Source organism: Peromyscus californicus, unplaced genomic scaffold (genome assembly GCF_007827085.1).
Source record: "Peromyscus californicus insignis strain IS unplaced genomic scaffold, ASM782708v3 Scaffold_12__1_contigs__length_115047231, whole genome shotgun sequence".
In the NCBI taxonomy this organism is placed as follows: Eukaryota; Metazoa; Chordata; class Mammalia; order Rodentia; family Cricetidae; genus Peromyscus; species Peromyscus californicus.
The window spans coordinates 51,823,597-51,967,775 of NW_026294413.1; the positions used below are offsets into that span (position 1 = coordinate 51,823,597).

Genomic DNA, 144,179 nt, shown 5'->3' on the forward strand with positions numbered 1-144,179 from the left:
CTGTAATCTAGTTTTAGAGCAAAATAAATCCAGCAGTCATTACATACTCCCTAATCATTCCTCCCAGTCCCAATGTTCCCCCAATTCCTCAACCTTGACAATTACTAATTATGATCTATTCTTATGGAATTTTCAATTCGAAACAGTTCATAGGAATAAGATCACACCGTGTGTGTGTGTGTGTGTGTGTGTGTGTGTGTGTGTGTGTGTGTGTGTGTATTTTATGACGATCCTCTTTGGTTTAACAGTGTGCTTAGGATACTCATCTATACTGGAGTATTAGTTTCTTAAATTAAACTTTATTTAGTTTTATGTTATGTGCTTGTGTGTTTTGCCTGCATATATGTACATGTGCCTGTGAGGCTGGAAGAGACATAGGATCCCTTGGAACTGGAATTTTATAGATGGTTGTGAACACCATGTGGATGCTGGGAACTTAACTAGGATCCTCTGCAAGAGCAAAAAGTGCTCTTAACCATTGAGCCAGCCCCCAGCCTCTGGAGTATTTACTTGTTTGATTTTACAACTATCAACTTCTTGGGCCCAGCTTTCTCCACTATATGCTAGAAGAGCCTCCCAAGGCTTCTTACCCTTTGGGGTCCAATATGTAACATCAATATCAGAGAGTCCTAGGGGAAAGGGGGTTCCAGTATTTATTTGAAAACTTCACCTTTGCGGTAAAAACAAAACAAAACGGAATGATGAGTAGCATCTCTCTCTCTGAGCTCTTATTCGACAGTTGGTGCCCGTCTGCGTGTAGAAACCAATTACCTATGAGGAGTAATTGGAATCATTAATAGCCACAAACAAATGTGTCTATTCTGCAAGTAATTTGCAGTAACATTTAGTAATTGATAGTAATTTTTAGTAATTAAACACCAAGTAATTCATTTACCAAGGAACACAGTCATTTTATGGGGTTCCTTGGTGCTCCCACAGCAGATCTTAATTACTTAACCCAAGCACAGGGAATATTTCTGTCATTTCTACAAAAATATAGACAATGCACTATTCTCAGTAAGCCCCAATAGAAAGGAAGAGAGAAGGAAGGGAGCAATTTCCTGGGGCAGAAGTAATTAAAAGAATGAAGCTACCTTTTGGGCCAACAAGGTTGCTGAGTGAGGCCCTTTAGATTTATTTATTTAACTTTTGTCTATGATGCACAGTCAAAGTTAAATCTGGGTTACAGCAACTTATTTCTGTCTCCTCCTAAACATTTTGGCTCAGCGTTTTCTGAGCATATTATGACTTCACAAACAGGCAGGCTATAGCAGGGAACAACCTCAGGAATCCACTTTCCCCTCTCAAGATATTATCTGAAGTTTGGACCTTGGTATAAATAGTCATCTGTTGGGGACCAGCCCCAACCTCTTTGAAGGGTTCTTGAATGGAAGGTGAGGAATTGAGAAATAATAGGAAGAAATATAAACGTAGATGAAGAAAAAGACAGAGACAAAGGATAGCTTTGGGAGGGCTCTGGGTCAATACCCAGTCACTCCGAGTTTATTCAAGATGGGCTTTTTATACATCAGCAAGGGGAAGGGCAAAAGACCTCCTCCTTTCAAGGTCAAGGTATAAAGTACCAAGAAGTGTAGATCCTTTAAAACACCTGGTAACCATACCTTTGGCCAAGTCATCCCATTATGGAGCCCTGCTGAGCTCATCTTGAGTAAGACCTTACTAGGGAGCCTCTGTGAGCCTCCACAGTCATCCACACCCCAATTTTATTCTCAAATCTGCCTCTTTACATAGTCTGTGAGATTGGAGGAAGCTGGACTTTACGGAGGATCTTTGTAGCCAAACCAGCCATTGCAATTTCATTGTCAGTGCTTGGAGATTCGAGCTCAAGATGGCAGGGTATAGGTGATCATGTGATCTTTGTGGCTCTAATCACAGTGAAGGAAACAGCTTTCATTCCATGGTTCCATGACAGCAGGGAAGTCTCATTTCACCTCCTATTCACCAGGCTAGGAACAAAGGAACCTTCCTGTTCAGAGGAATGCAGGAAGTCATCTTGATTTGAGAAAACCCTATCAAAAACAAAGCTTTACTCAGAGATTGGGAGAGGTAAAGAGACTTTCAGAGAAATGAGATCTGCATCCTAGTGTGCCTGGAGCCTAATTTTGGTGCTTTTGTTAGCTAGGAAATGTAGTCTATTTTCTTAGGTTTATTTTGTTTTTATCTAATTTGAGCTTGCTTTTCTGTTATGTGCAGCACCCCCGTGTCTTAACTCACTGGCCACCAATTCCTATCCTTCAGCCCTGGTTAATGTCTCCATTCCCAAAACCTGTCTTCCTACCTTGCCTCATGCATAATCCTCACAGCTTAGGAGGCTTTTTGCCACTCTACTCTGTGAACAAAGCTATGAAAGTTCAATCTTAATTCCAGGAGCATCTCTTTTCTGGAGGTTTAGCCAAGGTCAGTAGCATATGGTCTGAGCACCTACAGTGGTACCCCTCAACCATGGCTGGCAGACATGCATCTTATCAACTAGACTGAACAACAGAGGGAGGACAATGTGACCTGATGTGCTGGAAGGGAGATGAACCAGAATCTGTAGAAAATCTCACCGTGTAGTCTGGAAAACATGGAAGGCATTCAGAAGAGGGGAGAGTGGTCTTGACAAGGTTGGCATGGAACCATCTTGAACAGAGGGAATCAACACTGACTTTTGATTAAGATTGCCTGTGAATTTATTCTCTGCTTTCTTCTCCTTTGTTTATTGATCAGCTATGGCTGTCTAAGCATTGTGCCAAGTTGCTTTTCCCCCATGTATCTCACTTAATTTCAGGATAATATCCACAAAACAAAGCTTGGTTATTTCCTTTTCACACTTGAAGCTGCATATACTCTGACCATCTACCTCTGGGTTCAAAGCAGTCACTATTCCTGGTAGCTGATACTTGCTTCTCAACAAGCAGGGTCAGCAAACCGTGGATTTGAAAAACTTTTAGGCTCCATGGGCTATACAATCTCTTGTGAGTGCCTCACTCTGTTCTCAATAAAACTTTACACACCCCATTGAAAATTGGATTTTCTATAATTCTCATATGCCATAGAATGATTATTCTTTTCCCTCTTTGGTGGTTGAATAAGAATGACCCCATAGTCTCACATGTCTGAATATTTGGTCTCTGGTTGGTAGAACTGTTTGGGAAGGACAAGGAGGCCCCGCCTTGAGAAGGTGTGTCACTGGGGGTAGGCTTTGAGGTTTCCAAAGCCCATGCTGATTCCAGTTAGCTCTCTTTCTCTGCCTCAATCCTGTGGATCAGATGTGAGCTCTCAGCTTCTGTACCAGCACCCATGCCTGCCTACCTGCTGCCATGCTCCCTGTCATGATTATGAACTCTACCCCATGGAACCTTGAGCCCCAATTAAATATTTTCTTCTATAAGTTGCCCTGGTCGTGGTGTCTCTTCATAGTGATAGAAAAGTAGCTAAGACACTACCATTAAAAGCAGGTGAAATGTGTGTTGTGGGCCAGATCTTCTCTATGGGGCCATAATTTACTTATTTTTCATTTTTCCTTAACAAGATCCTTTTTACTTATTGCAATAAAAACATATAAAATAAAAGTGACCTCTGTAACAAAATGCCCCATGTATGGTTAACTATAGGCATAATACTGTTTACAAGATTTTTCAGAATTTAGTCATCTTCTATTACTGAAAATTAGTGAGTGACACTGGGACTTAACGTATTGCTCAGGCTGGTTTTGAACTCATTAACTCAAGCGATTGCCCCGTTTCAGTCTGCAAAGTAGTTAGGGCTACAAGCAAGTATCACTACATCTGGCTCAAATTATGGAGCATTTATGTGGCTGAAAAGCATCTCTCTGTGTCCTCCTTCCCAGAGCCCTGACAACCATCATCTTGCTCTGTTTCTATGAGTCTATTTTAGGTACCTCATCTGGATGGAATTCTGCAGTATCTGTCCAGTGAATGGCTGATTTTACTCAACCCGGTTGCACTTTAAAGTTTGTGTCTACGGAGAGGTGGACTGTAGATGGAAATTTTTCTGGTCCTGCCGTGCCCAGCAGTCCGGACAAATCTCTCCCACCACTTGGTCTCATAGCCATTTATAAAATAATTACACAGAGGCTTATATTAATTACAAACTGTATGGCCTGTGGCTTCAGCTTCTTGCTAGCTAGTTCTTTCATTTTAAATTAACCCATTCCTATTAATCTATATGTTGCCACGTGGCCATGGCATTACTGGTCTGCTAGGATTTTGTTGCTCCTTCGGCATCAGGCTGGCATCTCTGCCTCTCTTGACTCCACCCTTCTTCTCTCTGTGTCTCTGCTTGAATTTCTCAATTGGCTGTAAGCTTCTTGCCAGGAACCAAAACAGCTTTATTTATTATCCAATGGGAGCCATACATATTTACATCATACAGAAAGATGTCCACAGCAGTGGACAGGGAGGTCTAGGGGTAGATTTACCCTTTCCCTGTCTCCTTTCCCTCCTCTCACCCCCAGAAGCTCAAGATTGGAGGTGATGTCTGTCCCCAGATGCACCGCTGACTGCCAGTGGCCATGCTCCACTGCCTGATTCCAACCTGTTTGTCCAGGCAAGGCACACTTTTAATTTAGCAATCTGCAAAGGTCTCTGATGAAATCTGATGAAGAGACTTTGCTTGCCCTTTTTCTTGAGCCAGAGGTAATTAGCCACATCCCAACCCCACCTTCTATTCTGCGCTTTATTGAACAATGCCAGGCCTGAGTCTCTTTACAGAATCAGGACACAGCCCCACCCAATCAATTAAAAAGGAAACACTTTTGCTACATAAATGGCAACAAGCTGTGAAAAAGGTACAGATGGGGTGGGGGTAAGGGAGAGGTGGGAGGGAGGGAGGAGGCAGAGAGGGAGGGAGAAGAAGGGAAGGAGGTAAGGAGGAAAGAACAGAGGGAGAGAGGGGAGAGAGAGAGGGAGAGAGAGAGAGACAGAGACAGAGACAGAGACGACAGAGAGACAGAGAGACAGAGACAGAGACAGAGAACGAATCTTGCAGTGTTCACAGTGCAGATCATGCTGCAAGGATTTTCTCGCATTGTTTTGGAGCGGGGAAACACCACCAACAACCAGGCCCAACCCATTATCAATGTATTACTCCCAAAGAAACTGCAGGCTTGGGAAGCTTTGTGCATGAGCTTAGCTGTCCAATGCAAAGTTCTCCTGTGAGCCTATGCAGAAATGTGTCAGCCAGGTCTCCGCCATCCTCTGGCGGGTGGAGTGTACGCAGCCCCAGTGAGCCATGTCCGGAAGGGATGATTTATGAGGAGTGCTTTAGCTCCGTGTGATGTTACGTCTGTCTCATTTTCCTCTCCTGAAGTGAACAATCAAGCTAGACTTTTCTCAGGCAGGGGGTGACTGGGTGGTGGTGGGAGGCGTCATTAATCTCTGGGTTCTTCAGGAAAGCCAATTTGATCATTGTGCAATTGCAAGCTCTCTTAGTGCATTGTTGCTTGTTAGCTTGGATGTGTGCCCTTTGGAAACAGCACGCTAGGAAGCCTGGTCCACATGCCAGACCTGAGTGGGGGAGGGATGGCTGGGAGTGGGAAGGTGTGGTTCCTGATCTCCTCAGAGACTACCTGGGGCTGAACTTTGGGTGGAGCAAACAGCTAGCTGCTGACAATTTCCCTGGTAAACTGGGAACTCAGTACAATTTGCCTTGACTTCTCTTGTCTTTAGTCTCCAAGACATGGAAGCAGAGATTTGCATGTGTGAGAGAGAGGGGGGTGTGTGTGTGTGTGTGTGTGTGTGTGTGTGTGTGTGTGTGTGTGTGTGCTTTCAGTCTGGAAGTAGAATTTTCCCTACCACAAAATACAGCAAATGCATTTTAAGAGTAATGAACAGTTACTCTAAAGTGTTTTAAGGTAGAGAACCACCCACTTCATCCAGGATTTGGGCTTAGAATGTGGTGGATTCAAGGTGCTCTCCCAGGAAGGGCTACCTCTCCTGTCTACATGGGGTGCCCTGGTGCAAGTAAAAACGGTCACCATGAGCTGGACAGCTGAGATATATCCTCCGATCTCTCTGTCAGGAGGAACATTCATCCTGAGGTGCTAGCCCGCTTTTCACTTGGTGAAACACTTCTTTAAATTTTGATTTGATTTTCATTTTTGCCGATTCTCTATTCCCCCAACAACCTTGGGAGGTCATTCAGCAAAGCAAGGATAATAATAATAACTTTTATTGAGTGTATATAGTAATTTTGTTATAACTATGAATGAAAAGTCTCCTTTCCATAGAAAGAGGGTGATAAAATGTGATGTGGATGCTGTGTGAGGCGCCCTCATCAATCCCCGCTGTGTCGCACATGAGGACAGGGCTAGGATTAAATAACTCATGAGTCCTCTCACCTGGAAGAGGCAGCAGAGTAGAGCTTGGACTCCATATCACTCTCGATCCTTTTCACTCCTGGCCAAAGGTGCTGGAGCAGAGCAGGTGACTCAGGATTGTCCCCAGGCATCCCACCTAGAAATCATGTAGCTTAGCACTCTTCTGTCTGTAGAGAATTCAGTTTTATTTTCTGGTACTGGAAATATGATATCCACAGCCTCACATAGGCTGGGCAAGTGTTCTACCACTGGGCTACAGCCTCAACCCTTTTTATATCTATCATCGGAGATAAGGTCTTACTAAATTGCTTAGGCTGGCCTAGAGCTTACTCAGTAGCCCAAGCTGACCTTGAACTTGCAGTTCTCCTGCCTTAGCCTCTTAAGTGCTCTGATGATAGGCATGCTCCACCAGACCTAGTCTGAAACAATTTTGATGAAACTGTACCAGTGTTTCCAGGAAACGCAATGTCACCAAGAAGTTAGCATAGACCCATTCCTCAGACAGAGTGGAGGGTCACCCAAGAACCAGCTCCATATTGATCTTGTCATTGGTAATTAATGACAACCACGTATTAACCACATGCACACAAATTGATTTTCAGAGGTGCAATAATTAGATTTAATGCCTGCCGTGCCATGTATTTATGTGTTTAATTATCAGCTTCATTATGAATTTTAATGAAGCTATGGGGTATTCACGTCTCATTAGGAATGTGATTTTTTTTTTTTTTTTTTTACTGTTCATTTACAGATAGCTTTTATACTCTCCGGTCTCAGAGCTGATTTTCACAGGTAAAGATCATAACATGTTCTAGATGCTATTTCTGTTTTCTTCCTCTTATTCCCATGTGGACAACATGTGTGGTGCCTGGAAAAAGAGATGGGTTCCCCCTCTCAGCATCTTGTCCAGCCTGGTGAGACAGAAGGTGACAGGGGAAGAAGCCTTTTTAGCAGGAAATCCCCCTGAGATTCAGGATTTCTCACCTGTGACGATGGAGAGAACAGGTGGGGGGGAGGTGCATCAGATGAGTCCTGCTTCTAAGGCCAGAGAGCAAGATGAGGGATGTGGTGATCGTTTCCGCAGCCTTCCCCACTTTAAACATGACCTCTGCCTCCGCAGGGCCTGAATCTGCCCGCTCTGTTGTGTGTCGGCCTGTTATTACTGGGACTACGCTCGGGCCCCAGCCGGGATTACTGCTGCAGCGTTCACTCGCAATTTGGAGTCTGGGCCACAGGGAAATTGCAGACAATTTGGATGAAAATGGTTGGAAAATTGCAGTGTTTAGGCCTCTCCCACCAGCCCCTTCGGTTTTTTTCTTACTTTCTTTCTTATTTCTTTTTTCTTCCCTTCACTCCCTCCTCCCGCCCCCAAAATTACTTTAGAAGCAGGGAACAACAGGCAAGACGAGCCGGGTTTTCTTCCCCCGGTCTGTGATGTATTTTATAAACAAACATGTAAATGGATACAGAATTTAACACCCTCAGACAAAGTGGCTGAAAACCAGAGAGGGGAAACCAGTCAGGCTCCCTGTGAGAAGGCAGAGTCACTGTGCTGGGGAATATTTGTCCTGGTTAATTGAATTTCTGATTGGAGATATGAGTTTACCGGGAGACCTTTACTCTCTTGCAGATTATTCTAAAATGAACCCACTTACCTATCTCCACGGTTAATTAATTATTTAAAATTTTCAAACCCTATTTAATTCTAAGAAAGAATCTGAGGAAACTGCCTTATTAATAGTAGATTAATGACATCTTTTCATTGGTCATTGAGATTCATGGTCACAGCGCTGGAAGTATTTATCATCGCTCTGCACAATAAATGGGAAGGCGTAACATGGAGGATGCAAATTGTACAGATTGTCAGTTATAATAGACGTCAGCAGCTCCCATCCACAGGCCCACTCACTGTGTGTCGCTTCTACAGTGTCCAGTTGGTTTTTGGTCTTCATTTAAGAGCTGCCAAGATAGGCAGTACCTTCTATTTTGGGACAGATCTAATTATTATAAGACTCCTGTGGTATTGGGCTAAAGTCTATGTCCCCATAGTCATTGGTTTTAACTCATGATTTGCTGAGAGGGCTAAGAGGGGATGCTTTACTGGGGTGGGCACAGAGGTCTGTCTGTGTTGAGCAGAGTCTTAGTGATAATGGGGTGGGGTGAGGTGAGTGAGCCTTGGATCTGTGTTGTTTGGGTTCTGACGCTTGGAGATACAAGTTGGCAGATAGATTGGTGGCTGGGGTCAGCATAAGCTCAGCCTTACATTGGGAGTGTGTTACATTATTTTGTCACTGTGACAAATGCCTAAGAAAAACAAGTTAAGAAAGGAAGATTTATTTTGCCTCATGGCAAAGCACAAATGTTATGGTAGCTGGGCATGGCTAAGTTATACTGCTCAGTTCACGGTGGCCAGGAAGGAGGGTTGGGGGGATAGCTCAGGAACATGATAAAACCTCCCATCAGGCCACATCTTCTATTTCCTACTATATCCCAGCAATGCGACCGTACCATGAATATCTCAAGGGAATTAGCCATCGATTAGGTCAGAGGCCCAATGCATGACCCATTTGCCTCCCAATGATTGGAGCCACCACCTGAGAACCAAGCCTTCAACGCAGAAGCCATGTGTAATGGGGAAGCAATGAGCATGCAGAGGTCAGGCAAGCCCACAGGACAAGTCTGGCTAGAGAATGAGGCTGGAAGGTGGCTGTGAAAGACAGGAAGAAAGCCAGGAGAACTGAGTGTAGTGTCAGGAATGCTTTGAGACGGAGGGAAAGGTGCTGGAGAGATAGCTCAGTCAGTTAAGCACTTCAACCAGGAAGACCTAAAGACAGGCATGGTGGTACATGCTATGCAATCCTAGCCCAGGGGAGGTGGAGACAGGAGGATCGCTGGGGCTTGGGGGCAAGCCAGCCTGGCTTTCTTGCCTAGCTTTAGGCCAATGAGAGACTCTGTCTAGGCTATAAACAAACAAACAAACAAATAAATAAATAATAAAGGCTGGGCAGCTTTGAAAGAAGGGACTCCCAAGGTTGTCCTCTGGTCTCCAAAGGCATGTGTACACATGCACTTGTACACACACACGTGTGTGTGTGTGTGTTGCATGTGTGTGTTTGTGTGTGTGTGTGCTTTCTTTGAGCCAAATCTCCGTGGAATGACAATTATTTGCTGTAGGAAATAATTTTCTTTTCCCTTTGTGTATATAGGTGTGTGTGTGTGTGTGTGTGTGTGTGTGTGTGCATGTATGTGCACATTTGTATGTGTGAATGTGGGTATGTGCACAAACACCTACACATACAGGTTAACTTCCACCCCCTCCATCTGCACATCCACAGACAATAGATGGAGGCCAGGACTAGAGGTGGTGGCTGACACCTGTAACCCCAGCACTTCAGAAGCTGAGACAGAAGGATTGCCAGAAGTTTAAAGACAGCCTGGTAATGTAACGAGTTTCAGCTAGTCTGGGCTAATAAAACAACCTAACAAACCAAAAGCACACTAAGGACATAGCTCGGTGGCAAAACATTTGTCTAGCATGTGCAAGGCCCTGGGTTCAATCCCCAGCACTGCCAGAAAGTAAACAAACAAACACAAAACGAAATTAGCCACTAATAGACTAAGAAGTCTAGCCTGCTCTCTATGCCCAGGCAGACCTCATGAGTCTATGGACTGTCTTCCTCATCACTGTTGAAATTGCCTTGGTTGACCTTGCAAAGATTCCACATTTCCAGAAGGGAGGCATGGGGTGGGCAGCAGCTGTCATTTTTCTTCTCTGACCAGGGAGGTTCACTGGGTCTCAGAGAATCCCAGGTGATGTCATTGGCAATCCTCACCCTTCTTCCTCAGTCCCCCAAAGTGGAGTCCCTGTACCAGACCAGATGGACAGATAGAGCTGTACTACTTCCCTGTGTGAACTCTGACCACCAGCCAACCCCTCATGGCAGGACACCCTTAGAGGAACACCAGCTGAAAGCCACTAAGCCTTGAACCAGGGACCTGTGAGAGAGACGGGCATTTTCATTTCTAGAGTTGGTTCCTGGTTTTATGGTGGCCCCCGTGACTGCCTAGTGTTTGGTTATAATTAACATGTTCTTGTATCTCTGACTTCTCTGTCCCTGTCCCTGTCTCTCTTCCTCTCCCCTCTCTCCTCTCCTCCCCTCTTCCCCCTCTCCCCTCCTTGTCCTCCCCTCTTCTCCCCTCCTCCCTCTTTTCCTCTCTCCCCTCCCCCTCCACTTCCCTCCCCCTCCTCTCTCCCTTCACCCCTCCTCTCCCCTCCTTTGTCCTCCCCTCCTCCCCCTCCTCTCTCCTCCCCCCTCCTCTCTCCCTTCACCCCTCCTCTCTCCTCCTTTGTCCTCCCCTCCTCTCCCTCCTCTCTCCTCCCCCTCCTCTCTCCCTTCACCCCTCCTCTCTCCTCCTTTGTCCTCCCCTCCTCTTCCCTCCTCTCCCTGTTCTCCCCTGTTCTCCTCTCCCCTCCCCTCCTCGCCTCTCCCCCTGCCCCACACACACATCAGAGGGCACTTTAACACAGTAAAGCAGTGAAAACATGGTCTATATCTCTGTGAAAGGCTCCAAAACAAAACTTTCCTGGCAGGGTCAGAAGCCTCAGCAGAATCAGTTCTTCTGTGAGGACATACCCACTGAAATGTGTCCACCCCCTCTCCCCCAGTAGCATCCACTTCCTGACACCCCCTAGCAGGGCTGGGCAAGTGCATGCAAAGGGTGGCTTGGGGGTCATGAGGTCAGTAGCATGGGAAGTTAATTTTCTTACAATCGGTAGCCTAGAGTTTTGCAAAAATGACAGACTGCATGTACCAAGGCAGGGAGGGTTTAAGTCAGGGCAGAAGGGCTGCACCCTTGCCACAGGCCTCCAAGAAGGAGGCAGAGAGAGCAGGTGGCCTGAGCAGCAAAGCAGCTGCCCAGTGTGGGACTAGCTTCCATCTCTGCTCTGCATGGGTTTCAGTGGAACAAATACTTCTTGTTCCTGTGTTGCAGAGCCTTGGAAATAGCTTGAGGCCTTGTTTCAGCGGGAGCAAAGCAGGCACAGGGCAGAGAGTCTCTTTCAAGTGTGGCATTTCATCTGTTGGGAGGAGCATCTTCTTAGATTGTCTGGAGGGCTTCCCATCTTCTGTACAGTTCAGAGAACAGAGAGCCCAGTGGGCCACTGACACTTGTGTTCTGCATGGAAACTCAGTATGCTAAGGTGCTCACTCTGAAACCACAAGTGGCAAGGTGCCAATAAAAGCCACAACTTTGAGACATCCTGGGGAGGGTGGTTAGGGAGGCCATGCAGACCCTGGCAGCTTGGCTGCAGCCCAGCTGTCACAGACGGTAGCATTCTGGGATAAGCAGGATTGATGTGATAGAAGAGTAATTACCCAAATGGTCACAATCCATGGTGTGGAATGAATTTATGGGCGTGCCTGTAAGTCAGAGCTGGGAGGTGGGATCAGGGGAGGTGTCTCATTCCTGTAGAATCTTCCCATGTCACCTGTAGTGGGGATTGCATGCCTGTGGCTAGTCCCAGCTCCCGAACTTACATGCTGAGCAAACTTAGAAGAATCAGTATTTATTACAACAGTCTTATACATATATATTAGTGTGCTTCGCTTCTATTTAGTTGACATTTTGCCCCAAGTTACATAGCTAGAGGCAGAACAGGAATTCCCTGGCTGGTTTTCCTCCACATGGCTGGAGCTTATCATTTTATCTTGGTTATAAACATCTTCAGAGCAGGCTGTGCTGCAGGCTGGTTTTTTTTTTTTGTGTGTGTGTGTTTTGTTTGTTTTTGTTTTTGTTGTTGTTTTAATTCCCAACTCAAATCATCCAGAGTACCTCAACTTCAGTGTCCTGTACACAGAGGGGGGCTTGAGGGGAGATGTGTGTTACTACTGAACATCAGGGTGTGGGGTGCATGGAGGGGCAGTTGGAGGAGGTGGGGCAGAAAGAGGTAGATACACACACACACACACACACACACACACACACACACACACACACACACATACAGAGAAAGAGAGAGTGAGCCAGTGAGACAGAGACATCAAAGCTCAATGAGGTCAGTTAGGGGTGTGTGTGTCTGTGTGTAGTGGTACGGCTTTGGAATGCAAAAGGTTAATCCCAGCATGGTCTCCTGTGATTTGGTCAGTGGAGACCTCTCTCTCTTATTCCCAGGAAAGCAAAGGCTTAGATTCCAGAAGGATGAAGTGGCCCAGTGAAAGCAGGCTTGCTCCTGCTGCTCTGATGGCGTGCTGATGGACAGCTCCACCCCGGGGACTCTGAGCAAGGTGCTGATTTGATTGGCTTGGGGCTGTGAGTGCAGGGGTGGGTGCACCCTGCAGAGAGGCTGGCTGCAGCCTGCAGTTGCTCCTGTCTGCTTCCCTCTGCAAAAGGAAACAAGGACAATGCAGACCAGGAATGAGGAGACATCTGCACCCACACAGGCTGGCAATTTCCAGAGCTTTTGAATGGAGGACATGGCTTCATGCACCAAGACTTGTCAGTTTGCATTCTGTCCCTACCAAAGGCCAATTATCACTCAAAATGGGGGGGGGGGGGGGGGGTCAGATGTCCCAGCAGAATGTTGTTGGAGAGAAGATCCCCAGCCTAGCCCAGGGAGACTCCTGCAGTTTCAGAAGGAATAACAATGTCTGTGTTTCCCTCCTTTGCCTCTTGGATGTGGCTAAAAGCAGCTGCATCTCTGTGTTATTTCTGTGGGAGACTCACTGGATGGATGTCTTAATAAAACCAAGGTTGGAGAAGGGCCAGAGGAGGTGGGTTGGGCTCAGGGGGGCAGTCAGTCAGCCGTGAGGCTGCACCCGGTTCCTCTGCTCAGGATGGAAGAGTGGGAGGAAGGTTGGCAGGGTGTGTGTGTGTGTGTGTGTGTGTGTGTGTGTGTGTGTGTGTGTGTGAGAGAGAGAGAGAGAGAGAGAGAGATTATGTGTGTATGTGCAAGTGTGTATGCCTATGTGCACTCACCTGTGTATGTTAGTATGTATGCATTTGTGTACCTTTACCTGTGTGCATGTGTGTGCATACACGTGTATACTCACTTGTGTGTGCCTGTGTGCACTCCTTGTTTCAATGTGTTAGTGCATGTGCACCTGTGTGTACTCACCTATATATATTAGTGTGTGCATGCTTGTGTGTATTCCCTTGTTTGCATGTTTTAGTGTGTGTGCACCTATGTACACTCATTCATCTCCTTATATGTGTCAGAGTGTGTGCATTAGTGTGTGTACCTGTGTACATTTGCCTGCATGTGTTAGTATGTATGTATGTATGTATGTATGCAGACTCACCTGTGTGTATTTGTGTGTGTGGTAGTGTGTACGTACCCTTACTTGTGTGTATACCTGTGTACTTGTGTGTGTGTGTGTGTGTGTGTGTGTGTGTGTGTGTGTGTGTGTGTGTGTGTATGATGGTCCAGTGCAAGCAGGGAGAACTCACTAAAAAACAATAGTGTAACATGAACGTGGGGGCCAAGCATGAAAACAAAGAGCTGAGGTATGTCCCTCGGCTGGATCAAATGGACACTGGACAGAAGACCTACTGGAGCTGCCCTAGAACCGCTGTTGGGAAGCCTCTGGTTCTCACAGGCCATGGCTTTGGCTTCCAGAATCATAGGATAAAACCCCCCAAACTAACCCTTGGCCATCTGCTGAGATGTCTGCCTTGTGCTGCCTTCTCTCTCTCCTCAGGAATGTCTAGGCCCTGCCTCTGCTACCTGCTTTATTTCTTCCTCTTCTGGGGCAGAGCGTGATCTCAGCCTCCTCCAGGGTCCTTACTAGAGATGCTTCTTAGTGATGGAGTCCTCCTCATCTCTTTGCTTCTCTGAGCAGAGATGCTATCAAGCTCGCAGATACTGAGCAAGACTGAGAAATTTAGCTCCTTCAGCCATGGTTTGCCCATCCATAAGATAAGCTAAAAATGGGATGATGTTGCTGAGACAGAGATGGAGAAGATGAAATCACATAAGAATCCCTGTTTCTTTTTCCATCAAGCCTTTGCAGGGAGAAAATGAAGCTACTGTGTGGTAAGCTCCTCAGACAGGACACACAAGGTGTGGCCTGAGTTCAATCATCTCCAAGACACCTTCCAGTTCTCTGTAGACCAGTGTGTGGGCACCTTGCCCCATTTCCCTTCTAGCCCCAATTCCCTGTGGGAGTCACACCTTCCAGGCACTGACACTCAGGTGCAATTCAGGCAGAAGCTCACATGAAAGAGCTTTGAAGGCAAAATCAACTGTTTATCAAATTAACAGAACACTGGAAACCTGGCTAACACAAGGGGAATCAGATGCAAATTAATGAACAGCCAACGGCAGCCCCACCATCGAGATTTACATAAATATGCTTTGTCAAACTTAGGTAAACAAAAGCAGAATCAGGCAGGAGCCAGATTCATTACACCTGCATTCCTCCTGAGCCTCTGCAACAGGGATTATAGCCTCCATGATTTCCCCTCTTTTAAGGTCTAGGCTTTGTTTTGGATTTTTATTCTTTTCCCTTCTCTCTCTCTCTCTCTCTCCTCTCTCTCTCTCTCTCTCTCTCTCTCTCTCTCTCCCTCTCCCTCTCTTTCTCCCTTCACCCACCACTTTCCTTAGGATTCAGCATTCTTTGCATTATCAATTGCCAAACCCACCTGGAGGCAAACCAAGGCAGAGCCACAGGCCTGCCAATTGAGCAAGACGCACTTTCTCTGCCAGCTCCCCTGGTCTGGTTCTCTTGGGTCCCTTTTAGAGACATAGGGAAAACCTGAGATGCAGAGTTTCCTGTGAGGGTCCCTCCGTTCTGCCCCTTGTCTCAGGGAAGATACAAGAAGCGGGCTGCATCTATAAAACGTGCCCGATGGATGGTTTTAATCCTTTCTAATTACAGCTAATTGGAGCTGTCAATCCTTTAAAACCTTGAAACTGATTCGGGGAGGTCAGGCGATTCCGATTTTTCCAGCTGAACAGAGGATAGATAATTAGATGCATCTAGAGGAAGCTCTACTTTCCTGTGAGGAAGGAGCTTCAGAAGAGGGAAGGATGGAGCACTGGCCTCCTCCGCCTTCCTGAGTCCACGAGAAGCCACAGTGGCAGGTGGCAGTACAGATGGGTGGCTTTGAGCTCCTTTCAACACATCTTCATAGTATGTCCATGTGACCCTGGGCTCTGAAAGAAGCTGGGCCCTGACTGTGAGCCTCACTTTTTCTTTTTCTTTTTTTTTTTTTTTTTTTGAGACAGGGTTTCTCTGTGTAGCTTTGCGCCTTTCCTGGGACTCACTTGGTAGCCCAGGCTGGCCTCGAACTCACAGAGATCCGCCTGGCTCTGCCTCCCGAGTGCTGGGATTAAAGGCGTGTGCCACCACCGCCCGGCCTCACTTTTTCTTAGAGAGACAAATACAGCCAAAGATCTAACAGAGGCTCCTGAACACCTCACAGTTCTGGGTGGGGCTTACGTGTGCACTTCCTATACTGTCCTGTATTGGTGAGAGGGAACGAGGGAGATGACTCTATCTTTTAGAAGTATTCATTTCAACGACTTCAAACCATAGGAAATCTGTAGACAGAAAGCCAAATGCCTCAGCGTGGTCCCACCGACCTGTGGTCTGTATCAAAGAGCATTGGAGGCATCATAGTGAAGTTCAGACAGGCAAGGGTTAAAAGTAGATGGTACCCCCATGAAAATCCAGATGCATTATGTGTGGCTCCCAGAAGCCACAGTGTGTGCAATGGGTGGAGAAACCCCAGCTCCTCCCAGAAAGGTTAATGAGAAGTCAAGGTAACTTGCCCAGTGGGCCAAATCAGTGTGCCCCAATGCACATGAAATGGGAAAAATCAGTATAATAGGTGAGGGAACTTCAAAGGACTTGCCAAGCCTCTTCGTCAATCAATGCCCGGCTCATTATTTATCTGTGTGAAAAGCCCCACAGAGCTCTGGGAAAGAGTAAAAATATGCTGAGACCCTTCTAGTGTATCCCAGAATAAGCTTCTATGATAACACACACACACACACACACACACACACACACACACACAAACACAAACACACTCACTGTTATGATCTGAATGTGTAATGTCTCCCACAAGCTGATGTGTTTGAACACTTGGTCCTCCAGCTGGTGGTACTGTTTGGGAAAGTTACATTAATAAGGTAGAGCCTCAGTGGAGGAAGCAGGTCACTAGGGCCTAGAGGATAGCTTGGTCTCACTAAATTTTTTCATTTAATGTGTATTGGTGTTTTGTTTGCATGCATGTCTGTGTATCACATGTGTACTGTGCCCAGGGAGGCCAGAAGAGGATGTCAAATTCTTTAGAATTGGAGGTACACATGGTTGTTTGCTATCATATGGGTGCTAGTAACAAAACCCATGTCCTCTGTAAGAATAGCAACTGCCCCTAACCACTGAGCCATCTCTCCAGCCCCTGGTCTCATCTCTGTCTGCTTCCTGACTGCAGACACAATGTGATCAGGCGCCTCATGTTCCCACCACCGTGGAGCTTCCTGCCACCGTGCCGTTGAGTCCATGGGAGATTGTATCCCTTCCAGCTGTGATCCCAGACAAACCCTTTCAATTGCTTCTTGTCAAGTATTTGGTCTCAGCAATAACAAAAGTACAGCCACTAATACCCACCACAAGACGGTATCTCCATTTGATCATGGAAGAAAGGAGATCCGAGTAAAGAGAAATTACAGCACAAACTTACTAAGGACTATGGCCCGGATGGGGCTAAATGAAAGCAGTGGAGACAAGAACAGACAAGGTATGGGGTACAGAAGGCCTGGGCTTCGAATGAAGGGGGACAACGCAGGGCTCAGAACCTCAGGTGTTTAGAGTTTGCATGTGGGATATCAGCACAGGATGGTGGTGCATCTGAAAACTTGGTTTGCAAATGGTGGTGATGATTGTGTAGACTCTGAAACTTTTATATGGGGGGGGGGGAGGTGGTCCTCGCTAGAGGAAGTGGTTAGTTGGGAGGCAGCCTTTGAAGGCTGACTGTGCTTCTAGAGGAAGCCCTCTACAGGAGAGATGTGAACAAGGCTGAACCACTAGTTGCCAATCACCACGCAAAAGAAATGAGCCTTCCTCCCGTAGCCTGCGTTTTGTCAGGTATGTGGGAAATCAACTAATCCAAGCTGGGAAGCATTTGCACAGTGCGGGCTACAAAGGCTTTGGGGGAGTCTCATTTCTTCCTCTCCCCAGCTCTGCAACTTCACAGTCACTGTACATCCCCTGCCTTTGTATATTACCTGTGATGGCAAATGGGAAGTTTTTGCCTGGTTTGAAAACTTCAGTCCCCTTTGGAGTAGTCTCGGAGCCACTCCCTGCCCCCCCCCCCCCATGGACTGGGGTATTAATGTAAAGTTCTAAAGTATATCATCGACTCTAGGTTGGTGCAGCACAGAGCTCAGGGGTGCTCTTGGGGTAACTAGTCTCTGCTTGTTGTATTGGGAGAACTTCAACCTCCTCCAAATTTGATACCCCCCCCACCCCCCCACCCCACCCCGCTACCCGCTGAGAACAGAGTCAAAGGGACTGTAGTCCACTGGAGAGCGCTCTCAGGAGTTTGGCCAACTGCCAGCAGCAGCAGGCCTCTTTCAGCAGCTGGTCCCCAAACACCAAGCTCCCCCTGTTTGAGACAAAGGTGATGCCACCACCAGAAGCTGTCACTCAGAAGCAGGTAGGAGAGATCAAAGAGGAGGCCTGAGGAGAGGCTCCAGGGCTTGTTAGAGTCAGCCTCCTACAAGCACAGGGAAGCCAAGGGGGCAGGGAAGCATGAAGACTAGAGAAGCCGGCACCCTGCTGTCAGTATGCAGCCTTAGCATAACACATGAGTGATTGCTATGCACCTTTGATAAAGAGGCATGCCAGGGCTGAGTTCTGGGGGAAAGACTAAGTAGCCCCCAAGCCAGCTAAGGTAGGTGCAAGCAAAGCCTCATCCTGAAAGGGAACAGCAGTGAAGGTAAATACCTCAGGAAAGATTTCACAACATTCCTGCAGAGCTGCAAATTTTCATCTCTTTTCAATGGCAGTCTGATGCACCTGTATCCCTCTCCCTGCTAAACAGCTCATGTCTGAAGGTCCTGCTCTTCTGCCTGGTTGTGTTTATAATCGGAACCTCACAGGCACTTCTTGATCACATGCTGTCTTATGCCCTTATGGTTTTTCTTGTACATGCTGGCAAGGTTTTACTTCCCTTACCAAACTGTCAGTTTCTGAGGATACAGAACCTGAATACATGAGTCCACATTTTCCAAAGCCCTTTCTACCCATTTCATTGACCTTCCATCAAACCAGACTTGCCAGAGCAGGGGTGGACATGCCTGTGTTACGCTGCATGTGGACACAGTGAAGGACTTGGTTGGATCTACCCTACTATTTGCCACCAGCATAAAACCCACATGACTAGCTGACTGGCTGCTACATCCTGCTTGCCATCAGATTTCATGCGTGCTTCCTCCCTGAAAAGGGTTCAAGCAGCTAATAAATAGTTCTTTATGTTTTAAACATTTCAAAGCCCAATGTGGCTAATTAAAGGGGGCTGCACACTTTTGACACTCATTCCAAAAACAAACAAACAAACAAAAAAACCAGAGGGCCTAAGTTCCATCTCTGAATCTGGGCCAGACACCGTGGTTCGTTTTGACCAACAGAACAAGGTGGACTTGACATTGTTTAACATTCAAGATCGAGTCAAGAAAGGCCAGGGATGCTTGATCTCAGGGCTGGGCCTTCAGGTAAAGTCTCATTACTTTGAGGATGCTACAGGCAGAGACCAAGATTAGTACTCTGTTCAAATTAGTATTCCTTGCTAAGCCCAAGCCCCAGCTTTTCCAGCCAGAGGCAAAGTGAGTGAAGTAGCTCTTGTGTGTGTGTGTGTGTGTGTGTGTGTGTGTGTGTGTGTGTGTGTGTGTGTGTGAGTGCTGATACCTGAGGATAACATCCAGTGTGTTACCCATCATTCACCAGCTTACTTCCTTGACACAGGGTCTCTCACTGAAACCAGAGCTCAGTTTCATCTGGACTGACCACTCAGCTAGCTCTAGGGATCCTCCCATTTCTGTCACTCACAGCATGGCATCACAGGTTCCTGCCTGGCCATGCCTGAGTGTTTTCATGGGTAGTGTTGGGGCTCTGAACTCAGGTCCTTATGTTTGTTCCCCAAATGCTCCTATCTGCGGAACTGAACATCATTAACCTTCATCCATGGCACACATGGTAGAAGGACCCAGGTGAATCCTTTGCAGACAACTGACTCCTGCAGGGGGTCCGGGTTGGTTAACACAGTCCTTGGCATAATTTGTTGCATACAAAGTACAGAAATCCCAAGGTTTCCTCTGAATATGCTGAAAAGCACGTATCAACACATGAGCAACAATGGTTCCCAGCGGCTCACATTCCTCTTAACTCACTGTCAGGTACAGAAGCACCATTTTGGCTTTCTTTGTCTCTAGCTAGTGTTAAATGAAATTGTGTGGACATTCTGAATTCTCTCAAAAAATTAGGTTCCATTCAGAAACATTATGAGTCATGCAACTGGATGTGGGATGTCCACATAAATTATACTTTGTTGAATACCTTCCTGTCTCCAAGTCCTTATGTTCTAATCCCATATATTATCCATGGTCTGATTCATATGTTTTACTCACCATGAAACCTTTCTTTGCTTCCTCTGGAGAGAGCTGCCTTCTTTTTTTCTGGATGATTATATTGTGGCTCTTTGAGTTTTGTAGAGTACTATTTTTATTAATTGAGAATTCATTCATACATGCACAATACATTTTGATTCTATTCCTTCCTAACTGTCCCTAAATCTTCCCGAATCCATCCCTCAAAACCCGATCCCTCCAACCTCATATCCTTAAAAAAAAAAATCACTAAGCCCAATTTCTGATGTCTGCATATGTATGAGTGTGGGGCCATTTCCCTGCCTGGGAGGCTTGCCCCCCTCAGTGTAGGTGTTAAAGGGAATCCATGGAATTGGTGTGTACTAACTTACCCTTTTGGAGGAGGGGATGAGGGGTAGGCCAGGAGTGGGAGCAGGGAAGGCTAGGCAAGGGTGAGGGGAGAGGGAGGAGGGATGAGAGATGGATCTGTGGCTGGTGTGCAAAATGAATAAAAAAAAATTTATAGAAAAAAAAGAAAGCAGGAAAAAATTTTTAAAAATTTAAAGACTATGACTTTTTATCTGATGGGGGCTTAGGGGAAAACACTCACACACTCTCTCTCAATGGTTTACTCCTTTATTCTTCTGTATTCTTCATTCTGTGTTCCATATTCTCTTTTCTTATCTCTACCCAGAAATGTCTCTTCTGTCTCTCTTGATGTTTTCCTTCTCCTTCTAACTCTCTTGATGTTTTCTTTCTAATTCTCTCCTTTTTGATGTTCTCCTAACTCATTCACGATGTTTTCCTTCTAACTCTCTCATTCTTGCTGTTTTTCTTCTAACCCATTTTGACTCTACCTTTATTCTTTCCCTTACAGCTTACATACCCCAGCAAAATCTTTCAGGCAATATAAAAGTTACAATGTGGTTCCATTCTGTTTTTCAAGTGAATGATTACAATGAATACAAGTAGAAAACAGCATATTTTCCATATTCCTTATATGATTAAAAATTTATGTATTGCAGGTGAAAAACAAATTATCCCAAGAACCCACATACATTAATACCCAAGCAACTTGTTATAAATTAACAGTGTGTAAGCAAGCAAGATATTTTTTTTACTGGCAGGCTGCATTTTGCAGTTACAAGGACAGGACCAATCACTTTATTACTTATCTTGAAAGGTAATCTTATAAGGAATCTTGAAGGAATCACAAACCTAAACTTTTATACATGAAAAACAATCAGTCAGCTCTCCTTTAAATCTTTAAATCTTTAGGGTACATATTCATTCATCAATTTTTTTTTATATCAGGAGATTGAGGGCAAAATTGGTATAAGGAATTAATCATCACTTCTGGTCATCAACCAATCCTAGCAAGGAAAGTACATCAGCTAATGATAATTGGGCTGCTTTGTTCTTGTTCTCTGACCTTAACAAGTTCCTCATTCAACTATGTGCCTTTTTAAAACTTTAGATTATCTTCTTGGGTTTTTCACCTCAAAACTATTTGATGAAAACATCTTAATCCAACTTTAAGATTATTTTAAAAGCTTTTATTCAGCTATTATGCACTTTGAAACCTATGAAGCCATCTCTCAACATTCAGGTTAAAAGAATTTAAGATAGCTGGACTACCGTACTCAATTGTTTTTCTTAATTGTTAACCTAAGCCACAGTCTATATGGCTCTTCAATAGAAACTCATGTGTTCTAGCTGTGTGACACTTCCTTAATTTTATTTTTTATCATCAAAACTCTTAACTAACATTATTATTATTATCAATTGGACAATACAGCTTGGACAGTACAACTTAGGAAGAAATCATCTTCATAATAGTCCACAGGTAAAAATGCCTAGTAGAACAGGATGTTTCCATAAGATAAACATACTACATTACAGGCAGTGGGAATTTCACCTTACCCATCCACACCATGTCAGATACCAGAGAAAGATGTCAGCAGCAAACATGTGAAAGCTCAACAGAAGCAAAAGATATTCTGGAGTCCGTGGTCTTGGGGCCTTGCCTATCTGAGATTCACCCATCAGGATTTTCCTCCAAGTGGGCTAACACCCTGCAGTCGATTGCCATCTGCTGTTCCTCTGACATGGCCACCAGCAGGGCCATTCACTGGAGCATGTTGACCAACCAGAGTCCATATCCCAGAGAAAACTGACTTTCCTTGCTCCATCAGTCACCAACTGTCAATAGTTTCTCAGCTAGGAGTGGGGGTTTATGAACCTCTTCCATGATGGGATATTGCCTGCCTCACTCTCATGCCACGTCTGTCCAGGAAACCACAGCTGCCTTGAGTTTCTGAGTGCATCCATCTTGTCACATTGAGAAGACATTGTTTCATAGCAGGTCTCCCAACCTTTGGCTCTTACAGCCTTTCTGCCCTCCTCTGCTGTGGTAGGGTCCTGTGCTGTTGTTCCCTTTGGGGGAGGGGGCCAAGTAGGTGCAGAGTCAAACCACACAGACTCCAGGAGAATGTTGAAACAATAAGCTCAGTTTATTCAGGAAGAGGTAAGCCTTATACCCTCCACCCTACCCTGGGGGAAGGTCGGATGAATATGAATCTGCTAGCATAACATGGCTGCCTCTCATTGGTCCAGGTCATCTCCAGATCATATCTCAGCTGCTATTGCTAAGGCCCTTACACAGAGCCAGGTTGACTCTCAGAAGCATCTTTTTCACTGGTTTGGGCCGGCTGGCCCTCAAGCCTGTTAGGGATGAGTCATCCCACACTCTGCCATGATATTCTTTGAGCCTTGTAGGGAGAGGATGATACGGATATCCCATTAATGGCTGAGGATTCCACAGACAATTATTATCTGCACTTTAACTAGTTGTGTTTCTGTGTTAACCACTATCAGCAACTTATCTAAGAGCTATACTATTCTATGGTTGGAGACATATACATGGCTGTTTTTAAATCTGTGTCTACTATGATATGGAAGGTCCTTAGAACCTGGTAAATGATCATATTTGCTCACTGTTGGGCACTGACTTCCTGCTTGGAGAGATCCTGTTGTGGGCCCATGTACTTTTTCCCCCTGGGCATGTGTGGGTGCAGCCTGCCTTGTGCCACTTCTTAAGTGCCCATCAAAAGGACACAAGCCACAGCTAGGTACACTTAAGACCCTTGCACTGTCACAACATTGGAAACTGTTGCAGGTGTCTCAACTGTGTGGTAGAGTAAGTTTATCTGATGCTCACTACATTGGTGTGATGGTTAGTGTTAATTGTCAGTTTGACAGAATCGAGACTTCTTGGGAGATGGAACTCTGGGCATGACTGTGGAGGAATTTTCCAGACTGCATTAACTGAGGTGGGAACATCTGCCCACTGTGGAGGTTATCATTCCCTGACTTGGGGATAGGGAACTGAACAGAGGCAGACCTTCAACACTTTCCTTGACTGTGGTCTCCGGCTCCTGCCACTGTGGCCTCTCTGGAATGATGGACTATTATAGATAACCTGGAATGGTGAGCCCAAATCAACTCCCTCTTCTTTAAGTTGGTTTCTATCAGGGTGTTTTATCACAGAAACAGGAAAAGAAACCAAGATACTAGTGGTCACTGAGAAATAAGCTTTTATTATATTGAGAGTTCAGGGTTTATTTGTTACTTCAGTGCAGTCTAATGTATCCTGACTAATAAACTAGTATAGCAATGACATTAGTCACACACATTGCATCTGTCTGAAGAGCTGGTTCATGATTTAAGTGCATTTGTTGCTCTAGCAGAGGATCTGGCTTCAGCTCTCAGCACCCACATGGTGGCACACAACCTTCTATACCTCCAGTTCCAAAGACTCTGACATCCTCTTTTAGCTTCTGTGGTCACCAGTTATGCAGGTGGTGCACAGGCATACATGCAGACACTTACACATAAAATAAAATAAAATGAAATAAAATAAAATAAAATAAATCTTTAAAAATAGCTCACTGGTTTTCTGTCAAGTAATTTTAGCTGCTTAATATCTTAAAATACCTTCTCACAACTCTATATACCAGATAATAGTAGTGAAATTCTCATCTCAGGGTTGAGAAAATTTATACTTAGGAAATTTAGAATAGTTGTTTCCTGTGATTAGCAGAGCTGTGACTTGAACACATCCCTGTCTGAGTCTATAGTGATGACATAGCAACTCTATAAACTCAGTTCTCAGGGGCTTAGAAGGGCTGTCCAGAGCAGAAACTTGAAATGAAGAATAAAACAAAAACAAAACTAAAACTAGAATAAATACCAACAAACCCAAATTATATGCTGAACAGACTTAAATTTATTTCCTTAAAATGTTCCAAGTCTATCCTTCTTGGGTCATCTTTTGAAGACTGAAACTATTATGTTCAGGTGACAAGATTATGCAAGCCACAAAGTATTCATTAAGCTTAAGCTGATGGCCTGGAAGTAGCTGAAGCAGGAAGATAGATTTCTCCTCTGGAATCCGGGCTCCAGGGGCAAAGATCAAAATTAGTATGTTCAGAGGATGTCAAATTTACACAATGAAACCTTAACTCCTAAGGTGATGGTGGTTGGAAGTGAAGTCCTTGGGGGGTCATGAGGCCATGGTGACAGAGCCCACATGAGTGGCATTAGCATCCTTATAAAGGAGACCCCCAAAAAGCTCTTCACCATTTCCACAGTGTGAAGACACACCCAGAAGGCACTGACTGAAGGAATAGACTTTCCCCTCAGAAGATAGAGAAATGTCAACCTTGATAGTAAGCTTCCAGCCTGCCGAGATATGAGCAATCACTCTCTGTGGTTCACAAGCCACCTAGTCCATGCCATTTTCTTTTTTTTTTCTTTCCTTTTTTTTTTTTTTTTTTTTTTGGTTTTTTCGAGACAAGGTTTCTCTGTGTAGCTTTGCGCCTTTTCCTGGAACTCACTTGGTAGCCCAGGCTGGCCTCGAACTCACAGAAATCCGCCTGCCTCTGCCTCCCGAGTGCTGGGATTAAAGGCGTGCGCCACCACCGCCCGGCCCATGCCATTTTCTTACAAGGACATGAATGAATTCTAGTAGAGGAAGATTGTGATATTTGCGGTTTTCATCTGAGTTTAAACCCAGGCTTTTCCTTGCCTGTGTTACAAATGTCTGTGATTCTTCCATCTTCACAAAGGATTCTGGATCCAATAGTTTAGCAGTTGTGTTTGAAGGAAGCAAACTTGGATTGAGGTTTCTGTCCTGCCAAGGGGCATTCGTCTGGAGTCCACTCTGCTGATGGAGCCTGGCAAGGATTTTCTTGAGTCTTGCTGGCAGCCCCAGCCAAGTGTGTCCCGGTGAGGGCTGCGGCACATGGTTTATAGTAGCAATTACTGAGCTAGCCTCTTTGGAAGCCATGGTACCTCCAGCTATGGGCAAAGTTGGGGAGGTCAACAATAATAAGTATTTGCATTTTCAGGGTCCTGTGAATCCATAAAGATCACTGGAGTATATTATTTCACTCCCACTCTGCCTTCTTGGCCTTCTCCTCTGATTCAGAACATTCTCAACACAGAGTATAAAATTAAACACAGAACACCAGCTCATACTAGCACAGTGGAATAAAAGAGGGGTATAAACCCTCTAAGATATAATGGAATGCAAACTGGGGAATCACCACTCTTTCCATGGTAGATTTGGTGGTTACAGCTAGAGATTTACAAAAAAAAAAAAAAAAGTGTAAATATTTTAACCACTGAAATTGTGCAGAAAATTTGTACATGCAATAAAAAACAGTTTTAGTTGAGACACTTGAAGGGAAGTTGCTGACTTTATGCCCTATCACTTCTAAAATTTTCAGTTATATTTCATATGGAGATACTATTTGTTATTTTAATAGGTATATTTATTTTTATTTAGGGTATGAATATTTTTCCTGTATGTATATATGTATGCATATATGTATGTGAACCATGTGCATGCCTACTGTCCACGAAGGTCAGAATAAGGCATTGGATACCCTGGAATTGGGGGTTATGGGTGGTTGTGAGTTTCCATGTGGGTGCTTGGAACCGAACCTGGGTCCTCTGCAAGAGTAACAAGTGCTCTTAACCACTTAGCCATCTTTTAGCCCCATAGGCATTATTTGTAACAACCACATAACCAGAGAGCTGACATGAGGGACCTGGTTACTCTTTAGCCCTCAGACACTCTGAAGGTTTTTTTTTTTTTTATTAAAAGACCACCTAAGATTCGAACAACACCTTCCTGGTAGAGTTACATTTTCTCACAATGTAATTAAGAAGCATTTGGGGACAACTGCTTTAAAAATTATATGGTACTTTGTTGAGTACACTCTTTATTCATTTATGTATTTCTATGAGCATAGAATGGTGGTTTTCTCTTTTATTCAGTAGGTTATACTCCTACTGTGGTGTTAGTTAATATTTGTTGCTGTGGCAAAACAGTATGAGTGAAGGTGACTTACAAAAGAGTTTGTTTGTCTACAGTTTCAGAGGCAGAGTCCACAATGGCAGGGGAGGCATGGCAGCAGGCATCTGGAACAGAGAGAAAACGGGAAGTGGAACTGAACTATAAAGTCTTAAAGCCCTTCCTAGTGATGGATTTCCTTCAACAAGGTCCAAAAGTTTCATAACCTCCCCAAATAATGCTGCCAACTAAGGACCAAGTATTCAAATACACAGGCTCATGGGACCATTTTCCACTCAAACCACCACAATCACCTTCATCATTTATTTTTGATGCACAGATTAGATGCACAAATCATTTCTAGCCAGTGGGAATACCTTCAAGCTGGCTCATGGCATGGGTCCTCATGCAGTGTCATTATCACTCTTGGAGTGTCTCCTTGCTTTGTGGTACAGTTAATAAATACTACACACTTGCATTGTGTTCTCTTACCTTATTCTTGCACTCAGCCATTCTTCAGGGAGTTGTAGTTTATGTTACTGAAAAACAGTATTTGGAAGTCAAGAAATGAACACTAGCATTGCACACTGCCTCAGGGGTATCAATAACTCCAAAATTCCTCAGAGAACAGAGCTAGTGGCATGTATACACACACACACACACACACACACACACACACACACACACACACACACACACACACAATCTATACCATTGTCTCTATATAAACGTACTAAAGGCTGAAATTCACACTGCTAGCTAAACCTCAAGTCAATATCATATATTATATTTCCTTCCTTCCTTCCTGTCTTCCTTTCCTCTTCCTTTGTGTATGTTATGTATAAAGACCACGGATTATTCATCATTTATTTCATTGATCACATTGGATGCACAGAATATGTATGATGTGTACATGTGTGTGCACATGAATGTGCAGGTGAACTTACCACTGTGTGTGTAGAGGCCAGAGATTGACTTCAGTTGTCTTTCAATATTGCTTGCTTTCCACCTTACTTTTTTGAGACAAGGTTTCTTGCTGACCTTGGGCTTGTCATTTTGGCTAGACTAGCTGGCCAGCGAACTCTCAGAATCCACCTGTCTCACTGCTCCCCAATTCTGCAGCTCTGGTGTTTTTGTGCCACCACACTCAGCTTTTGCATGAGCATGGGAGATCCAGCCTCAAGTCCTAATGCTTGCACAGCAAGCACTTCACCCACCGAGTCTTCTCACCAGTCCTATATTCTTCATTCATGTTTTTGTTTGGCATGTTATACTTGTACATATTGTGAGGTACAGAATGACATTTGACTACACATATGCAATATGTAGTACTCAGAGTATTGGCTAACTGGCACCTTGAACACATCATTTGTGTGTGTGTGTGTGCTGAGAATACCCCAAATGATCTCCTATAGCTACTTTGAAGTATCCAATGATTTGTTGTCAGCTACATTGATCCAATTATTCTTTAAAACATCTGCTCTAACTGCATTTCAATGAATCATGACACCCCATGATCTACTCTGCTTCTTTCTTTTTTTTGCATAATGTAACTTATTTCTTCTTCTAGTGAGGTACTTGGCTTCTACTGCTCATAATAGACGTGTTTATCTCTTCATTCCCCTTGTATATGATTACACCCCAGCCTCATAACTGTTCCTTCAACCCCACCTTATGATTATTTCTCTCTCTCTCTCTTTCTCTCTCTCTCTCTCTCTCTCTCTCTCTCTCTCTCTCTCTCTCTCTCTCCTTCTCTCTCTCTCTCTCCTTCTCTCTCTCCTCATATATATGTAATCTTAGTCCGGTGTCTCACATTATTTAGTCATGCCTCTCAATAGGTGCTCTGTCAGCAGACTCAAGTTCAACATCTTGCTTTAGCTGGCTCCAACATGTGGACCTACCTGAGCCGACTTTGAGTCTACTCATCATATGGATCCCTTCTGTTTTCTGCTTGGCCTAGGACCTATCCTGGGTCATCACCTTAAATGAATTTTGTTCTCAATATGCTCAAACTTACAAAATCTATACTGGACATTTCTTTCTCTTTGTTTCATTCTGCTGTCAAATTAAAGTGTTTAAGATGAAAGGTGACTGGGCTTGCCAAGGGTTAATATTTACCTGGATTTCTATGCTTCTCTCTTGGGCTCTAGAGTAGTGATAAGGACCTTGACTGCAGAAACTTTCTGGTACATACGATGATAGAATGAGACAGAGTAAGGGAGAGATCTCCTCCATATGACCTATGAGTTTTTCCTTCATTTCCTTCTCTCCGTTATAAAGAATAGGATCTAAGATGTTTATGAATTGCTACTATGTAGCAACTAATTGAAGTTTGATTTCACTTCAAACTCTCTTCACTTTAAACTAATGACCAGGAATTATTGTTATATCTTTACAGATGAGTAAAATATAAGAACATTTACCTACCATATTCAAATACACTATGAGGCATTCAGAATTAGAACTTGAGACTTCATATGAATTTTACTCTGTCTTATGTGATGGAGGAGACAGAGCATGTCTTAGAGACATAGTTATATGGTTGTGCTTCATAAATGCTCAAATGAATGTTTTGATGATAATAAGATCAGTGTGAAGAAAACATAAAGTGTGCAGCTTGGAGGAGATGGATTTTTGTGAGACTTCTAACTCAAGTCTTTTTGATGAGGGAATACCCTTCACCTTTATTCAGGAGATGCAAAGGCATTTATTCCAAGGGAGGAAACTGTTTTTGTTCCAAAGTTCAGAAGTATTTTTTTAGACTTTCAGGAGATTAGGAGTTTATCACAAACAAGACTGTTCACTCTATAGGACATTCACTAGATACCTGACCTCTATTCACATGTCAACTACTTAGCAGTCATTATGATGTGGGGGGCCATTATTTTCTTCTGCTAATAGGTAAGAGCTTAAGGCAGAGAGTTTCGGTAATATGCTATGTTGCAAAACTAGAAAAATAATGAGTAAAGGCTAAAATCTTTTGAACCCAGGTTGTCCATTGGCTTGACTGATTTGCAGACTCCTCAGCAGCTGGTAATATCATTTATTACTGAATGCAATTTTTCATGAAGCAGTTGTAATTAAGCCAATAGATGCAAAATCACTTTGCAGTGCATAGACATTTTCATGTTCCATCATCATTGTTTATTGGGTACTTGCTCTTTCCCTGTACCTCTACCCCTGTAGCTATTTTTGAGACAGGCATATCAACATTAATCCAGAGACTGTAAGATGGAATAAGCAGATATGGGGATGTACTGAATGCCACATGACAGGTGTAATAGTGGAAAGCCTGACTTTAAAATGATAATAATACAGAGAGAGATGACAAAGTGAACTAGCCTTGGAATGGCCTGTAACAATGACTGTGACCAAGGTAAGCAGAAGATGTCACAGGAACAAAAAGGAAGCACATAAAAATGTCCTTTGGATGCCCAACAAATCTCGGTGAGTTCGAGGCCATCCTTGTCTGCATAGTGAGTTCCAAGATAGCCAGGGCTACATAGAGAGACTTTCTTTCTTCTTTTATTTCTTTCTGTCTCTCTGTCTCTGTCTTTGTCTAGACCTCTTTCCCTCCCTCCCTCCTTCCCTCCCTCCCTCCCTCCCTCCCACCCTCCCTCCCTCCCTCCCTCCCTTTCTTCCTCCCTCCCTCCCATCCTTCTTTCCTATTTTTTTTTTATGGGAAGAGTGTGAATTCAGTCCCCCCTACCACAAATCATGCAGTGGAGTTTCCCACATTTAGGGAAATCACATCAGGTATATCCAGAGTGCAATGGTTAAGTTTTGCCCTGGGAAAACCACCCTTGTGATCCTGGTACTGCCCCTGCCAGGTAAACATGACTCTGTCTTTAAAAGAAAATAGTGCCCAAGAAGGGGATTGGAGGTCAGTGTCTCAGGAGAATGTCAGTATCACTGCACATGGTTCAGCTGAGCGAGCTTTCCTGACACTTATGGAGGCCTGAGCTAGGCTAGGAAAGACAAAGGGAGATCCCGGGGCACTTGGCATCTAGCAGTCCTGGTAAGCTCCTTACACCCTGGAGTTCAATGGTCAAGAAGGGAAATGATTTTCCTAGAACCAAGCAGGAGTGGCTGCCTGCCTACAATGAGGATCTAGGAGCAGGCAAGAACACTTTAGTTATTTTTTACTTCCCCCTTCTAGCCTCTTGCTAGATCCTTCCATAAGTAAGACCCAAATGAAAGCCAGCTGTCAAAAGGCCTATGTAGATCATCCTATGGGAATCAGCTACCAGGGCACAGTTTAGAGCAGAAGGTTAGAAAATGGATGTGAGGTGAGGGGGCAGCTGAGGATTAACATGCTCATCATGGAAGGCTTCCTGGAAGAGTTATATTTGAATTGATACTGGAGGGAAACTATGTTGCTGTGGAATAATCCTTTTGTACACTGTGAAGACCTGCTGCTCTCATTGTTAATAAAAAGCTGATTGGCTGATGGCTCGGCAGGATTTTGGGGGCAGAGAGAATGGTGAGGAGAAGAAGGGTAGAGTCAGAGGAGAGACACCAAGAGATGCAGAGCAAGTAGGATGGGATGTATGTACATGAGGTAAACGAGCCTTGGGGCAGTGTGTAGATTAATAGAAATGGGTTAATTTAAGTTATAAGAGCTAGCTAAAAACAAGCTTACATTATTGGATGAGCATTTGTAATTAATATTAATTCTCTGTGTGATTATTTGGGGAGTGACTGGTGAGACAGAGAAGTCTGCCTACATTATGTCTTCTGGATATGAGTGGAAGGGAAGAAGAAGAGAGACCAGGCGGGCAGAGTGTTTCCTGTTTAAAAGCACAGCTGACACGGGAAACCACAACCTATTTGCTCATGATCAATGGGCTGTGAACTGTGGAGAAGGAGGGAAATAGAGACTATTGCAGCTCAACTGTGTCTTCTCACCAGCCTTCTTCCTCAGCTTGACAAGTATATAAATGGATACACGTTAGGGAAACAAAGCCTGGGGGCTGGGGAAGAGGTGCAGTGGGTAGCATGCTTTCTGTGAGAGCATGAGTACCTGAGTCTGGATCCCTGGAACCTCTGTAAGAAGCTGGCTGTGGTGCACGCCTGCAGTCCTGGTGCCTCAGGGCTGAGGGAGAGACAGACAGATGCTGGAGACTCTCTAGTCAGCCAAGCTAGCCAAAGATTAAAAACATAAGCCTCAAGTTTGGGGAGATACCCAATCTCAAAAGACAAGCTAGAAAGCAAAAGAGAGAGACTCCTGGCATCAAACTTTGGCCTACACACACACACACACACACACACACACACACACACATACGCACACGCATGCACACATGCATGCACGTACACACCAGACTTACTATTGTGTTTATTACTTTTGTTAAGGAGGGGACATTTTATAATTGCATTCATTGCTTTTGTTAAGGAGGGAACATTTTATTCTGTGCTTGTGGTTTTGGAAGGGTTTAGTTCATTGTGGCAAGGAATGCATACCTTAGCTTCTTAGTTCATGGCAGTGGGAATATGTAGGAGAGGCCTTTCGTGTCATGGGAGACAAGAAAGAAAGCAAGGGGGGGAAAGAAGGGCCAGGCATCACCTTGTAAGGGCCACCCTTAGTGAACTAATTCTAAAGGCTAGGCTTTGCCTCCTGAAGTTCCACTGATTCCCAAAATAGTTCTACCAGGTCAGGGTCAAACATTCAAAGCGTAGACCTGCTGGAGACAGTTTAGATTCAAACCACAACACTGCTTGAGGTGATCTCTAGAGACATGGGTCCTGGGTCAGGTTGTTGACTTTCTAAGAGACAACATGTTGGGGTTCAACCTATAATCCAAAAACTCACTCAGTTCTCCCTCATATGCCAACATGTACAGTCAAGCTTACTAGTCTGCAGTCTGAGTCAGTGGAGGACACAACCATGAACTATTATGGACTGGCTAGTCCCTTAACAACAAACATGTTACTCTTGTTCTGGAAACTGAGCAGCCCCTCATCAAGGAAACAACTTACTGGGTGTCTGGAGAGAATATGGTCTCTGATCCACACATTTCGTTCTTCTAGGTCCTCACATGGTAGAAGGACCATGGAGCTCTTTAGAGTCTCATTATGTATAAGGGCAGAAATTCCATTTATGAGGGTCCCACTTTCATGACCCAATCACACCCCCAGGTCCCGTTTCTTAACACTGTCATGCCAGGGTTTAGGATTTCAACCTACGAAGTCCAGGAGGATACATGTCCATCATGCCCTTCACCTCTTATCTAAGTTCTTAAGTTATAGTTGCCTCAGGACAATGTTGTAGAAAGTCAAGGTCTTCTGAGAAGGTCAAACTCAACTTATAAGAGTTACTTTGAGCACAAGGATTCCATAACTTTGCCTAGGCACGGTGGCATACACCTGTAATCCTAGCTAGGGAAGCAGAGGCAGGTGTATCTCTGTGAGTTTGAGACCATCCTGGTCTACTTAGTGAGCTCCAGTGCTCACTAATGCTACAGAGTGAAACCCTGTCTCAACAGATCCCAAATCAAACCAAACCCAAACAAAAATGAACATAGTTTTGTATAGTTTTACTATAAAATGCATTAGAAAATTTCTCCCTTATAAACACCAACTGTAGTTCTACCATTCCACTTCCATGATGAGATCTAACACAGGTCACAGCTAGTGCAGGGTGCATATTGCCCAGCAGAGAAATAACAATTGCTTTTTTTTTCTACTTGTCCCTCTATTCCAGTGGTTCTCAACCTGCGGGTCATGACCCCTCTGGGGGTGGGTGTCAAATGTAGCTAGAGTTTTCCTGCCTGGCCCACAGTCAGGACAAATCTCTGACACCCACCAGTCCCACAGCCGCTCAGACCCAACCAAGTAAACACAGAGACTTATATTGCTTACAAACTGTATGGCCGTGGCAGGCTTCTTGCTAACTGTTCTTACAGCTTAAATTAATCCATTTCCATAAATCTATACCTTGCCACGTGGCTCGTGGCTTACCTGCATCTTCACATGCTGCTTGTCATGGTGGCGGCTGGCAGTGTCTCCCTCCACCTTTCTGTTTTCTCTGTTCTCCTCTCTGTTAGTCCCGCCTATACTTCCTGCCCGGCCACTGGCCAATCAGTGTTTTATTTATTGACCAATCAGAGCAATTTGACATACAGACCATCCCACAGCAGTCAAATGACCCTTTCACAGTGGTCACCTAAGACCTTCAGAAAATGCAGATATTTATATTATGATTCATAACAGTAGCAAAACCACAGTTATGAAGAAGCAATAAAAATAATTTTGTGGTTGGGGATCACCACAACCTGAAGAACTGTATTAAATTGTTGCAGCATTAGGAAGGTTGAGAACCACTGCTCTATCTATTCTGAGTCTGCTACACTAGTGGTCTTTCTTGACTGCTTTCTTTCTGCTGCTTGACTTTCTAGAGTCATTAATGACTTTTCAATTACCACTAACAATTTCAAGTACATTGCATATATTAATCATGTAACCATCACACAGCAGCCCTTTAAGAAAAGATACTTTCACTATTACCAGTATGCAATTAAGGAAAACCATGCATACAGTCCTCCAGATGTCTTATCCTTAGGAAATGTAGAGCCAGCATTCAATATCATTCTGACCCAGAATACCCACTGTTCACATTTTACACTGCTGTCTTGCACTGTTTTCCACACAAAGCCACTTCACTAATCTGCTTTCCTTCCTTCTAGAATTTTCCTTCCATATAAGATCACTTCATTTTTTTTTTTTTTTTCTTACTGAGCCCTTCTGTCTTAGGGCATCATTTCTGAAGCCCAGATACTTCTTGAATCTCATTGTTTTGAGCTCTGACTTTGTTATTGGTAGAAGTGTTCCCGCAGCCCCAGTTCCGGCTGCCACCAGGCTCCTATGACATTCTTGTTATTGATCTTTTCTGAGTGCTTTCTTCTATCCTTTCTGAACCCGCAACACTGATGGTTTGTTGTTGGGCTGGTTAGGGGTCCCTACCCAGAAGTCCTACCCCTAATTCAAGGGAAGGAGTATAGACAAAGTGCCCCAAGATCAGGGTCTTCTGATCTTTCCTTCACTTTTTTTTTTCAATTGTTTGGGACCTTTGACACCAGCATATACCATTAAATTTGGTGGTCACCACCCTGTTCGTTCAGAACCGTTTAGGTGATGCCTACTTATCTACTGCTATAGGTAGTGGTATTCTTTCTCATGTGTAATTACCTCTAAGTAGAGAGGATAACTTCCGTGTTCATTCTTCCTGTAAGATTATCTGCATAAAATAAGACTCCTGTGAAAAGTGTGGGAGGACCCAACATTTCTGACAATAGAACTGTGGATTGGAAATTGGTGCCTATAAGAAGTGTGTATGGGCCTGGCTGTTCTCACAACACAGAGTGAAGGCAATAGCTTTCATCTCTCCATGAAAAACCAGCTCTAGCTAGTGTTGCTAAAGTCTAACTCAACTGATAATGACATAGCTATGAATATCATTTGTTTTCATTGTTGTTGTTGCTATCACCACATAACTGACAACTTAAGGCAGGAAGAGTTCATTTTGGTTCCCAGTTTGAGGTGACGCAGCCATCATGGAGGGAAATCTCAAGGCAACAGGCAGTGGCACAGTGGTAAGAGTATGCAGCTGGGCTCTTTAAACAGAGGCCAGACAGGAAATGGGAATAGGCTGTGAACCCCCAAGGCTGGTCTCCAGTTACCCACTTCCTCCAGCAAAGCTCCACCTCCAAAATGTTCCACAACCTTCCATACAGCACCATCTGTTGAAATGTATGAACCCCCAGGGGACACTGCCCATTCAAACATCCTGGGACTTGCTTGTAAATTGATAAAGTTACAGTACTGGAACAACGAACCCCTCACTGGTGGAAACACCTTCTCTTGGTAGAGAAAGAATAACAGATGAAGCTCCAGTCCAACCTTTTCTCTCTTCATGTGAAAGACCTGTGCAAGGCATCCTTTCCACTCAGCTATGCAGCTACTTTGGGCTCGACCATGAAAGGCCCCAGGATGAGGCTCAGAGGAAGGGATCCCTTGACTTAGCAGAGCTGGGAGCTGTGTCATGTGGCTCTGCAGCTGCAGTTGGCTCTTGGATGAAATTCCCCAACCTTGCACCTCACAAAGAGCTCACTCCCAGGCCTACCCAGCAATCCAGGGCAAAGCCTTGGGGGTGCAAGGCCAGGACACAGAACAAAGAAGGTCCTGCTGGGTAAGTGTTATGGAAATGTGTGTCAGAGAGGAATCTCTTGGCCTGGTTTGCCGACTTTTCTCCCAGTAGATCTTAAAAAAAAAAATAGTAATTCTTGGAATTTCCCATTACTGGGTCTTATAGGTGAATGGACTGGAAGGAACAGTGAATAAAAACTGTGAGCCATACATCATCTCAAGTTTCTGTGAGAGAAAGCAGAAAAAAAAAAGCAACAACTTCTCTTTGAAGTGATTTTAAAGGTCAAATGTCCTCGGTGTATTGGCTTTGTCCCTGATGATTATAAATATAGAATGTTGTTTTGAGGGATGAGAGATGGGCACAGCCAATAGGCATTTTGGAATCATGAGAGTCAATGAAAAGAGTATTGCCTAAGGGCTGGGGAGGAGAGGAAAGGACAGAAGCAGAGATAAGAAAGTTGCTGCAAGGTAGCCTGAAGGAGAAAGAAGCAGAAACAGATAAGCTGGGCAAACAGGTGAGCAGAAGGTAGAGACAGAAGAAAGGAAGATGAATGCATATATGTTGAGCATGGCTGGGGGCTGACTTGACCTGGGGCAGAGAGGCTGAGCCCCGGAAGGGTTGCAAGGAATACCTGGGATTTGTCATGAAGACACTGGCATTGACCTCTGGTCCACTACCCTGTCTAGCCCCTCAGGAGTCCTAGCCTTGTGATAATACAAAGGCAGAGAGGATGAGCTTGGCCATTATGTAGTTGATGGGTGGCTGAGTGCTCCTAGGGATTGTGTTTGAATTTTCTTTCAAAGAGTCTTTCCACAGGGAACCTCTTTACGTTTGAATCTTTGCCAACCAGTGCTGGACCAGGGAGTTCTCAGAGCAGCCCAGGCATAGCAGATAGGAAACTTTTAAGCATACAGAGGACACTGGAAAAGCTGTTCAAACTCAAGTGACTTTGAATGTGATACCCTGATTATCTACTAGAGGGAATTATAAGAAGTAAATGGCAAGGCATATAGGGGAGTTTGGAATGGGGAATCTTCCAAAAGCCCCATTAAGCCTGAGAGGGCTTATTAGAGATGCTACCGAATGCTTGGATTCAAAGCTACATTTAACCCGGCTTCTTTCCCTCTTCTTCTGAGTTTTCTGTTGAGCCCTGGAGGGGCGGGGGAGGGATTTCATAGCAGGATAGAGTTGTATTTGCTAATTCCTGAGGATTAGCAGAAAGCGTATTAATGAGATCTCTATCAGGGCCTGCTGTGGTTGTAGGGAGCCTGGTTTGGATTCCATTGCCCTTTTTGATATTTCTTGAGACTCGTGATTCTATTTCATTAAAAAATATATATGCATATATACGGTATCTACTCTAGGGCCAGGATGGGCTTAACATGTTATACTCAAGACATGGTTGAGAGAGGCAGAGTTAAATGAAAAGGTCTGTTTAGATTGCACTACCCTCAGAGATAAAGAGGGCTGGCTTTTGGCCCCGCTGTCTATATAGAGAATCCAGAGCCCGGATAGGATATTCCAAGAGTTCTGGTTCTCATTCCTACTCTTTTGACCTCTCTGACTTTCCACACCCTTTTGAAACATGCACACATGCATGTGTGGACATACCTGCACACATATGAGGGGTAGAGAGAGAACACTCTTAGTGGACATGAAGGAAAGGTTTCAAGAGCCCTTTTGAGTATCAAAGCCTTCAAAAGTTCTAGTTCCTTGATGGAATTGCCTAGTGTTGGCATACAGTCTATACACATCTTCCCATAGCCTTCAAATCATCTCTAAATTATTTATAATTCCTAATACAATGTAAATACTGTAAAACAATTAATGGAATAATTACCAGAAAGAAGTCTACATGTTTATCACAGGTGCAGTTTTCTTCCAGATACGTTGGTTAACCAACTAACCAGCCCACAGTTGGTTAAGTCCACAGAAGCAGAACTAGTGTTATAGCACAAACTCCATACAGTGTTTCAGACTGTGTATATGATGGCCATCTCGTTACAGTTTAGCTGTCTTAGTTTGTGTGTGTGAGTAAAGTCTGATGTTTAAAAATGTCTAACAACACATTTCTCAGAATGTATCAATCCCATTATTAAGCTCACACACACACACACACACACACACACACACACACACACAGAGAGAGAGAGAGAGAGAGAGAGAGAGAGAGAGAGAGAGAGAGAGAGATTAGGTTGAGCAGATACATCAAGACATATACTTGTTCTAGGACTCCAGAGCTTAGAGTCAGGTGCTAGTATGTAAATTGCCACCATTTATTGGTTAGTGTAGAATTTCTCTCTCAGAATCACAGGAGACCAGTACTGACATGCTAGTTATGATCTGAGGGTGACCCTCATGTCAGACACAAGTTCAGTGCACTGGTCTACAAATGATTTTACCATGCACAGATTGAGTCACTTGAATGTTTCCATATGTTGGTTCAGCCTTTCATATTTTGCCCATAGTTATAACTGTAGGTTATAGGACCCAAGAGCAATGAGATGTGAGCCAGTTGGAAAGAAGCTTAACTGGAGGCATTCATGTTACAATTTTAATATGCTTAGACAACATGTCCAAACCAGAAATAAATGATAAATAGGAGCTTGGCTGTGATCTTGAGTAAGAGTGACCTCTGTGTGGGGATCTGGGAGGCAATGAAATACTGTGACTATTTGGACCAGGCATGAAAGTTAGCCTTTGGGAAGAACTAGGGCCACCATTTTGGGATGGGCGTTACATTTGTGGGAATGAGATGTGGTCTGGGAAGATTAGGGGAACAGGATAGTGTTCCATTTTGAGGAAGCATAGCAGTGGGTCCTTCAAAATAAGAGAAAATGCAGGGTTAACAATTACTGAGACTAAGCACCTGGTGCAATTTCCAGCCTTAATCTTTATAATTATTGATAAATAATTGGGCTAAACCACAGTCATGGGGTTTCAAAAACTTCCCCTAGAGTGGAACTATCTAGATTTGAAGGCTGCATTAGCTACTAGCCTGGGGCTTGGTGCCTGGGAAGGGCAATGACTGTGTTGCTTCCCCTGAAGATTTAAGTCCAGAGAGTCCTGCTACTGCCCACTGTCCTTCAGTCAAGTGTACTTTATATGACTCAAGGAAGAAGATGAGCCTTGGAATCAGTGGCTCCTTGATGTAGCTGAAGTTTTCCTATGTCCCACCCGGTCCACAGCTGCTCAGACCCAAGTAAGCACACAGAGACTTATTTTAATTAAAACTGCTCAGCCCTTAGCTCAGGCTTACTACTGACTAGCTCTTACACTTAAACTTAGCTCATTTCTGTTCATCTACATGTTGTCACGTATTCCATGGCTTTACCTATGTGTCATTACATGCTTCTCCCTGCACAGTGGGCTGGCATCTCCTGACCCAGCCTTCCTCTTCCCAGAATTCTCCTTGTCTGTTTATCCTGCCTATACTTCCTGCCTGGCTACTGGTCAGTCAGCATTTTATTTATCAACCAAATCAGAGCAACACACATTCACAGCATGCAGAATGACATTTCACAGCACCTTGAGATCTTGTCTGATGTTTCAGTTGACCTGTCTAATAATCAAGTACTTGACTATGAATAAACAGAGGTCTAAAGAATACTTTGCTATCTGTAAGCATTCCCTCCCTCCACATGTAAGTTGTCCTCACTTCTCTTAATCTCTCTTCCTCCCTTTTAGGGCATGCTTTAGGTTTGGGATCTAGGGAGGATCTCCCCAGGGCCCCCTCTCTTCAGCTCCTGACCTTCTTCAGTTAGACAGATCAGTGGAGTACTTGGCCCTGAGCACTAACTCATATGTGAGCCCTTTGATTTCCTGTTTCCTTTAATGTTTTCAAAGATCCAGAAGATTTCCTTCCCCTTTTGAATATGGCTCTGATGCTAGCAAAGAATAACAAAGCATACAGAAGTTAGGACACATCAGAACCCCAGCTGGCCTGAAGAGCAGATTCCACAAGAACATTAGAAAATCTCCTGCTATTTGGGGACCTCCGAGTTGGTGACAGGCTAGGGCTACTCTGAAAATTCCTTGAGAGTATGGATTGAGGTGACACAACTTCTTAAGAAAAATGCAGTGAAAGAAACTTGAGATAGCTGTGCATAGCTCCCACCTCATTGGGTGTCAACACGTGGGTGTCATTAGCAAGTCCTCTGGGTGCCAGGAGAGAGTAGAAGCAGGTCACTGGGGATTGAATGAGCCTTTGAGCTGGGTACCAGGGTCATTTTGAGCATCTTGGAATGAGATGGGTACCACATGGTAGCTTGAGAAGACCTTGTGTTTGAGCTGGGTACTGGGTCATTTTAAGCATCTTGGAATGAGATGGGTACCACATGACAGCCTGAGAAGATCTTGTGTCTGGCTCTTTTGAGAGCTGGTGCATTCTCCCCGGTCACACATGATAGACATGAAAGAGCTATCCATGAACACAGGATCAGTGCCGAGGCTAGTTTCATACTCTCTTCATGCTTTCTGAAGATCTAGGAACTCCACGTGTTCCCGCTATATAGGTCTTTAATCTCGATATAAAGTGACAGCTCAGTCGACATCAGTATCCCCACTAAAATATATTATCCTCCAGTCCCTTCCTGTGCTAGCCTTTGGAAATACCAGTGTCTCCCACAAACCTTTGGCTAAAACTATAATATAACAAAGATAAATATTTTGCATGATTTATGCTTACTAAAAGAAGTATAAACAACCCCCCCCCAAAAAAAATACCCAAAACCAAACAAACCTGAAAATGAAAAAAAGAAACACACATGGTGTGCTTAGGCTGCAACATGGCATTTTATTTACACAGAATATACATAAGAGGAGAGGGCACCTTAGTGATGTTTAGAATCTATAGTCTTCAATACTCAATCTAAGTGCAAAGAAGCAGGCACAACCCTCACCCTACCCCCACCCTGGACTCTGCTCTCTGCTGCCACCAAAAGTAAAAGCAGGGTGGGCCCCAGCAAAAGGCAGTTTGTCTGCCCAGGTGGATAGGTTTTCCTCTCTAGGGCCTCATTGCCTAAAGCTCTGTGCTGCTAAAGAATCCTCAGGAGAGCTTTGGAAGTGAAGTTCAGAGAGGTCAGGGAGAGTTGAGAGCTCCAGGGAAGGATGTGGGAGTAGAGGGGAGTGCAGAGGACTTTGCTTGCTGATGTCTCCAGCCAGAGCTTTCCTAAACATGAAGTGGGGCAGATGAAGGGTCACAAGGGCTTAGAGAAGGTGCCCCTCAGTATCCATCACATATGGTTGGAAAGGGTGTCTTCCCTTCCCTTCCTCCTCTCCTCACAAATTCTAAGCTGCCTGACAAATTCCTACTGTTTCCTCTCCACTGATATTTTATCTAAGTGCCTCTTCAATCCATTTGTTTTGTGACCAAAGAGACAAAAAAAATCTTTAGAAAAGTTCAATAACTTCATAAATTTCCATCTATAGAGAAAGCAATGTATGAAGAGCCTTTCCAATTGTGCTTGTAAAACATTTCTCTGTACTGTTGCTTATCCATTTCACTTTGTGGTCCCAGAAACATGTCATCAGCAATTGTTTCCTGGCTCTGGACACCTCCCACTCTCTCCACTCAAAAAGATCTTGTGCATGTTTTCATTGCAGACACACAGCTCTTTGCACTATATTGGATATAAATATTTTTTTTTGAAGATAGACTGTCTCACTCCAGTACATTGTAGGGTGGTATTGGAAATCGGCATGAGGATTCTCTGAAAGCTATTTATCTGACCATGAAGAGCCTTAAAGCATTCACTGGAACTCTACACATTAATGATTCTGTTTCTTAGCATCTATGCAAAGTAATCATCTATGCACCACAAATTCACATAAAGATATTTGTTATGCTGTTATATACATTAAAATAACTGTAAACAACTTAAATATCCAACAAGTGGAGCTTGTTTGTATAGACTGGTAAACCCACTGAACAAGGAACAAATTATGTAGCAAGCCAAATAATGCTGGAGAAGACTGCAACATAAAAATGTAAAAAAAAAAAGTGGTGGCATCATTTAATCTATAATAGTCTAGGTATACAGTTGCTTATCACATATGTATATGGCTATATAAAATACGAATATTATAGCAGAGGTGGGAGGGGCTGTGCATGGTGGGAGGGCTTTGTTAATGGTGATTGGGTTTAGATGCTTATGTAAGGAATGGTCTCTATATTTTATTCTTTCTATTCTTTGGTTATTTTCCCCCAAAGCTTTATAATGGCTATAGCTACATTCAATTAAAAAAAAAAACAACAAACAAATTCATACATTTCTCAGTGTGGTGAGAACTCTTTTGCAAGTTTATACTGAACAGATTTTTATAGTGTATGCTTAAAAGAGAGTTGGCTTGGAGTTGTAGAGATGAGTCCAAGTCCTGACTTTTAACAATGAATGGTATGACATTAAGTCACTTTTTTTTAAAAACTTCTGCTTTGTTCTGTCCCATGTATAAAATGAAAACTTTGTTCTAGAAGTACCCAGGAGTACTTTAATTTTCTGTGATGTAGAAACTGAACAGATAGAGACTGGAGATTGTAACTGATGTGAGATTTAGTTAGAAGAGCTCCTGTAAATCCAGTGATTTGATGTTGCCTGGTGCTAATCATGCTATTTTTTTATACCATGACCTTGCATTTTCATATTGGTGATAGATTACTTAAAATGTGTGTGTGTGTGTGTGTGTGTGTGTATGTGTGTGTGTGTGTGTGTGTGTGTGTGTGGCATGTGCATACATGAACATTTGATAGCCAAAGGATGGCTTTGAATATCATTCCTCAGGATCCATCTACCTTGTTTTTGTAAGACAGGGCCTCTTATTGGCTTGGAGCTCGACAAATACACTAGGTTTTATGAGTGAGACCCAGGAATCTACCTGTTTCCATCTCCTCAGAAGGGTATTATCAGCATGTGTCACCATGCCTGGCTTTTGTTACATGGGTTTTTGGGATCAAAGTCAGGTCCTCAGGCTTATGTATTAAGTACTTTAATAACTGAGCTCTCTTACCAGTCCAGTAATGGACTTTTATGGTAACCAAAACTTCACCCCTACACACACACACACACACACACACACACACACACACACACACACACACTCACGCCCTCAACCTTTACACATTCAACAAATGTTTCTTGAGCACAGCTCTCAGGGTTGGGATACCAATTGGACTTTCCCATATGGTTATGGAACTGAGGTCTTCTAGTTACCCTTATCTGCAATTGAGTTCCTATAGATTACACACGGGGAGGTTAAAAACACCTGCTTGAAGTTACAAGAGGACACAAAACCAGAATCCACCATTGCATGCTGAGAGGTCTTTGAAAACCCAGATCCTACACAATTCTAATGAAGGTAAAGCCAAAATAGGCTGAAGCAATCCAGGTCCAACATATCTGAGGAATGGGAGGCAGAAGATCCCATGTTAACATATTCAAGCATTGCCAGACATCCAATGGGACCTGGATTTAATGCTGTGGTCATGAATCGCTCCTTGATTGTGCTCTCTAGAAGTCAATATTACTATTCCTTTTGACAGTTGTAGAAACTGGAATCCCAGAAGCAGTGTAGTACTGAGGAAAGCAGAGCTGGACCAGTAACCCCTCCTTATTAACTAGGCCAGTTCAGGTTTTGCCCTTAGACAGTGGGCAGTAAGAACTCATGGCACAGAGGGAAGATGTGGGGCTTCCAAAAAAGGACCAGCTCTCTCACTACAGAATCCATCAATCTTTCCATCCTGTGAGTACCAGACTTTCAGTCTCCTACCCTGCCTCAAAAATATGTTTTATGTTGTCTGTAATAGAGGACTCGTGTCTTATTGATCCTGGACTGCATGCTGGCCCTGCAGCATTCAGACTCAGATGAGAAAGAGAAGAAATCAATTCACATCCCTGGGTGCAGTGCTGTTTCCAAGTTTACTGGATTATCCCACCCCCTCTCTTTAAACTGTAGAAGTGCTGCCTGGTATCTTTACTTTGAATAAGGGCCATGTGGTCACAGCAGCACTTCTGGGGGTTGGCAGCTGTGTCACTCAACAAGGAAGCAAGTTCCATCTTCTCTCCTTCATCACATAGCATTGGAGGCCTGTAGCCAACTGGATCGAAAATAGTCATGTCATTGGGCAGGGGGTGTAATTGATGCCAATGGCATACCTTCTGTTCAAATTGTCTTCTGGTTTAAATGCTCCTTCCAGGTGCTAGAACCTCCATGCCTAGATTTTCATGACATCACTGATTCAGAAAGAATTTCTTCGGCTCTCATCTGGTGTTCATCACTGTGTGCAGTGCATTGTGCAGATTTACAAGCCAAAGCCGGGGCTTTCGTGGGACCACATATAAAATAATTAGAAATTGCTACAATGTGTGGTTTCCTAAAAATGAAGTAGTTATCAACATGGAATTTTCTAGAAGGTCAGAAAGAGATAGTTCAATGAAAGATAGAATAAAGAGAATAGACTAGGCCAGGTTTGCATTTTGATGTCTAGCATTTGGAGAGAGAATGGAAAAAGCGATGTTAATCCCTAAATTTCTTTACACAGTTCATGGTTTTCATTTACAGATACTTCAAGTTCAGCTTTGATACTTACTTATTATTCTAAACAGTAGAGGTATGTTCGGTCATTTATAGAGCACCTGTCTGGACCAGGCACAGATACAGAAATTAACAAGGCACATCCCTTGGTGCAAGGAGATGTTGTAGCAATACCAGAAGAAGGAAACCATGCCCTGTGCTTTGGTTATTGATGACTGCATCTAACTTCTTCTATAATCAGTGAACACAAAAAGTACAGATGAGACCAAAGGGTCACAATGAAACTCTTTAATGTTTATCATTAATATATGATAAAATACACTAAACATGCAACTATGAACAGATGAATGACTGTTTTTTTTTGGGGGGGGAAGAATTGAATCAGGAAAAAACTATGAAGAGGAGAGGACCTTGCAACTTGGGTTTGAAAGACACATCATCATCCAAAGTGGGGAAAAATCATTCCAGCAGAAGAACTAAGCCAAACCAGAGAGTTTGGTGAAAGCACTTGGTAGGATGGAGGAGCAGGAATCAGCATGTACAGCCGGGCTTAGAAGAGGTTGGAAGGTGTTGGCTAAATACAAGTCTAGAAATTAGCACACAGAACATTTACCAGTTGAACCAATATCAGAAAAGGAGGGGCTTTATTTAAATAAGAGTTGGTGAGGACTGGTAAGCATCTGGGCCAGGAGAAGCCTAGTGGAGATGGAGACTAGTGGACACATTAAACTCATGTTTAGGAGGCTAATCATCATTCTTTGAAGATTAATTAGACTGCATTGTGCAGGCTTTTGGTTCTTTGCCCAGATTCCCCTGAGTTGGCAGGTGCATCCACTTCCTGATGATGGAAGTATTAGTCGCTAAGTCCTCAGAGTGACCTCCTTTCTGGAAGGCTGTTCTATTTAACATATCATACTACCTTCCCCACTGGAGTCTGACTGGCATGGAAGGACAAAGGATGACTTCCTGGCAGGAAGGGTTGGCATACCAGTGCTGTCTATAGTCCAAGCTCCCCGTGGGACCAAAGTGAAACTGTTCTCCAGCTCAGGCTGCAGCTTTGCTCATCCAGTTTTGTTTCACTCTTTCTCCTTATCTTCTCTTTCCCAAGAGCATTTTACAGAACTCTCATCTCAGGCTCCACTTTTAGGTAGTCCAGCTTCAGACAGGACTGAGGAAGAAGTGATAGATGCAATATGATCTCTGGGTTTCCTTTCAGGCAAAGCTTGCTGGAGATGCAGAACACTGAGTGTATAAGAATTATGGATTGGGGATTTTTTCTTTCTCAAAGAACAGGTAGAACATCTGGGAGGCCCTGGTGAATCTGCAGATCCATAGCCTAGGGAGAAAAATCTGAGCATCACTACAACATTTGACTACATGGCATTTGTATTGTTTATTTTGCGTTACTATGACAACATTCTGAGATTAGATACTGTAAAAGAAAGTTTCATGTTTCAGAGAGTAAAAGTGTAAGATTAGGGTACCATGCATTCTACTTTTGGTGAGGGAACCTCTATTCATACCCAGACAAGGCAGAAGACTGTGATGGAAACAAGTATGAGAAGGAGATTACATGACAAGCAGAGAAATGGGAGAGAAGTCCAGGGGTCAGGCTCTCTCTTTATGACTACCCACTCACCTAGAAACTAAATATCTTCCTGCAAGAACTATGTTGGTTTTCTCCCAGGGTCATGCACTCAATGACGTAGTTCTTTCCTATTAGTCTCCACCTCTTAAAGGATCCATTGACATTGCCACAATGGGGACCAAGCTTCACAAACAAGGACATTTTGTTGGATAAACCACAATCAAACCATATCAACATCAAACCTCTGAGGTTGCCTAGGAGGAAGGCATAACCTATAAAAAATAAAGACAGCTCAGGATGGACTCTGAGGAATGTGAGCAGAACATGGCAAGTTGCAAAGGAGAATTGTTCTTTGTTCTTAGTTTATCACCTTCAGTTAAGTTGTGTTTTTATTTCATGGCATTGTTCTTCTGACACAAAAGCATTTGAGTTGTGAGTGAGTGTGTGTGTGGGGGGGGGTGGTGTGGTGTATGTGTTTTTTTGTGTGTGTCTACATGCATGTAATGAAAAGGGTTATAGAAAATCAAACGACTCTCACTGTGAAATATATATGATGAAACTAGTATTTTCTGTTCTTCTCTATTCTGAGAAAAATGCTGATGTATAATCTTACAAGCTGGATTTTTTTTAGCCACTGGTTAGTTATGACATTCAAATAAAAACAGTTCAAATAGTGATTTATAAGCTGAAAACATCAATATCTTTGGTCTTCTCTCTCCCAGATGAAAAGTTGTCAGGATAAAAAATACGTAACTTGCTTCTTTATCTTGCCTTAGAAGTTAGAACATTTTATTTCCTTTTATAAAATGTTATCTATTCATTTGTTTATTCTTGTGTGCTCATGATGTCCATGTGTGCTTGACGTGTGCAGGAAGGGGGCATGATTGCTACAGTGCGTGTCTGGAGGTCAGTGAACAACTTTGTGGAGTCAGTCTCTCCTTCCCCTCCCCTACGTGTCCTGGGGGTTAACTCAGGGCACCAGGCTCTCAGGACAAGTGCCTTTACCTGCTGAGCCATCTAACACGTCCTTATTTCCTCTTTCTATGTATTCACCCATTACACTTTGTTCTTAAATTATTAGGATCAAATCTGTATTTCTCATGTGCTGTTAGAACTATCTTTGAGAGTCTCAATAAGTACAATAGTTTTATTAACAGCAAGAGTACTTCTGTAATACCTATGTATATAGCCATGTGTCTGTATGTTCAGAGGTCTGTATGCAAAGGGCAAAAAAGGGGTACATGAAATCTTAAAACCAGTCATCCTAAGATGTTCATATTTCAAGACATTCTAATTGTTGTTCAGGCTTTCATATAGTATTTATATTTTATGTAGAGAAGTATTGATTATTTTAATCAGTAATAAAGATACAGATGAAAAATTATAGGCAACATTATCGCCTGACAGTTTTGTTGTATAATTTTATTTTAATATTTCATAATTTATATACATTTATCAATAATTCTCTTTTACTTGGTTATATATTTCACATATTAAATTTTATAAAGTTCTTCTTATCTAGAAATCCTATATCTCCATCTTTTTAGTGTCAGTGATATAATTTTAAACAGTTCTTATATTTTCTTACATGAGATGTATTTGTATTTATGTGCATATGTGCACTTGTGGAGCCTGGGTGATGGATGGCATTGGGTGTCTCCTTTTTTTTTTTTTTTTTTTTGGTTTTTCGAGACAGGGTTTCTCTGTGTAGCTTTGCGCCTTTTCCTGGAACTCACTTGGTAGTCCAGGCTGGCCTCGAACTCACAGAGATCCGCCTGGCTCTGCCTCCCGAGTGCCGGGATTAAAGGCGTGCGCCACCACCGCCCAGCGGGTGTCTCCTTTGATCACTCTTTACTGTATGCTTTTTTAAAATACATTTTTTTAATTATTTATTTTACACTCCTGCCACAATTTGCCCTCCCTCCTCTCCTCCCAGTCCCTCCCCTCCCATCCCCCTGTTTTCCTACCACCCACTCCACTCCTTCTTTCTGTTTGGGAAAAGGCAAGTCTCCCATGAGTATCAATAAAACATGACACATTAAGTTTCAGTAAGACTAAGCACCTCCCCATGTACTAAGGCTGGCAAGGAGACCCAGTATGAGGAGGAAAGTCCCAAAAGCCAGTAAAAGAGTCAGAGACAGCCCTGTTCCCACTGTTAGGAGTCCCACAAGAGGACCAAGCTACACAACTGTAACATCTATGCAGAGTGCCTAGGTCAGTCCCATGCAGGCTCCCTGGTTGTTAATTCAGAGTCTGTGAGCCCCTATGAGCCCAGGTTAGTTGATTCTGTGTGAATTTTCTTATGGTGTCCTTGACCCCCTGGGTCCTACAATCCTTCCTCCTCCTCTTCTGCAGAATTCCCCAAACTCAGCCTAATGTTTGGTTGTGGATTTGCATCTGTTTCCATCAGTTGCTGGATGATGCTTCTCTGATGACAGTTGGGCTAGGCACCATTCTGGTCACAGGGATGGTCAGTTCAGACTATGTATCTGCTATTGCTAGGAGTCTAAGCTGGGGTCTTCCTTGTAGATTCCTGGGAGATTCCCTTGTGCCAGGTTTTTACCTGTCCCCTAAATGCTCCCCTTTATGTGTTACTTGGCCTTTCCCCCTTGCTGCTTTTAATATTCTTTCTTTGTTCTGCATGTTTAGTGTTTTGATTATTATGTAGCAAGGGGATTTTCTTTTCAGATCTAATCTATTTGGTGTTCTGTAAGCTTCTTGCATCTTTGTAGGCATGTGTAGTGTGAATTCTAATTGGTCTTAATAATAAAAACACAGAGTTGGATATCAGGGTAAAAACTGAAAGATCAGAGAAGCAGAGCAACCAGCCACTAGAAAGACTTCTTACCTCTAGGAATCCTAAGACTGAAAAGCCCGAGTTCCTGTCTCCACCCTGCCTTATCACTTCTTCTCTCCACCCAGCCATATCACTTTCTGTTTCTTCCTCCCAAGTGCTGGGTTCAAAGGCATGAGATCCCAAGTGCTGGGATTAAGGGTGTGTGCCACCACTGCCTGGCCTCTAGTGGCTAGCTCTGCACTCTGATCTCTGGGCAAGCTTTATGTTAGACCATAAACAAAATATTACCACAGGCATGTCCTTATTTAGGTTGGGAAAATTTTCTTTTATGATTTTGTTAATTATATTCACTGGGTTTTTGAGCTGGGTTTCTTCTATCCCTATTATGCTTACGTTTGGTTTTTTCATAGTGTCCCAGTTTCCTGGATGTTTTGTGTTAGTAATTTTTTTAGATTTAACATTTTCTTTGACTGGTGAATCTATTTCCTCTGTCATATCTTCAATGCCTGAGATATTATCTTCCATCTCTTGTATTCAGTTAGTGATGCTTGCATCTGTAGTTCTTGTTCACTTACTTAGATTTCCCATTTCCAGATTCTCTCTGTTGTGTTTTCTTTATTGCTTCTATTTCCAGTTTTAGGTCTTGAACAGTTTCCTTTCATCTGTTTGTTTTTTTCTTGTTTGTTTGTTCTTTCTTTTAGGGGTTTATTGATTTCTTCCATTTTTTTTTGTCTTTTTCTCAATTTCTTTAAGGAATTTGTTCATATCCTCTTTAAGGACCTCTATCATCTTCATCAAGTAATTTTTAAGGTCATTTTCTTGTACTTCAGCTGTGTTGGATTATTTAGGTCTTGCTGTTGTAGGGAAGCTGGGCTCTGTTGTCCTCTTTGGAGTGTTTGGGGCCTGGGGTCCCTAGATCTGGCTTGGCTTCTGGCAAAGTGTAAGTCTTCTTCTGAAGTTGTAGACAAGGATATGGAGCCAGGGGTGAGTGTGTGTGTGTGTGTGTGTGTGTGTGTGTGTGTGTGTGTGTGTGAGAGAGAGAGAGAGAGAGAGAGAGAGAGTAGGGTCAGAGGACGTGCAGTCTGGGGTTGTTGGGCAGGCTTTAAAGGTAATTTTGTGGGTGGTGGGCAGTATCTGACCTGGGGTTTCTAGGACCAGCCTGGCCCCCTGTAAGGTTACGGAGGCTGTGGGCTTTAGTATAGAGTCCAGGGGAGGGGGTGCAGTCTGGGGTTACTAGGTGGGCATTAAAGAGTATTAGCAGGCAGTAGGCGGTGTCTTACCTAGCCTCTGGTAAAGCAAAGGTCTTCTCTGAAGTTGTAGACCAGGATATGGAACCCCAGGTGGGGGAATGAGGGGTGGTAGAGCAGTGTGTGCAGTCTGGGATTGTTGGGCAGACCTAAAGGAGTTTTGGGGGCGGTGGGCAGTGTCTTATTAGCTGGGGTTTCTAGGATGTACTATATCTTTTAAGATTATCTCTCACTGAACCCTGCTCATCAACTGGCTAGGCTGGCTGGGTAGTAAGCTTTGTGGATCCACCTGTCCCTTGGCTCCCTCTGATAGAGATACAGATGTTGGAAGTCACATGCAACATTTTATATGGGTTTGAATCACATAAAACCAATCCCATGGTTGGTGCTGACTATAGACTGAATTTCAATTGCTGTAAATTACTGAAATCTTGGGATTTGTGTTACATCAGTTACTTTTACCTCAAGAGACATACTTACCATTCACATTAGGAATAAGGACTATTGATGTTCATTTGCATAAAGAAAGAACTCCTTTCCTTGCTAGGTGGTAGTGACCAGATGGCAACATTTCTTGGTAGTATTGGTAATGCACATCTTTCAACTACTGTTGTCATTGATATGAAAAAAAGCTGGTATGAGTTATTTGTCCCAGTTCAAAAAAATGATGGTATGCTGGGACACTTGGTTCTGTATCCACAGTGACATTAATAAGCGACTAAGCAATCCCATAGCCTTTTTTTTGTTTGTTTGTTTTGTTGTTGTTTTTTTCAAGACAGAGTTTCTCTGTGTAGCTTTGGAGGCTGTCCTGGAACTCTATTTGTAGACCAGGCTAGCCTCAAACTCATAGAGATCCTCCTGCCTCTGCCTCCCGAGTGCTGGGATTAAAGGTGTGTGCCACCACTGCCCGGCTCCCCATAACCTCTTGAATCTCTACTTTCTGCGAACTTTAAGGACTTCGATTCATGCCCCCCCTCACTCCTCTTTTTTTTATGGTGCCCACCTCATCAGAAATGTGCCACACTGGCTTGGGTTTAAAGTTCCAGAGGTCTCCGCCCTTGTCTGTGGTGTTGAAATGTTGACACTCCTCTCCTGTGATGTGGCTGGTCAATGAGCTGGTAAGAAAAGTTCAAACTCAGACCTGGCATTTTGAAGAATTTGTGTTTCTGTTTCAGAGTATCTTGGCTCCCAAGCTCTGAAAGTAGAATCTTAAACTCTGATACCCCAATATAAGAGCAGTGACACTTTCCAAGGGAAAGTGAATTGAGTAAAACATGTGTACAGCTGTTTACCTCCTCTCATCCTGATAAGCCACTAAAATTTGTAAACCCAAGACCTGGCTGCAATGGTGAGACCGACAGAGCATCACAGTACTGCATGCGTCCTCGGGATCTCATCGCAGGTCTTTTTCTTGTGGGTTTGTCACTGACCCATTATGGGCAAAAATGGAGAAGGCAACATAGGCCAAGAAAATGGTGTAGGGACTAGAACAGTGGTTCCCAACCTTCCTGATGCGGAGACCATTTAACATAGTCCCTCCTGTTGTGGTGACCCTCAACTATGAAGTTATCTTGCAGCTACTTCATAACAGCAGTTTTACTACTGTAATGAATCATAATGTAAATATTTTTGGAAAGAGAGGTTTGCCGAAGGGCGGTGCCCCCAAAGGTTGAGAACTGCTGAGCTACAACAAGGCTTGGAATATATTTATATCATTTCTCTAATAAAAAGGTCTATTAATAATAAGCTACTTATAGAAACCTCTTACCACCCAGCCAGCTGCTTTTCTGGCTGAGGCTTCTAAGGCAGAGGTGTGTGTATGTGTGTGTGTGTGTGTGTGTGTGTGTGTGTGTGTGTGTGTGTGTGTGTGTGTGTGTGTCCAAGACACGTATTCAAGGAAGGATGAAAGAAATGGCCTGATTAATGGTGTAAACTGGGAAATGGTGTTTTCAGAACCTAGAACAAACTTAACCCAGACCTGATCTTAATTGAAGTGTGAATTTTAAATATGCCAATATTTGTGCCAAAAGGAAGTCGTTTAATTGGCCCTCCTAAAAATGGGAATGGATTTCTGGTAAAGGTGATGATCTAGTCTTGTGGACCAAATGAAATAGGAATGTAAGGAAAATGGAGTATCTTGAGAAAATAGACATGGGAGCAGGGAGAGTCTCTGTAGCCTGGGATGCTACTGCATCTGAGAGGAACACAGTAACTGGATAAGGGACCAAGCTGAAGGGAAATGAAAGGGGGAGCATCCTTTGGGGCTGTGGGTAGAGAAGATAGCATTTGCCTTATTGCTTATTTGTTTTCAGAAGGCACAACACAAGATTGGAAAGTGCTTCGTTAGGCAGGGTAGAACCAAAATAAAAGGTATCATTACAAGGTATAGCCTCTCAAATTGCCACTCTCCGCTGTTTCCCAATGCCTGTGTCATCCCATTGTGCACAGAGTAATCCTGAGAGAACAGAAGCCCTCATTTCACAGATAAGGAAACTGAGGTGTATATAGATTAAAATACACCCACAAGATGATCCCCTTAAGGCCATGCTAATAACTGTGAATCTGGGTTTGAAACAATGACTTCAGGTTTTTAAATTTCAAAATAAGTTCTTCTTTTATTACACTGTGTAGACCACCATCAGCTTAAAGTACAAGTTTGCTCTATCTAAATTCCCTTGAAGTTTGTGGTTACTGGGGATTAAATGTATAGCCTTGACCATGTTTGGCAAGATTTCTATGACAGAATCACAGAGTAATTGAATATGACTGAATAATAGCCTTTTGTTTACTTCTCATTTTGATACAGGCTCTTACTAGGTTGCCTCACTTGGCCTTAAATTCACTCATTAGTCCAAGTAGGCTTGGACCTTTGATTCTCCTGCCTGACTCTCACTGTAGCTGAGGTCAGAGGCTTATTCCACCCAAGCCTGTATGATTCTTTTAATGACAAGAATAAACAACCAATATGTGACTTACTAACTCAATATTGACTAAGAAGGAGTAGTTTCTGAAGGTGTTTTTGTTTTGTTTTGTTTTGTTTTTTTGTTTGTTTGTTTTTTTGGTTTTTCGAGACAGGGTTTCTCTGTGTAGTTTTGGTGCCTGTCATGGAGCTTGCTCTGCAGACCAGGCTGGCCTTGAACTCACAGAGATCCACCTGGCTCTGCCTCCCGAGTGCTGGGATTAAAGGTGTGCACCACCACCACCCAGCTGAAGTTTTATAGTTCATCTATCTCTTTTATCTCATACCTAGCCATGGACCAAGTAGTAAGTAATCTTATTAAACACAGCCTATGAATCAGGTCCCATAGAAGGTGCATCTGAAGTATCATTCTCTTTAGTCTTTATAATAATTCCACATATGGATGCTTAATGAGAAGATCGAACTGATCAAGGAAAATTCACTAGAAACAATATTCACAATATTTGTTGAGTGTTTGCAGCCTAGCAAGCATCAATCAGAGTACACTGTAAGCACCCCACACACAGGGCATTTGGTTTTGCCTAAGAGAGCCCTTGTTCACTCCTGTTGTAACAATATAATTATCACTAGTGCCCACTTGCATTTTCAAAAGTGTTCTTATTTGAAGGATGGAAGTATTTGGCCATCCCACCTATGGTGTGAGTACTCTTATCATAATATTTTTCCTTAGTGGATGAGCAACAAGGCATAGTTCTCCAGGGCTGGGAGTATTGCCCCCTAAATACCTAGCTGAAGACCAGCCAAGTTAGAACTCATATCCTAATTGATTTTCCCCGTAACTCTGAGTTCTGTAACTATTTTATGCTTGCCTCCCATCTCCACCACTTCTGTGAAATAGCGAGTTCCCATACTGGAATGTTCTTTTGGACTCTTAATATATTCAGTGGTCCCTTTCTCAGTGTCTAGCTCTCTTTTTCTTTCAAAACTACTCTCTAAGTTTCATTCCTTCGTTGTCTTTTTGGAGAGTAAGAGATAAACAAAAAAACCAGAGGCACTGAACAAAAATATGTTTTCTGAGTGCTTTACATGTATTATTTTTTTCTAATGCAATGTTTAAAAATTCTCATAGATTATATAGCCTTATTTTTTTTACCAAACAAGACAGTAAAGGGTCAGAGAGGTTAATTAATCAGCCCAAGACCTCACAGCTAGTAAGAAGGGATCCCTGACTCACTCACTCACCCCTGTGTGCTTTCATCATGAACCTGCCTTCCACAACAGAGTGCCATCCAAGGTCTTGTCTGCCCTCCTAGCCCGTATCTCTTCCATCTCAATAATAAAATTCTATTCAACTTGAATCTCTCATCCTTCTAAGGTTGTAAGGATAACTTATTTGCTTTTAAGCTAGGGGACTGTGATGCCTTTACTGTGTGATAATTTCAGGCATCATGACAGTCTCAATAGGGCTGAAGGCCCTACACAATGTGATGAAATCCTGTCTCTGAGGTAGCTGCAAAGAAATCTAAGATAGATCTAGGTAGTGAGCCGTAGAAAGCCTCTCTTTCCCATCTATTATCTCTTTAAATTCCAGCTCTGACAGCTGAGCTAAGTCTCTGCTCAGACTGGTTTGATATGCAGGCCTTGGGTACCAAGAAAGATGCTACCCAGGGCAACTGCTGTGCTGATAACAGGGATGGGGTGTCTCCCATTTCATACTTCATTAGGGAAGGATTAAGCAGGCCAAGCTTGCAAATGATGACAGTAATGAGACTCTACTTATCCACTGTTACTTCCCACATGCTGTTTCTTTTAGGACCTCACAAGCAAATTCCAGAAGGTTCTGACATATTGGACATTCTTTGGCTACATTGGTCTTCCAGGCAGCAGAGGGTTGAGCAAAATCATCTTCTGTGAAAATCCAGAGAACTCATTGTGTAGCCATTTGCTCTGATTCTCCCTTTGGGAAGTAGGGTTCTAAGCCCCCTTCTGTATTCCATACTGAGACAGCTATGCTGAGGAAGTGATCTGTGTGTGGAGTGTTGAAGCATAAAAGATACTTGGGTGGGTGGCTTGAGGGGAAAATGAAAGATTTTTTTTTTCTTTGTGCTCTGGCAGCTAATGAAATCAGAAAGAGAAATGGAACCTACCTAGTGTTGACATAGTGAGAAAGAATACTCTGTTTAAATTTTTGAAAAATGAGAGTAGCTCACTGAAATGTCAAAATACTTTTCATTCCAGTTAAACAAAGAGAGGGGATAATGTGGTTTCAGTTGTGTTTGTTGGCCAAAATCTTGAAGCTGTATGCATCTCATCTATAATTTTTATAGTAAATTTGCCATTCAAATTGACTATGAAAACTCACATCTGGGTAAGACTGAATACAGAGACACACTTGTGTGTGGAGGAGAACCCAAATCTGGGTTGTGCAGAGCTACAGCCACATAGATTCATGAGTTACATCTAGAAGGCTGTGCTGTGTTGGTGAAGGAACACAGGCTTCCTCTTGTGCAAGGACAAACACTTTGCAAATGTGTGAATTGCTTCTTTGGCTCACGGAAGCACAGACTGGGAGAGGAGAAATTAAGAAATGAGACCACCAGCTATACATCTAGACAGTTCATAAGCTCCCAGCAATGAAACAGTTTATGGCAAGCAGATTTTCATCTGAATTCGTGAATTGAAGCTATTTCTATTTATCCCCATGTCCTGGCCTTCCTCTCCCCTCCCCACTTTTCTTTGCTCTGTCTAAGATAGCATTCTCTTCTCCCCTCTCCACTACTGCGTGCCTCCTCCCCCTTTGGTTCACTTCTTTTTGAATTCTGACCTCTATCTAAACATTTCCTGTGGTGCCTTTTGGACCTCTGCTCCATTATATGTAAATTTTGAAACATTTTCAACATCTCTTCAAATAAAATCAGTTGTTCCCTTGGATGGGACCATTGCTCTTGTAGCCTCTCAAGTGAATCGTGTACTTCCTATCAAGACCTCAGACACAGTTTAGGAGGCTCTCACTGAGCTTCCAATCACTTGTCAAGCTTCACCCTTGCACCCATCTGCTAGGTTTGTCTCTGGAGACACCTGATTTTATCCACCATCTGTCATAGTTTTTCTCACCACCACACTACACCAGCCCTTACATTTAATCTTTCATATTTTTCAAGGGCAGTGACACCTGTTGAGAAGCCCTGAATGGCTTCAGTCATACACTGGTCATTTCCTGATCTCAGTTCAGGGACTGGCACCCAACTCTTGAGGCATAATTCCTTCCCAATTGGCACAGACCGATAGGCTCTATTTATCAACCATGAAACTGACACCCCCACTTTCATCCACAGCTTCTTTTCCTCCAATTCAGTCATAGCTTCAGCATGATTTTGTCACTTTACTTAGACATTAGTCACTGTGCTCTGAAGAAAGCCTAGAAAAGACACCCTCAATCTCTCTCAAACTGTCAAATTTTCTTCTTTTTCATCTTACTTGAGTCCCCATTTTGACCCATAGATCACACCATTTACAACAAAAAAGAGTCTCCTCACCTCTAATACGTCTCACATCTTCTAATCCTCCCCCTTCCTCATTCCGAGTAAAGCAATGCTTTCTGGGCTGTAGTGATGGTTTAGTGATTCTGAGGTTAAAAGCACCTTTTGCTCTTCTAGAGGACCCAAGTTCAGTTATCAGCACTCACAGAAGGCAGCTCACACACACACCTGTGACTACATCCTCTTCTGATCCCTGTGTGCACCTGCACACACATATTAAATACAGACAGACAGACACACAGATAGACAGACACACACACACACACACACACACACACACACACACACACACACACACACACACACAGAAGCTTTTTTCCTAAGAAATTTCCTTTCTTCATGATTGTAACTTTAGAAAGACTTTTCCCTTGAGCTCCCATGCAACACAATCAGTAGCCCATTATCACCCAAATAAAAAATGACCCAAATAGACAACATGAAAAACATGGCCTTATAAAGCCTACATAAAACATGTTCAATTTGTAAATGCCCAAGTTCTTGTCTTCCAGTATATGTTCTTCTGATAAAAGGCAACAGTATCAACTTAGTTGCTTGGGTAGGGGACGTGAGTATCTTTCACCTTCTCAACTCATCTCTGGCGACTCAAGAGTGAGCCATTGGGGTGTAAAAACGAATTCCTACAGTGTTCTGAAATTCTCTTCCTCCCCTTTGCTGATGCTGCTGCCATTCTGGGTCCATCCCTCACCATCTTCCTCCTAGGTATCACAGCAGACTTCTCACTCAGCTTGAAGCCACACCCTGTCCTGTCACTGGTCAACTTCTGGAAGTAAAATTTACTTGTGAAGCTTTCCTAGTGAATGGCATTTTTCCTATAACCATAAAGTCTAACTTCAGAATATGTGTATTTAGACCTTTTGCGATCATCTACCTGCTCGTCAGCCTCAGTTTCCCACTGCACTAAGTACTGCAATGACAGTACACACTGTTACCGAGACACGGCATGGAAGCTCACATGCAAACACACCTCTGGACACTCAGCTCTCTTATTTTGAAACAATCTTCTCTTGTCGTATGTGTGAAACCGTATTTATCATTCAACCAATCAAGTACTACCTATGTTGTCAAAATCTTCTTCAGCCTCAACCAGCACAATTCGCCCACTCATGACCTCAGTCTCTATTGATGGTAGAATTTCTATATTTCTCCACAATTGACCACATCCCCTTTTCCTGACTTTGCCATTTCTTGTTTGTATTCTTCTTTTCTAGTTGCCTAAATTGCTATTCAAGCCTCATATCCTACCCTCGATTCTATTTCTTTTGATAGAACTTTCTGTCTAATCCATACTTTCCCCAGTGTAAATTAAATCCACTTGTTTCATAGTTCATTAGAGCTACGTTTTCTTTCTGGTAACAAAATACTTATATAATCACTCCTTTAATATTTGAATTCTGCGAGGCTGATATATTCAGGGAATAGGGCCCTTGTCTTTATCTGTATTATTGTTACATTTTCAGAATTTAGCACATAGCTTAGGATGTGTTAGAAATGCAATAAGTATTTGCTGAGTCTTGAGAGAATTAAACTTACTGATGATGGCTGCATAGAATTGGCAACAGTCTCTTTTGGATCCCTCACAACTGTATTTTCACATATCTGTGCACTTTATACACTGGCAATAACAGAATTCCTCTTAAAAACTGAGGCTCACAGCACACCTTTCAGTTGGATTGGGGTGTCTTGGAACTTAGATTGGGGCCAAGCAGACCCATATGTTGCAGATCATGAAACTGGAAAGCTCAGAAAAGCCTGGGCTGGACATCAAATTGGAATTTCAAGCAATAATCCATCTTAATCATCAGTCTAAAGTGTGGCAGCACTCAGGGGGATGGGAATCAAGGCATGAGAAATGACCACAAGCACACCAGGTAGGCTGCTGTGTTTCCTCGAGGCTGGGGAAAAGCCCCAAGATGCATGTGAGATCAAAGCAGGGATTGCAGTTTTGCTATGAAGACGGTGGTAGTTAGTAATTGCAGTCAATTTGTCTTTGTTGACCTTTTCTTCTAGATTGCAGCCCTGTGAACAGGGAACTTCATTTTAATCAGTTTTGTATCTTGCTTCTCTATACATTCATTGTACCCTAAGTAAACATTTGCAGAAGGAAGATATGCAAAGTTGTTCTTCTTATCTGGAAGCTGATTGCAGTTTTATTTACAAATAAAAGATTATTTCTTATGGCTTGATTAGAAAGGTTTGTAAAAGAAGGTGTTGAACTTGACATATTGTTTTGAAATGCAGGCTTTGTGAAATTCAATTTATGAAATCCAAACACAACCTCAGCCTATTAAGTGGCTTGTAATCAAGAAATAACCTGCTAGTTAAATAAACCATTAACTTTGAAAATTGAAGCACAAACAGATGAACTTGCAATGTGTGTTTTTCCATTGTAGCTATTAGCCCAGGAATTAGCCAGGGAAGTATTTATTCAGTATCTGGAATGAACTGATATGATTTCAAATGGAAGTTCCTAAGACCAGAGGAGCATGGTTATGGCTGTAGGGAACCAGGTGCAGCTCAGCTGTTTTGCATGGTAGAAGTGGGTGATGGTAGAAATCCACTCTTCTGGATTGTCTAATTCATTTCTCCTTAAGAAGAACACCAAAGGGATAGGAGGCAGTGCCTTGGTCTTTACCTGAGTATAGGCAGTAATAGGTTATATTTTCTGTATGGAATTTAAAATCAACAATGAAAAGTTCATCCACATTTTGTTAACACAATGAATTGATGATTCCAGGCAACTCTGTTATAAATTTATTCTTTCTACCAATGATTTTCATTGACCTGCTTTCTAGATGATGTTTCTGCTGAGTTTTAATCCTGTAGATAGAAACTTCTACAAATACAAATATGTTGACTAGATGCGGAAAAAGTAAATACTTTTCCTAGTTTCTAATCTTACAGAAGAAACTTTTAGTCCCTCACCATTGAGGATGATGGTTACTGTGGAATTAGCTTTATTTAAATCTTGTTTTATTAGTAAGAAATTTCAAAAAGGACCTTTTTAGGATCCTTCTTCCTTGAATACCTCCTAAGGTCCCTGCTTTAGGTTGATCCTTTACATATACTACTAACTTAGACTTCTCAAATGCTCTGGGAAAGATTATTATTTAATCTGTTTTTTACTGGGGAAACAATATTCTAGAAGTCATATATATTTCCTGAGTTTAGGTAATTAGCAAATAGCAGAACTTGAATTTCAACTCCATTTTAATCATTCTTCAAGTCCACATTCTTTTCTTCTTGTGCTGCTGAGGGTCAAACCTGAGGCCTCGAGCATATTACTAGACAAGTATCCTTCTACTAAAACACACCTTAGCCTTTTAAAATCTACACCATTTTCTACTTTAAGCATGTGTTTCTTAAAAGAGAGACCAGGTCTCTCTGAACTACATTTCATTTTCTGATCTAGAGAATTAAGCAGAAGTGGGCCACCCATATGCTCAAAAACTTGGTAGGGGATATGCCAACAAGAAAATCCATTTGTAAATGTCTTAAAAGCTTACCTTGTCCCTGCTAAAGAGTCAAGATGGACCTCTTGGGCAGTGGATTATGCTTTCATCCTACAAAACATGATGTTCTCTCATTGGGCAGCCAAGATTGACTTCCAAAACTACTCACTATCTAGCTTGCATTCATAGTTCTCTGTGTCCCCAGCAAGTACAGCCACTCTTACCTGGGTCCTTACTGTCTGATTAATGGCTTTGACAGTACCTTTACTGTGCTTACTCCTAGTTTGTGCCCAAGTTCACTTCAATTTCTGATGCCAGAGACATATTGCTTCAGATAAACAAGGAGTGTTCCTCTACAGAGACTGCTTTTGTTTTTTGGCAGAGTGGAAAAAAAATCTCAGGGTCATCAAATTGTCCACTTTGCCAAAAGGAAGTGATAAACCTAATTTCTCAAGCATTCCCCATCTTTGGCTCATAGGATCACACTGACCTAGGGATACTCCCTTTGGGTTCTAAACTTGGCAGAGGAGCAGAGTAAGGTCATAGAAGAAATTCTCCCACATTAGAATAACTTCACATGTCCGTGTTTCCCAGTGCATTTTAATGACAAACAGTTCTGTTCTTGTGCCATAAGAATGAATGACTACAATGTGTTAGACCATTTGTTTTGATTTTTGTTTCAGATTTTTTCCATAAAAGGGAAAATAAATTAAGAAGTCAAAAGTGCTTTCCCACAACTCTTATTACAACCCTCTGTGGGAATGTATGTGTGTGTATGTGTGTGTGTGTATGTGTGTGTGTGTGTGTGTGTGTGTGTGTGTGTGCGCGTGTGCCTGCAAGCCTGTTACATATGCATGTGTTTGTGGGCCATGATTGCATCTCCAAATGTTTATTGAAATTTAAGTGCATGGATAAAAATGATTTGTCACCTCCATAATCTTCTCTTAAATACACACACACACACACACACACACACACACACACATTGAGTTGGCTTTTCTTGGCCCGCCTTAGATCCCCTGTTAGATCAAGGCAGAGCTGACTGGGTTTAAGGTGATACAAAGCAGAAGATGAGCATACTCCAGCCTCCATCTGGGAAAAGCAAGTTTCTTATGTGGAGAGTTGACCTCTGACCTCCAGTGCCTACAGCCCTTACTCTGGCTGGTTGCCTTTGCTGTTCAGTTTGTGGAGGAGTCAAGGGTTGGAGGGAAATGCAGTACCAGAGAGAAGACATTAGCTGTGTAGTGAAAGAGTACTTTTTTTGGAGTTATATAGTTCTGTTTCAGTCATTTAGTGCCTATATGAGTTTACCAAATAACTTTACCTTCTGACACTCAGACTCCTCATCAGGATGGACAGATGTAAAGCAGTAGGCACAATGGAGGAGGTCAAGAAATATTGGGCCTTATCATTATTAGAGTTGTCTATTCAATAGTCACATGTAGGTGAGAACATTGAAGCTCAGAGAGTTAAAAACAAAAAAACCAAACAAACAAAAGAAAAAAATTAGCTTATCCAATGTCATGTATCTAGAGGCAGCTGGGGCTGGAGTTTAGCAATTCTTTTAAAATCTTTTTGCCTCCTGAGATTTGCAGTCATGCCAGATATTAGAAATAAAATATATATTTCCTGTTCCTGAGGATTTATAATCTAATGAAAGGCAAGTGTATGATGGAGGACTCAAAAATGTACTTAAAGAAGAGATGGACAGATAAATGTGTGTATATGTGTTTGTTCCAATGTGTAAAGTGAGAAAATGTCTATGCAGTTAGATAAAAACTGAAGAATCACACAACATTGGGTGTTTCTTTTTTTATTTTATAATTAGTTTAATTTTACATACCAACCATGGATTCCCCTGTCCTCCCTCCTCCCACCCCAGCCTTCCTACCCCCCCAATCCTCCCCCCACTCCCCCCTCCTCCAAGGCAAGGTCTCCCGTGGGGATTCAGCTCGGCCTGGTAGATTCAGTTGAGGCAGGTCCAGTCCCCTCCTCCCTACACCAAGGCTGAGCAAAATGTCTCAGCATAGGTCCTAGGTTCCAGAAAGCCAACTCATGCACTAAGGACAGGTCCCGGTCCCACTGCCTGGGGGCCTCCTAAATAGTTCAAGCTGATCAACTGTCTCACTTATCCAGAGGGCCTGATCCAGTTCTGCCCTACTTTCATGTTCCAATCTTTTTGGAATTCATAAGACCTGTAATTATAGAAATCGTTTTCTTCACCCTGTATGGGAATGTGTTTGTTTACTTTTATTTTTAATATAAAGATGTATTCTGGGCTGGGATGTAACTCCCTTGTGAGAGTGTTTGCCTGGTATACACAAAGCCCTGTGTCCAATCCCAGGACTGTGTAATCTGGGTATAGTAGCACGTACCCACAATCTCAGCACTGGGATGCTGGAGGCAGGCGGATCAGGAATTCAGGGTCATCCTTGCCCACAGAGCAAGCTTGAGACATGCCTGAAATAAATGAGATCCTGTCTCAAAAGTAAGTAAGTAAATAAATAAGTGAATAAATAAATAATATGATGTGTTCTCCCGGAAGTTCCTCAATCAGGCCATAAGGTATGTCATGGCTCTCTGGACCCACAGCATTTGTTTCTGCATTGAGGATGACCTGACTCTAATTGCCTTTCCAGTGACTAGGATTCCCTTGCCAAAGGTAATATATTGACAAGGCAAAAGTATCTGCTCACTACTGTACAATGTTTGCCATATGGCAGGCACATAATATTGACTGATCAAATTACGTGTGGGTGGCTACCCCTTTTCTTTGCTGAAGAGAGGGGGATGATTGCCGGAAATATTTCTTTATCCTTTAGTTTACCTAAGACATGACAAGTTCTTGTTAGGAAATGGCCATGCTAAAAGCCTTTACTCTGTAGCCTGCCTGGTCTTGTCAGGACTGGTAGACACTCATTTGAAATTTTCCCACTTCAAAGACTCCTGTCAAGACTCAACTTTATGGTCCTTGGATGATGTTTGGAGTTCTCAGGACGCCCCTTTGACCACCCAGGCATCGTGGAGTCACTGTAGAGTCGCTGTGGAGCCAGTCTTCCCTTTTGGAGAACAATAAGTACTGCTGTGGTTTTGTTTGTTTTAACCAAATATCTGTTTTTCATTAGAAAATAGAGTATTCAAGAGTGGCAAGCATGGATGGTGGATGGTTTTGCTCTCATGTCTCCCACTATGGCAGATCTAAGGAAGCAAAAGGATTTAGGGAATCATTAGTGTGTGTGTGTGTGTGTGTGTGTGTGTGTGTGTGTGTGTGTGTGTGTGTGTTGTGAGACAGAGTCTTACTGTGAATTCCCAGGCTGATCTTGAACTCTGTTTTTCTGTCTCCATCTCCCAAATGCTGGGATTATAGGCAGGCTCCACTGTGCCTAGCCTAGAATTGCTAGATTTTTTTTTTAGCTCCTAACTCCTTGTAAGATTCATGTATTCATCTGCAAGCACCCCTGTTGTCTTGTGGCAATGTCTATTAATGCTTTGAGAATGGGACTGTACTTACCTTCTGGGCTGGTCAAGGACTCTCATACAGGTGTGGCTACCAGGCATTTGAAGAAGTCTCTGCTTCTCTGAGGGTATGCTCACTAACATCTTAAACTAATAATTCTGTGAAGGAACTTATTTCCATTCATGCTTTTCTTCAGAGACTTGGAGCCGAGCGCTCAGTCCTGTTCTAGCAATTACGCACAGCCATGTGGTCACTATTTTGCATAGTAGAAGCTTTCTTTTCATTCCTCTGTAGGTTTTTTTCCTTTTACCATTTCTCTCCATGTGTCTCATAGCATATCTGTCTTTCTGTCCCTCAAATGAAGGCTTATGTCAAGAGCCATATAAATGAATACATATGAAAAGTAATCTACTTGAATGAATTGATGGTTAAAAATGACCCATTCATAGTTTGCTGGTTGTCAGTAAATAGAGGTCATGATAAAATGGCATGTATCCCTAGCATGGAAATTCAGATAATAATGGTGCTTACTTTGGCCTCTTAGAATCTTTGACCATGATGGTCTTTTTCACTTGGGACTGGGGCTGTTGATGCTTAGAGCAAAAATAAGTCACAATAGAAATTGTTGTTTTCTCTGACTTAACTTCATCCTATGAATCAATCTTTCAGCCCCCAGAGATTTGTCCCCAGGGTGTGGGTGCAAGGCTACCCACAAAGCTGCTTACATCTGTTTCACTTGAGACCACACAGTGAGGAAAGAATTCATTAGTGGAGGAAATGAATCAGAGGGTTTGTGTCTCTAGTCCTCTCCAACTCACAAACACCCAGACAGAAGAGACAAGGAATGACTGAACTTCACAGTTCAATCTAAAGAACATAAGAGACAACAGGATTCCCAAACCCGAACCTCAGGGCTGGCCTTCTCAACTGCCAGATGGTCCAAGTGGAGGTTCAACAGGGGAGATGGCTAGCCCCAGGTTAGGTCTCGTCTGGTCACCAGATGCGAAGTTGATGGTCACCTCTGGTCCAGACTGAGGAATTTCTTCTCCACAGATTCTCCTGCTGTAGGAACTAGTCTGCAGGATCCAGTTCCAGATAGAACTATCATCCTGCCCCTTCCCAGCTCCTTATATGTGCCTTGGTTGTTCATGTTAGGGCCCAGCCCAGTTCTCTATAAGCCCCTCCAGGATCCTATTCCAGAATCCTATCTTCTCTACTGGAAGGCAGAATTTCTCAAAGTGTGATCCATGCGCTGCCCATTTCCATAGAGGGAGGGGATGTTAACTCCTTTGTATTCTATATGGGAGTTTACAGGAGGGTAAACAAAGGCTCAAGTATGTTCTAGCTAAGGCTAGAGCCTCTTCCTACTGCAGGGAATGTACTATGACCATTCTCTACATGCCTCTTCCCCCTCGTAATGTCCATGCTTAAATCGGCATTTTTTATAAACTCCAACTTCCATTTAAAAATGTATAAAGCATCCATGTAGAAGGTGGCAGAGTTGAAATTTCTTCTCATGGGTAACAGAAAAGTAAGACTGATGACCACAGAAGGGAAGACATGCAGTCCGTGACCACTAGGCTACACCAATTTCCATATGCCCAACTTGCTTCGAAATATGAAATCAAAGTAAGAATACTTTGTTGATTAAAATCAGTTGCCGTTTCACTGAGCAGGTGGCCACAAACAAGGTTCGGACTGATGCTAGTACTCATGTCTGACTCTACAGGGCAGGCATGTATACAAGTTCATGAAACCCCACCCCTTCCTTCATAGGCAGGGTCTGTTAGTGGATTTCATCTGGAAAGAACATGAGGGTAATGATAAAAGGAGGAATGAAGAGCTTCCTCATTTTGCTTCTGAGGTCACTTAGATAATATGGGAGAGGAAAAGCCCCTGTGAAGAGAAAAATGGCTGCAAAGTGGTTTATGGAAAAGTGAGGGCCCAGCTTCTCTGGGTATCACTAGAGCAGGATAGAGGGACTGGATGCATTTTCTTTTCTGATTATTTCTCTTAGTTGTTGATATTATGTAAGTAGATCATTTCTCCCTTACCTTTCCTCCATCTAAACCCTTCCACATATCCCTCCTTGCTTGCTTTCAAATTCATGCTTTTTTTCCATTAAATTTTGATGCACACACATGCACACACACACACACACACACACACACACACACACACACACACACACACACACATGCATGCACGCATCCTAAATACATAAATGCAACCTGCTCAGTCTATATAATGTAACTTGTATGTGCATGCTTTTAGCACTGACCATTTGATGTTCTGAAACTGTGGTGGTTTGAATAAGAATGGCGCTTTCTTCGAAAATTGGGAATCCATCTCCCCCAAGATCCAGCTATACCACTCTTGGGCATATACCCAAGGAATGCTCAACCACACCACAAGAGCACTTCTTCAGCTATGTTCATATCAGCATTGTTTGTAATAGCCAGAATATGGAAACAACCTAGATGCCCTTCAACTGAAGAATGGATAAACAAAATGTGGTACATATACACAATGGAATACTACTCAGCAGAGAAAAACAATGACATCATGAGGTTTGCAGACAAATGGATGGATCTAGAAAAAATCATCCTGAGTGAGGTAACCCAGACTCAGAAAGACAAACATGGTATGTACTCACTCATAGCAGGATACTAGATGTAGAACAAGGATGACTGGACTGCTACTCACATCACCAGGGAGGCTACCTTGAAAACAGGACCCCAAGAAAGACATGGGGATCACCCAATGACAGAGATATGGAATGAGATCTACATGAACAGCCTGGACGTGAGTGGGGGTAGTGAAGGGTGAGGGTCGAGGGAAAGAGAGCTTGGGGGAGCGGGAGATCCCAGCTGGATCAACAACAGAGAGGGAGAACAAGGAATAGGAGACCATGGTAAATGAAGACCACATGAGAATAGGAAGAAGCAAAGTGCTAGAGAGGCCCACAGAAATCCACAAAGATACCCCCACAATAGACTGCTGGCAATGGTCGAGAGACAGCCCGAACTGACCTACTCTGGTGAGGGATGGCCAAACACCCTAATTGTTGTGCTAGAAACCTCATCCAACTACTGAGGGATCTAGATGCAGAGATCCATGGCTAGGCCCCGCGTGGATCTCTGGGAGTCCAATTAGCGAGAATGAGAAGGGTTTATATGAGCGAGAATTGTTGAGACCAAGGTTGGATAAAGCACAGGGACAAATAGCCAAACGAACGGAAACACATGAACTATGAACCAATGGCTGAGGGGTCACCAACTGGATCAGGCCCTCTGAGTGGGTGAGACAGTTGATTGGCTTGATCTGTTTGGGAGGCATCCAGGCAGTGGGACCGGGTCCTGTGCTCATTGCATGAGTCGGCTGTTTGAAACCTGGGGCCTATGCAGGATCGCTTGGCTCGGCCTGGGAAGAGGGGACTGGACCTACCTGGACTGAATCTACCAGGTTGATCTCAGTCCGCGGGGAAGGCTTTGCCCTGGAGGAGATGGGAATGGGGGGTAGGCTGGGGGGTAGGTGAGGCGGGCAGGAGGGGGGAGAACAAGGGAATCTGTGGCTGATATGTAGAACTGAATTGTATTGCAAAATAAAAAAAAAAAAAGAATGTCCCCATACACTAATATATTTGAATGCTTGGTCATTAAGGAATGGCACTGCTTGAGAAGGTTTAGGAGGTGTGGCCTTGTTGGAGTAAGCATGGTCTTATTGGAAGAAGTGTGTCACTGTGGGTGGGATTTGGGTTTCAAAAGCCCAAACCAGTCCCAGTGTCTCTCTTCCTGCTGCCTGCAGATCCAAATGTAAAACCTCTCAGCTACTTCTCCAGCACCATATCTGCCTGTGTGCCTCCATGCTCTCCACCATGATGATAATGGACTAAACCTCTGAAACTGTAAATAAGTCCCAATTAAATTCTTTCTTTTATAAGAGTTGTTGCCGGGCGGTGGTGGCGCACGCCTTTAATCCCAGCACTCGGGAGGCAGAGCCAGGCGGATCTCTGTGAGTTCGAGGCCAGCCTGGTCTCCAAAGCGAGTTCCAGGAAAGGCGCAAAGCTACACAGAGAAACCCTGTCTCGAAAAAAACCAAAAAAAAAAAAAAAAAAAAAAAGAGTTGTCATGGTCATAGTGTCTGTTCACTGTGATAGAACACTGACCAAGACAGTAATCAGTTGGTGTGCTCTTCCCTTCTTTCTCCTGCTCTCAGCATTCCTTAGTTGCCTTAGTTCTTTGCATAAGGTTGAGGTCTCATGGATTTTTCCCTCATGAATTTTAGCATGCCTACTGTTGTTGTTGTCCTTGTTCAGTTCATGTTTAGGCAATCATGCTGTTGAGACTTGATGGGTGTAGCTTCTGATATTCCTAGGATGTGTGTTGTGTTTTAGTCAGTAGGATATAGACCATCTGAGGGTCCACACGAAGAGAGGAGGGATTTCTAAGCATGACACTAGAGATGCTATGTTCTCAGACATACTTGTAATTATCTCTCTGGGAACAACCTTGATAAACAGATCTAGATAAGTAGTAATCATGGGAGGTCTGTTTATAAAGTAGATTAATGGGTTTCACAGTATATGTAGGCTGACATATACACAAACACATTTACATTAATTCTTACTCATATAAAGACACATACCTCATGCACAGCCATGAGCATGAGAACACAAGTAGTCACACTTAGGTACACAACTGTAAAGGCACGCAGAGATATAAATGCACATATGTGCATATGCAGACATGCCACCTTGCACACATGAATGCATTCCTCTATATATGCATTCCTACCTGTCCTATATACAGATAGGAAGATACATATTGAGTCACACATATAAATCAGAATAAAGTGGGTAGAGTGCCTGTGACATGGCATTCATTTGACTCATTGGAGACCACACTGAATACAGAATGAGACTCTAAGCAGTGAGTCATCATCATAGAAGCCAAGAGCTGGACTGTGGCACTGACTGAACTTTGTGGTGACTTGGTCATGGAGGAATGGGGTTACTGCTTTACTTCCTTTCCTTTAGGGTCAGTGACTGGGATTTCTTGATGTTTCTTCTTGGTTAACTTTATGTTATACTAGTATAGCCCCTTCTGATCCCCTGACGCTACTTCTGGCATGCTCTCTCACAATTAGGGATGATTCACCACTCTATCCTTATTTAACTATAAAATAAAAGACATTCATGCTAATCGATGTGCTTTGGGCTTCTTCAGAAAACAAAATTGGTCAGAGTACAAGGACAGATAAAATGCCCTGTCTTCATCTGCTTTCTGATGCTGCAACAAAATGCCTGCAATCAGATAACTTATAAAACACAGTTTACTTTGCTCATAGTACTGGAGGGTATGAAACCTCAAGCAGAGTGTTGGCATCTCTCTTAAATCTCCTGGGCTTTTCTTATGGCATTATAATATGGCAGAAGGCAATATTGTGAGACAAACCAAGTATACCAGTTGTGGTCTCTCTTCTTCTTCCTATAAAGCCACAAACCAAAAGGGACTCACTTTCATGAACTCCACTAATACTAGTTACTTCCAAAGGACATACTTTTAAGTACTAGTAACAATAATACACAAACTTGAGGTTAAGTTTCCAGTACATGCATTTTAAGAGATGACATTCAAATCATAGTCCAACCACTCTTTGAACTTCAGTCTTGGAAGTGATGCTCACACCTGCCTATGGTACACTGGCATCTAGACCACATCACCCTGAAGAGGATCTTTCTCTATCACCATGATAAGATTTTGGAATGTCAATCTGAGAGGCAGGTACTGTTGGCATGCCAATGGTTTACTAATAAAGTGAGTATCATCAGTGTATTTAAAGATCTGCTCCTGGCAGCACCAATTTACTTCAGAGAGAAAAATGGGCATTGAAGACACTCCATATGAAGTTTATCTTTTTCTTGGCAAAAATAGCCATTTGCCTGGACTGTTTGACAAAATGTTGTATAAACTGGACATGCAGGACCCATAGGAAGGTGACCACTGAACTTTGCAAGGTGAGACGGTCCTTCAGGTTCCTGCTCTGCAAAAGAAATTGCCAGACATTCTACAGGACACAGAGAAAAGTGACTGAGAGACTAGGCCTATGGGCTGAAAATGGATGTATGCCCTAACGTTACAGAGGAACTTTGGATGACTGTCCAGGCAGGCAGTTGTCTCTGTCATTCTAGATTTTTGGAAGTTGCTCACAATGCTCTTCCTGTTTACTTAGATAATATTTTATTCTTCTGAGGTCTTTGATATAGCTGAAGACTAGATAGTTATAATTTTCCTTGGTTATGTATGGTGGTATTTTATTCGTACTGAAATGTAATTTTAATTGTATGTTAATAAATAAAGTTGCCCGGGGGTCAGAGCTATTAGAGCCATAGCAAGAGCATGGCAGTGGTGGTGCATGCCTTTAATCCCAGCACTTGGTAGACAGAGCTAGGTAGAACTCTGTGTGTTCAAGGATACAGCCAGCATTGGAGACACACGCCTTTAATTTTAATACCAACCATAGAAGACCTGGAAGTCTCTACAGACAGGCAGTGACGAGGCGGTCATGTGTTTGGGTTTACAACCAATGAGAAGGCAGAACAGAAAGATTATATAAAGGCATACACACAGGAAGTAGGTCCCTTTCAGAGATCTCTCTTGGCTGAAGAGGATCCCTGAAGCAGGAAGGGTAAGGCTCTTAGCTCTGACCTCTTGGCTTTCTTCTCTGAATCGGCTCTGTGTTTCTTATTTAATAAGACGGTTGGTTACATCTACAGTTATGATAAAAGATAAATCAGATATGAAACTTTAGACTCACAAATATAGGATAGATGATAGAATATTTTCTTTAATTTTGCCAAATACAAATAGACTAGATATTGTAACTGTAATTCTTGCTAGATAACTGTTTTGTTATATGTAATTTTTTTTTTTTTTTGGTTTTTCAAGACAGGGTTTCTCTGTGTAGCTTTGCACCTTTCCTGGAACTCACTTTGGAGACCAGGCTGGCCTTGAACTCACAGAGATCCGCCTGTCTCTGCCTCCCGAGTGCTGGGATTAAAGGCGTGTGCCACCACCTGGCGTTCTATGTAATTTTACTATGTTAAAGTTAAAACCTTCCTTTTTGACTAGACAGAAAAGGGGAAGTGCTGTCGATGTCATTCTGTATGTCGTGAGTATATGTTGCTCTGATTGGTCAATAAATAAAGCCTGCCAACAATGAACAAAATAAGATTAGGCCGGGCGGTGGTGGCGCACGCCTTTAATCCCAGCACTCGGGAGGCAGAGCCAGGCGGATCTCTGTGAGTTCGAGGCCAGCCTGGACTACCAAGTGAGTTCCAGGAGAGGCGCAAAGCTACACAGAGAAACCCTGTCTCGAAAAACCAAAAAAAAAAAAAAAAAAAAAAAAAATAAGATTAGGCAGGACATTCCAACTAGAGAGAGAGGAAGGAGAAAAAGAGAACATGGAGACGCTGCTAGCTGCCACCAGGAAAAACAAGATATAAAGATATCGGTAAGCCACAAGCCATGTGGCAAGGTATAGATTTATAGAAATGGGTTAATTTAAGATATAAGAGTAGCTGGCAAGAAGCTTGCTGTAGCCGTAGTTTAAAAATAATATAAGCTTGTGTGTGTTTATTTGGGACCAAGCAGCTGCAGGAACACGGGGCTGTGGGAGCCAGGCGGGACGAGTAAAACTCTGGCCACAAACAACAGGCATCTACAAGGCCTTTGGTGGCACCATGGACCACAGAAGTGTTTCAAGGAGACTTAATCCAGAAAATGAACCATTCTGTGTCTCAGATGTCTTGCTGTTGTAGTCAAGGGGATCATACAGTTGGACAGTGTGTGTGTCTTGGGGGCAGGGCCTGCATGAACCCCAGGCTGCTCTATACCCCCTTGTCCTGGGCACAGGCTGCACCATCCTGTTTGCAGCCCAAGGGCAGCGCCTCAGTGCTATCCTCCCTCCAGAGGATCAGAGCGAGCAGTGCACGCGGCTGCAGAAGCAGCAGCAGCTCTACTGCAGGTTACATGGCGGCAGCACTAGCAGGGGGAAGACTGGGTAAGGCAGGACAGTGGTGGCCCAAGCCTCTGGGACTGGCACTACCCATCAACAACATGCTCCTTTGTCCACCACAGCCTCCATCCCATTCCTGTTGCCTGCACATTTCTAGTTCCACTTCTCTCTCTGTTTCAGCCACTTCCCACCCCCAATTCCATGAAACCACTTTTTAATAGCATCTTCCCATAAGAACTGCCATTTTTTAGTTGTTCCAGAGACACCACTTGCTCAGCAGGGTCATCCTCCATTGCCGTGTCTCTCTGGGAAGCCTCTGTGAGTCTCTCAGGTACCTTGGAGAGGTCCCGTGGGTGCCTGCAGCCACCATCACTTTCAACAGCCTGATCTTATGGAGGTATTTTCTTTTCTTTTTTCTTTCTTTCTTTCTTTCTTTCTTTCTTTCTTTCTTTCTTTCTTTCTTTCTTTCTTTCTTTCTTTCTTTCTTTCTTTCTTTCTTTCTTTCTTTCCTTCTTTCCTTCTTTCTTTTCTTATCTTTCTTTTTCTTTTTTGGGTTTTCAGAGACTGGGTTTCTCTGTGTAGCCCTGGTTGTCCTGGAACTCACTTTGTACACCAGACTTGCCTCAAACTCAGAGATCCACCTCTAGAGGCATTTCCTTCACTGAAGTTTCCTTCTTTCATGACTTTAGTTTGCATTCGGTTGACATAAAACTATCCATCCAGCACACTAGCTAATGAGCTCTATGAATCTGCCTGTCTCTGCCCTCTCCAGTGCTGGGGTTACAGATGCAAGCTCTCACCACCAGCTATTATGTGGGTTTGAAGGAAGGGCCTCGCTTTACAGCCATCTTCCCAGCCACAGCACTTTTAGCTCACTTTCTGAGGGGTGGAGTGAATCTGTGGCATCAAGTTCTGGAACTAAGCATTCAGTGCTGGAAATGACTGTACTAATGGTTCCCAGGGTATTCACATCTAGACCCTGATTATCCATCTAAGCTTTGCTAGATCCTTGTAGGTCCACATCTCTCATGCCTCACTGTCAACTCATGCAAGCCTGTAGCATTCCTCTTTTCCACATTTCGCTTTGTCACAATATTCCAGGGTGTAAAATTATTCAGCAAGACAAATCTCTTGTATCAATCAAAGTTCTGGAAACTCCTGGGATGGCTCCTTTCTCTTCTTGATATTATACAATTATCTTTTAGGGACAAAGCTTGGTGATAGAAATGATTTTTGTGTGCCCTGCTGGGAAGAGTAGGAGCGAGGACAATTCTGCTTAATGGCCTCTCTTCTCCCAAGACCTGACTATTATCAAGGACGTTTTGCTGTTGTGGGAGAATATGATGGAAGCAATGCAGAAAGAGAATTGGAGAGAAACACTGAATGCTAAAACTGTCCCTTTCTTCTACAAATTTAATCACAAGCAATTATGTCAGCTCTTCTCAATACTATTCCTGGGAAGTGTCATTATCTAGAAAGAAAAGCGCCTTGGCACAGCTAAGACAGTGCAGGTTAGCAACGCAGGTTCTACTAAACGAAATGAGAATGGTTTCTGGAGACTAGCAAAGGATGTTAGGTGTGGATAAAGCTTTACCTGCTGCTTTCTTTTAAATCCAGTGTCTGTTATTACATAATTTAGTTAAGATACACTTTATGAAGTTGCATCATGAAATACTAATGTTAACTAGAAGGTTGGTTCTTGGTTTATTCCTCCTTATGCAGAGCTTGGTACTTGGCTAAGTTGGATTAACAAGATAGTCTAGATGCGACACTAATTTGTTTTACCTGCATACATGTGAAGGTTGGTCTCATTATCATCTTAGCGAGGCTTAGAATGGCCCAGGGCACTGGTGGATGTGTCTCTGGTGATGTTTCCAGGGAGTAAGGGAAGACACACCCCCAATGGGCTGGGGTTCCAGATGGAATAAATGGAGAAAAATGGAGAAACAGCACTCTTCCTCTGTTTCCTTGCTAGCCATGACATGAACTGGCTGCTCTCTCATGCCATACCTACCATGATGGACTTGACCTTCTACAACCATGAAACCTCTTCTTTTCCTTGGGTTATTTCTCTCAAGTATTGTGGTCACACAGGCACAAAGTATCTAATGCAATGTCCTTTACCTTTCCACCATTAAGATTATCAGAATGTCTATAACCTGAATGGCGTCATTTCTGAAATTATACACATAATTCCCACTCAATAATCTTCAAAAGCTGAGAGGAATATTAAATTTATGCCTGTAAGTAGACTTAGCAGAAGTCTATCAAGAGTTTTGTACTTCTTGATTCATAGGTAATTGTTTAACAAAAATGTTTGTATCACATTATTTCAATTTCGATCATTGTTTGGTTAAATTATAAAAATAGGCCGTATTAGCTTCACAACAGTTTGATCTTGATTTGAGTGCTTTTGGTATTCTCTCTGTGGAAAACAGCAAGTTCTAGAAAGTATTAGTCAGTGACTTTTAATAACATTCCCGAGATGTATATTAATCCATCCATTTGAATTGAAAAACAGGTTTATGACAGAAAGTCCGATTAGGCTCAGTGTTTGACAGCAGTGACTGACGTGGCTAATTAGGTTGTGTGGCAGACATCTCCCCACATGAGGAGAGAGCATGAGCTCTCTTTTAGAGGGCACTACAAGATAAAAGCAGTTCATTGAATAGTCCTGTATTGTCAAAGGGATATTGAAGTTAACCTTTCTTCTTTTGATTCTAAATTTTTAGAAGTAAAACAGCGGGTATAATGAATATTCACTTCATTGATTGGTAGTGGTGTTTTGGTATCCTCCCAGGTAGAGAGGCATTGAATGACTCTAATAAATTTAAAAATTAAATCAAAATTCACATACATATCCCTGCACATTTTGTGCTCAGATAGCTTCTAATCCTTCGCTTCCACTCAGAGTGGAGGAGAGCTCTATCAGGCTATCAGCTGACAGAACACACGGAATCACCTGCAGGGACAGCTCACTTGGTGATTTTTGGCAATAGGAGCATTGCCATCACAATCCTAGGCTTCCTAGCTCATCTCACTGAAGGGAAAGAACCTTCAGTGTTAACACTCCCTGCACTATCAGACATGCGTGAAACCTGATAGGCATCTTCCGGGAATTATGAAAGTAACAGCATTTGAGCAGAGTTGTTCTGCAGGTCACTTCCAGTCGTAACAGTCTGCCACCATCACTGCATCTGTGTTCTCCCTTTAACGTCTACTCTTTGACTCTCTCCAGGAAGGACCCCAGGCTAACCAACGCCTCACCCATGGGCCCAGCTGGCCATGTCCACTGCTCTCTACCATGATCCCTTTAGTCTTTCATCCATGCTACTCCACTCAGCAGTGCCTTGTCACTTGCTTTTAAATCTTTTTCTGTGAAGGTGAAATGGTGAGGAACTCATGTCGCCCCACACATTCATCTCCAGTCACTTATATGATGGATAGAACCTTGAGTCTCAATGACTGTCATCACCCAAGCACAGAACAGGCTGCCTTCACCTACATAACTCCTGAGCATGGTGTCTGCTGGAATGCATGGTCTGGCAGCTGTGAACCTCCCCTTTTCTTAATATCTTGCCTGACTCACTCTCCCGCACTGTCTTGCCCCCAAACTTAGCCCTTTCTCAAGAGCAATGTTTTTCTGGGAGTTTCTGGATTGAGTATTTAGTTCTCCTAAATTTAAGACTACTGAGAATGGAGGCAAGCTACATCCTTCTTCTTCCTCATTGTTTCTGGCCTGTCCTCTCTGTTCTTTTAAACTTGTAGCTCTAGGTTGGTGAGATGATCATCAGGTAAGGATCAGCTGTATCTTGCAGTCAAACCTGACAACCTGAGTTCAATTCCCAGGACCTGCACAAGGAGAGAATTGATTCCCACAATTGTCCTCTGACCACATGTAGGCCACAGGACTTTCTCCCCCTCCTCTCTCTCTTCCTCTCTTTCTTCCTCTCCCCTCTCCTCTTTCTCTCTTTCTCTCTGTATTTCTTTGTTTGCCTCTCTCATACATGCATACATATACACACATAAATAAATAAATGTTAAAAATTTAAATACACAGCACTGATTTGAGTTTTAAATGGTGGCATTTACTGAACCTCCTCAATAGAGGTGACTCCTACCCCAGAGCTTAGTCTCTTATGATTTTAGCTACTGATTCATTGTCCTTCCCTCCACCTGACTTCCTACCCTGATGCTTGATGGTTAGTGTGTGTGTGTGTGTGTGCGTGTGTGTGCCTATTCACGTATCCTTTTTACTCTTTACCTCATAGTCTTTTCTGCTTCCTTCCTCCTCCCATCAATGAATTCCCATTTCACTTCCCTACTTGATCTCCTGGCTACAGATAGCTTTTCCTTGCAAACCAAGTGCACTTTCTGATTTAACCTTTCATTTATACAGCTCATTCCTTCTGCTACTCTAACATATATAAACCCTTGAAACGACTTTACATCCTCAATTTAAAAGTGCATCACAGTCATTTAACCCATTTCTTGGATCTCTTCAGCCTCTTTGCCCCATCTTAATTCTCCCAGGAAAGCATCTTAAATAATGTCTCCACCTTTACCTGCACAGCCAGCTTTAAATAGAGACAAGCGCATAACCACAACCACGTGCTGATGTGCTTACTGTAACCTTATGGCTAAGACAAGGTTGAACTGTGATATTCCAAATAGTCTGCATATCTGCCACTCTTGAAACTTTCAACACATCATTTCATTATTACTCACAGTTAAAAATGTTGCTTCCCACTTAACTGATAAAACAGAAGTAATCGAAAGAAGACTTGCACTTGGAGTCACCACTGTGTCTATTCACCATGAGCACTGGTGTCCACAAGCTGTACCTCCCCTCATGTCAGTCTCATTCCTGTTCCTCTAAGGGCATCTGTACTACATACGTCATCTCCTCCCATCCACTCAAGACAATTGTTCTAGAAACTCCCTCCTCTTTCTATCTTGCCATTGTATTTCCCCTGGCTCATGAGTCATTGTCCTTGTCAAACCACGGACTACTTATTTATCCTGTTTAAAAATATTTTAAGGTAACCAAAATGTCCTTTGTCAACAAATAGCTAAAGTGTGATCTTTTACACAGTGGAATGTTATACAGCATTAAGAAACAAACAAACAAAAAACAAGCTATCAAGCCATGGGACTATATGGAGAAATATTCAAAGCTAATTGAAGAAAACCAACTGGAAAAAGCTGTCTACTATTGGCTTCAAGCATGAGAGTCCCGAGAAAACCAAACTATGAAGACAGTGAAATGATCAGTGAATTCTTGGAAGAGTGTCTTGTCAATAGAGCACAGAACATTTTTAGGTCAATTAAACTGCTGACTGAGATATTATGATGGCAGACACATGTCCTTGTATAGTTTCCAAAGCCCAAAGAGTAGCTTTATAGTAGAATATAGACTTTGAGTAATCGCTGTATTCTAATGAATGGCTTGTTCTCTCAGTTGGGGAAGGGATAGGAAAAGGAGAGGCTATGTCCAGTGCAAGGAAGTGCATGAGATATCTTTACATGTTCTGCTCAATTTTGTTGTAAGTCTAAAATTTCTCTAAAATTTTTGTTTCCCTCACAGAACCTGTCCATCTTACATAAAAACTCCTTAAAATCTTTGTCTCTACACAATATCTTCAATTTTTTCTCTGTTGTTTCTCTGACTTCAAGCATTCCACCAAAGTCACTCTTGTTTAAGGTCACAGTGACCCTGAGTTGCTCCATATAATCAGTTCTTAAACCTGATAATGTTTGACCTTTCAGTAAGCATTTCATAGTTCTTCACTTTCTGCTCCCAGAAACATTTGTCTTTTAGCTTTTTAAACACCACATTCTCTTGACTTTAGTTTTATCTGGCTGCTTGTATTTCAGCCTTATCTCCTCCATTATCTCTTACTTTTGGACTGCCTCCAGGCTCAATTCTTGGACTCTGCCTCTCTCCATTCTATGTACTTGCTGGGTGATCTCAGCCAGTACTGCTGGCTTTTCTATCCAGGATAGATTTTTACCACTCAACTCCTGACTCCTCCAAATGCCTATTCAACAATGATGTCTAGTAAAATAGTGAACATAATGTGTTCCATGAGGTTGCCTCCTCAAATCCTTTACTATACCTTTTTCCTTCAAAGCTCACAGAATCTCCATCACCCAGACTCAAACATCCAAGTGTCTTTGATTCCACAGCCTCATGGAATCACTAGTTCTTCACTACATGTCCAGCATTAAGCCCCTTTCTCCTAACTCTTCTGCTACCACTTTGCTCTTGCTTTCATTTAATAGATATTATCATCTTTATTCAATTCTTTTTTTCCTTCTTAGTGAAAATAGATTTTTCCCCTCATATAACATATCCTGATGACAATTTCCCTACCCTCTACATTTGTTTCTCTCCACCTCCTCTCCCATCAAGAACCACTCCCTTTCTCTCTCTCATTAGAAAACAAACAGACTTCTAAAGGATAACAAGAAAATAAAATAAATGATAATAAGATAAAAACTAACATGTCAGAATTAGAAAAGATAAAAAAAAAATAAAAAAGAAAAACAACAGGAAAAGAGCCCAAGGGAAGGCACAAGAATCAGAGACCCGCTCATTCAAGAATCCATAAAAACACTAAACTTGGAAGCATAATACATATGCAGAGGACCTGGTGCAGTCCTGTGTGTGCAGGCTTTATGCATGCTGCCTCAGTCTCTGTAAGACCATATGAGCTTTGATCATGTTGAATTAGGTTTCCTCCATCCCCTCTGGCTCTTACACTCTTTCTGTCTTCTCTTCCATGGGGTTCCCTGAACCCTTAGGAGAGGCATTGATTAAACTTCCCACTTAAGGCTGAGTGTTCCAAGGTCTCCCACCCTCTGCATAATGTCTGATTGTGTATCTCTGTATTTGTTCCCATCTACTGTAGGAGAAACCTTTTTTGATGATGGCTGAGCAAGGTACTGATCTATGAGCATAGCAGGATGTCCTTAGGAGTCATTTTATTGTTACTTTTTAGAAAAATTAGAACAGTAGTATTTGGTTTTACCCCATGTCCTTGGACTATCTAGTGTCACCTAAGTAGTGTTGGGTATGGGTTCGAACTCATGGAATGGGCTTTAAGTCAAATCAGTTATTGTTTGATTAGTCCCACAAACTTTTGTCACCACTGTCCTAGTATATCCTGCAGGCAGGACACCATTATAGGAGTCTGTGACTGGCTCGGTATCTACATTTCTCTTTTGGTAGCATGCAGAGTACCTTCCTGTACAAAAGACACCAGGGCTTAGAATGAAGGCCATATGTAGACAGCTCAACTTATCCAAGTTCAATGAGTTGTATAGATGCTGTCCTCAGCAATGGAGCCTTGCTGTCATTTTGTGGAGAGCACCCTATAGTCTTGGGAACAGTTCATGAATTCCCATGGGATTCCTTTAGCCAACAACTCAATCAGATGCAACTAAATCCCATTGTCGGAAGCTTCATGAAGTGACAAGAGACGGCTAGCTGGGACTATCTCCCCTATTATTTGGCAATTTCATTTGTATTTCCTTCACATATACACATATATTTATCAAGAGTCTACTGTATTAGGTTTCCATACACCTCACACGTGTACCTTAATTTTAGCTGACTCCCCATATTCCATCCCTCATCCCCTTCTCCCCTCCCCCTTTACAAATAATCCTCACATTCCAGCCCCCACAATCCACCCATAACTATCTATTCTATTTCTCCTTCCTAATGAGATCTATGAGTACTCCCCAGTCCCTTACTCTATACCTAATCTCTGTGGTTCTTTGGATCATAGCTTGCTTATCACTAACTTCATAGATAATATTCACATACATGTGAACACATACCATATTTGTCTTTCTGGGTCTGGGATACCTCCCTCAGGATGAGTTTTTCTAGTTCTGTCCATTTACCTGTGAATTTTATGATGCCAATTTTTTTTAATGGTTGAGTAATACTCTTGTGTAAATATAGCACATTTTCTTTATCCATTGTTTTGCTGAGTGCCATCTAAGTTGTTTTCAATTTCTGGCTAATGAACAGAAAAACAATGAACATTGTTGAACAAGTGTCTTTGTGGTAGAATGAAGAATCCTTTGGGTATATGCCCAAGAGTGACATAGCTCAATCTTGAGGTAGACTGCTTCCTAGCCTCCTAAGGACCACCACACTGATTTCCATGGTGGCTGTACAAGTTTACAGTTCTACAAGCAATGGATGAGTTTTCCCCTTATTCCACATACTCACCAGCATGTGCTCTTGTCACTTCTTATTGATCTTAGTCATTCTGACCAACATATACCAGTTGAAGTTTTAAAAGTAGTTTTGGATTTTCATTTCAGTGATGGCTAAGGATGTTGAACATTGCTTTAAGTGTTTCTCAGCCATTTGGGTTTCTTCTATTTGAGAATTCTCAGTTAAGATCTGTACTCCATTTTTAAACTGAGTTATTTGTTTTCATGATATCTAGTTTCTTGAGTTCTTTTTATATTTAGAATAATAGCCCTCTATGAGATCTGTTGCAGATAAAAATCCTTTGTCATTCTGAAGGCTGTCATGTTGTCTAAATGGCAGTGTCCATTACCATGCAGAAGCTTCTCAGTCACATGAGGTCCCATGTAGCAATTGATGATCTTAGTGTCTGTGGTAATGGTATTCTGTTCAGAAAGTTTTCTCCTGTGCCAGTAAGTTCAAGGCTATTCCCCATTTTCTCTTCTATCAGGTTCAGTGTGTCTGGATTTATGTTAAGTTTTTTTTAAATCTATTTGGAGTTGAGTTTTGTGCAGGGTGTTAAATATGGATCTATCTGGATTCTTTTACTTGCATCCATCCAGTTTGAAGATGCTGTCTTTTATCCAATATGTCTTTCTAGCTTCTTTATCAAAAATCAGGTGTCCACAGATGTGTGATGTATGTCTGGGTCTTCAATTTGATTCCAGTGATCAATGTGTCTGTTTTTGTGCTAATACCACTGTTTAATTACTATAGTTCCATAGTACAACTTGAAATCCAGGATGGCAAGACTTCCCACAATTCTTTTCCTATTCAGTAATATTTTAGCTATCCTTTTTTTGTATTTCCATATGAAGCTGAAAATTGTCCTTTCAAGTTCTGTGAAGAATTATGTTGGAATTTTAAAGGGTATTGCATTGAACCTGAAGATTGCTTTTGGTAGAATGGCCACTTTTACTATATTAATCCAAGCAATACACAAGCTTGAGAGATCTTTCCATCTTCTTCAATGTCTTTCTTAAGTGACTTGAGGTTTGTATCATGTAAGTTTTTCACTTGCTTGATTAGCATTAGCCTAAGAAATTTTATATATTTTGAGGCTACTAGGAAAGGTGTTGTTTCCCTGATTTCTTTCTCAATCTGTTTGTCATTTGTATATAGGAGGACTATTGATTTTTGTGAATTAATTTTGTACCCACCTACTTTGGTGAAAGTGTTTATCAGCTTTAGGAGCTTCTGAGTAGAATTTTTAGGGTCACTTATGTGTACTATCATATCATCTTCAAATAAGGATACTTTGACTTCTTCTTTTCCAATTTGTAATCCCTTGCTCTCATTTATCTTATTGTTCTAGCTAATACTTCAAGTACTATATTGAATAGGTGTGGAGAGAGTGGGCAACCTTGGCTTGTTCCTGATTTCAGTAGAATTGCTTTGAGTTTCTGTCCATTTAAGTTGATTTTGGTTATGGACTTGATGTAAACTACCTTTATTATGTTGAATTATGTCCCTTGTATCCCTAATAAGTTCAGGATTTTTATCACAAAGGGGTGTTAGATTTTTGTCAAAGGCCTTTTCTGAGATGATCATGTGGTTTTTGTCTTTCAATTTGTTATATGGTGGATTACATTTTTCGATTTACCTATGTTGATCAATCCCTGCATCTGTGGGATGAAGCCTACTTGATCGTGGTGGATGATCTTTTTGATGTGTTCTTGGATTCAGCTTGCAAGTATTTTATTGAGAACTTTTGCATCTATGCTTGTAGATAGAAAATGGTCTGTAATTCTCTTTATTCAGCCTTTATGTGGTTTTGGTAGCAGAGTAACTGTGGCCTCCAAAAACAAATTGGGCAATGATCATCCTGTTTCTATTTTGTGGAATAACTTGAAGAGCATTGGCATTAACTCATTTTTGAAAGTCTGGTAGAACTCTGTTCTAAAGCCATTTGGCTCTGGGCTTTTTGTGACGGGGGTGGGGAGACTTTTATTGACTGCTATTTCACTGGAGCTTTGGATATGCTTAAACTGCTTATCTGATCTTGATTTAACTTTGGTAAGTTGTATATATCAAGAAAATTATCTAATTCTTTTGGATTTTCCAATTTGATGAAGTACAGGTTTTTAAAATATGTCCTTTTTTCTTTATTATTATTATTTTTTTAAATTTTATAATTTAACTTAATTTTACATACCAGCCACGGATTCCCCTGTCCTCCCTCCTCCCACCCCCCCTCCCTCCAATTCACCCCCCCATTCCCATCTCCTCCAGGGCAAGGACTCCCTTGGGGATTCAGCTCAGTCTGGTAGATCTGTCGAGGCAGGTCCAGTCCCCTCCTCCCTTCACCCAGGCTGAGCAAAGTGTCCCAGCATAGGCCCCAGGCTCCAAACAGCCAGCTCATGCACTAAGGAAAGGTCCTGGTCCCACTGCCTGGGGGCCTCCCAAACAGTTGAAGATAATCAACTGTCTCACTTATCCAGAGGGCCTTATCCAGTTGGGGGCTCCTCAGCTATTGGTTCATAGTTCATGTGTTTCCACTAGTTTGGCTATTTGTCCCTGTGCTTTTTCCAATATTGATCCCAACAATTCTCGCTCATGTAATCCCTCCCTTTCTCGCTGATTGGACTCCTGGAGTTCCACCTGAGGCCTGGCCATGGATCTCTGCATCTGCTTCCATCAGTCATTGGATGAAAGTTCTACCACGACAGTTAGGGTGTTTGGCCATCCAATCACCAGAGTAGGTCAGTTCGGACTTTCTCTCAACCATTGCCAGTAGTCTATTGTGGAGGTATCTTTGTGGATTTCTGGGGACCTCTCTAGCATTTTGCTTCTTCCTAGTCCCATGGGGTCTTCATTTATCATGGTCTCTCTTTCCCTGTTCTCCCTCTCTGTTCTTGATCCAGCTGGGATCTCCTGCTTCCCTAAGCTCTCTTTCCCCCGACACTTGCCCTTCGTTGCCACCTCCTCATGTCCAGTTTGCTCATGTAGATCTCTTCCATTTCTCTGTCATTGGGCAATCCCTGTGTCTTTCTTAGGATCCTCTTTACTAGGTAGCCTCCCTGGAGTTGTGAGTAGCAGTCTAGACATCCTTTGTTTTATATCTAGTATCCACCTATGAGTGAGTATATACCATGTTTGTCTCTCTGAGTCTGGGTTACCTCACTCAGGGTGATTTTTTCTAGATCCATCTATTTGCCTGCAAATCTCATGATGTCGTTGTTTTTCTCTGCTGAGTAGTACTCCATTGTGTATATGTACCACATTTTATTTATCCATTCTTCAGTTGAAGGACATCTAGGTTGTTTCCATGTTCTGGCTATTACAAACAAAGCTGCTCTGAATATAGCTGAGCATGAGCCCTTGTGGTATGATTGAGCATTCCTTGGGAATATGCCCAAGAGTGGTATAGCTGGATCTTGGGGGAGATTGATTCTCAATTTTCTAAGAAAGCGCCATATTGATTTCCAAAGTGGCTGTACAAGCTTGCATTCCCACCAACAGTGGAGGAGAGTTCCCCTTGCTCCACATCCTCTCCAGCATAAGGTGTCTTCAGTGTTTTTGATCTTAGCCATTCTGACAGGTGTAAGGTAGTATCTCAGAGTCATTTTGATTTGCATTTCCCTGATGATTAGGGATGTTGAGCAATTTCTTAAATGTTTTTCAGCCATTTGAGCTTCCTCTGTTGAGAATTTTCTGTTTAGCTCTATAGCCCATTTCTTAATTGGACTGTTGGGCATTTTGATTTCTAATTTCTTGAGTTCTTTATATATTCTGTATATCAGCCCTCTGTCAGATGTGGGGTTGGTGAAGAACTTTTCCCATTCTGTAGGCTGTCGCTTTGTCTTGTTGACTGTGTCCTTTGCTCTGAAAAAGCTTCATTGATGCAAAAATACTCAATAAAATACTGGCAGACAGACTCCAAGAACACATCAAAACAATTATCCACCATGATCAAGTAGGCTTCATTCCAGGGATGCAAGGATGGTTCAACATATGAAAGTCTGTCAATGTAATACACCATATAAACAAACTGAAAGAAAAGAACTACATGATCATCTCACTAGATGCTGAAAAGGCATTTGACAAAAGCCAACACCCCTTCATGATAAAGGTCTTGGAGAGATCAGGAATATAGGGAACATACCTAAACATAATAAAGGCAATTTACAGCAAGCCAACAGCCAACATCAAATTAAATGGAGAGAAACTCAAAGCGATTCCACTAAAATCAGGAACAAGACAAGGCTGTCCGCTCTCCCCATACTTATTCAATATAGTTCTTGAAGTTCTAGCCAGAGCAATAAGACAACATAAGGAGATCAAGAAGATACAAATTGGAAAGGAAGAAGTCAAGCTTTCACTATTTGCAGACGACATGATAGGATACATGAGTGACCCCAAAAAATTTGACCAAGGAACTCATACAGCTTATAAACACATTCAGCAATGTAGCAGGATACAAGATTAACTCAAAAAAAAAATCAGTTGCCCTCCTATACACAATAGACAAACAGGCTGAGAAGGAAATCAGAGATACATCACCCTTTACAATAGCCACAAATGATGTAAAATACCTTGGGGTAACTCTAACTAAGCAAGTGAAAGACTTGTATGACAACAACTTTAAGTCCTTGAAAAAAGAAATTGAAGATGTCAGAAAATGGAAAGATCTCCCATGCTCATGAATAGGCAGGACTAACATAGTAAAAATGGCAATCTTACCAAAAGCAATCTACAGATTCAATGCAATCCCCATCAAAATCCCAACACACTTCTTCACAGACCTGGAAAGAACAATACTCAACTTCATATGGAAAAACAAAAAACCCAGAATAGCCAAAAGAATCCTGTACAATAAAACAACCTCTGGAGGCATCACGATCCCTGACTCCAAGCTCCACTATAGAGCTACAGTAATAAAAGCAGCTTGGTGCTGGCATAAAAACCGACATATGGACCAATGGAATTGAATCGAAGACCCTGACATTAATCCGCACACCTATGAACATATAATTTTTGACAAAGAAGCCAAAACTGTACAATGGAAAAAAAGAAAGCATCTTCAACAAATGGTGCTGGCATAACTGGATGTCAACATGTAGAAGGCTGCAAATAGATCCATATCTGTCACCATGCACAAAACTTAAGTCCAAGTGGATCAAAGATCTCAACATAAATCCAGTTACTCTGAACCTGATAGAAGAGAAAGTAGGAAGTAGTCTTGAACGCATTGGCACTGGAGATCACTTCCTAAATAAAACACCAGTAGCATAGACACTGAGAGAAACAGTTAATCAATGGGACCTCTTGAACTGAAAACTATGTCCTTATAATTCTTTGGATTTCCTTGGTATCTATTGATATACCCCCCTTTTCATTTCTGATTTTGCTAATTCTCTCTCCTCATTTTAGTTAATTTGGATAAAGGTTTATCAATCTTACTGATTTTCTCAAAGAGCCAACTCTTTGTTTCATTGATTCTTTTTAATGTTTTTTGTTTGTTTCTCTTTTATTGTTTCCAGCCTTGAGTTTCATTATTTCTTGCTGTCTACTGCTTTGGATGTGATTTCTACTTTTTGTTCTAGAGCTTTCAGCTGTGCTGTAAAGTTACTAGTATCAGATCTCTCCATTTTTTTTAATGTGGGCACTTAGTGCTATAAACTTGCCTCTTAGAACTGCCTTCAATGTGTCCCATAGTTTCAGCATGTTGTGTATTTATTTTCATTCAGTGCTACAAAGTCTTTAATTTCTTTTTTAATTCTTAGATTTCGTCTTTTCATAGCATTCCAGATTTCCTGGATGTTTTGTGCCCTGAATTTTTATGTTTAATTTTTTTGACCAAGGCATATATTTCTTCTCTCATGTATTCAATGCCTGAAATTCCTTCTTGACTTGTACTCTGTTGGTGAGGCTTGCCTCTGAAGTTCTTGTTCGACTTCCTAAATTTTTCATTTTCAGATTCCCCTCAGTTTGGATTTTCTTTATTGATTTTATTTCCACTTTTGAGTTTTGAACTGTTTTATTCATTTCCTTTCACTGCTTGTTAGTATTTTCATAGATTTCTTAAAGGGATTTACTCATTTCTTCTTTAAAGACATTTATCATATTTATGAAAGGTATTTTAAGGTCTTTTATGTGTGTGTGCTTCAGGTATGTTACAATACTCAGGGCTTGCTGTGGTAGGGTTGCTGGACTCTAGTGGAGACATACTGTCTTGGGTGTTATTGTGGTTTTATACTAGCAACTAGATGTCTGGGTTTAGGAAGATTATAATTCTAGGTTCTGATACTAGTTTTGTCTTTGTTGCATGGGTGTTTTGTTCCTTGGTTTCTGTTGCCCTCTCTGTTTCTTTTGGAGTGTAGTGGCTGTGTGTTGCCTGGTAGGAAATTCTTCTGGGATCCTGAGAGGTGTAGCCACTGGTGGTTCCAGGTAAAATGTGTTTCTTGTTATTGGGAGATGACACTTTGGAATGGGGATGGGTGGTGAGGTGGAGTTGAATGGATTGACAAGAGAGAAGAGAGTAGTATGTTCCACCAGGGTCTTCTTAGTCTTCTGGGAATGGGGAGGAGCCTGAAGAGAGGCCACAGCAAAAGGGTTGGGGATGAGACTGGGTAACTAGACTTGGAGTAGCTCAGGGAGAGGTGAAAATCTGCAATTAGCCTACCTATTTCTCTGGTCATCGTTGCCTGTGGATTCCCAGCCAGTGCCTGCTGGAGTTGGAGGTAAGGTAGGATAAAGCAATGAATGGAGGGAGTGAGGGAGGGAAGAAGGGAGGGAGGGAGAGAGGAGAAGAGGGGGAGAAGGAGGGAGGGAGGGAAGGAGGTTGGGAGGAGAAGATTTGTGTGATTCATTGGAGATAGGGACAAGGTCAGGGAGAAGGGAGGCTAGAGCAGGTGTTCTCCTGAAGAGCTGGGGATGAGACTGGGGGATTGGATTTGAAGGAACATGGGGAAAGCTGAAGATCTGCAGTCAGCCTACCTGCTTCTGTTCCTGGAGTCTCTATCTTATATTTATATACCACCTATTAGTCTCCCAATCCAACAGCCAGAGTGAGCCATTCCTGTGCAGAGACTTAAAAATCTACAGTAGTTTCTATCTCACTCTAAGTAAGAGCCAGTGCGCTAAAAATGATCTCCAAGAGCTAACCATACCACCCTAGCCTCCTTCCCATGTTGTCTTATGCCACTTTCTTCTTAGCCTTTTCTAGCCTCATTTATACCATCCCCTGTGGCCAGTATCCTCCTTCAGACATCTCAAAGCTGATTCTTCCTAGTCCTTCAGTCTTTAAATTTAATTTTAATATATGTGAGATCCATAAAAAGGTTTTCCAGATAAGAGTCTTTTAAATATTAAATAGTATAATTTAATATTGTTGTGATGAATCAATAAGTTTAATTAGGGTTATTTTCAAGTATATGAAAATAGTTGTGTTTTGTGTGTATGTGTGTGTGAGTTAATGCAAATGGCTACATTATTGAAGAAAGTATATGACAGAGCAGACAGAGTAGAGGTTCCTCCATCTCGTACCCTTGCTGAGACCATTCCAGGTTTAACTAAAACTTGATCTCCTCAGTGGAAAATCCCATGGAAAATTATCAAATTCTATTCTAGGAAGCCAAGGTCAGAATGTCTTAGCTAACGTATCTAGCTTTTGTTAAACCCACTGTTCATGTGGAACCCCCTACAGCTAACTGCTTGTCTTACTGCTTGCTTCTGCGAAGCCCCGATGCAGTACTGAACACGATGCTAGGACATGGTTTGTTTTTTGCCAGCAAAGACCCCGTTCTCTGGACATTGGGGCCACACCAAGGTCCCCAAATACCTGGCTTTGGTTCCATCTGGCTGCAATAAAGACTCTCAATTAGCTATAAACTGTGTCTGAGTGATCATCTCTGGTAGTCTACCAGTAACAAGTATATCTTTGAATTAGTGTCTCCAGATATGAGCCACCTAATATGAGTCTCAGATATGACCAATTGGTAATCCAGTTCCAACTGGTCAGTCCCCAAATCATATATACATAAGCAACAGTAAACACACACATATAAAAAATCGTCACAATTAAAGAAAGGGAGGCCATGAATTTGAGAGGGAGTGAGGGAGTATATGGAAGGGGTTGGGGGAGGAGAGGAAAGGGAGAAACTGTGTAATTATATTTAATTAAAAATAAAAAATATTTATATGAAAAGAAACACCAGAAAAATATTACTTTCTCATTAAAGTCTATTATGACTGCCCAAATTAAAATTCAGTACTTATCTGGAGGTATAGATAAGTGATAGAGCTACTGCCTAGGCAAGAACAAGGTCCAAGATTTAATTCTCAGCACCAAAATAAATAAGCAAATAAAAAAGATTCCTTTTACCCTGATTAATTTTTAAGAGCAATTTTACACACCTAATATATGTATTTCCTTTCTCCCTTTGTTATGGGATATATATCTCTCTCCATAACAAAGGGATATATATACATATACATATATATATATATATATTTGTGTGTGTGTGTGTGTTGTGTGTGTGTGTGTGTGTGTGTGTGTGTGTGTGTGTGTGTGTGTGTCTTAGTTCATTGTTATAAACCCAGAACCTAGGAGATTGCCTGGAAATGACAAATGTTTTGTTACTATAACTGAGCACTTATTATGGACTTTGTATTTACAAAGTTATCTACTTGATACAATGCATTTGCGATCCTCGACTCCATACTCCAATTTGAGAGGCATTTACAGACATGGACCAAGCAGGGCTTAACTCTCGGTTGTCTGATGTGAACTTTCCCCATTGAGGGGACCAAGTCTCTGCTGCCATCCTTCAGCTTTCATGGTATAAGCAAATGTCCCTTTCACTGCTTCTTGAGGACCTGCTTTTTGCACTTCTGTGTTTTCTGTCGGTGGCTTTGCTATTTTAAATGGTCTTCAAGCACAGTGCTGAAGTGCTAGCTTGTCTTCCTAAGTGTAAGTCTGAGATGTGTCTTTTCAACAAATACATGCTGGATAAATTTCACTCGTGAATGAGTTACAGTGCTGTTGACATAGGTTCAATGATGCATAATACAAAGATACACACAGACACACACACACACACACACACACACACACACACACACACACACACACAGACATAGACACATACACAGACAGAGACACACACAGACTTAGACACACACAGACAGAGACACACACAGACATAGACACACACACAGACACACACAGACATAGACACACACAGACAGAGAGACACACACACACAGACAGAGACACACACATACACACAGATATCTTTAAGCAGAAATATACATACAAACAGGATCTGTGTCAACTGATAGAACATTGTGTCCCCAGGCTTGCAGGAACCCAGCTTAAAATTTGCCACCAGGAGCAATGGTGATTTGGAGCATTAGCTGATTTGGAGTTTGTGGGAATTTTATAGAATAGAAAAACCACAAAAATAGGAATTATCTTTCCTTTCTTAGTTCAATTAAATGTCCTTGCATCTCTTATGAAATCATTTTATGTATTTGTTTTAACTTTCTGTTTATTCTTTGTGTCTTTTACATCATGCATCCTGGTCCCAACCAACTTCCATCCCCTCACATCTGCTCTCTGCAACTCGCCTCCCACCGAAATAGAACAAAATAAAATTTAAGAGAAAAAAGGAAAAAAAAGGGAAAATCTTGTCATGGAAGCTGCAGTGTGACACAGTGAGTTGCACGGTAAATCCCTTTATCCATATATCTTTACACACAGGCATTCATTGCAAAGAATCACTGGTCTGGTTCTAGGCCCCTGGTCTCTGCTACACCATCAATTCTGGGCCCTCACTGGGGTTCTTCTTGGACATCCTGCTGCTGCCCTGTGTCATGAAGATCCTGCAGCCCTGGGTCTGCAAGACCGATCCCACCCTATCCCACCTCCTCAGCCCCACCCCTGTTCTCTAGCTGATCATATAAGGGATGGATGTTGGGGTGGGCCAACACATACCCTGATTCTGGCCTGGGTAGTTGCAGGTTAGTTAGCCTGCCAACTCTCCTCTGTCTTCACCACTAGGTTATAAGATCATTCTTAAGTGAAATCAATCTCTCATGCACATTTGAGCCATTGAGAAGAGTGATCAAACCTCTCACACATATTTAACAAATGACTAAGCATCCATCACCTCACTTGGCACTTTTAAAGATCCCAGATGAATCAAACAAGGACACAGATCCTCATTTCACAACTGTGTAGGGTGAAGCTCCAGAAAAAAAAATGAGGATCCTCTGAATTGAAGCTCATAGACCACATTAGTAAATTCCTCTTCCATCAATGGCAAACTATGCCAGCCTGGCCCTCTCTGGACAGGTCTCCAAGAGTCCCAAGCTAACTCTATGAACTATTAATCTGAGTCTCTTAGTAGGCCAGACTGAGCTCCATCTACCTCCATCTAATATCCCAAACTCTGTCCTCCTTTTACTTTGCCATGTTTCTGCTTCTGATTTCCTTTTCTTTAATCCCATCCCTCCTCTTTCTCTTAATCAGATAACCAGCACCCATTTGCTTTACTCAGACAGAGGAGTAGGAAAGGAGGGAGAGAGAGGAGGAAGGAGGGAGGGAGAGAGAGAATGAACCAGGAATTCAGTAGCATTTGGAACCTTGACCACAGTGATAACCTTTTATAGATTCAAATGTGGCCACACATAGACTGTGATAGGTTATCAATCATGTGCTCAGTCAGTACCAGCAACTTTCTTCCATAAAACAGGTAGCAAAAACATGCTTGTTTAGTGGAATCAGTCAAGTAAGCCACTAATGCAGAATGGCTGTGGAAAGTATGGGATGCAGAGGTGAAGTTGTAGTCACAGAATGGGGGGATCATCTTGTTTGTCCTGGGCCCTACAAGAAACCCTGAAAAATGTCTCTAGCAATTCTGCATAGCTAGACATGTTGGCAAAGAACCATTACTAAAGAGTAATTCCTATTTCTGTGGGGTCTAGACTTTTCATGCCATCATAAGCTCCCTCTAACATTGTTCTAGAGTCAAACTAGATGACAGCATGGCCATAGCTGCCGATCAGGCTGATCTAAAATATCACATTGATCAGCCTGATGTAGACAGCTGTGGCTCACACACCGTAGAGTACTTTCCTGCATGTCATTATTAATTAAAGAAAAAACTTACAGACTTGATAATGTTCAACAGCAAGAACACTATTCACTGAAATTTCTTATCTCTACCTTTTATCCTAGCATTTCAAGAAAAGGAGTACAATAAGAATTCTTTTAAAAATAGAAACTGTTAGAGTAGACAGACATATGGACTTCGTAGCACACAGAAGAATGACTGTGGAGTGAAGGCGTAAGTTCACACACCCCTGTGTCATCCTCTGCACCAATTACGTACATTGGCCAACTACATAACTTTATGTGATATCTAATACCTTCTACTTTGAGGGCATTTATTGCAATGCAAGCCTCCTGAAAGGGCTTTCTGTCATAGTCACAGGGGAAGTATAAAACTGCCTGTTAGCTGAGCCTGTTCATGGTGGTTCTAGTCATAGAATTGGATCTCAGAGGAAAGGAGCCTAAGTTGCTCATATATGTTCTCAAAGCCCCATCCCTAGGAGACTTAAAAAGGCCAAGGGACAAGCAATGGAGTTGAAGTTCAACTCGTTCTTTCTCCCAGCCCTTGCTCCGTATAAAGCTATAGCCGCATCTCTATCCACACCTATTGTGCTGTGTGTTTTTATAGTACTAGTGACCACTAAACCTGGACAATCAAAAGTCACAACAGACATAGGTTGTGATGACCCAGAGGGTTCTTTGCATTGCCAGGAACCATCCTTTTGATTATTATATCTTGGAGAAATTGTCTACCCAGAGTACACCTTTGAACGACACAGGTGATGAGGGAGTACTCAGATTCTTTATCACCGTGTTTAGTGGCATTTTAATACTTCAGCAACTGGCCATACTAGATCGTGTAAATCACAAAATTAACATAGTCATATGTTTACCATATGTTGACCCAAGCTTTCTGAATGGACTCAGATGGTTATCGTCTTTAGAAGGAACATATGTGAGAGGTGTTCCAAAATCTTTCATTGAATTTGCTTGTAGAGGGAATAAAGAAATCTAGATGTTAATTTCATTTTGGTCAAGAACTTGCCTTGTGACACAAATAGGAAAATTGCTGCAGCTTTTGAAGCCATAATTCACTTTGGGTGCAAACAAAAAATTAATTGGAGTCCTTCTCCATGAATATGTCTAGGTCTGAATTAGAAGAGCAATGAGAAGGCTAGCAAGATAAGAGAGAAAGATGCTAAAGGCAAACCTTTGGACCACCACCGTTCAGCAAGCCCTTTCTTTTGTACAATACCTTACAGTTTCCTGAACATGCTCATTGTGCTAAACAAAACAAGTATTTTCAAAGTGCTAGAGTGTGCATACATTCTAGGCAATAGAAAGCCCAGAGCTGAAGTGGCCTGAGAAAATGCAGATATGCATGTGAGAAGAAAGAAACTGAGGGTCCAGTGCTCAGGAAACATAATATTGGGGATGTGACCCAGGTTCTGGCCTTCAAAGGATGACAGTGGTATATAAATTAGGAGTTTAAGCTGAGTCTATTTCTGGGTCACTCTCCCTTCAGGATTTGGAGATATAGCTCCTTTATATTTCCATGCTGCATATGCTGGTCTAGGATGTCTGAAGACAGTCTGCTTTTTCTTCCTTGGGGGATACTTTCTCTTTTTGCCTGTATGCCTACCCAATTTCTTATCTTTTAAGTTCAACAATAGAACTGGGATTTCTCCGGGGCCCAGTCGCTATGTAAAAGTGTTTCCTGTGAATGGGTGTGTTTTTTCAATTTACTTTTTTTTTTTTTTTAGGTTTTTCATTTAAAAAATATAGCTTTAGAATATCTTTTAATGATTCTTGTCTGCATCTCTGAGTTCTCTATTTCAATAATCCTTTTCATCTACATGTTGTATCATTTCTGCCTGCCCTCAATATCTATTACACCATTTATAATCATTTTATCTCCTTCACCTCCATCCTTTACATTGACGATCCCAGGACTTGCAAGACTTTAATTTAAATTTCAGCAATGTCTGTTTTGGGTTTGGCTGCTCTAATTATTAACTCTGTGTTAACATGCTGCTGCTCCTCCCCCATTAGCTCCTTGAGTTCTGCATTCACTATTTAATCTCATGCTGTTCTTTCCATCTACTGTTGTTCAGCCCTTTTGAATACATAGAATCCCTAAGGTTACCGCGGTGCTTCACGTTATGGGGCACATATGTGAAGTCCTCTGGTCTTCAGGCTGTTTGCTGTTGTGATATTGCTGTGCCTGACTTCTTGGTATTGCCACAATCACTATGCTCATGCCCTGCATGGGGAGTTCTGTCTGCTGTGCTACAGTGTGCCAAACTCTTCTTAGTGCCTTTCCTAGTATGCCAAAACATTTTTGCTTCCCTTTGGAGACAAATTTTAGGTGTAACTTGTTCTTACCAGTTTCCAGAATGTCATTGGTTCTGAGTCAATATAACAGTTTGGCCGGAGTTATGTGATAGTTTAGTGGACAATCTGTGCTCTGTTTTTTCTTCTGAGATTTAAAAAACAAACAAACAAACACAAAAAAAACCCTCCTACATTTGCTTCATAGGGCTTGTTGGGTGCATATTGGAATGACAGTCAGTTAGGACTTGGTGAGGAGCCGTAACCAATTATTCTGCTAATCTTTCTGGCAGTCACTTTTCTAAGTCTGGTATAAGACTATATCTTATTAATTTCTGATTGCTGATGATAATACCTTTGTTCTCATTCTTTATTTCAATAGATAGTAGGGTAGATTGCTACGTTATGTTTCTTCATTCATCGCACTTACTTAGAAGTTAAACAGTATTTGAAAGGCAGAGAGAAGTGGGTTAGGCACTCCAGGCTGGGACCTGAGTAAGAGGGAGTGGTACAAGTTGGCAGCAGGAGGCAATGGGCAACAGCATCCTGTAAACCAGAAAAAGAATGTACTATGATAAGCAGAAATTAGACCCTTATGGCTGCTCAGAGGATGGTGGGCCACCTACAGAAGCATAGATACTAATATCTAGGTTGCTTGGTCTCCTGCCACAGTGCTTTCTGTGAAGTCAACTCTTTCTACGTGGTCCAGACATCTCTCACTATTTCTTGCATTTTGTAAGTGAGGAACAACATGGCAGGTGGATATGATAGTTCTCTCTGCTTCTGATTGATGATTTCTGCTTTGATAGAAATAACAGGTCCACTCAGTCCAAATTTTATCTACTTCTGGAATTTGATGTCCAAGTATCTCCAAGAGCCATTTTGAGTAGCATAGCAATAACTCAGGACTCCCATATTAATCTGAAAAGTTAAGGTATGACTCCTTATTTACTGGCACTTTGCTCACCAAGTCCAGAATGTTTTTCCTAAATTGAGAGTTCCCAAAGTCACTGACCTTCCATGTATGTTCAGAGCCTGGTCTATGATGAGTACTAATCAGATCTTCTTTAAGTGAAGAAAGCCTAGATTCATTTGACAGCACTACAGAAGTTGGAGAATCTCTTGGGCTCCCTTGTTCTCTCCCACCCTAGCACTGGCTCTAAATTAGCACCAGTGACTTCCAAGGAGCTTGAATCTGCCAGTGGAGTGAGGAATCATCCAGCAGGCAGGTTATTTTAAATCTTTAATAGACATATTACCTTACATTATGTCTTTATCATCTGCCCCTCAGCATGAGCACAAAAAGAACATCCATCACAATTAGTGTAACATCCCAAACACATAAAAAAGATGGAAATGTGCAGTAAAGTTGAGTGTGAAGGAGGCCAGCTTCTGTGAGTGGCTTTTTCTAACCTGCAGGCACATGGCTAGGCTGGGAAGATGCTCTCCCAGGGGCCAGAAAGGAAGAAGAGATATTCTGAGCTCACTGCTTCTGTCCATCTCTCTTCAGAACCTTTGAGAGCTGAGATGAAGCTATGCCTGTGCTCTACAAAGTTCTGTCATTTTTGTGGCTGGAAAAACTGAGGACATTGGCAACATGTGGGTCCTTGGGTGTGGGGCAACAAGTAAGTGACATTTTATTTGCTATTCCTAATTATTTTGTAAGGTTATTCTAGTCTATCTAGCTGCATATCCTCTATCTGTCTGTCTGTCTATCTATCTTCCATTTGTGTTTCTGTCTGTCAATCATCTATTTGCCATCTATTTGATATTTATCTATTGTCAATATCACTATCATTTTTAAAAAGCACACAATAATTGGATGTATTTGTAATAATTTTGTGTATTGCACAATATACAATGATGAAATCATGGTAATTAACATTTCTCTTTCTTTAAACAGTTGTCATTTCTTTATATCGAGACATTCTGAACTCTTTTCTGTAGTGGGTATCTGTTCCAGCTTTGACCTGGAAATACTACCCCCATTGAGGCTTTAGGTAATTGTCATGCCTATGAGGCAGGGCCAAGACAGGAGCCCTTAAGACCCAAGGTCTGGATGTGCCAGCTCTCTTGGTTCCTGGTAAGCCTGGATGTTGGATGGTCGACCGAGCAGAGTTCTCCAGAGAACACTGCTGGACTGCACTTCACCTCTCCTGGACCTTGTAACCTATCCTTTTACTTTTAAGTTACTCCACAATATAAACCTCCCTTTTAACTATGTGGAGTTGCTTTAATACTTCCACCAATATCTGGCACCCAACGTGGGACTTGAACCTATGACCCTGGGATTAAGAATCCCATGGCAGGCAAGAATTCTACCACTGAACCATTCATGCTAAACCTCCCTTTTAACTACGTGGAGTTGCCTTAATACATCCACCAATACTTTTCTTTTAGTTTATTTTAAAGTACATAAAAATGTTGTCAACTGTAGTCAATCCTGCTGTGCTGTAGAGCTGTAGATCTTCCTTCTGTACAGTTGTATTTTCATACTTATTAGTAAATCTCCTGATATCCCTTTCCCTTTATAGCTTCTACTAGTCACTCTCCTATGCTAGTGAAACCAGCTTTTGTTAGCTGACTGAGAATATGCTATGGTTGTTGTCTCTTTTACTGCTAGTTCCTGGTAGTTCTGTGGCTACCGCATGAAGAAGTTCTTTTTCACCTAGAGAAAGTTAAGACTCAAAAACAGTTCTCATGCCTTTCCAATTCTGTGTAGAGAGTAGGAAGTGACTCACAAATACATCTGTTTCCAATGGCAGCCTTCTCAGCATGTGGTCAATAGGCTAGACAGAGAAGGAGAGGAAGCATAGTGCCTGGTGTTACCAACTGTCCAGAGTCTGCTATGCTTTTCTTCTTCTTCCCCTCAGTTTGCCCTTCATCTGAAGGCAATCCTTCATAAGGCCATGCAAACCATTGCTTGTCTTTCTGTAGTGTTTGCATGAATTTATGTATGTATCTAGGCAATTATTTATCTCCCTTCTCAGCTCTTGCAGAGTTGAGTTAATCATACACTTCAGTTCTCAGCATTACCTACATCATTCAGCACAAGGCCCCTCTCTCATTTACCTTTCTCTCATCCCACGGGCAATCTTCCTGCACCTTCTCCTCATCTGACCAGATACCTGACCTGATGTTCTGGGTTTATGCAGTCTTATAATTGTGTATGTGTGCATGCTTTAGTCTATGTGGATGTTATTTTTGTTATAGGCCTTGTTTCTGTTCTTGATGTGTGTTTGTGCAGATGCTTTGGTCTACACAGTTATTTTGTTATAGAACTTTTTTTTTGCCTCTTACCATCTCCCTTGGCATTAGCTTTACAATTTATCCATATGTGATCTATGCCTATCTAGCTCTCTAATCTTAACTCCTGCATGTTGTGGTGGCATGCATCCACACATTTTACTTAGCCTCATCCTTGGAGACATATACACTAGATTTCCTTCAATTCCCAGACACTGGAAAAAAATAACAAGTCTTAACTGATATTAATATTCTTGTACCTTGGGATCTACACCAAACTTCATCTTGCCACTCCCAATTCTCTGTGTTACTACAATCATCTAACTTGTTTAAGCCTTCCTGAGTTATTACAGACTTTCCCCTGCTCACAGACTCCCACCTATCTCAACTCTATGTTCTGTTCTTTTTTCAGGCCCAGAGAAGCCAGCAGGCTTTCCTATGCTTGTGCTCTTCTCAGATCCCACAACACATTTTCAGTTCTCGTCATTGTGTGTAGAAGCCACACTTCAAGAAGATAGATGATAAGCCATTGAAATCGAGCTACTGTACAGGTCTTTCTACCTGGATAGCTTTTGTTGTTGTTACTATTATGCTAAGTTTAAATGAGGAATCCTAGCTTATTTATTTCATAACAGAACCTGTATTCTGTGCAGCACATATGCAGTGTTTTCTAAGGGCTTTGCAATTGCATGGGGTGCATCCCAGTTTGTGGTTAGCAGATGGATTTTGTTGGTATGCTAAAAGTTCCTCCTGGAGGGTCTGACTTGACAGCAGCTAGATGGAGACTTATTACTATTGGTGAACAGGATCTTGGGGAGTTGATGAGAGTAAGTCAAGAAGCAACCAGAAAGCTCTTAAGTCCTTTGCTACAGGTAGGCACTCATTTTTATTCAAAATGGTATTACATATGTGTTGACCTCAGTTAATTTCAGGTTACAGGGAGATATGCATACATAAGCTGTATTTGAACATGGCAGGGTGTAGGATAAAGGAGAATGCAGATATATTTGGGAACTGGTTTGTGCTGTGATTCTTTCTGCCAGATTTGGAAAGGGTAAAAAGTAAGGATTTAAACTATTTAATTAAATGCCAACTTTACCCAAATTATAGCTACCTGAGAAGAGGGAACCTCAATTGAGGAATTGCCTCCATCAGATTGGCCTGAAGCAAATGTGACATTTTATTGATTGCTAATCAATATAGGAACAACCATCCCACTGTGAACAGTACCACCATTAGGCAGATGGGTGTGGGCTATATGAAAAAAGTAGTCTGTGATCAAGCCAGTAAGCATTCCTCTATGGTATCTGCTTCAGTGTCTGCCTTCAGGTTCCTGTCTTGAGTTCCTGCCCTGACTTCCCTCAGTATTAGATTGTGACCTGGGAGTTGTAAGTTGAAACAAACTCTTTCTGTCCTGTCAGAACGTGATACTATAATAGTAGTTGGGAAATCATCAAGTCCTGCTATCACTAGGTCAGGGCTGTTCTATCAATATTTAGTATGTGCTTACTGACATTTTTTTTTTTACATGTTTTCTGATCATGTTTTTCTGAACTCAAACAGCCTTCCTTGGATCATTGCTTTCTTTGTTTCATTCATCTATAAAACTGTACATTAAAACTGAAGTGAGGTTGTCTACAGCATTAGACTGTAGTCTACCTCATTCTTTCAAATCTTCAGATTCCAGGTCTGGCAGACAAGATCTGCACAGGTCAATGGAAGTTGAACACCCCCACCAAGTTGTTTTTTCATCAGAATGTTTCATCACAGTAATAGGAATACAAAGTAGGGCAGGCTTAGATGGCTTCTTCTTAACTGTCTTGGTTTCTTCTTCCCTGAGCCATCCCAATGGTGGCAGAAGAAGCTGAAAGGATCATAAAGTGATCTTGCCTTGAAAGTGGTAAAGCCAAGTGTATTGAGCAGTGGAGCCACATTTGTACTTTACCTCTGCCTACATTTTTTGTTTCATTTGTTGGTGATTTTCCTGAATTTCACAATCCATTCATTCATTCACATTCTGGTCTTAATGTTTCTCTGAATTTCTCACCTTGTTTCTATTATAGGGATTAATGATTCTGAAGTCTCATAATAATTTCTAATTCTGTTTCTTGTTCTTCCTTCAGCAATATATTATTTTTGTATTTTTGGAATCACATTTAAATTTTTTTTATATTTTTAAAATTTCATATTCCTCCCCTCTCCCAAGTCCTTCCAGATTCTCTCCCCCTCCCTATCCACCCAACTTTAAGTTCTTTCTGAAATAAATTAGAACACAACAATAAAACCCCCCAAAACCAAGAAAACAAAAATAATCATGGCCCCAAAGAAAAAAGAACACCAAACTGTAACCAAATAAAAGTGCACACAAAAAGCTGTGGAGTCCATTATGTGTTGGTCAACTACTCCTGAACATGACACGTGTCCTGGGGTGGTTGACATACCCAGTCTAACTTTATTGGAGAAAACTGATTTTCCCTCTCCTACTAGGTATAAGTGACAGTTCAGTTGTTAGCCTTTACCCTAGTTACTAGGCATTCATTCATTCATTTTTTTAAAAAAATAAAATGAAATAAAGTATAATAAGAGAAAAAAGTATCAGTTTGGCGTTTTAGCTGGGCCAGTTACCACTCAGCTTTCAACCACATTTTCTATGTGCTTGGCAGCTGTGTGTGACCCTTGGGATTACATGTTCACCGGAAATGAGGAGTGTCTGACTCTAAAGAAAACTTTCCCTCTCTTTTCTGTGTCTCCCTTTCTTGTTGCTCCTGTGCAGCTGCTGTTGGGAGTTTAATTGGTTATTGCTCAACAAAGAAGAAGCCATAGGTTGAGGTTGGATAAGCAAGAAGACAAGGTCATCAGTCCTATAGAGAAGTCATTTTTGTTTTGTAGGCCAGAAAGCCTACAGAATTGCCAAATCAATCTTGACTTTATCACACTTAGGAGAAATTAGCTTCCCTTTTATCTAAATCTCTGTATTTTGATGTTCATTGAAATGGCTAGGCTTGATTTTATTACATGGGTCCAAGCTGTCTGCAGGCCCTGGGCATGACTGTGTCTGTATAGAAGTCTCAGAAAATGATATGGAACCTAAACTATGGTTTTATAAACAGCTAGGGCTGGTGAAAAATGTTGGACCTGTTAGAATATTCCAGAAAATTAAATAAGACTGAGGTTTACTAAAACAATCCTTAGGTATTGCCATGGCATCATGATTTTTTAATTGATTTATTTGGTTTCATTGGCCCATTTTAAATCAATATAAACCATAAGGATAAATAAAAAACACACATTTTGTCAGCGACTAAGTTTGTAGAAATTTCATGGGATCTCCAAAAGACAATGTTATCAGATATTCTTATCTGAGAAATATTTTATTGTCATAATTTTGGCTGACTCTTTAGAATTCTAGACAGGAATTCCAAAGGTATGAATAAAATTCCTACTTTTCCTTTAAGTAATTGAGCGCCCTTTATAAGCAATGTAAGTTCATTGGCTATACTAACCCATAGAATCTCTTTCAGATATGAATTTTCATGGATTAATAATGTTGGTGTCTGAATGTTAAGACCATGACATAGTTCTTCATTAGCTTCTTATTAACCAAGTCTGGATAAACTGATGGCTTCTTTCAACTCAACAACTTCTATTTTAATCCATATTAAAGATTTTATTAAAATCTCTGCTAAAGCAATTGTATATGGGAGCTATACAAAGTCAATAGAATAGCAAATACAAAGGTGACTTCCTAGAGCCAACAGTGAGTGAATGGAATCCTAGGAGGGGCATGGCCCATCTTTTTTCTGGTTTCCTCTGCAGACCAAGCCACAGAAGGTGGGCCACACTGGTGCTTCTTCTTTTTTTTTTTTTTTTTTTGTTTTTTTTTTTGGTTTTTCGAGACAGGGTTTCTCTGTGTAGCTTTGCGCCTGTCCTGGAACTCACTTGGTAGCCCAGGCTGGCCTCGAACTCACAGAGATCCGCCTGGCTCTGCCTCCCGAGTGCTGGGATTAAAGGCGTGCGCCACCACCGCCCGGCTTGGTGCTTCTTGAGTAGTGAGGGGATAAGCAGTTAGCCCTCTTGATATGTTCACACGACTTGCTTTCTAGAAATGCAGGTCAGTGTCATTTGACTGCTTCGTGGAACATGGAGTGAGCAGGGTCTTCAGGTGATTCCATGCAGCAAGAGCCTGGTTTGGAGAGAGTACTATACTGCTTCTTCTTTCTCTGGAGAAATGGAACAGTGCAGCAGCATGGTAGCTCATGAAACTTGGTTCAAGGCATATGAAAGCCACATGGTTCTCCATCAGTATATTCTCCAAAGGTCTAGAGTGTGAGTGGGGACTGCTAGAAACTCTTACATACACTTTCCATACCATAAGAAAGCTGTTTTGGCCCAAGATTGACCTAGAGAGGAGAAAGGGCTGTTGTGAGGTGCTCAGTTCTTGTCTCTATACAATCATCACATATGTCCATTTTCTATGGTGTCTTCTCATGCTATTGTACTCCATCCCTCTGTCTCAAATATTCTTGCAAAAGAGCTGTTATTCTTTATTTTTCTGTTGTCGTGTGTTGTGGATACAAGCATGGCCAGCACCTCTAGTCAGCTGTTTTGGTACATTTCTTTTATCAAAGACCTCATTAGAGAAAGATTTTGCTGGCAGATTCCCAAGCCTATCATAATAGAAGGAAGGAGAGTTGAGAGAGAATTCTGGTGAGAATTTGTAGGCGTTGTCTGTGAAGGACTCAGTACTCCAAGGCGAGGGATGAGAGCATTAGAGTAAAAGATAGAGCTTCAAAAAGAGTTCCTGTGGCTTATGGATTAGATCACCTTCCCCATTCTTCAGGAGACAAATAATGTCAGTTCCTTTTATAACTATTGTTTGGTAGCATGGCTGGTATCTTTAAGAAGAGTCTCTTTAGGGACTGTATAATGTAGACAATTGTTTATGACATCATGATAAATTTTTATATGTCCAGGACTCATTCTGATACCAGTGATAAAGCAGAACATTCTGTGGACCACCTGCACAATGGAGATGTGCCGTATTTGGAGATGTTCTATTAGGACAGCATGGTAGCTGGCTTTCCTCACTTACTTGAGTCCTTGTGCTGTCTGGATGTCACAAGATAAGAACTAGTCATCTCTGTGCTCAGCCTGGGCCAATTTGTGGCTTTCATTTTGGAAGCTGTCCCACTGACCAGAACTTGCAAGGCCAGTGAGGAAGGAAGCATGATTGAGGCTGTGTTTCCTTTACATCATAACCAAGAGAATTGGAGCTACTTGGGGAGGAAGCAGTGATGCAGAAGGGTGTAGATTTACTCCAGTGATGACCCCCAATCATAGTCTATCTCATTCTGTGGTGAGAGGACTGATGATCTTCAATCGCATGAATGCAGATGACACTGGGTCTATATGAATCTGTAGAAGCCAGGGCATGGTGATTTGATCCTGGGGACCTTGGCTTCTGTGGGGCAACCTCTCTATCATGTAGTTTGCAGCCTTAAGTTTCATAGTGACAGTGATGGTTACTCCTCATTGTCAACTTGAATGGACTTTTAGACTCACCTATGAGACACCACCTTTAAATGCAACTTTGAGGGAGTTTCCAGAAGGGTTCAACTGGGGAGGGAAGACCTACCCTGCAATGTGGGCGGTCTCATCCCACAGGCTGGAATTAGGGGTAAATAACAAACAAATTTTCTTATAAGCTGGAGGAATCGCCAACAAATTCAAATGCTTCTGACAGTGAATTGTCTTATTATTTGATGTGGAGTCTCCTTCTGTTGCCTAGCCATGAATCTGGGGCTATTTTTGCCCTGGGTTCATTGGTCTTGGGGAATTGACTTTGAGTAGCTCATCCTCATTTAGAGGGTATTCTGTCCACATCCAAGAGTTTGGTGTGCTGTGCCAATACCTGCTGTCTTCTGAAGAATTTGTCCCTAATCTCTTGGAGTTACAAATCAGCCATAGGGAGGACACTATTTAGCTTTTATGTGACCAAAGCCACTGGCAGTGTCATCCTCCTTTAAGGGAAGGGTGGGACCTGGACGGCTACTTTGATGAACCAAAGTGAAAGATGGATTCTTGAAGGATGTGGGAATCACAGTAGACTCTTCTCAAATCAATTAGTAAGCATTTTACTAGTGAGATATGAGGGTAAAGCTCAGGAGAATTACAGTGAGGAAGTGATTTTAAAGTTCCCTTCTGAAGAGGAAAGAACATGAGATCGTTGCTCAAAAGAAGCGAACTTTGAAGTAAGAACAGAGGCAAGCCCCAGAGACTGAACAGCTTATATCTCTAAGGGACGCAACTCATCTGGGTTGTGATGTGCAGCCTTCTTACAAATGCCTAATGGGAGATCTTACTACAACTGAGCTGTTTCAGTTTTTATGTAGAATCCTTTTCTTCTTCCTGCATGAAATCTTAGTGAAATGGACATAATTCTCTCTCCACCTCCTCCTTTGCGCTCTCTCTCTCTCTCTCTCTCTCTCTCTCTCTCTCTCTCTCTCTCTCTCTGTGTGTGTGTGTGTGTGTGTGTGTAGATGTGTAGAGGCCAGAGGAAAGCCATGGGTGTTGTTCTATAAGACCTACCCACCTTGCCTTTGGAGACAGGGTCTCTCACTGGCTAGGAATTTGTCCCAAAGTTCCACCTATCTCTCCCTCACCAGCCCTTGGATTAAAAGCATGCACCACTGTGCCCAGCTTTTTAGAGTTGCTCCTGGGAATCAAACTCGGGTTCTTATGCTTTTAAGGCAAGGATTTTACCACTTGAGCCTAAAATGGACATGACTTCCTAATGTATTATTTGGGAGAATGTGACAAGATATTATCCACAGATTCACCTTGGTAATAATAAGAACACTGGGTCCCAGTGTGTTGAGGCTAAAAACACAGTGCAAATACCTTGGTTCCCCTCTCTAAATCAGCCACCACCTGGGTATGTAAGTATGGGTATATAAACATTCTACCTGCAAAGAAAATGAAACTTTGACAGCAAAATTGCAGGACATTAATACCCCTGTTTAGCAGAAAAGAAAACTAAGAGATATTAATTCAACACAATAAAATAGACCATGCTAGACCTGGATTGGGACACTAGTCTATGTGCTTCTTATTGCATTGTCTACCTTCAAGACAGAGGAAAACGTGGCTCAAAGGACTTCCCATGTTCTCCTTTCATCAACAATTCCGGAAATTCTGATGCCAGGGGACTTGGTGCTCAGCCCAGCTCTCTTACTAGTATCATCAATCTTAGAAGGGGGCTTGGAGCTAAGAGTGAGGCTTACCTGCTGAGTGACATTTTCAGGATGGTTTGGGGAAAACATTCCACTCTCTCTTCTTAATGCTGTCTAATGGGAAAACAAATATCTTCACCTTTCAGCCCTCTGATGGAGAAATCCATGCCCAGAATTTTCAAACAGCAGCTCAAGAAACAAATAACCTTTGTCCCACTAATTTATCACTTTCGTAACTGGATAATAGTGCTCTTCCAGCTGGGCTACTGTATTATAATGAAGCATGTCAGAAAGATCTTGGAGCTTAATGAATACAAAGAAATTAAACTCCCAAACCTGCTGATTTGAACAATCACCACTTCCCACCCTTTCCCCCTTTTGGGGGGTAGATTCCTAAGCCACTAAAAAAAAAAAACTAATTACTTTCTCTCTTCCATTTGCCCAATAACTGAGGTCAGATTTGACTGTGTAAGCAGTAGATGGCTTACCCTTCTGACTTTACCGCACAGGCAGAAATTGCCTCTTACAATGATGAGGTTGGCTACCACCTATTCTTGCTGAAAACATAGCATTTTACAGATACGTCAGGCAGGAACCTGCTTTTTAAATCTTCATATGACTTAGAAACAAAATAAATAATAAATGACTGGGAATAAAAGGGGAAGAGGCTATGCCAGGGCTGTCAGAATCTGCTGACAGAGCAGTTTGGTGACTGGAGGGTGGTGGTGGCATGCAAAAGAGATAAGAATAGCAATGACTGAGCAGAGTTGGGTTGGGAGAAGAAGAGGATTTCAGCCTCTAAAATTTGTGGAAGAGATAGTACAGCTGTCAGGAACCATTCCTCCTATTGTTGGTAACAAGACACCGTTGGTAGCAGACCAGTTGGCTAGAGCAGAGTGGTTGAGGGCAATAGGAGGAGAGTGTGATGCTCTGTAAACATAAAGTCAGGGGTATGGGTACCAATTCAAGGCAGACCTGCAGTGGTTCTTGCTTGCTTCTGATGAGACTGGATAAGTCCCTCACCACCCTTGCTTCTCCATCTATAAAGTGCACATGAGTTTATATGACGATTACACAAAATTCTTCAATGCTTATCCCAATACACTGATACACTATAGGCTATTAACAAATGATAAACGTATTATCCAGGTAGATTCTTTAAAATATTTATATCTGTTATGTGTATGTGTGTGAGAGAGTATGTGTGTATTTGTGCATATGCTTACATATGTTCATGGAGGCTAGAAGAAGATGTAGAATCCTTACAACTGAAGTGAGATAGTTGTGAGCTTCCTGACATAGGGGACCTAACTGTGGACCTCTGGAAGAACAGCAACTACTGAACCATTTCACCAGCCCTACACTAAAAAAAAATCCAGATAAAAACCTGAATTGTAGTATAAGGTGGTAAAGGTTGCATGGTTGTGAATAAAAAAAAAGAGTGAGATTGAGTTAGATGCTTGGCGGTGCTCATGACTCTAACACCAAGAAGCCAAACTCTACTCATTCAGCAAGGAAGAGCTACCGATGCCAGGCCAGGTGCAGAGGGTAGAAAATTAAAAAAAAAAAAAAAGGTGCATTGAAAAGCTTCTACTTTGAAGTGACTTAGAATTACACCCAGGGAGACAAAATGCCGAGAGAGAAGAAAAACACAGATCGACACAACTTTATCGCAAGTAAAGGATAAGACTGATAAAAATGCAGGGTGTATTAAGACACTTAAATCCATACAGGTAGTTCATTCCTGCCAAGTGGGAGGCTGGTAAAAGGGCATAAAGTCAGAGGAGAAGATGCTTTCTGAGGACAGGGCATCACTTCCTAACCTATTTTCAGATGATTATTTTACAGGAGCAAGGGAAGAGACTCAGCACTCAGTGGGAGCAGAGGAATCCAGTCTAGTCACTCCAGTTTAGACCAGAGGCCCTAGGCTTAGGCATGGTAACGTGGGGCCAGCCTAGGGAAGTTGATAGGTTACTTGTAGTCACTGGGAGTTCCAACACCAGCTCACTGTGAGAATTTGAGGGAGCTCTATGTTCTCTGTAAACTTGGATGAGACAGGACTCTTTATTCATCCACCCCACACATTGTCCTCACCTCCTCCCCCTACACACACACACACACACACACACACACACACACACACACACACACACACACACACACACAAGCTATGATACTTGAGCATTCCAGGTGTGGCAGGTTTCCCTAGAATAAATCATATTTCCTTGCTTCCTGCCAAGATGCACATTTGCATCTCTCCAGGCTTTTCCTCTGAGACCCTCAAATTGGCTTTAAGGGGCACTCTCCTGAATGGGCTGTCTCCAGTGTTGCTGATCCTGGGACCCTGTCGGTTTCTTGCTTCTCTAGCTAGCTGCCTAGGGAAAGGGGGGAGGTCAGGTGCCCCCAGTCAATTTTTAATCACAGATGGCAGATGTTGAAGCCCGGGATTTATGGAAGCTTTTCATCTTAACTAACCTACTGCTAGCTCCCGGTGACTCTCTCCCCCTTGACCTGTATGATTTATACATCTATCGCCCACTGCGGCAAGCCAGAGGCTGAGCTTCAGAACTAAGTTGCCTTGCCCCTTCCTTCCTTCTAGTTCTCTTATGATGTAATAATAAACTCATTTGCTGAAAGGAATCTTATCCCATGGAGCACCACCTCCAGACAGCCTCCCCTACAGTCCATCAGCCGCCCCCCAACCTCCCATAATCCAGAGATCTCTCTCACACCTGGCTCCCCTGGAGGACTGTGGTTTCTTAAATGAAGCCTGAACTGATGGATTTGGAAGTCAGTCAAGGACTGGTGAATTTCAGGGGTCACTTTGTGAGGCCTGCCTTTGAGTTCCCACCCCTCCTTTTGCAGCTCAGGCAACATGCCCACACTTCTTCTATCTGCAGCTTAGATGCAACAAATCCAAACGCGTCTCAAAGACAGAAAGCTTAGGTTCCTGGAAAAGGTTTCTACACTGATTTTAATGCATCACAATGTTGTTCTGTAGCTAACAGTAGCCCAACCTATTGAGACCCCCTCTGTGGTGTGTATGGGTGTGTGTGTATGCACACTCACACTCAGGCATATGCTGGAGTGTTTGTATGTAGGGCATGTGTGCTGTGCAGGCATGTGGAGGTAGGAGCATACCCTTGTCCGTCATTCCTTGGGAACCATCCATCCTGTTTTCTGAGACAAGGCCTCTCATTGGCCTGGAGCTCAATGGGTAAGCTAGGCTGGCTGGCCAGTGAGCCTCATCTGTTTTTACCTTCCCAGCACTGGGATACAAGCATATTTATCCATATTTTTTATATGGGTTGTAGGGATTGAACTAGGTCCTCATGCTTGCATAGCCAGCTATTCCCAAGCCCAGAAAGTATTTAGTGCTCCTTAGGAGGCAAAAGGCTTCTACCAATTAGGTGAGGTGATGGTAAATCCCACTTGGCTATGGGACCTCCAGAGTCGAGGTCCCACTTACCCATTAACCCTTAACTGTAAAGTCTGGTCTTTCACATCACTAGTGGAAAGCATTTCCATAGGGCAGGCTGGTAACACGACAGGTGCTCAGTATAGCAAAGGCAATAAGGAATAATGGTGTCTGTGGCAATCTGGTAAAATGCATTTTGTACACAAAAGTTACACACTGATTTAATTGGTCTGTCTCTTGGCGAAATCTTCTACTATTTCATTAAATAACTATAGATATACACATTTTTAAAAAGTGAAAACACAAATAATTGACATTTTTTTCATTGAAATTGGGATTCATCAAAAAGATCCTAATTTGGTTCCCAGATCTCCATAGTTCAAACTCTTACGTACTTAATCTTAGACCCCTCAACAGCCCTGGATGTTGGTCTTATTATTTCTTCTTACAGTGTAATGAATCGAATGAAGAGCAGGAAGGTGCCAAGAACGTTATCTGGAGTAACACAAATGGCAAGTCGCAGTGGAGGGCTGAGAAGCAGATTCCCTGGCTCCTCCCAAGTGTGTCCTCTGTCCCTTGGAAGAGGCTGTCTATCATCTGCCAAGTGTCCTTGGCACTGCAGAATCAGACAAGTTGGATCTTTTCCCTTTCACATGCTTCCAGGTTTTCTGGGTCATTGTGAAGCTTTCTAGGACCTCACAGAACCTGATTCCCAAACACTTGAGAACTTTGAAAACACCTGTAGCTCTTTATCTAGAGTTGGAGCCTTGTAAGATTTTCCCCTTCTATGTTAGCATGGTTGTTGGTGTCGTCCTTTTTCAGGTCTTGTTTAGGCAGCCATTGTGTTGAGATTTCACTGGTGTAGCTCCCTTGACATTTCTCAGAGACACAGTCTAACAGCAAACATGCTGCTCCTCTGGTTCTTGCAATCTTCTGAGATGTTGGGTGTAGGAGACAAAGGACTATAGACAGCTAAGGAAAGCTGTGAGCAGAAGGAAAAACCTTCCCCAGGGAAGAGCACACCAATTTGTTTTCTAGTACCAAGGGGTCAGCCCTGTGTGTGTGAGTGTGTGTGTGTGTGTGTGTGTAATCAAGCATGTCCTTCTATATATTTAGTAATATCTATCTATCTATCTATCTATCTATCTATCTATCTATCTATCTATCTCTATCATCCATCTATTTGGAAGAACAATTATAGGAAAAGAGGGCAGAGGCCATGAATTCGAGAGAGAGCAAGAAGAGGCTGGAGGAAAGAAAGGAAAAGGAGAGAATAATATTTTAATTTTTTTAAAAAAAGTCACAAAAACTTACCTTCAGGAAAAAAAAAATCCTTGATTTTCAGCCACTGTGCTTGCTATAGTTACTTCAAATACAGCTGTTTAATTCCTAAATAACGCAACTTTTTTCTTACTTAAAAATAAGATTTTAAAAAATGATGTGTATCTGTGTGGAGGTCTATGCCTGTGTGAGTTCTGGGGCCTGTGGTGGATGGAGGACAGAAGGTGGTGGCATATCCCCCTGGAACAGCAGTCACAGGTGGTTGTGAGCTGTGTACTTTGAGCTCTGGGATCCTAACTCATGTCCTCTACAAGAGCAATACATTCTCTTAATAGCTGAGTCACCTTTCCAGGCCTTTTCTGCTGTGTTTTATTTTGAGCCTATGTCATTACTTTTATGTAAAGGGAATAATTACAGATTTCTGGAGATTCTAAGTCAATCAGATACCTAGTATTAACCTAAATTTTCTTGCTTGTCACATAGACTTGAAGATGGAAGGGGGTTGGGGAAGCAGCCATAAATATGCCTGGCAATGTGCTGTGTTCCTTCATGCTTCCATTTAATCTAATTATCATTTTGTTTAAATGATAACTTTTATTTAAACTAATTATCATTGTAATTTTGTGGATTAGAAATTATTAACCTCCTTTTACAAATAAGAAAGTTGAGCCCAGAAAGTTTAAATAGCATAATGAGAATTCTGTAATACAGAGGGAACCAGAATTTGGATGAAGGCTGCTTGACTCCAAACCCACTCTTCTTTCTCCTGAACTGTGTTGCCTTTGAGTATCTGTAAATTTGTCTGTGATAACAAGTCATGAAGGAATTCCTTTCTTTAATTCCATTATTTTATTGTACCAGAATAAAGGAAAATAAGTATAATTTGTAAAAGCAATAGAAGTTTGAACTTTGTTTTCAAGAAAGATTTTTTTTAAACTTTCTATTTTATTTATCCTTTGTGTCTTTCATATCATGTATCTCTATCCCATTGATTTCCCTGTCCCTTCATGTTTACTTTCTGCCCTTGCAACCTCCACTTAATAAAATTTAAGAGGGAAAAAAAGAAGAAAACAGAAAGAAAAAGAGAAAAAAAAATCAGTCTCATCATGAAGGCTGTAGCATGACAGAGTGAGTCACACAGTGTATGCTTTTGTCCATACATCTTTACTTGCAAGTGTTATTGCAAAGAGTCATTGGTCTGGTTCGAAGCCTCTGGTTTCTGCTATACCATCGATGCTGGGCCCTCACTAGAACTCCTCTTGGATACCCTGGTGTTGCTCTGTGTTGTGGAGATCCTGCAGCTTTGTATCTGCAGGACTTGTCCCTTTATATGCTCCAGCAGATCCCAGATGGTGTGGATATTTGGGTGGGTCACACATAACCCTGGCCTGGGCCCGGGTAGTTGCAGTGTTGGTCAGCCTGCCAGCTCCCCCTTGTCCTCACCACCAGGGTGACCTCTACTGCATTGCCCTGACTAGTTCACCCCATGCAGTGATGAGCAAGGAGCTGGGCCAATTCTCCTGCTTTCATGTCCTCAGAGATGGTTCTCCCACAGCTGTACCTTCAGGGTCAGCTCTACTGTGTTGCCCAGGCACGGCGGCATAGGGACCACTCTCCCAAGTGCTGTATCTGATGAAGAGCAGAGATAGATCTCCCATTCTTATGACCTCATGGCCAGCTCTCCACCAGCCTCAGGCATTGATGGGGGGCATCTTTCCCCTACCATGCCACCAGATGACAGATGAGTAATGGGGATCACTCTCCCATGCAAGAAAAAGATATTCTTAATTTAAGATTTATTCAGCTTCAGCAAAGAGATCCAAATAAACACTTTTCAGGCATTAGAAGTCATACTGAATTTCTTTAATCTTTTAAAGATTATAATATAATTACATTATTTCTCCTTCCTTTTTCCTCCCTCCAAACACTCCCATATACCCTTCCTTGCTCCCTTTCAAATTTGTGCCCTCCTTTTTTAAATTAATGATTGTTACACAGAGAGAGAGAGAGAAAGAGACACACACAGAAAGAGACAGAGAGACAGAGAGAGAGACTCCTAAATACATACATACATACACCCTGCTCAGTGTGGATAATGTCATTTGCACATATATGATTTCAGGGCTGACCATTTCGTACTGGATAACAATGCTTTTCCCTGGGGAAGACTATTTCCAATGCCTCAGTGTTCCTTTGTTGCCTGTAGTTCTTTGTGTAGTGCTAAGGCTCATGGGCTTTCCCCTCTCCACATAAGCACGTATATTGCTGTCACTCTTTTTCAGTTCGTGTTTAGGAAGTCATGTTCATGAGATTTTACCCATATAGCTTCCAAAATTCCTAGAAGACACAGTCTTAAAGCAGCTCCCTGTTGCTCTGTCTCTTAGAATTTTCCATCCTCCTTCCACAGTGATCCCTGAGCCTGAGATGCGGGAGCTATGTTGTAGACGTAGCAGTTGGGCCTGGGCTCCACAACGCTGCATTTTGATCAGTTGTGGTCTTCTGTAATGGTCTCCCTCAGTTGAGAAGTTTTCATGATGAGGGGTGAGAAGTATGTTCATCTGTGGGTATGAGGACAGATATATAGGATGCAACTGGAGCTATATTCGTTAGTAACATGACAGTTGTAGGTTCTCCTCCAAGATCCATGAGTTCAGTAGCCCTAGGCAGTTTGGTAGAAATGATCTTGTAAATTTTAAATATAAATGAAAAACAAGGCTATATTGGTTGTGGTTTTCATTGTTTCCGTGTTGTTAATGCTGTTGATGGTGGTAGTCGTGGACATGGTTATATATGTACAGTCAAATGTTACATGTGAAAATAAAATTCATCTAATATGTTCACACTGTCCTGTCTAGACCCATGATGACCATCTTTTCATATTTGTCCTAAATATTTTCTCCCTTGTAGGTCAACCCCTATGATTCCACTGCTTTGCATGGAATTCTTGACATTCCTTCATGTGTGTCTTGCCTTTTTGGCATTCATTTCTTGTTCTAGTACCTGAATTAGGTACAGGTCCCTAACTCCCTCTCCTGATTATTTAGTTTAAAACATATATGTACACATACTTGACAGACAACAATATTTTTAACTTGGGAGTATGGTGACTTTTTTTTTTTTTTTTTTTTTTTTTTTTTTGGTGCTATTCCCACTGGCACGTACAGCCAGCCCTTGCCAACAAAACATCTTACATTGGACTATGGTTGTTTATAACATGAATCTTAAAAGGTCCTATAGTAAAAAACCCAGAGCTAGATATTGAGGTGAAAGCTGAAAGATCAGAGAAGCAGAGCAGCCAGCCACTAGCTTACCTCTGCGAAATCTTCAGCCTCAAGAGATCGAGTTCCTGTTTCCTCATGTCTTGAATACCTTTCTACATCCTGCCATATTACTTACTGGGATTAAAGGTGTGTGTCACCACTGCCTGACTCTATTTCTCTCATATAGCCCAGTGTGGGCTTGAACTTGCAGAGATCCAGACGGATCTCTACCGCCTGAGTGATAGGATTAAAGGTGTGTACCACCACTGCCTGACCCCTATGTTTAATTTAGTGGCTGCCTCTGTCCTCTGATCCTCAGGTAAGTTTATTAGGGTACACAATATATCACTACAGTTGTCAGCACATTTATAAAGACCCAGGAAAAATTGAGAGCTAAAACATAAATTGAGACATGAAAGACTGATTTAACTCTTACTGAGGGTATTTTAGAACTTAAGTTAGTAGTACTGGAGTCAGTCTATGTCCCAAGGGGGATGGCTGGTAGAGAAGAAACCTGAGATGGACGTTATTGGGCCACTGGAAGGGCCTAAGCCAAGAAAGACAACTATTAAAGCATAAGGGAAGAGATACAGTACTCCATAGTGAAAACCTGGAAACTAGAGAGGAACAGGGAGAGGATAACAAGGAAATCTCGTGTGGTTCTGCCAGCTGTGGCAGCCTGTCCCAGAACTCAGGGCCCCGGTTATTCACATCATTTTCTATAAGAAATTCACCCCCCTCTATGCAGTTCAAATCTCTTCATTTCAATGCAATGTGATTCAATGCAATCCAATCTGCTGCATTAAGGATGAATTAAGTAACTGCTATATGTCTACTGCTATATTAGTTACTGTGATGATTATAAAAAAGGATTGTACAAAATAGCTCCATTCTCAAGGAGACTGTGAGCATAATCCTGTGACAGAAATAGCTACTCAGTATTCAACCAAAATCATAGGACAAAACAAGAGAACGGGATTGCAAGTCAGCTCAGGGTTTTACTTCCAGATCAGCAACTTAGTGATTGGGCCATTTAATCTCTTTTCCCTCACTTTCTTCTTCAGTAAAATGAAGTATTATAATGGATTAATGGTTCTCAAATTTACTGTATTTAATATCCCCTTTTATAACAAATAATTTGTAATGCCTCATTTACCAAAATGAGATTTGCAGATATTATACTTATGTTCTTAATAAAAATCAGTATAATGACCTAGGTATAACACAAGCAAGAAATAAAAGCAAGTTTTTAAAATAAATAATAAGGACTTCAATCTGTGAATGTTCAGAAATAGCTAGGATAGAAGATGTAATGAACAAAGTAGTCAGAGAATTTCAACTGCTTATGATGGATTCATTTGCACTTAAAGGAAGAAGATATCAAGCAGTCTGTCTAAGAAGTGCATATCTACAAAGATATTCTAGAACTAAAATTTGTAAAGAATAACCAGAAACAGGTCAGGCTTATTTGTATATAAAACGAGAAATAAGGAAATAACTTTACTTGAAGCAAGAACAATGGGATAATTCAAATTTCAGGCCTTAGAAGAAGTGCAGAAAATGAAGACACAGTATATTCTTACAAATGAGCAGAGCCTTAACTATAGATGTGGTACTGAAATAATGCCTAATGTGCCATGGAATGAGAGAATGAAGAAGCATCATGGAGCACATATGTCCTGTGGGAAATCCCGCTGTCAAGACATGTCTTCAGTCCTGTTGTCTGGCCAGACACTAAAGATATTCATAGGCTATGAGACAGTGCTCTGTTGTACTGGACCACTGGAAGATTTCTAGAACCCTTTTCTGTTTCCATCACATGCTTAAATCACTGTAGAGTTGTACCTTAGGAAAACCAAGAATACCACTGTATATTATAAAAATACTTCTTCCATTAAGTGATTCCTATCATGTTCGAAGTTCAATTATTTGAAGACTAATTCAGCCAAGCATGTGGATTAGTCAACAAACTCAATAGCAAGTAATAATGGAGATGACTAAGGACAAAAACCCATCTTTATGGGGGGAAAAAGGAGGATTTGAATCAGTCTAGAGGAATGATTAACATTTGACTAGCAAGAGTGAAATGAAGGGTTAATAATAGAATAATGAAGATTGCAGGGAGTTTCCCTGAAGTAGCCAGGCATTACATTGACAATCCCTGAATCTTTAACTCCCATAACTTCAATATGCATGTCTTAGTTAGGGTTTCTATTGCTGTGAAGAGACACCATGACCACGGCAACTCTTATAAAGAAAACATTTAATTGAGGTGGCTTGTATACAGTTTCAGAGGGTCAGTTCATTTTCATCATGATGGGGAGCATGGCACTGTGCAGGCAGATGTAGTGCTGGAGTACCCGAGAATCCTACATCTTGTAGGCAACAGAAAGTCAGTTGACAGTAACACTCGGGAAAGATTGTACAAAAGAGACCTCAAAGCCCACCTCCACAGTGGCACACTTCCTCCAACAAGACCACACCTCCTAATAGTGCCACTCCCTTTGGGGGCCATTTTCTTTCAAACCACAACAATGCAAATCCTAAATGTTCATTATAGAAGATTACAAATTGAGAGGTGGCTTTGTGCGCAAATCTAGGGGACACTATGCTCTTCAAAATAAGCCAACGAAAGAAAAACAAATTTTTCCATGCCATCACTTGTATATGAAATTCAAAAAAAGCTGAATTCATAGAAGCAGAAAGGAGGAGAGTGCTTACAAGGAAGTGCAGGTGCACAGGGAGCAGGGAGTTGCTCAATGGCACAAAGTCATTGTGAGTGAGATTGAGTCCTGATGTTCTGTGGCACATCAAGGTAACTATAGTTAATAATGCTATGCTGTGCATTTCAAAATAACTAAAAGAGAGGGCTTAAAATGTTCTCACTGTGAATACATGATAAATACGTGTAGTTATCGGCATGCTAATTAACTTACTCAATCATTCTACAATATACTCTTGCATTTAAACATCACACCATGGCTATATCTATTATTATTACCAATTAAAAATGAAACAAAACAAGGCTGAGGAGGCAGCTCAGAAGCAGAATGCTTGCTTAATGCATGAAGCTCTGGGTTAAATCTCCTGTAGTACTAAATGAATGGAAGAAGAAATAAAGGAACAAACCCAAAAGAGAAGCACAGCAATGCTCATCAATATTTCCCAATTTTAGACTTTTGCAAATGCAAACCGACTTTAAAATAATAATGATTCTAAATGATGGAGGTTTAAAAGGAAAATATTTTAGAATAAAAAAAAACCAGTTCTTTGAGAAGTCCAATTAATGTGTTGTGATCACATTTATTCTGTTGCCAAACTCCTCCCAGATCCAATCACCATTCCCTAAACACCCATCTTTGTGTCCTTAATTTTTTTTTACATCCATAAAATCCAATTTGTGCTGCCCATATATTCTTGGATATGTGGCCTTCTACTGGAGCATTGTTGACCTGTCAGGGGCTAAGGTCTTTCTCTCCCACTGGCTATCAGTTGCTAATGGCTCCTTGACTAGTGGTGGGACTTAAATTAGGCAAAATGTAGGAATGAGGTTCCAAGCTCAGGGATCCTGGGGTTATTGACTTAACTGTTTTGTACAGTATCATCGAGCATTTCCATCCTGCTAATATAGAGCTCTCCCCTGACTAACTGGCACTCCACTGAACCTCTCAACAGATGATACCAAGAGTGATGCTTTTAAGAGCAGCCTGGGAACCTTTCTATTGCAGGCAGAGTTTTGATGATAGCACTTAAGACCGAGGAAATCTGTCATCACATTCAAGTGCGTTAATAGCTGAGGGAACAACAGAACTAAGCACACCCTAGATATCCCTCTCTCAGGACACTTCAAAAGAGAAATCAGAGGTAGTAGATGCAGTCAGAAGATCAAACAAGTGTATCAAGAAAAAGCTGAAGCTCCCGAGGTAGCAAGACCCATCCCTGAGAATAAGAAAGAGTATGGACTTCAGCATCCCTGGAGAAAGGAACAAAACCTCAGTACTGTGGTCCGGGTATCATTTGTCTGCCCTGATACTTCCTTTCTATGTTAGTTTCTGAAGTACTCTTTGAGCCTTTGATGCATTTTGCTGTACATGCACTGGTTCTTCAGTTCCTTGCTGTCTGCCTATGACATTCTCTGATTTCAGTGTTGTCTATGCCTTTCTTAAGGATTACTATTCCTCAGGAATTTCAAGGCATACTCCAGTGTTTAACTGAAGAGAGATATTAATGATGGGACTTCGTGCAATGATGAGAGCAGGCTTGGGGGAATCAAAAGTCATGGTGTGTCACAAGAACCAGTGAGTGGAAGGCCTTTGCTTGCCACAGGTTCCCATCAGCAGCAGGAGCAATGGAACAGCTGGGTCACTCAGAAGTGTTTGGCTGTGTGGAAGGAGAGTAACCTGAGAAGCAACAGCCATCAGCTGCCTCTGGATCCTTCAGGAAACACCAAACCTTCGTAAGTAGAGCAGTGGCTAGAAGCCATGGAAGGAAGTGGCTGCAAGAAGAGGTGATTGACTCAACACCAGCTCAAAAGGATTCTGGAAAATATGGTTTCTATAATCTTTCTAGCCACCCCAAATGCAGGGAAATGAAGAGGATGAGAAAATTCAGCTGAGTATTCACCACATGTCCAGGTCTTCACTAAAGGATGCCCTACATCGAAACCTCACTTTGCAGGCACTTCAGTCTTCCATCCTAACTCCATTCAAGCCTTTTCTCAGATGCTACCTACCCAGGGAGGAAGGACTTCCTTTTCAATTCTGCAGGAAGTGACTCTCACTCATTCAATTACCCTTTTACCTTGGTTTAGCTTCTTCCCAGTTTTCATCATGCAAAACCTGAAATATAATTCTATATTGTAGCCAAAAGTTTTTCTGTGTCCCACAGCCGCTCAGTTCCAAATAAACACACAGAGGCTTATATTAATTACAAATTGTTTGGTCTGTGGCTCAGACTTATAGCTAACTAGCTCTTTTATCTTAAATTAACCCATTTCTATTAATCTATGTATCACCACATGTCTGGTGGCTTTATCTGTGTTCTATTACATCTTGTTCCCCTGGTGGCTCTAAGTGCCTGTCTTGACTCTGTCTTCTCCCTGTCTCTCTGCTTGGATTTCCTGCCTGGTTCTTATCCTGCCTTGCCATAGGCTAAAGCAGCTTTATTTATTAACTAAGAGGAGCATACAGAAAGACCATCCCACAGCACTATATTTATTCATTTTCCTAGGTACCTTTTCCCATTATTTCTTGGTAATTCTTTGTTCAAAGAATGTTGAAGAGAGGAAGCAGGTTGGGCCCGATGGCCAAGGGATATCATGAGACACAAGGTTCCTGGTCCTCCTTCATCATAGGCGATGGTACTAAGGAATAAAGACTAAAAAGGAATGTGAAATTTCCAAGAGTTATAAAGGACATGGTGGCAGCTGAATAGCAGCCTGGAGAGGAGAGTACTGTTGTTGGTGTATCTCCTAAGTTTCACATTAGGGACACTTGGTACACAAAGTCACACAATAATATTAGGACGTAGAACCTTTGGAAGATGGTTGGCTCAGGAGGCCTCTGCCTTCATGAAGGCATTAATATATTTATGTATGAGTGAGTAACAAGCTCTCTTTGGCACCCTTCTTTTTCTCACCTCAAGATGCTCTTCACCATGTTATCATACACTGAGAAGATCCTCATTAGAAGCTTGGAAAATGCTCTTATTCCTCTGAGCTTCCAGAAGCATAAGAAATGTGTTTCTCTTCTTTATAAGTTATCCAGTCTCGCTTATTCCATTATAGTGACAGACAATGTATTTAGACAGGCGGCGATGAGAGACAGCTGTTCAACAAGAAAGGAAGTCATCTATCCCCCACTGAGCAGTACCTACTGATGCTAAGGGTGTGTGATCAGCCTGGAGATGGGATGAGGTAAGCTCTCATAGAGTGAAAGCAATACTCATTGCCCTGAAAAGCCATTGATCTGTGTGGGGAAATTAGGCAGTGGCACCCTGAAATATGCAGAGCATATAAAACAGATATTCATACAACTCGAGTGTATGGGTCCCTAGGGTTCTCCCAAATGGGAAAATCTTCCCCTGGGCAGGCCTCAGTCAGAAGACTTCCCAGGAGGCATGAAGATGAGATACGCACCAAGGAACACTGGTAGGCATCTAGAAAAGGAACAAGCCTGCTTAGAGACTGTGATGTAAACTGAACTTGCTACAGCAAAATCATCTGAGTTCCAATTGAGAAACAGTCTATCTTAGCTTGGCCTGTGGTTATATCTCTAGGAGCTTGACTTGCTTGCCTTAGCCAATGTGGGAAGACCCACCCTAAAGGCCAGAGCCTTCTGGTGGTAGCCCAGATAAAAGGGCACGGAAGAAGGAAGATTCCCTTGCAAAAAGGATGTCAGTCTTCTAGTCTCAGCATATTTTGTATGCAGTTCTAAGCACTGTACATGTGTTTCCTTATTTATTCTAACACCTCCTCCTTGGAGCAGAACTGGGACAAGTAGAAGTTAGACGACTGTCCCATTGTCACAGAGCTAGGAAAAAACAGAGCTGAGGCTCCACATTGGTAACCTGGTTCAAGGGCAATGCCCACAACCACAGCTACAGCATGGCCCGAGGGAAAGCAAAACTCAGAGGGCAGATAAAGGAAGATCTTAACTGCGAATACAGTCTCAGTTTTGGTCAGTGGCTTTGAAAGTTTTTCTTTTGTTTAGCAGCTGCGTGCACGGGAATGGGTTGTTTATCTAAACTTTAGTCACATCATTTGAAAAGTGGTTCGTATTTCTCACATGCAGCTATTCTGTTGCTTAAAAGAAAAAGAACAAGACTATTCAGGAGCAGGAAGATATCTCAGTGGGGAAAGTGTCTGCTGCCAAGCCTGGAGACCTGAGTTTGATCCCTGAGCCCCACGTGGTGAAAGAAAAGAACAGACTTCTGATAAATCATTCTCTGACCTCCATGTGTGTGCAGTGGGGCACACTCCCTCAACACACACACACACACACACACACACACACACACACACACACACACACACACACACACAAACCCACAATGTACATGCACACATACACACCCAACACACATGCACACACACATACACCTAACACATACATACACACACACACACACACATACACACACATACACACACGAAAGTAAATAACTGTAGTAAAATAAAAATAAGATATTCTTAATGTAGTAGTATCTGGTATGTGGTGAAATTTTATAAAAGTATGTTTTTTTGAAATGTCATCACTATCATTATTATCTCTTCCCCTTTGTATTATAGCTATTTGTATGCTTATCTCTAATCCCTCCTCTAAGATTATTGCCTTTCTGTTCATAACATATGCTTTAGTCCTTACTCACAAAGACTGTGAAATGAGTATATAAACAAATGATCCTCTCACTGTGATTCATTTAAAGACACAGAGAAAGATTGGTGAGTTGGTAAGGACATTGGGATTATGACTGAAAAAAGGGCTGGAGAGGTGACTTAGAGGCTGAGTCACTTGTTGCTCTTGCAGAGGACCCGGGTTCTGTTCCCAGCACCCACATGGTGGTGCACAACCTTCCATAACTCCAATTCCAGGGAGTCTGATGCTCTCTTCTAACCTCTGTGGGCAGCAGATGTACATATGGCACTCATACATACTTACAGGTGAAACAACCATAAACATATAATAAACTGAACATATCCAAAAAGAAAAAAAATCTCCAAAGATGGAAGTAGCCAAAAAGACAGTGCCACCTCTTTCCTCCTCCATCACTGTTCCTTCCATTGGAAGGATTATGTGGTGGCTCTCCCTTCTTCTCATTCTCTTGAGGCATGTTTGTGACCTCTGCACTATAACTGATGCAAAGTTTTCCTTTAATACCACCACACAGCTAGATCTGAGGGAGTCAGATTATTTCCTGAACAGAACAAACTTAACTTTTCTAGACTCAGTGGAGTCTTCCATATCTCAGCCATTCCATTGCCTACCAACCGGGAGTGTAGAAAGAGCAAGGAACTCTGGAAGAGCTGGGGCTTTGGGGAAACCTAGCTGGAGCTCAGTGTCATGACTAGTAGAATGACTCCAGTCAACTTCATGTTTCTCTCTCTCTTTTTTCTTTTGTCATGTGTCATGAGAGCAGATGGGGTTCCCAGATGCATGCAGTTGGGTGGTTTAGAGGGCTTCTTTGGGTGACCATTGCTGTCCCTGAGCTAAATACCGGTATCCTAACACCACTGTCTCATTGCCAGCATGAAGGAACTAGAAAGCATTGGCATTAGAAGAAATCTAAGTCATCAGTCAGCCTCACCTTGCTGCAACTTCTGCTGCTTCCTTGATTTTGGTCCTATCTGTGTGACCTCTGCACTACTACTGATGCAGAGTTTTCCTTTAATACCACTGACCTTTTTACTTAAATACACATGGAAAGGAAACTATACATCATTACTGCAAGTGGAAAACCAATATCATTTCCTATAAATGGAAGGCAAAAATATATGTCAGCAGTGTTATTAAATTCTGGCTAGATACCACTGCTTGCCAACACTCTAAGCCTGAGGCTAGTGTTCCCCTCATTGGAAAGGTGAATTAGCAGATATTAGTGAGGTGTTAACTGAGAACTTGAACTGTACTGTGACTGGAAGGATTGAAAGATAATTGAAAAGGATTAAGTGTAACATAATGCTGTGTCCATGCCCCACCTGAAATTATCTTCACTGGCCTACATTTTGAAGAAAAAGTCACTTTCTTATTTTCCTAAGGATGAAATTAAAGCCCCAGTGGATCAAATATGTTATCATACCACAGAAGAATTGACACGTTATCTTTACTTTTTCTGTGGAGAAACAGACAAATGTCTATTCACCCCAGGACACCAATGACAGACCAAAGGAATGCTTCCATTCAAGTCTAGCCTGATGGATTAATGGGTTCAATTAGAGTTGTTTACAGGATGTGGTTTATAGGGATATTTACAGAAGTATGTGCACCTTCAAGGCTGTAAACTGTCAAAGAAAATACTGATTTCCCAACAGGTGACTGCTTGTATATATTCAGAGTGGAGCACTCCTCATGAGCTTCCTGACAAATTGTTAATGGGCACCATCTTGTGTCATCTCCTATGAGTGATCTCAGCTGCTGAGACTTCAAGAAGACAATGGCCTTATCATGCCCAGAGGATAGCCTTCTCCAACAGAGTTCTGATGATGGTATTCTAGTCAACTAAGGATCACAGAATGATCACCACTACCCCCACCAGAGGTTATGGACTCCACAAATTCAATAAAGAGTCAAGATTACTATTCTACCCCATTTCCACAGAAGTTTTACACAGACCCTCTTTAATTTTTAACCACATTATAGGGGTAAAAAGAGTGGCTTTGGAAAAGTCCCTGCTAATTTAAGGCTCCATGGCTGGCAGGTGGTAGAGCCAGTCCCTAGCACCACCTTCTGCTTGCCAACTTCTTTCCTTCCTGCTAGATGCCCAACCTCTTGAACATGCTGCCATGACCTCCTTTCTTCTTCCTTTGCTCTCTGATGGAAATTTATATAACAGGCTGACTGAATTCTCTGGGAACAAGCTTCTGTAGGCCCTTTACATGGTTTGCGTTTTCAATTTTATCTCCTTGTTATTCTCTTTGGGGCACCCAAGAAAGGAAAACAAACCTCACAGTAACTCTCTTCTTTTCTAAGCAACACCAAGCACAAACAGAATACTGTAATGGTAGTTGGGAAATCAGGAGGTCCTGCTATTACTAGGCCAGCTACAGTGGCCAAGTGACCATCCTGTGGGGCTCTGTGGTGGGAGCCAGTGTGAACAGAGAGCAACATACTTCCACCTAAGCTGTTGGAGAGGCTCACATCCCTACAAGTAGTACAACCCTGATGTCTCCTTCTTGTACACGGCATTCAGCGTCTTCCATTGCCTCTTGCTTTTTTTTTTTTTTTTTTTTTTTTTAATAAAATGAGTAAAGAATGTAGTAGACTCATTATCACTAGCCTGGAATTCAGGTCACTTCACAGTGTGAATGATTATTCCATGCTGTATGGGACAATCCTTCAAACTCCTCTGCCTCCTCTAGCCTTTCTACAACCAACTCAAGCTCTGCTCACAGGAGCTTTCCTGAGGAATCTTACCATCCTTCAGTTTATTTTCTCAGTTACAAAGGACTTGAGTCTTTTTACGTCTTGCTTATTTTAACTTGTTATTTGAATAGTTTGATCTTAAATATTTTAGGGGTGGTGACCTGATGCCTGAGAGAGATACTGTGCGTTTCCTTCAAGTGAGCAGAGGTTGTTCTGCCCTTTGCGTGGACTGCTGCCTGCCCTGCTTTGCATATGGGGAACATGATCAATGCAAGCATGGCCTAGGAATGGCTTTCCAACTGAGATATAATAGCAAAGTTCTGGTCTGTGTATGTTTCTTGGTGATAGAGTGCTTCCCTAGCATGTAGAGGCCCTGGCTTTGATCCTTAGCTCTGGCACTGATACAAATTAATCAAAAACCTACTATGTTTTTCATCTTAGAAGTCAGAGAAAGGAGTTTAGGGCTATGATTATTTCTCTCACTCTGACTATTATACACACTCACCCCCAGCTCTTATACTGGAGGACATAGCTAGTTTCTATTGAACCCTTTGAGTTGTGGTGGAGAGAATACTTATGGACCCATCTATCAAAGCTTTAGGTAGAGGCGAAAAACCTAACGAGCTTGGTGATAGCTGGTTACCCAATAATGAATCTTAGTTCAACTTGGCTTTGCAATTTCCTTGGTGCCTCCTGGAGTCCTTTCTCTTCCCACCAGGAAGGAAGCAGGTGAGAATCCCTGGCTTCTCTCTCCTTTGCTCCCATGCTTCCTTTCTTCTTCTCTGTTGTCACCGAAGACTGTTCTCAATAGCCTTGAGAAAGTCTAGAGATGTGGGATTGCTGCCTGGGCTAATCTCCCAGCAGGAAGATTCCAAATGAGTATCAGAGACCCTGGTGGAGAGAAGCTAAGGAGTTGCCTGGGCTGTAATTGCCATGGAGTCCTGTTGTCATGGTGACCATGGTTGGCAGAGAAAACAGAATGGAGAGAGAGAGAGAGAGAGAGAGAGAGAGAGAGAGAGAGAGAGAGAGAGAGAGAATGGGAAACAGGCCAGAGGAAGAAGGAGGGAGGGAGGGACTAGAGACAACACGAGAAAGGAAGGGAGAGAGAAGATGCCAGAAAGGCAGAAGGGAGGAGAGAGGAAGAGAAAGAGAGAAGCAAGGAGCTTCCCGAAAGGTTGGAAAGTGTTTGACTTGGGGGAAGAGAGCAAGAGCTGGGTGGGTAATAGCGATCACCGTCATCGGAGAGAAAGCAGCTATGGGGCCAATGAAAGGGAGAGAATACAGGAGGGAAGGAGAGGAGGAGAGATGAGTGGAAAGAACAAGGGGGAAAGAGGAGGCGAAGATGAAAGAGAGAGCTGAGAAATGAGCAAGGCTGAACATAAGGAGGGAGGGGAGCCAGCTCCGCTCTCGCAGTAATTCCTAATTATGGCCTGATGTTTTCCGTCCCGATCTCCTCTTTGATCTCCTGTGCTGCACATTAAATATGAGCAACCAAATGCCTGAGTCTCATGTTTGAAAAAAGGTGAGACTTCAAAGTGAGGAGGGGAACAAAACGGGGTGGCGTACCTGGCATTTTGCACCTCCAGTTTCCTGGCCCAATTAGGTTAAATGCAGTCTGAAATCACCTGCCAGTCTGAGCTAGACTGCCCAACTTGTTCCTACAATCAGCTGCCAGGCTTAATGAGATCAGCAGCCCAGGCTGGCCTGTCACAGAGACCCTGCCAGGGCCTGCGTGGAAGCAGACAGTGCATCAGGCTTCTGTGGTGGTGTCTTAGCAACCTCCAGGAGATCTTGAAGGGATCTGTCTTGTGTATGAAGTCCATTTTCTGAGGGGTTTGGTTGGGACAGCCACTTCTGAAACAACAGGCACCAGAATCCTAACTCTCACACCCTTGTCCTGAATTCCTTCTAAGTATCAAGTTCCCAGAGGCAGCCTTGCCCATGCCCACTGTCCTGTAGATTCAAACTCAGGGCCTAATCTACCAACAGTAGTGACCTAGTTAACATCCCAAAGCCTCCATGTTCCCTCTTCAAATGTAGGAACCAGACACTGTTCATGTCCTGTCTCATGATGCTGGGGTTTTCTGGGACCATTCCAGAATTCCTGCAAAGTACCTCTGCCCAGTAATCCCCAAAGCATCCTTAGTTCCCAGAAAGCTCATTTTCCACTGGGGCCTTCCTTTGCCCTAGTCCATTCTACCATCCTTGTGTGCAAGCAAGCTTTCTATGTGGGATGTGTGTGTGTGTGTGTGTGCACACGTGTGCGCGGTGCGCGTGTGCGCACGCGCACATGTGTATAGAAGCCAGAAGTCAACCTTGTAAAGTCATTCTTTAGATAGTATCCACTTTGTGTTTTGAGACAAAATCCCTTCATCAACCCAGAACTCGAACATTGATTAGGCTAGGCTGGCTGGCCAACAATCCACTGGGATCATCCTGTCTGTCTCCCTATTGCTGGGATTAAAAGTGTCCCACTAGGGTCTGGATTTTCTTGCTTTATGCAAATAAGTTTTTAACTTTACCCATCATCCTCTTGAAAACTCTTATATTACCTGGGCCATGCCCACCGAACACAGAGAAAAGAGACACTAAATAGACACCTTCACACTGAGTTGGAAGTTATGATGAGAATGCAGAGACTATCCCTTATCCAAAATGCTTGGATTCAGAAGTGCTTGGGATTTGCATTTTGGGGGATTTTGCAACATTTGCATATGCATAAGGACATATCTTGGGAGACCCAACTCTAAACATGAATTTCATTTTTGCTTCATTTATACCTTATGCACATAGCCCAAAGGTAATTTTGTACAATATGTGTAATAATTTTGTGCCTGCAACCAAGTTTTTTGATGTGGAATTTTCTACTTGGCACATTGTATTGACATTCAGGGTTCAGGGTTCAGGGCCTTGTGGAATTTAGATTAGTAATGCTCAGCCTAGCTCAACACCCTGACAAAACAGCCGGCAAGAAGGTGGTGATTCTCCCAGAAGAGGGACACTGAGGAATCAAGTGTATACATTTAATTCCTGCAAAATGAGAGAATGCTTGCTCTGTCAATCATCTTGATTTTGGGTGCTGGGATTTTGGTGGCAGGTTATAGATCTTGATTGATACACTTTGGCATCCATATCTCCTTTTCCTCATCACTACACAATCATGAACTGGTTATGAAGCTCAGTGGTGTTTGGCCCATGCACAGCAGGGCCCCACAGCAGAAGTGAAGATGAAGTTGAGTTGCTTGTAGCAAAAGGCTCTGCACAGAGCCCCTCCCTGCTTTGGAGCACCACAGAACACACTGGCAGGGAATTTCCACCTTAGGCTTCTGACTTGCACTTCAGGCTCTGTCCCCTAGGATCCTTTGGCAGGCAGCTTTCATCAGGTTCCTCTCTCCAAGTTAAGTCATGTCTCAGTGGCAGAGTGAGCCACCAAGCACCAGACCTTCTGGGAACTTCCATCAATGATAGAAGTTCTTTTATAGAACATAGCCCCAGAGATGTTCCATACATAATCTATAAGTGCCACTGGGTGGAAAGCTGGGGAGGAAGAAGGCAGGGAAAGCAGACTTTGTTTTTTTTACAGCTGATTGATTGGGACAAAGAAACGTTGGAGTAGAAATGGGTTCTTCTCTTCAGGGTATTTTTGGAAACAGAAGCTCAGGCAGGCTCATCTTGGCCTTTGAGCTCATAAAGTCATAGATGAGGTCCTACCAGGGCAAGCAGGCCTTGGATACTTGTGTTTCAGTGTGGAAATCTGACAACCCAGGTGAAGCTGCAAAGAGGCAGAATGGGGCATCTGCTCTGGTTCATGCATTGTCACAAGGTTCCAGGCTCCTTCTGAATTTAGCACAGTGCTCAGGGACAGGGTTAGACACCATAGATCATGTCCTGGGACTGCCTGGGTGAGTTGGGACATATTACCCTGTACCTCAGTTTACTCATTGTAAAGTGGTAGCATCAACTGATCTATGCCATAGCCCTATTGTGGGGATTAAGTGCCTGGTGAATAATATATACTATTGGTATCACTAATTTAATTTGGATATCATAGACTCTCTTATAGCCCTTGTCATGAAGAGAGAAAAGGAAGATTGTTTCCCTGACATAGGTTCAGAGTCTGTCCTTTGTTGCCTTTTCTATATCTGCTGTGATGAAACATCTTATTCAAAGCAGATTGGGAAGGAAATGGTTCATTTGGCTTATGCTTCCATATCACTGTTTATCATTGAAGGAAGTCAGGACAGGTACTCAATAGGGCAGGAACCATAAGACAGGAGCTGATGCAGAGGCCATGGAGGAGTCCTGCTTTCTGGCTTGATTAGCCTGCTTTCTTATAGAATCCAGGACAACCAGGCCAGGATGGCACTACTCACAATGGGCTGGGCCCTTCCCCATTAATCATTAGTTAAGAACATGCCCTACAGACTTGCCTATAGATGGATCTTGTGGAGACATTTTCTCCATTGAGGTTCCCTTCTCTCTGATGACTCTAGCTTGCATTAAGTTGACATAAAACTAGCCAATACATCTGCTGAGATAGCCAAGAAGAATCTTCGGTTTTAGTAGGTATGGTATCAACTATTGTACAGATGTAAGTGCTCTTGGAAATTGGGAGGAAACTGTCTGGAAGCAGACACACATTTTGGGGATCTGTCAAGACCTGTAATTATCTTCCTCATGTCATTTATTTTCTGGAGTGTGTCAGTACCACAAGGACAGACTTTGCTTGGCTTATTCTCTGTTCCATCTTTATGCATAGAACCGGGTGGAAAGTGGATCAGCCAACACTCAAGATACTAATAACATGGAACACAGATGAGTGGAACAGAGCGGCTGTGTGGTTGAGCTGGTAGGTGTCCTTGGGTGTTCTTTAGGGCACACATTTGTGTCTCCTTCCTCTGGATCTCTACTTGCAATCAAGAAGGCACGTATTTAAATATCAGTGACCACTTCTTCCTGAGTCAGGAAGACACAAGTATCAGTGACTACTGATTGTAGCAAAACAATGATTCCATCTTGAGAGCAGGATTAAAACACCCTGTTGTTCCCATCAGTCACCAATTGACAAGTATTTCATTCAAGGAGAGTAAGCATTTGTCCTTGGCCAGTAAATCCCATTGTAATTCTGGTTCTAGACCTTATTGCTGCAGTTCCTCATTCCATCTACAGATTTAGGAATTAAAATTCCTAAAGATTTAAGAATTGAAACTAATTTTATCATGTCAGATGTGACCTCACCTCCCTCAGAGTGAGATGGAAATGGGTCAGCTTGAGCCTCCTTGGTTCGCTGGAGTCACAGAGCATTCTGCAGTGATGAATGGGCATGTCACTTTACTGAAGACTGGGACAAGTTGGAGGTCTTAAAGGAATCCAGGAAGGGACACAGCAGATCTGAAGTTATCACTACTGTACCTCTTGAAAACTCAGCCTATCCCTATTTCTCCCCAGGACAGGCTCTCAGCAAAGCCAACAATGCCACAAATTAATAAACATAGCCTCTTCCTTCTCCGTGCTCACCCCCTTTTATTGGAATGGTAATTTGAAGTCTCTAATAGCACCTCAGGATACTGGGATGAGACAAGAGGGAAATGTATTTTGTTCATATTTACCAGCCTGTCTTCCCTGGTGACAGCAAGGCTGACAGGCACCATGATGAAAGCTGCTGCTCTGCTCCACTTGGCAGACTTTGTTCATCTTCCCAGAGATTATAACCAGGCTGACTGCTGTTCCCAGCATGAGCCAGCCCACTGTTTCCTCTCACATGCTCCTGGCTGGTTTTAAGTCTGTCCAGGAAGTCCATGAATGCTGCTGAGGAAGCAGCACCTCCTCAGAAGGTTGAAACCTTGGGCACTTATGAATCACTTTCTTTATCTTCCCATTTATGTGGACACTCAACAGGAGACCATTGGACTGTGGTGTCACAGGCAACAATGGAGTTAGTAGAGTGAATAAAAAACAACACTTCCATGAATGGAGATTCTCCAGCGGCCAGAGCACTAGGGGAGAGAGAGTAGTAGTCGGCACCCTGATCTGAACCCAGAGGGATACAATAAAGCTGGGGTCATTATGATTGTTGTCACTCAATGCAGTAACAGTCTCTCAAAATATTTTGCCCCCACAGTAGATTCTTCCTGGGTACCAGGCCTCGAATATGCACTCAGCAGGGCTCTTCCAGAAATGTCCTCCCATTGAACACTTTCAACTCTGGGTGACAGGTGTTCATTCTATCCTGATTCTGCAGATGAAAAGCTGTCATTTGGAAGAGAGAGCTGACTGGCTCAAGGTTATGTGGGTATTATGTAATAGGCATGCAAACAAGTCTCATGCCCCCTAGCTTGCTTTGTCACAGCTATCACAGTTTCTCAGGCACATGATGTTGTAAGCAGGGTCATGTCCTCAGATATTGGTCACATTCCTCTTACCCATCTTCCACATAGGTAAGTGTAGTTAGACATTTTTTGTCAGGACCATCAGCTCCCCAATAATGACATGGCAACTTATTATTAAGTATGAAAGCTTGGGTAATAGCTTAGGCTTGCTTCTAACTAGCTCTTATAGCTTAAACCCATTTCCATTAATCTTATGTGCTGCTTTGAACTTCATTTGCCTCATCTACATAACTGCCCATCTTGCTCTCTCTGCATCTCATGGCATCTCCTTGCCTGGAAATACTGCCTAGTTATTGGCCATTCAACTTTTTATTAAACCAATCACAGTGACACTTCTTCACAACGTACAAAAAGATTATTTCACGATATTTCCCTCTTTTTGTCTAAATAAAATGGAAAAGTTTAAACTTTCACATAGTAAAACTATATACAATAAGAAAAATTATCAGGCAAGAATTATATTTACAATGTGCAGTCCATTTGTATTTGGCATATTTGGGAAAAATACTCCATTATTTATTCTGTCTTGATGAGTCCAAAGCTCTGTACCTAATTTATCTTTTATTATCACTAAGGAAAACTGCCTAGTCTTCAACACCATCAAAAACCCCAAAAGGATATATTACCTGAGTAAACAAGAAGTACAGTACAAGCCACTTCCAAGCTTATAGAAATGGCAGACATCTGGCTGCCTGGATGTTCACCCAAGGTTCTTCTGCAATGTTGGGGTATCTACCTTTGGCCTACAGGCCTAGAATATCTGACAGACTTTTCTGAGAAGCAGGAAAATTTTGAAGGACTGTCCTTCCCTGTCTTGGGAAAGTTCAGCAGTTGCTTTTCTTTGGGTCCTGTTTGTCTAGTTTGGACAGCATACTGTCAGCAGTCAAGGCAAAGGCAGTTTCTTGCCCAAATAGCTAGCTTTTGCCATGAAGAAAGTAAACTCCATACGGGATTCTTCAATGATCATCATCCTTTTTTGAAGTAGATTGGTGCTACTAGGAACAGATATGTCTTATCGTCAAGAAAAGGCTTATGTTAACAAAACATTTTAAATGCTACATTCTGTAGGTCTTTGAAGTGTTTGGAGACCTTCTATTTATATAAATATATCTGTTTAACCTTGAAAACATAGTGTAACATGACTACAGGTTTGATGGTTATAGATGACTAACTACTAACTTGCATTTTTAAATTATACATTACACTTTTAAATGAGCTGCGTAAGCACAATGCCCCAAATAAGAGTGGAAAAATATACACAGTATAACCAAAATAACTTTAAATTTGTATCAATATACAAAAATCTATACCAATGTAAAATATTGAGACTAATAGGTATTTTTTTATCTTATATTCCTGTATTTCCACTAAATGATGACAAACATCCATAACCTACTGAATGACCAAAACCCACCCATCCCACCTCTTGAGAATGTGGGTGCTGTGTTCTATAGACTGCTTCCTGTTGTCTGGGGGTGCTGTAATCTTTGGAGGGCACTGAGAAAATTAGGGTAATGTTCAAGTCCTGGCTAGAATAGTCTGTGAGGCTGGACCATCTCAGCCAACAGGCTTGAAGCTGTTCTGGATGCAGAACTCTGAGGAAATTGCAACGAAGGCACTCTGATTTTTATTGTGTCTGGTCCTCTTGCTCTGAAAATACATAAAATTTCAAAGGCAACATAAATACCTGCATTAATACAATATAGATGGTGTGTTGTACACAAGGAGACCAAAGATGATTTTTTATTTTGTTTTATGTTTGAGCAGGTAAAATATACATCACTGGTCTTGTAGTTTTTCAAAGTTTATTTCTTTATGTCTATAGCCAGGATTTTCAGAGGATCTCCCTGATCAAATCTGGTCCTCTTAAACCTTGAATGAATCCACAGCCTTTTGTTTTCTGTGGAAACAAAAGCATAACCTCTTCCCCAAAGCAACATCTTTTTGACTTCCACTTTGAAGTTAAGACATTTTAAAAATATATAGGCTGAATTAAGTAATTTTTAGAACTAATGTCTTTCAGCAACTATTGCTTGCTTGTCAGAAATCAATAAATTTAAAGACAACACAGTAACATATAGAATCCAGACTTCCTGTGTATTTCCCATCTCTATGGCTTTTTTATTACTTTATTCTTTCTTTACAGACTTCATTATTTTTAAACTATTTAAATATTTATTTTTATGACTATCTATATCCTTTTTCTTTTTTTAAGTTTATGCATATTGTTAAACACACTGTAACCTGTTTAGAGTTTTTTCCACCTGAACCTGCTTTATAGCATATTTGTAACCTTTACTGTCTGCATGAGCAAAATCAGTTTTTTTAAATTTATTTACTAAATTTAGTTTTACATATCAACCACGGATTCCCTTGTTCTCCCTCCCCACCCCACCCCCACCTTTCCCCCAGTCCACCCCCCATTCCCATCTCCTCCAGGGCAAAGACTCCCCTGAGGATTGAGTTCAACCTGGTAGATTCAATCCAGGCAGGTCCAGTCCCCTCCTCCCAGGCTGAGCCAAATGTCCCTGTATAAGCCCCAGGTTCCAAACAGCCAGCTCATGCACTGAGGACAGGACCCGGTCCCACTGTCTGGATGCCTCCCAAGCAGATCAAGCTAATCAACTGTCTTACTTATCCAGAGGGCCTGATCCAGTTGGGGGCTCCTCAGCTACTGGTTCATAGTTCATGTGTTTCCTTTCATTTGGATATTTGTCCCTGTGCTTTTTCCAACCTTGGTCTCAACAATTCTTGCTCATACAATCCCTCCTCTTCTCGCCAATTGGACTCCTGGAGCTCCACCTGGGGCGTGGCTGTGGCTCTCTGCATCCGGTTCCTTCAGTCATTGGATGGGATTTCTAGCACGACAATTAGGATGTTTGGCCATCTTATAGTCGGAGTAGGTCAGTTCCGGTTGTCTCTCGACCATTGCCAGTAGTCTATTGTGGGGGTATCTTTGTGGATTTCTGTGGACCTCTCTAGCATTTAAACCACTGCGCAGCTTAGCTTTTGGTGGGCTGGTGGCTGGCTCCACCCTTCAGTTCCCCAAGAGTCTAACCTTATGGCAGAAATACTTGTGGGAGTCATGTTTACTACCCCAACTCTGGGAAGTTTCTGGGTCCATGATGCTGTAGGCATTTCTACCTAGTCTCATGCCACTGAGTAGCACACCACCCACTTTTCATAAACTCCATTCAAGTGCTCAGTGACAGGACCTCTTAAAAGAGACAGGGCTCCCTATGCTGCTAGCATTGAGACTACCTGAGAGTCCAAAGTCACCAGTAGTGTTTGACTCCAAGTTCTAAACTTTTTCTTAAAAGCTTTCTCAGGCCTGATGTAGATATATGTGGCTGGATCTTGAGTGTCATTTGTAGGCAGATTTTTCTGTCCTTCCTGCCAGCTCCCAAATCACAACAGAGATCTTATGAAAGATCTGTTAGTAGTTTAGATTTGTTTCTACCCAGCTCTCATAACTTAGATTAACCCATATTTTTATTAATCTACATTCTACTATATGGCTTTTACTTCTATCCCATTTTGTATGTCCAACTTGTTCCGAGTCTGGCTGGCTTCTCTGCCTTTCTTCTTCCCAGCATTCTCTCTGTCTCCCAAGTCCTGCCTAGCTATTGGTCATTAAGCTTTTTATTGAACCAGTCACAGTGACATATCTTCACACAGTGTAAAGGAATATTCCACAACAGGTAATTCTTTATAAGCTGCACTTCTGGAAGGACTTACAGAGGCTGTACAGTGGATGTTTGTGAGAGTTGCAGTTAAGAGCCTAACAAGAGGACCCTGCTGCAAACTTTTTAATATATCAGGAAATTAACTGACAGTCACATCTCAAGCCTAGCTCTTCCAGTTACTCCCTCTTATTCTTCATTTTGTAGCTTCATCAGCAATTTCAGTCTCTCTAGCCTTGATTTTTACATTTGAATATTTGTCACCTGCCCAACCAAGTCTGTCTCCCCAGGTCCTCAACCTGTAAGGTCCATTTAGCAGCCTCCCCAGTAGCCTTCCATTGCCTCAAATATGTATGTGCTAAGCTGAGCTACCTCTGCATCCTTCCAGAAGCTGTCTGCCCATTTTCCTTCTCTAAAGCACCATTTCTTTTCTTTTCTTCTGGCCTCTGAAACTTTTGGTAGCATATTCTGTGTAGGTCTGTATCCAGCTTTCCCAGTTCCTTATCAGAAGTCCTTCTCCATAGAAAGTGATACAGGAAGTCCTCCATCTGGATGTGCTGGCTGATCACCCACAAATTCAGCCAACTATGGATCAAAAATATTCAGAAGCAAAAACTCCACAAAGCTCCAAAACCCAAAGCTGGACTTTGCTACATGCCAGTCATTCCTCTAGATGTGCAGGAACCAAGTGTAGGTACCCTGCTGAGACCTCACCACTCACAGAATTTTAGTCTCTCTACAGCACTTGGAATTTGAATAGTGTTTCTCCTGTGTCTTGTTCATGTGCTGTGTAGTTAGACCTATCATACTTGTGTCTGTATAGACTTTATCTTGTCATTCTTTCCAAAAAACAACCCAGTACAACAAATACCTAGTGTTTACATTGTACTATGTATTATAAGTAATCTAAAGATGTTTTAAAATGTGCAGGAAGATGTACAGTGTTGTTTTTGAAGGAAGGGCTTGAACAACTTGTGAATTTTACTTTTTTTTTTTTGGAGGTTTTATTGAGTTTTTTTTAATGTACACAGTATTTTTGCCTGTGTGTAAATCTATGCACCATGTTTGTACAGTGCCTACAGCAGACAGAAGAAGGTGTCATATTCCCTTGGAACTGGAGTTATAGCTGGTTCTTAGCCATCATATTAGTGCTGAGAATTAAGCCTGGGTCTTCTGGAAGAGCAGCCAGTGATCTTAACCTCTGAGCCATCTCTCCATTCCCCATCCTATGGATTTTAGTATTCCTAGAGAAGGATCTAGAACCAATCTCCTCAAAATCCTGAAGGATGACTACACTTAGTTTATCTCTACTTGTAAGGGGACCAGGGGCACCTTATTCATCATTTGGGTATTTTTCATCATCTGATGGGGACAGACATGTAGATGCTCTTTAGTACATGTGTACATATTGTTGCATGTATGATGATGTTGCCCATCTTTGACTCTGTATTTCTGGTATTACTATTCACTCCAGGCCCCACCTGATACATAGTAAGTAGCATTTCACTCTGAAATACACGAGATGTTTGGTGAGATGACTTTGTAGAATGGATATCCTATAGAGCAGTGTTCAGTTATGGATAAACATCCTTAGCTGCTATGAACTTCTCTACTAGGGGAAGCAGAACTACCAGACTGGCAAGTAGCAAGGGATGCAAGCAAAGGAAAACAAGTCTGCCTGTGGCAATGCTGGGAAGAACTGAGCTGTGACCATGAAGTGTCTCTATTGTCTTCCTCATTCAGCCATATTTATTCCTTCTGCCATTTGCTCATGGAGACCCCAGGTTTTCCTTTCTGCCCCTCCCCATTACCAGATTTCCTAGATTCTGTGGGTGAGCTGGACCCTGTTTTCTAGTGAGTGTTCCCAGACAGATGCTCTGTCTATAAGGCTCTCTGCATTTGTTTGGCATTACTGATGGCTGGGACTAATTTTTAAGCTACTGTTTGGAGACAGTGATGAGTAAACGATTCTATTGGGGAAACTCTGGGTTTATTGCCACTGGAAACAATAAATACCTTTTAGATTGAATTCTCCCCTTTTCCCCTTTTCTTGATGCAGTAAAAACAAGTAAGTCAACCTTGTATTGTTCATTAGGGTGCTTTTTGCATAACTACTGAGAGCTCCATGATGTTATAAAATAAATTTCAAAAAAGAATACATGGTACCCAGAGGAATTATACAAAATAGTTGATTTTTGCCATCAGGCCACCAAATCCAGATATTAAGTAGTCACAGGAGCATGATAAAATACATACTACATTAAGGTTGTCACTAGGGAAGCATTTGACCATTCATTCTTATCTAACATGTATTGGTATGCAAATGCTGCATTCTATACACCATGTTAGGCTCAGCAATTTCAGTAAAGAGCTGTCTTCATACAATAAGTAAATAATTTTATTTTTTTTAAAAGGCCATTGTTATAAAGGGAATAAACTGGAAGCTCATAGGAAGTCTAGTAAGAATTAATGGTACTCATGTAGGTGCAGCCATCAAGCTATTTTGAGAGAAATAATGTATAAGACAGAAATGAGAAAAGTGAGTACATGAAAGTCCAAGTCCACTTTGAGGCGGAAGCAGCTAGGCATAAAGGGAGAATGGGGGCCTGTCTGGGCAGAGCATATGAGCAGTGCAAGGCAGGATGAGGTTGGATTGTCTTCATGGTTAGATTTCATCAAAGACACAAAAGCAAATCTGCTCAATGCCCTCGAAAGATTCTTCGAATGTGAGGTACCAATCCCACATGATACCACTGTAGAGAATGTTGGGAGATCAGTTGGATGGATTTGCAATATTTTAAAAATTGGTGATGAGTAATATAGAAATGGATTTGAGAGAACAATTCATGGCTTGTCCCAGTTTTCTGGTTTGAGCACCTGAGTGGGAGGTGGTTCCATTTTTACTGAGATGGGTCATTTCGAGAGTTAGATAGTAGAGGGAAACTCTAAGAGTTCAGTTTCATGCATATTGAGCCTAAGAAAACATGTATCTAATTAGAAATATCAAATATACAGATAAATATGCATGATTAAGTCTCCAAAGTATGTTTTCCCTTGGAGATAAAAATGTGGAAGTTACCAGCATCCAGAGAGCATTTAATGTGAGAAAAGTGGAGGAGATCATGGAGAAAGAGATATGGTGGCCATAGTAGTCCTTTTCTAGGCACCTGCAGACAAAACTTGAGCAATAATGGAAGCTAAGGAGGCTGAGATGAAGCAGTGAAAGCTGAAAAAAAAGTCTAGGAGACTGTGGCATCCAAAGAAGTCAAGGGAAGAATGTTGTGTGGAGGATCTGGATTGAAAGTAATTAAATGAGAGTGATGACATCTGATGTCTATACCTCCGATCTTTCCTTTTCCAGAAAGCCCTTTGGGTAAACTCCCACAGTCACTCTTCACAGTAGCAAACACATTTGTGTCTCGCCTACGTCAATACGTGGGGCAAAAACTGGTTCGTTTTCACTGCTGACTCCTGCTCAGCTGTCTGGCTTCATCACAGTGTTTCCTTCACTGGCTGATGGATTCGGGGTGCCTCTAGTTTAAGGCATTTATGAATGGAACCACTGTAACTGTAATACATAAACTTTTATGTAAACATGGCTTCTCATTCCTCTCATGTAACTAGCTAGGGTCTTTCCTGGATCATATGGTATTTGTTGAGCTGTATAAGAAACTGCCAAGCTACTTTCCACAGTGACTGTATCATTTTCTAACCCATCCAAGATGTGAGAGTTTCCATTTGCCTCATGGTTAACTGCATTTGGTGGTGTTGATCTCTCGTTTCTTTTTAAGGTTTAGCCATTCTAGCATGTATGAAGCAATATCTAACAGGGTTTAATTACAGTTCTCTAATGACCTGTGACATCAAGCAACTTACAAATGTGTGTTTGTTGTCTGTATGTATATCACTTGGTAATTTGTGTGTTTGAATCATTTTCTTACTTATTTTGTGTTCATATGTGTTTGTATATATGCACCTCTGTGTATGGCAAGTGTATGTATATCACTTGGTAATTTGTGTGTTAGAATCATTTTCTTACTTATTTTGTGTTCATATGTGTTTGTATATATGCACCTCTGTGTATGGCAGGTGTGCATGCATATGTGTATGCATACAGAGTGAGGCCAGAAGTCAATGTTAGATGTCTTCTATTACACTTCAACCTTTGAGACAGAGACTCTCACTGAACCTAGAGCTCACTCACTTGGCAAGACTAGCTAACCAATGAATCCTGGGGTTCATCCTGTCTTGGTCTAACCCATTCTGGGATTATGGGAATTTACTGCAGTACCCAGCTATACATTGTGGGCACATGTGCCTCTGCGTGTGTGTACAAGTCAGAGAACAGCTTCCTGAAGTCAGTTCTCTCCCTCTACTGTGTGGGTTGTAGGGCTCAAACTCAGGTCATCAAGCTTGACAGCAAGTGCCTTTACCTACCAGTGGTTCTCAACCTTCCTAATGCTGCAACCCTTTAATACAGTTCCTCACATTGTGGTGACGCCCCAACCATAAAATTATTTTTGTTGATATTTCATAATTGCAGTTTTGCTACTGTTATAAGTTGTAATGTAAATATCTGACATGCAGGGTATCTGTTATGCGACCCCCATGAAAGGGTCATTCTCCTCCACAAAGGGGTTGTGACCCACAGGTTGAGAACTATTGAAAACGGTCTCATTTGGACCAGTACTCAACTGGCTGCTGGGGATCCAAACTCAAATTCTTATGCCTTTACAGTAGGTACTTTACTGATGGAGCCATCCATCCAGCCCAGTTTTGTTCACTTTTAGTTTCTTGTTGTTGAGTGTTAAGAGTTCTTTATATATTGAGAGACAAATCTCTGATCAGATATGCACTTGTAAATACTTTCTCAAGATATTTAATTTTTATTTATTTATTTAATATGTGTGTGAGTGTATGCCTTAGTGCATACCTGTGCAACACATGTACACGGGTGTGCATAGGCCAGAAGAAGGAGTCAGATAACCTGAACCTGGAGCTCCAAATGGTTGTGTGCTGTTCATTGTGAGTTTTAGGAGCCAGACTGAACCTTCAGCAAGAGCAACAAGTGCTCTTATTTGCTGAACTATCTCTCCAGCATCCTGCCTCTAGCAAATGTCATTCCTAATTCTCATCAGCAGCTTGGATGGATTATTAAAAAAACACCTAGAGCACATTTATTTCTATTTTCTATAAACTAGGGACAGAGGTGCAGCTCCTTCCACACACCTGCTGTTTCTAATGTCATGGATGTTAGAGCACACAACATATTAGACTTGCCTGAGAAGGATGGTGTAGAGTGCTGATGAGGCTTATTCCATTAAAAGAGCACTGTTCAGTTAGGTGGCACCAGATTACTTCAGGAAAAGGAAACAGGTCTTTGACAAACACCTACACCACAGGTCCTATGGCATGCCAGGCTGGTTCAGGTCAAGGGTCAGCAAACCGCAAATTGACTGATAATCAGATCTGACCTTGATCTAATTCTCTGCAGCTTGTGTAGTAAGGAGGCATTTAAAGGTGTGCATTTGCAGTCGATGTGATGACAAGGAGAATAAACTATGAACCTTGTTCAGAGACATTTAATCTCTATTTCAAAATCATATCACTTTCTTTAGATGTGCATTTAAGAAAATTACACTCAAATATCATTATTATTCTAATTGTATGTTGTATTATCATTATGTTTTGGATTTTGTCAACAATGCATTCATTTTCTCTCCTGTTCACAAGGACTTACCCAACATTCTCAAGTGAACATCTTGATCTACAGAACCCACAGCTCTTGCTATCTAGCCCCCTAAAGGAAACTTTGTCAGTCCCTGATTCATGTAGTTATGAGTTAGCATTTCTTTAACCATTAGAATTTGAAACAACCTGTTTTGTAGATGAGAAAAGCTGGTCTCTTTGCAATAGACAAATAAGTTCTGAATAAGGATTGGGGTATAGGTGCTACACTCTAGTGATGGCCCAACAGTAAGAACAGGACAAACAGGACTCGGTGGGTTATAAGTGAAACAATAACAACAACATAGAGGACACAAAGTTAGGGGATGGTTAGGGGTTAGGGAGTAAGTCTTAGAAGGTATGGGGAGGTGTGGGGAGTAAATATGATCAAAATACTTTGGTAAATATAAGAAATTCTCAAAAAATTAATAACATGTTATATTTTAAAGCAAATTTATAGCTGGAACTTAGGAGAAAATGAAAATGAACAAAATCAATTTCTGGGAGTGGAGAGTGCTCTAGTTTTGGGTACAGAGTTCTCTAGAATGCTTTTATTGGCCAACACATGGGCTGGGCATTGAGACTAGAGAGTCATCAGAATAATGACAGAATTCTTAGGGACTCTCAAACTATCCCAGAGAAATTCTATTCTCGTCACTCCACTTCACTAGCTGAAGTAGATATAAAATTTTTTTTCAATAACAAGATTTATACTAAAAGTATGTTAAGTAATGCCCGCTGAAGCTGTTAAGCACGTGAACCATGGGGCTGAACTATCTGCTTCAACTTGCCACAGTTGCTCATCTTATGAGCTGTATGACCTTGGGCCAGGGAAGTAAACAGAAGTACCTCAATGTAATGTTTTTAAAATAGGACCTTTGTGTAGGTATTCTAGGAAGTCCAATGCATCAGTACCAGCACAGTCTTTGATGTAGCTCAAATACTTTATCAGCATATATTAAACGATTAAAAATAAATGCTTGGTTACTTAGAAAATTTAATCTCCAGAAAATACGTCTCTGGATTTCTGGTTAATCAAGAATTTTTCTGCATTAAACAGGTCCAGAGGAGCAAAAGGGAGAGGAACTTGAAAGCAACAGAACTTTCTCAGTGTCCCCATTGTAATAAAAATTTTCAGACAGGGAGTTTTCTGCCACCTGTAACCCAGTTACACACTTCCCAGCTCTAAGCTGCGGTTATATGCTGTGGCAAAATATCTGAGTAGAAGAAATTTAATGGAGGAAGGATCTATTTTGGCAGATAGTTTGAGAGTATAGTCAGCCCGTCATGGCAAGGAAGGCGTGACAGTGGAGGTAGAAGTTTGCTTGCTCATATCTATGTAGACTAGGAAACATGTTACTGTGACTGTCTTTTTGTCAGTTCAAATCCCCAATCTGTGGGGTGGTTCTGATCATGTTTAGGTTTGGTCCTTTTCACTCTTTGTCCTTTCTGTAAAGGCCCAAGCAGTTATACCCAAAGATATGTCTCACTTATTTTAGGGAAACTCCATCAAATGAAGAACAATCATCATACTGGGTCTGCCAAAAATTGAAATTATTTATAATTGCATCAGCCTAGTAAAATGCCACCTGTTGGTGACCCTTCGACTTACAGTGTCAGAAAGATGTGTTGCTTCCCTCTGTATTTCCCTGCTCTAGTTGCAGAAACCCACACCCATTTGTCTTCTCTGCTGATATTACAACCCAGATGCTCCACTTTCTATGCTTCTCTACCCATTTGGCTTTCAGTGTTGATGAGGTAGTGAGACAGATACACAGACAGAGACTCTCATCTACTGCATAATAGGAAAAATCAATTAATTCTATCAAGAGCCTTAATGATATTCTTAACCAGATATTTTACTTCCAAGACTCCGACTCAAAGACACAGGCACAAGGAGAATATATCTGGTAGGGTGCAGATTTTGTAAACTACGAAGCAGTAAGTATTTTACATGCTGGGAATGTTCTGGGGGACACAAATGTTTCCGAAACCAAGAGAGAGTAAGTAGGTGCTTCATTTCTAAAGGTCTGTTTGTGAATAAATCTGCCAGCATGGTGGCTGCTCAAACTTGGAAGTAGACAATGTCATAGTATCACATGTTATACAATACCAGGGCTGCCCAGTACAGCTTTAGCGACTTAGGAGAGTCTACTGCAGTCAGCGTCACTCTAGGACTCTCTCAATGTGATGGAGTCTGTGAACTTAATAGGACCCAGTGGGGTGCAGTCAGCCCCCGAAGCTTTCAATTCTGGCCTTTCCCTTTCGCCATGAGTCTTGAGGACCCAATACATGAGAAATTGTATTAAAAGTAAAAATTTCCATATAAACATTAGGGATTATTATCTATATCCACAGGATTCCTGAGTTCTTTAATCTTCTTAGGTTAGATTCTCAGACACCCTGGGGTTTCCTTAATTTTTTTGTCATAATTCAAGATAACAGAGCTTTAATAACTTTAATTTAAACAAATGAGTGACTTAGAAGCCACAAGTTTAAAGAGAGAGCAGTTAAAATCAAATGGGGAACCCCAAAATCAATAATGATAGCATTCAGAGGTGCTAAGAGTTAGGGTCTGTTTTTTGTTTGTTTAACATACAAAGGAGACCTGTACTGAACCCTTGTAGAGTCCAGCAAGGCAAGCTCACTTTACCCTTTCCTTATCTGAGGGACATAGGCCGAGCCACTTGCCTAAGATGAAGTTGGGCTTGTGTACAAGAACAAAGATTTGAACCCACATCATTCAGCCACGGGCCACTGCACCTTCTTAAAACTGCTATTGGTAAGTTGTCAGATGCTGGATCATTGATGAAGGTGTGTTTTTAGTAATATAAATAATTTAATCATTTTGTCAAGCACAGCACAGCACTGTTGCCTGCTGGTTATTTCCTTAACAGTATCTGCTTATGTGCATTGAAAAGTGTGATTGTATGTTGGTCTCACTCTCTTACATCAGTACTCTGAGCTATGAAGTTGAAGACAGATTGTTTAAATTCCTGTTTATGCAATCCAGGATTTCAGTGTAGGGAATAGTGCCACCCACTTTTTGGATTTGTCAGGAAGTCTGGATAGGAGAGAATATAAGAGGTATTAGCTACCTATCTGTTGCTGTGATAAAATATCCTAACAAAAAGCAAATTACCTTGCTTACAGTTCAAGAGGGGATCCAGCCCATGGAGAGAAAAAGATGGCAATAAGAAAGGAGACTGGCTTTATAGTCAAGGAGTAGAGTTATCACATCTCATCTGCACACAGGAAACAGAGAGGGAGGGAGGGGGAGGGTGGGAGGATGGGAGAGAGAGATGGAAAGAGAGAAGAGAGAGAGGGAGGGTCAAGCTACAGACCTTTAAAGCTACTTTAAAGCTTTAGACATAATTCCTTCAGCAAGACTCTTCCTCCTAAACATTCTATCATTCCAAACAATACCACCAACTGGAAATCCAGTGTTCAAATGCAGCCTATGGGGGCCATTTCTCACTCAAACCATTACAGTCATTGTGTGTGGTATTAAGACTCTGTCTACTGAAGTGATGGTTCTATAGCACCTGGAACCTTGGACTTCCTTTTGTTACCCTAAAAAACATGAACAATGGCTCAGGACTCTTATATTCCATTTGTCACAGGAGCCTATTTTGATGTTCTCTTAGTGAGTTGTATTCTGTTCTTGGCTCAGGATCTCCATGAAACCTACTCATCCTGCCCACAAAACCCCCTTCTATTCCTTCTCTCAAGACCTAGGAGATTGCTAAGCTTTGGTGAAACTCATAAGTATCTTTCAGGAAATTACTTCAAGGAGTGTATCATGTCTGCCATGAAGAGATCTTCAAGACTTTTGAACCTATGCAGCTTGAATCTCTTCCAGTATGATGGAATCTTAACTTGGAAAAACTATAAACTTGGACAAGGGGTATAGGCCAAGCATAGCCAAGGGCCTGTGTTTGATCCCCCAAAACTGTAAACATTTGATCTCAACCTTTATTTATGTGAGAGAATCCAGGGATTCACCACTTTAGTTGACTTGTACTCCTCTGTACTCCTGCTTCTATGGAAAAGACATTATTTCTGGGCCTGTTTATAATGGCTGAGGTCATACTAACAGAGAGGTCTTTTCAAGGGAGTATCATGATAGCATGTTAATTGTTAGCTTGACAGGGCCTGGAATCACTTAGCAGACAGGCCCCTAGACACACAATAATGTGAGGCATTATTCGGGCTTGGAGCATGCCTGTGAGGGATTATTTTGATTAGATTAGTGGGAAGACAAACCCAAAAAGTGGGTGGCACTATTCCCTACACTGAGATCCTGGATTGCATACAGAGGAGTTAATGAGCCGAGCACAGGCTCTATTGCCCTTTTCTTATCTGTGGATGCAATATGGTCACCTACTGCCCTCCAAGCCCTGACTGCCATCATGTCCTCCTAATGATGGGCTGTACCCCAGAACTGTGAACTGAAATAAACCTTTTCTCAAGTTCTTTTTGTCAGGCTATTTTCTCACAACCACAGAAAACCAATGGAGATAACTGTGAATCATATTCTATATGGTCGCTGGAGTCTTTCAGAATCTCTCTCTCCATGGTGTCTTTGAGCTGGAGTGAGAAGAAAGTAGTTTGCCCAATTTTATTAAAGGTATCTGTATATCTGAGACTTAAGGTAGGAAAAGCCCCAAGAAGGTAAGATGTGGTCCCTGACCTATAGCATCAAAAGTCTAGGGAGGGAAAAATGAAAAGCCTAGTGACAACTTAAGGTGGTAAGTTGTGAGAGTGTTCTGTGCTACACTTAACATCCTCCAAAGCATAAGTGCCTATTAAGATCTATATCTTTTTGCCTATGTTGAATTACTAGCTACTGCTATGCCTGGAATATAGTAGACACTAAACACATGTTTATTTAAAGAAAGAATGAATGAGCCTAAAAGCCTGTACCTCAGACATAGTGATCCCATTACAATTCAGCTAACATATGTTAACACAAGTTATATGCTATATACTATATTTTGGCACTCTCATGAATATTTATCCTTCTAACAACAATTCTAAGCAAGTATTTTATAGAGGAAAAAATTAAAACTCAGCACTAGGGATGTAGCTCAGTATTAAAGCACCCATTTTTCATGTGAGGCCATATCATCAATCCTCAGTACAACAAAAACAGAAAAAAAAAAGCTCAGTGACTAGCCAAAGGCACAACTAGAATTCATGAAGTGGAGAAGAGACTTGAACTCAGGTCTGTAGTTCAATGTTCCTTTCAATATAGCTATGTTTTTCCTTCCATTTCACACATGAGTCTCTTTTGTACTGTGTTTTTCTCTCCATCCTTCTCCTCATAAGACAACTCTCTCTCTTGGACCTGTGAGTTTCATTCTTGAGATACTGGACCATTCAGAAATGGAACTGCCATGTGGCCTCAGAAATTCTAAATAGACTTCCAAGGCCAACACTGCTTGGTAGTCAGGGCCAAGCTAATAGGAGCAGAAGCCAGCTCTATTGTTTTCTTACAGCAAAAATGCATTAATAAAGTTAATTAGCATTGACCTAAAAATCTCAACAGTAACCCCCTGGCATTAGGATCAAATGCAATGAAACACAAGCAATAAAAAAGAAGAAGAAAAAAAAAAAACTCCATTACTGCTTCCTTTAGAGAGGTTGTCACTGAGCTCTGGGACGGAGAAGGATGAGGAAGTAGGCTTACATCTCCCAGGATTCTCCCTGCCTTCTTTAAGCCTGGCTAAGGAATTCTTAGTCTCACCTTGTGTGCCAACTTGTAGGCAGATGTGTAGGTGACCTGTGTTTGACCCCAGTTAGGATTAGGTGGTGGATTATGTGGCTTCTAGTAACCCGAGGGTGGCCTAGGGTAGGTGTGAGCTCCAACAATTATCTTTAAAGATGAAACTGAAGACTAGAGCAGGAAACAGGCTCTCAGAAACGGCAGCCATCGCTTTGCTAGGTGAAGTTGTTGGTTTCTGGCATGATGGTAGACAGGGTCCACATCAGTTCTTGTTTCACCCTCTAGTAAGTCAGGCTAACTGATCTCTGGCTCCCATTGACCAAAACTGGCTGAGATACTAGGCAAGGGTGTGAAAATCATTACTGACTCTTCTGTTGATCACCATTGGGGTGAAAGTCACTGACATTGGCAGTGATATTTTATCTGTGCCCCCCAATAAAGCTTATCTGAGGATCAGAGGAAAAAGCCAGCCATTATATTAAACATAGAAGTCAGGCAATGGTAGCACACGCCTTTAATCCTACCACTCAGGAGGCAAAGATCCATCTGGATCTCTGTGAATTCAAGGCCATACTGGGAACAGAGACAGACGTGGTGGCACACGCCTTAAATTCCAACACTAGTTAACCATAAAGGTCTGGAGGTCTGTACAGACAGACAGGAAGTGACAGCGCTGGGCAGGAAAAGGAAGATACAGCTGAGTGGAGAGGAAATGAGATGGCAGAACAGCAAGGCATATAGGCATGGGTATACAGGAAGTAGGTCTCTTGGGCGGAGGATCTCCAAGTGGGTAAGAATGTGGCTGGCTTCTTCCTGCTGATCTCTCAGTTTTTCACCCCAATATTTGGCTCCTGGTTTTTATTTAATAAGCATTTTTAAGACTCTTCTACAGACATTATCCAACAAAATCCTTTCCCCCAAGGATCACATTTTATTTCAGAATTCCTGATTTGTGTCAGGCCTTGATGGGTTAAGAGGAGGGCACATAAGTATGCACAGAATACAGCCCTTGTCCTGAATGAGCCTCTATCCAGTGGGATTAAACAACTTCCTTGAAACTGCCCTCTATGCTCATTCCCCATGACAACATGATGGGGTATTTGAGATGTGTGTAGACTTCCTTGATCACCCTCCATGTGCTTCAATCTGCCTCTAGCTCAGTTCTAAAGAACAGGACTGGTCCAAATCCCTTAATTTCCTCTCTGTTACACATAATCGATGGCTTGCCCTATGTATCTGGCTTCAGAGGCCCAGTTTCTCAGGAACTTTACAGGTTAGAGGCATTCTTTTGGCAAAAATAGTGGCAGATACTTTCAGATTTTTTGCCTCCAATTCTACAGGGAGGTATTAATATAAAGTGCTCCCACAAGCTCATGTGTTAATCCTGGGCCCTGGGCTGCTGATACTGTTTTGAGATTTTTGGAAACTTTAAGGAATTAGGACACTGGAGGTAGTTCTTCAGTGGTAT

At 42.1% G+C, this 144,179-nt stretch overlaps 1 non-coding gene across 1 annotated transcript; it reads right to left on the bottom strand.

Annotated features, from left to right (window-relative positions):
* Positions 1-29,973: 29,973 nt before the first annotated feature.
* LOC128108119 (U1 spliceosomal RNA) lies at positions 29,974-30,133 on the bottom strand. Its single transcript, XR_008217330.1, has one exon. It is a non-coding gene; the product is annotated as a U1 spliceosomal RNA (small nuclear RNA).
* Between the last annotated feature and the right edge of the window lie 114,046 nt (positions 30,134-144,179).